At 38.5% G+C, this 131,957-nt stretch overlaps 11 protein-coding genes, 2 long non-coding RNA genes and 2 pseudogenes across 22 annotated transcripts; 5 read left to right on the top strand and 10 right to left on the bottom strand.

The window, feature by feature from the left end:
• Nucleotides 1-13,583: 13,583 nt before the first annotated feature.
• On the top strand, nucleotides 13,584-14,345 carry LOC131314200 (dof zinc finger protein DOF1.5-like). The gene has a single exon (XM_058342706.1). It carries the CDS (start codon nucleotides 13,695-13,697, stop codon nucleotides 14,184-14,186), a length of 492 nt encoding a protein of 163 aa, XP_058198689.1. The 5' UTR covers nucleotides 13,584-13,694; the 3' UTR covers nucleotides 14,187-14,345.
• A 3,051-nt stretch (nucleotides 14,346-17,396) lies between these two features.
• Nucleotides 17,397-20,800, bottom strand: LOC131314199 (heavy metal-associated isoprenylated plant protein 28-like). Its single transcript, XM_058342705.1, has 3 exons — nucleotides 20,639-20,800; nucleotides 18,612-18,687; nucleotides 17,397-18,185 (listed from the first exon to the last, which is right to left on the bottom strand). The coding sequence occupies exons 1-3, from the start codon at nucleotides 20,642-20,644 to the stop codon at nucleotides 17,578-17,580; spliced, it is 690 nt and encodes a 229-aa protein (XP_058198688.1). The 5' UTR covers nucleotides 20,645-20,800; the 3' UTR covers nucleotides 17,397-17,577.
• Nucleotides 20,801-28,147: 7,347 nt separating this feature from the next.
• On the bottom strand, nucleotides 28,148-32,905 carry LOC131313565 (uncharacterized). Its single transcript, XM_058341943.1, has 2 exons — nucleotides 31,352-32,905; nucleotides 28,148-29,233 (listed from the first exon to the last, which is right to left on the bottom strand). The coding sequence occupies exon 2, from the start codon at nucleotides 29,223-29,225 to the stop codon at nucleotides 28,482-28,484; it is 744 nt and encodes a 247-aa protein (XP_058197926.1). The 5' UTR covers nucleotides 29,226-29,233; nucleotides 31,352-32,905; the 3' UTR covers nucleotides 28,148-28,481.
• Nucleotides 32,906-33,742: 837 nt separating this feature from the next.
• Nucleotides 33,743-38,633, bottom strand: LOC131313566 (C2 and GRAM domain-containing protein At1g03370-like; annotated as a pseudogene).
• Nucleotides 38,634-39,133: 500 nt separating this feature from the next.
• LOC131313564 (plant-specific TFIIB-related protein PTF2-like) lies at nucleotides 39,134-41,305 on the bottom strand. 2 transcript variants are annotated; one of them, XM_058341942.1, is made up of 2 exons: nucleotides 41,072-41,305; nucleotides 39,134-40,989 (listed from the first exon to the last, which is right to left on the bottom strand). In XM_058341942.1, the coding sequence occupies exon 2, from the start codon at nucleotides 40,939-40,941 to the stop codon at nucleotides 39,349-39,351; it is 1,593 nt and encodes a 530-aa protein (XP_058197925.1). In that variant the 5' UTR covers nucleotides 40,942-40,989; nucleotides 41,072-41,305; the 3' UTR covers nucleotides 39,134-39,348. The 2 variants fall into 2 exon arrangements, with proteins under 2 accessions (XP_058197925.1, XP_058197924.1); XM_058341941.1 differs by having other exon boundaries at nucleotides 39,134-40,956.
• Nucleotides 41,306-45,021: 3,716 nt separating this feature from the next.
• On the top strand, nucleotides 45,022-48,530 carry LOC131313153 (plant-specific TFIIB-related protein PTF2-like). 3 transcript variants are annotated; one of them, XM_058341291.1, is made up of 3 exons: nucleotides 45,043-45,246; nucleotides 46,137-46,573; nucleotides 46,705-48,530. In XM_058341291.1, the coding sequence occupies exon 3, from the start codon at nucleotides 46,720-46,722 to the stop codon at nucleotides 48,313-48,315; it is 1,596 nt and encodes a 531-aa protein (XP_058197274.1). In that variant the 5' UTR covers nucleotides 45,043-45,246; nucleotides 46,137-46,573; nucleotides 46,705-46,719; the 3' UTR covers nucleotides 48,316-48,530. The 3 variants fall into 3 exon arrangements, with proteins under 3 accessions (XP_058197272.1, XP_058197274.1, XP_058197273.1); XM_058341289.1 differs by having other exon boundaries at nucleotides 45,022-45,246; nucleotides 46,137-48,530; XM_058341290.1 differs by having other exon boundaries at nucleotides 45,045-45,984; nucleotides 46,137-48,530.
• A 1,483-nt stretch (nucleotides 48,531-50,013) lies between these two features.
• Nucleotides 50,014-56,562, top strand: LOC131313154 (replication protein A 70 kDa DNA-binding subunit B-like). 5 transcript variants are annotated; one of them, XM_058341297.1, is made up of 9 exons: nucleotides 50,014-50,174; nucleotides 50,984-51,054; nucleotides 51,236-51,343; nucleotides 51,926-51,973; nucleotides 53,764-53,842; nucleotides 53,924-54,047; nucleotides 54,160-54,317; nucleotides 56,042-56,162; nucleotides 56,248-56,562. In XM_058341297.1, the coding sequence occupies exons 4-9, from the start codon at nucleotides 51,967-51,969 to the stop codon at nucleotides 56,482-56,484; spliced, it is 726 nt and encodes a 241-aa protein (XP_058197280.1). In that variant the 5' UTR covers nucleotides 50,014-50,174; nucleotides 50,984-51,054; nucleotides 51,236-51,343; nucleotides 51,926-51,966; the 3' UTR covers nucleotides 56,485-56,562. The 5 variants fall into 5 exon arrangements, with proteins under 5 accessions (XP_058197280.1, XP_058197278.1, XP_058197279.1 ...); XM_058341295.1 differs by having other exon boundaries at nucleotides 51,236-51,379; XM_058341296.1 differs by lacking the exon at nucleotides 50,984-51,054 and having other exon boundaries at nucleotides 51,240-51,379.
• A 113-nt stretch (nucleotides 56,563-56,675) lies between these two features.
• LOC131314081 (C2 and GRAM domain-containing protein At1g03370-like) lies at nucleotides 56,676-65,389 on the top strand (annotated as a pseudogene).
• Nucleotides 65,390-66,067: 678 nt separating this feature from the next.
• On the bottom strand, nucleotides 66,068-67,242 carry LOC131313155 (uncharacterized). Of its 3 annotated transcripts, XR_009196086.1 has the most exons (3): nucleotides 67,135-67,242; nucleotides 66,638-66,739; nucleotides 66,068-66,524 (listed from the first exon to the last, which is right to left on the bottom strand). XR_009196086.1 is itself a non-coding variant. In XM_058341299.1 (2 exons), exons 1-2 carry the CDS (start codon nucleotides 67,202-67,204, stop codon nucleotides 66,211-66,213), a joined length of 384 nt encoding a protein of 127 aa, XP_058197282.1. In that variant the 5' UTR covers nucleotides 67,205-67,236; the 3' UTR covers nucleotides 66,068-66,210. The 3 variants fall into 3 exon arrangements, 2 of the variants coding, with proteins under 2 accessions (XP_058197282.1, XP_058197281.1); XM_058341299.1 differs by lacking the exon at nucleotides 66,638-66,739 and having other exon boundaries at nucleotides 67,135-67,236; XM_058341298.1 differs by having other exon boundaries at nucleotides 66,068-66,739; nucleotides 67,135-67,234.
• Nucleotides 67,243-72,412: 5,170 nt separating this feature from the next.
• Nucleotides 72,413-73,665, bottom strand: LOC131313152 (uncharacterized). Its single transcript, XR_009196085.1, has 2 exons — nucleotides 73,578-73,665; nucleotides 72,413-72,720 (listed from the first exon to the last, which is right to left on the bottom strand). It is a non-coding gene; the product is annotated as an uncharacterized LOC131313152 (long non-coding RNA).
• Nucleotides 73,666-81,613: 7,948 nt separating this feature from the next.
• Nucleotides 81,614-84,343, bottom strand: LOC131313331 (ervatamin-B-like). The gene is made up of 2 exons (XM_058341586.1): nucleotides 83,833-84,343; nucleotides 81,614-82,706 (listed from the first exon to the last, which is right to left on the bottom strand). The coding sequence occupies exons 1-2, from the start codon at nucleotides 84,278-84,280 to the stop codon at nucleotides 82,123-82,125; spliced, it is 1,032 nt and encodes a 343-aa protein (XP_058197569.1). The 5' UTR covers nucleotides 84,281-84,343; the 3' UTR covers nucleotides 81,614-82,122.
• A 19,941-nt stretch (nucleotides 84,344-104,284) lies between these two features.
• On the bottom strand, nucleotides 104,285-104,773 carry LOC131314080 (uncharacterized). The gene has a single exon (XM_058342574.1). It carries the CDS (start codon nucleotides 104,771-104,773, stop codon nucleotides 104,285-104,287), a length of 489 nt encoding a protein of 162 aa, XP_058198557.1.
• A 36-nt stretch (nucleotides 104,774-104,809) lies between these two features.
• LOC131314079 (uncharacterized) lies at nucleotides 104,810-113,424 on the bottom strand. The gene is made up of 5 exons (XM_058342573.1): nucleotides 113,413-113,424; nucleotides 111,507-111,650; nucleotides 106,400-109,900; nucleotides 105,420-106,297; nucleotides 104,810-105,284 (listed from the first exon to the last, which is right to left on the bottom strand). Exons 1-5 carry the CDS (start codon nucleotides 113,422-113,424, stop codon nucleotides 104,810-104,812), a joined length of 5,010 nt encoding a protein of 1,669 aa, XP_058198556.1.
• Nucleotides 113,425-116,045: 2,621 nt separating this feature from the next.
• LOC131312830 (zingipain-2-like) lies at nucleotides 116,046-118,004 on the bottom strand. Its single transcript, XM_058340825.1, has 2 exons — nucleotides 117,512-118,004; nucleotides 116,046-116,877 (listed from the first exon to the last, which is right to left on the bottom strand). The coding sequence occupies exons 1-2, from the start codon at nucleotides 117,945-117,947 to the stop codon at nucleotides 116,255-116,257; spliced, it is 1,059 nt and encodes a 352-aa protein (XP_058196808.1). The 5' UTR covers nucleotides 117,948-118,004; the 3' UTR covers nucleotides 116,046-116,254.
• An 8,520-nt stretch (nucleotides 118,005-126,524) lies between these two features.
• Nucleotides 126,525-127,265, top strand: LOC131312829 (uncharacterized). Its single transcript, XR_009195991.1, has 2 exons — nucleotides 126,525-126,621; nucleotides 127,072-127,265. It is a non-coding gene; the product is annotated as an uncharacterized LOC131312829 (long non-coding RNA).
• The last annotated feature ends 4,692 nt before the right edge of the window (nucleotides 127,266-131,957 follow it).

Below are 131,957 nucleotides of genomic sequence, written 5' to 3'. Positions count from 1 at the left end.
CCTTTAACCAAAACTTAAATCCTTTAATTAAATTCATAAGCCAATTATGTATCGATATGAGTCTGAGCCGATGCTCCTGCTAGACACTTACTCGATAACGAGCCCTGAAGATAAATGATATGAGCATTTAGCTCCCGCCAGGTATTTACTCATTTAAGAGTCCTGAAAGTATATAATATGAGCATTTAACTCCTGCCGGCATTTACTCATTTAAGAGTCCTGAAAATATATGATATGAGCATTTAGCTCCTGTCAGGCATTTACTCATTCATGAGCCCTGAAAGTTCGCTTTGTATCCATTATCATTTCACTTCTCACTCACAAAACATCAAGTCATTCAATCGAATCCAAAGCCATCTAATCGATCACATAGTATTACAAGACCATTAATCTACCATATCACGTATAATCAAATACACACGTCGTCACCATACCTTTAAGCACACCCCCGTATCTTCACATACCGCATATCAACCCACGACTAGACTCTACGATGCCCGGTCTTCTAGTTTCTATACTTGGAGTCCGTAAACCATATGCTAAAGGAATCTAAGGAGTTCTACGAGTCGAGAGAAAACGTATTGCAATACTACTCATTGGATCCTTAGACATATTCAGGTGTATCGTTCGTATTTCAATGTGTGATAACGTCCATTTTTCATTTCTTAACACAACGAGTTTACTCTAGTCTATTGGATACCACTCTAAGTGATAAACAAGTACTACTCTCCAAAATACTTGAAAGAATGCGTAAACAAACCCATTAGAGTCGATGAGAAGCTTTAGAATGTGATTTGGAAGACATAGGTAAAGTAACTTAAAGACACTGTAGCAACTCAACCACCTATTGGTAGGTGAATGAATCCTACCGGTAGAAAAGAAGAATTCAGCACTTGACTTACCAGTAAGTAAATAAGTCTTACTAGTAGAAACTGCAAACAGAAGAGGTAGGTAAACAAGTCCTACCGGTAGAAACTGCAAACAGAAAAGTCAACATTTTGAACGAAACAATTTTGTACTTGACCTATCGGTAGGTAAACAAGTCATACCGGTAGGTGGATGAATACGTTTGAGCAGCTTTTGAGCTGATGCAGTACGTTTGAGCTGGTTGTAGAAGAATTTCTCACTTGTCCTACCGGAAGGTGAAAAGTTCCTACCGGTAGGAAACTGATTTTCTGGCAAAGCAACAACTTTCTACCGGTAGGAAGGACGGGCCTACCGGTAGGAATTTGGGAAAAATAAACGATTCTTACAACAACAGCAGAATTTCGTTCAATCTCAACAACAACCAATACAAACTCAAAACAAATACGAAAACACTCAAATAACATATAAAGAGAGTAGAATTCCCTACCTCGAAGTCGGAGTACGAAACTCAAGAAGTTATGAGCCCTAACTTTCCGAAAACCTTGGTCCAACCGGTATACAACTCCTCTGAGCTCAAACCAGTGAGATACGGACCACAATACGCGTAGGGATGAAAGATTGAAGGTTGATTTGAGTGGGTTGGGTGAAATTTGAAGAGAGAGCAAGAGAGAGAGAGAGAGAGAGATGTGAGGGAGGTGGAGGAGAAAAAATGATTCTCTGCTCCCTCACCCTCCTATATATACTAGCCAAAAATATATCATACTTGCACTCCCTCAACTAACAATCCTAACACTTTAACCCAAAATCAAATAAATTCAATAAATTTTATATTTTTCTTAATTTCTAATATTTATAAAACTTTTAAATAATATTCGAAAAATACGGGTCCTTACATCGCTCTTTTTCATGCGTCAGTCTTTTATCACGCCACAAGAGTAAGGTCTTTTTTAGTTTCAGTTTTTTATCTCGCCGCAAGAATGAGTTATTTTATTTACAATCACAGTTTTCATAGAACTTAGATAAAATATATTAGACGCCACTTTTTATCTCAGCTTTTGACTTAAACTAAGATTAAAAGTTTAGCTTACAATTTTTTATCACGTTATTTTAGAACCGTGATTTTTGTGATCCTCCTTGGTGTGACATTTATCTATTATTATAGTAGTAAAGCCTCCATGCAAAGAATGAGAGACACACTATTTTCGAATATTTAACAGTTAGCAATAGCAAATCTATTGAACATGTTAACATAATATTGAGAAATATTATGTTATCATGTTTTGTAGGTTCTATTATTCATGTTTTTTAGTTGGGCTGATTTCTTTATAATGCAAGTTATATAAGCAGGTTTCCTTTTTTGGGTTTTGGAAAGTGTACTTATAAACTCATCATAGCTAGGAAACTTAAAAGTAAAAGAAAGAAAGTTAAGTAAGAAAAGAACATGGAGTTTTGGAAAAGTATTGTAAGAAAGAAACGGAAAAAGGAAACAAAATATAGGCAGAGAAACTTAAAATCTCCCTTCTTTGTTTTGGTAAAGGAAAATTAAAATTCCTCACAGGGTAAGATTTAGTTAATGCTACGGACATTAGGGATGACAATCTTGGCCAACCCGTTCGAACCCGCCCCGTTCTCCGTCCCTGAATCCCCGAAATATATATATTTATATATAAAAATAAATAAATGGAGGTGCTATTATGTGCCGCAAATACAGGTGCATGTCAATGTGTGTTGCAGAATTCTGCTGAAGCTTTTCAGTGATAAATATGACCGTTCCTGATACCTTACTTTATTTTATTTTGTTGGCTTTTCTAATTCTGTTTGTGGAGCTATGTTGGTTCCTAACTTCCTGGCCAACCGACAATCGTTACTAGTATTGTTTCCTCAGTACTTTTCCCTGGAAAAAAAATACAAAACAATCCAAGTTCTTTCGGCTTTCACATGCTAGTATATGCTGTTAGGTGCTGAAATTGTGAAATATAGGTGCCCGAATTCCGAATCCCCGTTTTGGATCCCCGTTCCCCGTTTGGGTCGGGGATGGAGGAAAAAAACAAATCTCCATTGGGGATCGGGTCGGGGATGGGGATGGGGATGGGGATGGGGATATGGGGTAGAGGGTAATGGGTAGGGGGTGGAGGTAGTACCCCGTCCCCGACCCGTCCCCATTGCTATCCCTAACGGACATACCTCTCGGTCACTCTCCTACCACTTTTCTCTCACAAGCAGTGGAGCCCGTAGATGTGTAAAACCCATTGCTTGTGAGAGATGAGTGGTTGAGAAGTGACCGGGAGAATTACTGTCTAGCATTTCCCAAAAATTAAGGGTTTGGTCGGTCCATTCGGCTGGTGCTTAAGTCGTGAGACTTAATTAGGAAACGGTAGCTTGGGGCCCCTTTGGCAGCCCATATATTGGGCAATTTTATTTTTTTGAGTTCAACTGATCGAGGAAGGGTTCCAATTTTGCAAACCTCGACTAATTCTCTTCTTGATCCGATCAAAGGCATCGACACCGAAACTAAGAAAATAAAAATAAAAAATTTACTTTTCTACGGCCTGACCTCAAGAATCAAAACCTAATCAATTGTGTGGGGAGAAAATTCACTATTAACCCTTGGGGCTATCCCCTTGGGTGATGAGCACTTTAGAGGCCTGCGTTTGTCTCAACAAGAGTGGGCTAGCTGCAGAAATGCATGACATAGAAATTACTTTGGTTTTACATTTTCATGGTTTTTTTTTTTTTTTTTTTTTTTTTTTTTTTTTTTTTTTTTTTTGAAAGGATCACGATTACATTTTCATGGTGAGGTATATCCGTTGGGGGAAATTCTACGGACAACCCAATGGGCGTACGTTTGTGTTCCTCACGCGCTAACTTTTTGTCCTCTGCCATGGGATGTCAAATCCCAATGTCTGAATGTGTGTGAATGACTCCAACTACAAACCAAAAAGACAAGTTTGACCCTATCCCAATTTGTTTCCTTTGCCACATGTCAAAATCTTTTATACGTTCACATGACTCAAATACTTCCTCCGTTCTATTATAATATAGTATGTTTTCAAACCCCAGAAAAATATAGTATATTTTTATATATTCCCCAGAAAAATATAGTATATTTTTATATATTACTCCACTATTTTTTAAAATCAAATTAATGTCTTGTTTAGATAGCATTTTTTGAAAAAAATATTCAACTCAAAAGACACTTATTACATCTACTTTCAATTATTATTCTTATTTATATTTCTTCTTTTTAATTATTATTCTCATTTCTCTCTCTATCTTTCTCTACTCGTTATCTCTATTTTTAATTATTACCCTAATTTCTCTCTGTATTTATTACCCAAAAAATTTCAAAATACCATCCAAATAAAACAAAACATAAAGTACTCAAGAAATATATTTTTGGTCTTACCTCCGCTCACTTGACGGAGGATAATATAACAGATAATTGATACATTTTCACAAATATTAATACATTTTTTTCGAATATCAAATATTTTTGGTCTTCCTCTCTCTACCTTCTCTCTCTTGAATTAGGAGATTGAATAGGAATTTAACCGTATTTAGTTCCAACCTCTCTTGTATTTCCATTCATTTTTTTTCTGATCAGATTTTTTTCCTTAATTGTCTACACCATTTATGTATCTCAAACCCTCATCCCGTTCTTTCTCATTTGCCTTTTACAGTCATGCTTTCCACCACTGGCCAGGAATTTACTTTACTCCCATTATCATCCTCTCATATGGCAACGAAATCAAAATCACTTCTCATTGTTATATACCATGTGACCCATATCTATGGCAACCCAAGAAAGAATTCCATAATTAATAATATGTTTCATCAAATTAGACGAAGCCCTAAAGTCAAAATCACTTCTCATCACAATGTAACCTGTTCCTCTACAGAAATTTTATGATTCACTAAATTAAAGCTCTGTTTATTTTCCTAGACAGGTTTTTTTTTTTTTCCTATTTGATTCCCTGAAAGTGGGTTTGCTCGTTTTGGGGTTCCTTAAACCCTGGTTACCTGAACCCATTTGAGAGAGAGAGAGAGAGAGAGAGAGAGAGTCTCTTTGCAGACCGATTGGGATTTGAGAGATGGTGGTGATCGAATTAATGGGGATATCGAAAAGGAGAAGGGGTGTCCAAGAACAGTTTCAATGGAAAATTTTAAGAGAGAGAAATAATTTCAATTGGAGATAGAGGGAGAGAGAAAGAGAGTTGTAATAAAGGCTGGAAATTTTGCAGCAATGGTGCACAAAAGTTACAAAAGGGTAAACTAGTCATTTTTGGGAAACAAAGACAGAACGGTGTTGTTCATTGTAAAACGCGCTAACAGAAATCATTACAAGGACACGCGGAACTCTAGCAATTAAAGGGACATTTTTTATTTCTCTTTTCAAAACGCCCAATGGGCGGTAAATAGCAGGACCCTAGAGCTGGTAATTCTGTAACTTTGATCTTCTTTATTCCAATTAAGTTGACCCAGTACTGAACATCATGGTCTCAAGAGGCCACATCTGCAAAGAAAAATAGTTCAATCGAAAGGGGAAAAGAGATGAAAAAAAAAGAGAACAATTCTAGATGATTAGATGCACGCATGCATGCACCAAGAGTGAGTGATGCTCAGAGCCGATCCAGACTTTTTAAAAGCTTAAAGCGAAAATAAAAAAATAAGGCCTCTTTTGTTGGACTATAATCTCTATCTCTATTATAAAACAGAAAGGTGTGGAGACAAGTTGTTGAAATTGCTATGATTCATTTGATCCAAGGGCCGGCTCATGTGTGTTTTCCAACTCTCTTAAGAAAGCACCCACACTCTTACAAATATATTACAAAAATGCTATCAATATGTTTTTTTTTCCTACCAATCAGCTTCTGTTTGTTGATAAAAAAAAAAAAACCAGTAGTCACCACCCCATCTTTCTCTCTCATCAAAGCCTCTCCTCTGATTGTCCGGCCACAAACAGTCATCGCCCTTGCCAGTGAATCACCCGGAACCCAGAATCCGGAATCCACTATCCTCAATAACATACTATCTCGCTCTTTCTTCGATACGTAGTACTTTTTTGGTTTTGGTTATCTTTTTCTCTATTTTCCTTTATCTTTTCTAAAAAATTATAGCTTCCTAAAAATTGAAATAATGTTTTGAGCCACTATTAAGATTCAAATGGTAATTTCAATTCCAATCGGGGTGAGTAGTGCCATCGGCATGGGTAAATACCTTACAATTCAGAATTTTTTAGAGGCCTAAAGCGGCAGCAATACTTGCTTTCGCTCAAGGTCGATCTACCTCAAGATGTCGTACTGCCCTTCTATTTTTTTTTTGTTGGGGGGGGGGGGGGGGGGGGGGGTTACATGATAAGCACCCAATAATGCATATTCTTGATGCTTAAGTCCTCTAGTATATTGTGTTTGTATATATATGTTGTCGTTTTTATGCGATATTGCACGTAAGGTGTGTTTTTAGTGTTTTCAGGTAATTCAAATAAATAAGGCGTGTTTGAACGCCTATGAATGCTCCAGGTGCAACCAAGTACTCAAGGTCACGTGCCACCCTGTTGTGGTGCATGAAAAGATGGTTTGGAGGTTGCTCGGGTTGCCCAAGGGTCAAGGGAATTGAAGGAGAAGTGAGGATTTTATCAAAGCTACTCATCTTCCGACTAGCTGATGGTAAAATCATCATAACTTTTGATATACAAACTACTTTTGATCCAAACCACTTGGGTTAGAAAGTAGACTCGACAAACTTTCCAACGGTCCAAAGAACACCCAAATCCGAGTTCTGGAGTGTCCGGAGCGAGTCCGCGAAGTTTGCCCAAAAATCTGTCAAGCGAGTACCGGTACTGAGAATTCCCAATACCGGTACTGGGTGTCCAGAGATATGTTTTTCCAACCTCACTTATGGAATATTTTTGAGATATTTTGGAAACTTTTTGGTTCTTTGTAACTTAACTTTAGAGCCCTATAAATAGGCTTGTATGCCTTTTATAGAAATGATGGCCATTTTCTAGTCTTTTTTAGGCCTAAACTTTAAGTCTTTTTCTTCCTAGGACTCCATTGATGCTCTCAAGCTTTCTTAGTTAATTTCCTTAAGAACTTAAGTAAGTATTTGTCTTATGTTAATTTCTTGTTTATTAATGTTATAGCTAAACTTTGGGTCTTTGCATAAATCAAGTTTATTTTCGTTTTTTTCAGTTAAATCTTGTGCTCCATTTTCTTACCATGTCTAGTCTTTTAGCTATGTGTGAGTAGTCGTTTAGGCTTGACATTGGGGTGATTAACGCTTCGTGACTTGGGTTAATCATGCCTTTCTCAACTTAAAACTTAAGGTTTGATTTGTAAATGTGTGAGGTTCGCCTTTTATGTAACAAAACTCGTCAATGTTAACCTCCGGTGATCATATGCTTGCCCATATGGTTCTGTGAGTTATGTCTGGCCTCGTGTTTGCCAAAAGAACCAAAGAACTTGCTTGTTTTCCAAACTATGCTTCTAATTCATGACCTTGATATTAAGTTTGAATGCAAGTCTTGGCGTTGTTAATCTCCGGTGATCATGTGCTCGCTCACATGGTTCCGGGAGCAATGTCACGCCTTGTGTATAGCTTGTTATTCAAACTCTATATCAAGTCTAACCATTTTCACCGCTAAACCTTCCGGTTGATAACCTGTGTCGTGTGATTCAACCGTGTTTTTATTGAGAAAAGTTAATTGGCTTAAGTTATGAGCGTTAGTAACTCTATTGCCTTGCCGCCTTTAATTTTTAGTCCAAACTCATTTTCTAGTCTTTTTCATAAGAGTATTTCTCACATTTCAAAGGAAAACTAAAAGTTGGCCGCTTAAAAGCCACAAACCCTTACATCTACAATCCGAATTAGCTATAAAGAATTATCTTTGTGGATACGATCCCGGACTTTTCGGTATTTATGCTGACAATGACCTAGCCCTACGCTCGGGATAAATCAACCTATTTCAACGGTTAGGTTGTGGCGAAGCAGAACATCACTTGTTTTTATAACCCTAAACGAAGTCCAATTATACTAATTTTTGGTAAGCATACTCTTCTTGGCGAGTTTTATAAAATGAACAATTCCTATCAACTTTTTAGGCCTAAAAGAACAAAAAATAAAAACCGGAGGAGATGACTAGAGGAAAATAAAACTAGATGGGAACTGACTCCAGGTGACGCCGTCTCAAGATTACCTTTATAGTGCACTTTTTTTCTTTGGAACCTGTATATAGTGTACTTTAAGTTATGCTAATCTTGTTTGGGGTTAGCATAACAAAATCCCCAACTTGCACTGATTGGAATGAGTTAATTAATAAATTAACCAAGAAAAGGAAGACTTCATGTTATTTTTATCATAATTAGTATTTAATTAAGCAACTTGGTGATATGCCACCAGAGCAAGCAATTAACGGGCTAATTAAATTTTCCAAGCCAACTCTATGTTCTTCTATTTTTTTATTTTTTTTTATCGTAAGTTGTCTACCATACGATGGAGTACTACTCATTGTTATTGCACTCAACTTTTTATTATGGTATTTTATTAGGAGCGTCGAAATGCAAACGCTGATTGTCTTCGCACACCCGCTTGTGCCATCAAGTTCTTTTATTACTTTTTGGGTGTTTGGGACCCAATTATTTTGGATTCTCGATTGGGGTATTCATATTTTTTGAACATAATCAGCATTTGCAAATGTGATAGGACGATATATATGTTTGCATAATAGATTTTGCAGGATGATTTTACGCAGAATTAGTAACCACAATCCGAAAAGTTCGTGGAAAATGACTCTTGGATTCTATATTTTCTGGCTCATTTTTCCAAAATGAATTTTGAGGAAATATATCTTTTAGTTAATTGACTCCCACATACTCCTTAATCCATTCACATGAACGTTACAACGATGTCAGATGTAAAGAGTAATGTAGACCACGCTCACGCTAGTGATTAACTTTGCAGCTGTGGTCGTTGGCGTAGGGGGCGGCTGTTGGTATATTGGGATTAGTTAGGGTTTGTCTTGTGCTATTGGGCCCTTCCAATTCTAGGCTTTTAGGCCTTTGGATCTTAATTATTTGGGCTTGTCCCATTTATTTGGGTTTTTAGGCTTATTAGGAGTTTGGGCTTATTCCAATGGGTTTTCTTTGGTTGGCATCTTGCCAATCAAGGGATTGGGTCTCGGAACAGGGCATATAATTGTTCTTATTCTTATGGATTTGTCGTTCTACATATCCTGTTAGTCTTTGTACTTTGTTCAAAGATTAATAAATTTCTTTTTCACCGTTCAAACAAAAAAAAACTTATGCACCATAACTTTTTGATTTTGTCCTTATTCAATTTTATTTTATTTTGTATTTGTTAGTTTTACGTCAAATTTTTATGTGATATGGCTTCGTCTCAACGAGATGAATCGGAAAAGTATAACATTATGACTTTTAAACAAGTATTTTGGGATATATCCAAGAAAAAAAAAATCCAAAAACTGAGTTTTTGAGTTTTTCTTTGGATATTTTCCAAAATACTTGTGTAAATTAAAGTCATAAATTTTTACTTTTTGGATTCCTCTCGTCGAGATAAACCCATATCACATACTCCCTCTGTCCCTAAATAAGTGTCCGGCGTGCAAACCTAGGCCTTACAAAAGATGAATTTTTTTTTCATTAGAAAATTTAATTTTTTTTCACAATCTAAAAGAACATTGCTATATATTGATTTGGGTAGAAAAATAATTTTTTTAACGTAACAAATGCATTTTTTTAAAGGCCTAGGTTGACGCGCCGGACACTTATTTAGGAATGGAGAGAGTAAAAGTTTGGCATAAAACTAAAAAATGCAAAAAAAAAAAAAAAAATTTTGAACAAGAACAAAGAAAAAAAATTATGTTGCATAAAAATTAATTGAGTCATTAACCCTTATCCGACGAGGGGTAAATTATATATTAAATACATAGGAAGGATGACAAACCACTTTACTTTATTCAAAAAAAGAGCTTTCTAAAAGAACCAATAAAGAAAAAAGGCATCGCTTTCTTTCCAACAAAGAGAAAGGAAAATGATCCTTTGAGTACATAAAGGTGCTGAAAGTCTGGAAAAGATTAGTGTTTGATTCAGTGTTGGATTCCTTTAAAAAAGTACTAATCCCTAGCTAATTCTCTCTATCAAAAGGGAAAGTAATCCCAACCAATGCTACTCAACTTTCCACAGCAGATGCAACTGATCCGATCAGACCAAAAGACACTTCAAACTTCAATTGATGCAAATGAAAAGGTAACGACAAAGTCATCATCAAATTAACAAAGAATACCTGAAAAGAAAAGTGTTGAGGTATAAAGGCGATAGTATTAGTACAGTAATACTTTATGCCACTACAGGAGCATCCAGATATGGGGATCAATAACACCTATTACCGAGAAATTTTTGGGTGGCGAGCGGGTATCACGTGGTGATATTTGTCGGCAATTTCAGCTGTCCAAATTTGTTTTGGATGGCCCAGATTTATTTCCTCTCTCTCCCCTCACCCGATCACTCTTTCTTTTCTTTCTCTCTCTCAAATCAGGACCGTCCAAAATACATTTGGATGGCTAGAATCGCCGACGAGGTACTACGTGTGTGGTACCCGCCTGACACCAAAAAAAACTTCTCCCTTTTACCTGTACTGCTAATTACTAAGGAAAATGCTAAAAATAGCTCAATGAGCTGTTGTTAAGGTTTAGATAATATACTTGAAATGTATGCATGAAAAGTGTATATAATTGTGTGAACGTGTATTGAAAAGTAGAAAAAATGTACTGGAGTGTTTATAAAGCTTTTACCACATGGTACATAAAAATTTTCAATAGTATACATGGAATAATATTTTCAAAACTATACTCCTTCCGTCCTTTTTTAAGTATCTTACTTCGTAACTCTAACTTATTAACAAAATATCATCATTACACATTTTACATTAACTTTTACCTCCACTTTTCCTACTTATCCTCTATGGAGATATTATCATTACACATTTGCTCACTAACTTTTCAAAATGGAATATATTTTTATGGGCAAAATGGAAAATATACAAATTTTTACCTACTAACTTTATAAAATGGACAGTTATTAAGGGACAATAAAAAATGAAATACTGAACTTTAAAAAAGGGACGGAGGGAGTAGTATTTTTGAAGTATCCCTAGTCATAACATCCAACAAAAACAGGCATAGCTTTTTATGATTGGACCCACCATTTATGGTCGGAGACATCTTAAAATTTCTCATCCTGTTATGGCCCTCTATCTATTTTTTTTATTAAATCTTGTTGATCGAAAAAATAAAATAAAATTGTTCTAAACCAGTACAAGAAAGAAAAATAGCAGGAATAGGTCAAGCAAATAGAGAAAAAGCTCCACACCAAAACCTTAAGCAAGTTAATTAGATCGAAAAATAAGGTAGCCTGCAGTCAACTATATATTGATGGCCCTCATGCTTGTTTTCTGTTTGATTAATTATATTTATGAGAGTGAATATAGAGGTTTGTTTGGGGCTTAGCAATGTTAATAGTATTTTGGTCATAGTTTGTTTTATTTTCAATTTTTTAACAAACAACTGTATTGGTAATGATCAAGTTGCTGACTCGTCGGGAGACAGAACTATTGTGGGGCCAATTGGTGGCCTAGCTCTGTCTACTTTTTTATCAACTAATACTACATGAAGTATTAATTTGCATATTAAGGTAGAATCAGTATAATGTCCACATTTGAATGTAGGATAATTTTAAGTAATTTTAGATCACTCCGTGGATTTTTTTGAATTATTTTATAGACAGTTAGTAAGTACATGTGTGTTTTGATTACTCAAAAAGAAAAAAAAACAAAATAATTAAATTCACACAGCTATTGTTTCATTGGGCAAACATGATCTACATGTCTTTTTGTTTTTATATACCACACACAAAAATAAATATCTATTAATATACAGAGTATATATATTATTATATTTTTTGGACTACTATTTAATTTACATTTGGACAGTAGAGATTCGTTTCGAAAAGTCAAATTCTTTTTGTTTATCGTAATAGTACTCCTAGTAGTTTGCAACCACATGAAAGTGAGACTGCTTCAACATTACGATTATATATAGCACATGACTATGATGTGGCAATGTATATCTTATCTGTTTTGATAAGTATTAAGCCCAAGGGTTCGGTGAATTTGTTTCCTGCACAATTGATTAGGGCACAACTTTTGGGTCAGGTCGCAAGAGAGAATTTTTTTTTCAATCCCTTTGTTGCAGTGTGAATGCGTTTTTGATCGAACCGAAAAGGGAATTAGTCGAGGTGTTCATAAGCTGATCCGGATACCTTGACGATTGAACCGAAGGGACCAAAAAAAAAAAAAAGGGGAATTCGTAGACAAGAGAAAAATGTGGATACGTACTGTGGATGCGTGAAAGATTTTTCAAACGAAAAAGGCCTTTTTTTTAGCTTTCTCACTTTTACCTTTATGCCCCGACTTTCAATTCCATTTCCTACGCAAAACCCACCTGGCTTTGGGACCCACAATAATGAGAGACTTTTCTATGACGTGGCGTGGTGATGTGGACAAAAAGTTCAGCACCAAACGTTCTTGGCGGCTATAATACGCACATGAAAGGAAATTATTCCTGTAATTTTCATGTCCTACCAAAAATAAAATAAAAACAATATTAGTAACAAAGAAACTATATTTCATGTCTGCCGTCCGTTGTGATGCCGTTTCCTTCGATACGCCTCGCCAAAAAAAAATGTACAAAAATACTTATTCCGTCTCGATTTGTTTGTCCATTTTTTGACTTATATATGTCCCAAATTGATTGTCAAATTTCAAAATCAATGGCTCAAATTATATAGATTTTCAAATTAATAGAGTTGATTTGATTTTCTTAATAAGTTAAAAATTTAAAATTGAACAAACAAATCGAAACGAAGGAAGTATTTTATCTTACGATCCAAAAATTGCATAAAATGACGAGCAGTTTGGGATGAAGAGACTTTCTTGCTGTATAAATTCATTTAAGTCATACAAAATCATTAATCAACTTTTGGAATATATATATATATATATATATATATATATATATATATATATATATATATGAGTTCCCTTCTTATAAGGACTACCTTATTTTAATAAAATGAGAACCTTCTTTTCTCGATCAAATTTCGATGATCCGAGCCGCTCAATGTGTTCAGAACATGATTTTAAGGGTACCCGTGAGAAATCAGCAAAAAAAAAAAAGACCGAGAAGGGCTTTATCCGAGCAGTTTTTGTTTGTTTTTTATCTAACGGTTCAAATAACAACTGCTCAAATCAAGCCCTTCCCGGTCATTTTTTTTTCCGATTTCTCACAAGTCCCCTTAAAATCACGTTCTGAACACATTGAGCGGCTCGGAACATCAAAATCCGATTGGGAAAGGCGAGAAATGGGAGGTCTGCGTATAAGGTCCTTACATGAAGATTTCTGTATAAATAAATAAATAAATAAATATATATATATAAAAATTAAGTGACAGGCAAGGTTTTAAATAATGAAATTGGGACAGATAATGGTAGCGATCGTGGTGTAAATTGCAACGATTGTTATGTATTGACCTTTGCGGTGCGTAACAGCTTATTCTTAAAACCTTAATAGACGATTCCATGTCGACTAATACATGTTTAATTTTTCTCACATATATATATATATCTATATCCTTAGCCTCTTCCCATCAACCATATACAAACGTTGTTCTCTCTTGAAAACACACCCATCTCTCTCTCTCTCTCTCTCTCTCTCTCTCTCTCTCTCTCACACACACACACACACACACACACACATGGCTGATGTTCAAGAAGGACATGGTATTAAGCTATTCGGAGCAACAATAGCAGTGCAAGTGAGAAAAGCAAAGGAGGAGCCCGAGCCAAGCAAATCAGATGATCTAACCACAGAAAAGAGACCCGACAAAATCATACCATGCCCGAGGTGCAAAAGCATGGAAACCAAGTTTTGTTACTTCAACAACTACAATGTTAACCAACCAAGGCACTTCTGCAAGGGCTGCCAGCGGTACTGGACCGCCGGTGGGGCCCTCCGCAACGTGCCCGTTGGAGCCGGCCGCCGGAAGAACAAGCCACCGTGCCAGGGATTCATCGGCGGGTTCTCGCCGGAGAGTTGCTTCTTTGATGCCTCTGCTGCCCATGTGGTGCAACAGTTTGACTTTGCTGGGATGGTGGAGGGGTGGCAGTTGGCGGCGGCACACAGCAGTTTCCACCATGTTTTCCCGGTAAAGAGGCGTAGGAGCGGAGCAGCAGTTGGTCAAAGTTGATAATTTTTTCTTTTCTTTTTTTGGTTACTTGTCCATAGTCCGATAACTCAGAAATTTGACTATAGCCAATATAAAATATTGGCTAGTGATCTAGTGGTGGTGTAAATACCAGCTGTCTTAATTAATAAATTAAAGAAATGATTTAAGTAATTGTCTCAATTAAGTTATTGAAATAGATCAATGATTAATTTGAACTATTGAGAGCTGTATACTGAAGTCTTGGGTTGCTGCGCGCTACTAGCTAGTAGGCTGTTTGGTTACCTTTTTTCTTGCCTTGTATTCCATTGTACTAGGTTAGTTTCTTGTCAACTTTGTTTTGATTTGTGTTTCGGGATTCTTGAGTGGCATATGATTGTCGGGTGCTTCAGTGCTAATTTGATTGGGATGTGCTTGACCGATTTTCTAGTTCTAAATTAATGGGTTGTCCCAAGCGTAGGGCGGAGACCGACGTAGCACAATATCCGATAAATCCGGAGTCGAATCCACAAGGACGATGATGTGTGTTGACTTAAAAACTTAGGTTGCTATAATTTAAACGGGCTCTTAGGTAGCCACCTCTTGTACTTTGATGTTGAGATTAACTAAAACTATGAAATAATTGTACTTTTCAAATAATTAAAAGAGGTACGATCATAGGATTCATAACTCTCGTAACCAGTCCGGATTTACCTGCTTCATTCAATGTTCTTAAAAGTATTTAATTTTTAATTGAAAAAGATACCCCGCAAGATGCGAGACCCTATGGTCGCCGTTTACCCATGCGCAGCGGAGAATGAGTTTAAGACCCCCATTCCCCCGTTCACCTGGGCTTCGACAATGCCCGGGTTTGTCTGCAGGAAGTATTTTTCTAATCTAAAATTATCTTTTTCATTGTTTGAAAATAAGAGCAGTGCCCGAACTGATCACGGTGTACTCATCAGCCCGCGACCCTACCTAAACAACTACTCACTAATCATTATGCATGAAAAAGAAGAAACCCTAATTTGAATCATACTTCTAATATTGAAGAAAGAAAATAAACGAGAAATATAAATTAATCAAATACCATCGAATAGCTTTTATTAAGAACAGAAATTAAAATAAGTTACCGAAATGTGAGTAATTGAACAAAATTTGAAAACTAAACAAAATTGATGATAGCCCTGTTCTTTTCTTCCGTCCAGAACTTTTCCACGGCCTGCAATCGCCTCGGACTGGGAGACCCTGCCAAGCAGGGGTGCTCGGCAGGGGTGTCGAGCGCATCTCGACCTTCCAAAAGTGTTTTGAACGGCCCGGATGCAAAGATATCGAATGGATTTAAAAAAAAAAGAAAAGGAAAAGGAAAAGATGTTTCGATCTGGGCCATCGATTTTAACATGAACGGCCGGATTGGCCGCTCGGCACCCGCTCGGCAGGGTCCCCGGGTCCTGCGGCCTCCCTTCTTTTTTTACGCAGTACTTCCGCTGTTATAGGACTAGGGTTTTAATCCCTAATAACACAAAAGGCCCTTGAACTTTGTATTATAAGACATTAGCCATTTAATTTCAAAGGACTTTGCATTTTGATCCAAAACTTCTATAAATTCTTCTTTTTATCCAAAGTTTCGGACAACGGGCTCGAGTAACCTATAAATATAAAAACACATAATAAAAATCAGTTAACAAAAATAAATGACTAATAAATGTAAATTGGAGGGCCAAAATATGTATATTTTGGCACTTATCAGGATGCTCGCTTTCCGTTGTGATGCCATCGTAGCCTAGCTCCTTTTAAATGTTGTAATTCGTTTTCAAATGTTGATAAGTTTCCCTTCTTTTTCTTTTTCTTTTTGATAATTTTTTTAGTGAAATAGATCTCTGCCAGTTAATATCTGATTAATTAATCTTAAATTTGCATTCAGCTAGATAAAAAAACAATACTCTTAAATTTGCATCTAGTTTTTAAATGAAGTGACGTAGAGTCCCGTTGAACCTTATCCTTTGCGTAAAACAAGGTCTCACTAGAGCGCGCCTCATAGTCAATTACCGAATTCAATAAAAATTGTGTGACAGTGACAAAAAAAAAGAAGTTAAAAGCAATAGCCACAAACTAAGTGTTTTGATTGAAATAAACAGGTCAAGAAAATTGCACCATTGGATTAAATATATTACTTTACAGAATTAACTTGTCCAATATATTGTTATCAACGTTGAGCCATTAGGGTATCGGTACCAATTGGGTGAGCTAGCTTCAACCAGAGGGCTAGAATTTTTCTGATAGTTAATTGAGGTTAAAGATGTGTGGGGCAATTTAGGTTTTTAATTGGGGTCACAATAAAAAGTCGTGTAAGGGGTTGGGCTGGTTAAGGCAATTGAGACTAGCCCATTTGGATGGTGAGAAAGAGTGAGATAGAAAGGGAAGCCATTTTTTACCAAATCTCACCATTTTTTGTGAGATTTAAAGGGTGAGAAAGGGGAGAAGGCAATCAAAATATTTTATTTTTGTACTTTTCTCTTTATTTCTCATCAAAATAGTCAATCTAAATGAGTGATTTTGGGGCTATAATTGAGGTGCAATCAATGACAGTGGAGTAGTCAAAGTTGGCCACTTTAATTTGTACACTTCTAATTGGGAGGTCAAGGACGTCGAATCTTGTTGAAGGCAAGAATCGATAATCTCACTTCTTAGAAGGGTTCTTTTCTATCTTTGAAATTTTTTTTATACCTATAGTGGGATTATTTCCTGTGTTGGTCGAGCATAATGAGCATGTTTATCTCGTGAACTCTCAAACAATTGATATAGTGCCCCGTAATTTGTACTCTAAATTCTTTTTGCTTAGCAAAAATAAAATAAAAATTGTACTACTTCGTAATTCATGCATGATGTAAATGATCGTAGATATTGGATAGCATTCTATGTGTTTTAGCATATTCTAATGTCATCGACTTGGAGCAGATCGAGCTGTATCGTGCTAATAAATTGACCAAGATAGGTGCAACCGATGACACTCATATATGGTAGTACTTTGGAATAAAGATATCTTCTCCCTCGATCTCTCTCATCACTGTGTCAACATAGTGTCATTGTGTGTTTACTTTGTTAACTTGTTCATTTTTCTATGTTGTAACATCAATTGCTCGATCATCAATGAAATACTTTCTTTATGGACTATTTTGCCCTTGCTCTTGTTGTTAGCTTGGCATGGCTACTCGCTTGGAAGGAGTTTGGAGCTTGCGTGCCTTCAAGGGTGTCTTAGTAGAAAGCCAAAACATGGTGTCTCTTATACAAAGATTAAAAGGATATCCCCTACTAATTTTCGAGGAAATTTACATGAACAAAGCTAGCTATCTCTACAGATGATGTACAGAATTTTATATCCATAGAGAAAGGGACAACTTATACATTATTTCCAAAGTTCAAACACACTTAAATATCACATTATAGAACAAGCATTGGTATTGTCATCACTGAAAATGGCCCTGGCCTTATCATCAAGTATGGTTGAATGAGGTGGTGCACGGTAGTACCCATGGTCGTGCCCGCTGTAGCCATGAACGACATAATTGTATGAAGACATAGCCTTAGAAGACATAGCCGCGGGCTGTGACATGTAGCGATGATCATAAGTAGATGGCTCGTTGTATGAAGACAAAGCCGTGGGCTGTGACATGTAGTGATCATAAGTAGATGGCTCGTTGTATGAAGACAAAGCCGTGGGCTGTGACATGTAGTGATCGTCGTAAGAAGATGCCTCGCTCTGGTATTCGTAACGGTTCTGGTTATAGTAAGTCGATGGATCGCTCTGGTATTCATAACGATTCTGGTTGTAGTAATTAGTCGTTGGATGGCCCTGGTCATGTTTGTAAAGATGTGGGTCGTAGTAATAGTTTGTGTAGGCGTGGTATTCTGGGTTGTACGGGAACGGCCACAACACGGCCATTCTTCCCGTCTTCCTAACCGTTTTAAGAACCTTTCTCTGATCCGCGCAGCCCATCACGGTAACCTTTTGCATTGCCATGTCTATGTAGATGTCATCCACTCCTGAAACATGTTATAAACTTCGTAATTAATGTTGAAAGTTTGTACATTATTTACCTCAAACAATTTTTATTTTTATTTTTGATTAAAAAGAAGGGTGAGAGGGGGCGATCAGCGTAGCAGCTCCCAGCCCCTGGGCGTGACCATGGGGGCTCCCTACCCGCTGTGAAATGTCCGCCGGTTGAACCATAACTACTGCCTGGGTTAGCAGACCGTCACTACAGTACCACCTAGGTACATAGTTGGCAAAGGGCCTTGTTTGCAAGGTCCTGCAACGAGACGAAGTCTTGCCGGACTCAAACCAAGGTCCGTGTACAGAAGGGAGTGCATTAGGCCACTCACCTTTGCCAACTAGGCTACCACCTTCGGTGGTAAGGAAGTGAACTTATTCAATAGAAGCAAAAACATGGATAAAGAGTAGGGGTGTACCATCTAGTTTTTGAAGAGCTTTCTTTATCTTGCTCTCACACCCAGGGCAGTCCATGTGCACGTTCATCTCCACAATCTGAATCATAAGCAAAGAAGAATATGAAATTTAAAGTTTCTTTTCTTAATTTTTTGTCAAAAAAATAAAATAAAATGCTTGGCTATGATCCTTTTGTTTACCATTTGAAGCCAATCTAAACTTTTTGTTTACTTATTAAAAGCCAAATCTATTACAGAAGCCAAAAGGAAAAACACAAAATTTTGGGGAAAAGTAATCGAGTTGAATGCTTATATTTTTTTCATTCTGAATATAACGATCTCGCTATTAGGACGGATTTGATGTAATTCATCTAGTGGAAAGAATACAATGATCTCATGTACTGAAATGCTCGAGCTGCCACTCTAGTCTGTAGATTCAAAGAAAAAGTTTACAAATACAACTTCAAACATAACTGTGTTTGGAACCGTTCGATACATATGTACTCATGTGTATAAAAGTACGGCTCCTGGCACAGTTTTGTTCGGAGTTGTGTTTTAAGATTGTGTAAGTAGACTTGATCCAAAAGTGGATTGGAGTTTACTATTTTGCTCCTATGGTGGGCCGAAAACAAGTCAAGGACTGACCATGGGCCTTGCCTCAGAGAGTCAGCTGAGTCTGCATGGTATGGATATGCTAGCCCAATTAGTAGGGGCTTCAGCCCAAAGCGCCCCTCTTGGCTTTGGACAGAAAAGACCGTAGTAGACCGATTCTTGCAAGGCATACGGATTAGCTGTACGTATGTGGATTTTGTATATGGTTGTATCACTGTTGCTAACGAAAATAGGGATCTTGTGTGGAGAGGGTCGGAGTCAGAAATGATCAACTCGAGGGGAGCCATACTGAGAGGGAAAAAAATTCTTGAAGGATGGTTTTTCAAAATTAAATCTAGTCAATTCGAGTATTATATTCAAACTGGTTTGATAACTTCGCCCTTGCACTTTTTCTTTTAATTTTTTTTTTTTGAAAATATTGTATATATACATCCATTGCGGGCTGGAGGGAATTAGTGGGCCAAAGAAACTTTGACGTCTCTCTATATACTCGAACCCCAGACGTCGGCCTGTTGCATAGTAATTAGCTATAGCAGTTACCTTACGTGATCCACGGCCTTGGAGAGCATTAAGGCAAAAAAAATATTATATGCAAAAGGCTCCTTGTAGGAATAGTTCAACTAATCACGACTTATCTAGCTACTTTACTAGCCCTAATTTCTCTTTGGTCATTGACTCTAACATCAGAGTGTCATTCCGACCAACTTGAGGTGGACAATAATAGTGGTACTGTTCTTCTTTTGTTTAGCCATATTGAGTCTGAAGTTCTAAAGCGCACAAACGATTTCTGAACGGCTTTTGCTGCTTCTTTTTTTGAAAAGCAAAAAAAAAAACATATTTTACTAATCTTTGAACAAATTAAGAGTAAAGGGACATGATTAATCAAGATGGCGTTACAACAAGAAGTGAAATTCCAACAAAATTGACACCTGAGGCTCTTGAGTCTTGACAATATGACACCCTGAACGGCTTCTATACATACTTAGCATCAAACTTGGGACACTACATGCACTTTCATGCATCGACCAAACAGTAAATTAAACAGCAAATAACCAACCAAAAAATAAGTACAAAAAAATCCTTGCAAAAAGACCTTTAATAGTGACCTGACCGCAAAAAATTTAAACTTATGTCCAACTTCTTATGGAAATTGTGCTAAGTTTTTTAAGGACGCTTTTGCCCACCCCATAACTTAGAGAAAAACTGAATTATAAGTAAGTTGGTGACCTCCCAATGGAATGAAAATTCAATATAATTACAGTGTTTGATTCCATTTGTAACATGCGTTCGTCATTTTCGCTGGGCGGGGAAAAGCAAAAATGCCAAACATTTTAATTTTCTAGCTCAACATAAGGTTTGATCATTTGTAGGCTGCATGTACAAAACAAATGAATACCAGAGAGAGAGAGAGAGAGAGAGAGAGAGAGAGAGGGGCTAACCGTCATGTTGAACCTCAAAGGAGAAAATACTAGCAAATTAAGAGAGTGTATATATAATATGGTTTCAAAGGGTGAATATCTGGAGAGTAAGATAACCAGGCAGCAAACAACTTAAGTGTATATATAGGCAATTTCGAGAGATGGATGCAGCCTTTTGCTGTTATTTTTTTTGACTCATGGGGTAGCAACTTACGTAAGACTCAGAGAAAAGTAGGATAAGAAAGAATAAAAATATTGAAAATGGTCCGACCTCACTATTTCTTTGCCCCTTTTTCTTTTTGGCTAAGCTTCTTAGCTCATAACAGTACGTCTGTGGGCCTTTCTATTGGAAATATTATTAAGTACTCCTCGAGCACCACACAACCAATAAGAATTTTCAAATGTACAAGTACTAGCAGCGCATCAAAGATGTAGTCATCAATCCTCCCAATAGGTCACAATTACCGCGAACAAACATATTAATGTTAATGAAGACGAATAAATTTCACATTATTGATGCAGCGGAATTAACAAAGAGATTAGTTACATACTAATTCAAACAAATGATAAACTTGAGTCCATGAGAGAAAAAAATAAAATCTGGATATTATTGATCAAAAACTGCTTACATAACGAGGTTACAGCCCTTTTATAGAGAAAATGCGTAACCCTAGCAAAACTCTAACTTAAAAACGAAGTTTTCCAAAATTTGGGGAAAATAATAAAATTGAAAAAACGAAAGAAAAACAAGACTTCCCCCAAAAGAATCAATTGAAACGGAATTATAGTCTAAGAGTTATTAACGAATGAAAATTTCTTAAAACGACTAAATATCAAATTGAGGGCCTACACGAATGATTCGGGCCCAAAAACACCATAAGTCACGACCTTAGGGTGGTGCGTTTTGACCACAGCGCAAAAATAAGTCAGCCCGTCAAGTTTGGGCCCGATCGGAGCTCGTCCAAATTTTGCCAAATTGGGTAATTTGCAATTAAGCATCGTTTGGACTTCCAAAACTTCGATCGTACCAATTGATCATAAAATTGGGCCTCCACGTGTTCTACATCAATTATACTCCGTACTTTAGTGCCTTTATGAGCAATATTGATATGGCTTCATTATAAAGTGTGTAATGTTCACACCGATTAGTAGTAGTAAAGAAGGGCTCTAGAACATCGCGACATGGTGCTCCAAGGGTGCTGAATAACCTCTCCTTTATATAAAAAGGTACTCTCTTTTTGGAGCTACAAATAAAGGTTCTTTGAAATGAACGGGGGTACTATTCAATGATCACCATTACAGGCAAACATTATCCCTTAAATGGTCCACATGGATAATGCCACCCATGACTGTCATCCTATAGAAATCTGCCACGTGTTAGCATTAATACCAACTAGCGAGGAAGATAAGCTCCTGGACAGAAATTGAAATAATGATGATTTTAAAATGAGAATAATTTCATTGAAAATTAAAGGAAAATCTAAGAGAGGATCGAAAATTTGGGTGTAGCTTGATTATCGCGATGGAACCCCATTGATATTTTAATTTTCTAGCAATTTTGTAGGACATCACACAATAATGACCTTGTAGTATGTTCGAATTTTGTAGGAACCAGTTAAAACTTATTGTGGATTACATATCGGTTAGACGTTAAATCTTACAAATATGTGATATTGTTATATTTCTTATAGAATTACATTCCATTCAGGCTAGTTTTTAATCGTTTATATCTTTGAATCTCCAAAAATATACACTATAGATCTTATTTTATAGTTCTCGATTGGTTATACAATACAACGTTATGAAAATAATTATGAAAAAAAATTATAGATTAAAAAATGACACGAGCATAAAAAAGTGGACAAACAAAATGAAACGGAAGGAGACATGGAGTATATTTGTTCGCTATTAATCCCACCAATGTGAAGCTTCACATGTTTTGTTGATACAATGTAATTGCTTCCTTTTTGAGATATACCCTCCTGTCATCATCTCCCAATATATTGTGAGAAAAGCCACTTTCCCACCTTTTAATTCTTGATTATATGAGGGCTTATATTTAATTAGTCCACTAGTACCATTCTGTCATCATCTCCCAATATGGAGAGAAGCCCCTTTTCCCACCTCTTAATTCTTGATTAGATGAGGGCTTATATTTAATTAATTACAGTCCAGTGCTTAATACTCCAAAAGTCACCAGTCAATTGTTGTTTATTAGTGTGTACTAATCATCCAACATATCAGAGTTATCTCCATTAATTAAAACGACTGATATGATATATATACTTGAAATTGAATGGTGTAGGTTTCTAGGTAACTTACATGAAAATGACCCCCTAATTTTCAAAGGCAAGTTGACGTGCATATTCTTGCATGGCAAGGAAAGCACTAAGCAAAAGGTAGACAGGAATATCAAATTAAATATGGTGGTGAAAAAGGAACATAATCCTTTTGGGATATTTTAATTTGGAGAAGGATCTATGAAAAGGATCAATAATATTCTTCATGAATCAGATGTATTGGAGATAAGGCTGGAAACGAACTGAGCAACTCGGCTCTCGGCTTTTTTAACGCTCGGCTCGGCTCGTTCGACAAAAGTTCGGCTCCTTAAGAGAGGCTCAACTCGATTAATTAAATAGACTCGTTTAGTAAATAACTAAGCTCAACTTGTTAAGGCTTGAGCTCAAGTTTTTGGCTCGGTTTTTTTTTTTTTCCCCTGTTTTAGAAACTTTGTCTAATAAACCTAACTGATGTTATGAACGAAGTGCGCTGAACGACGAACTTGTTATTATCTTCTTAAGACTACGCAGTGCTTACAAACATGTTATATACTTTCGAGGAATTAGGCTAGTAAAATTTAGCTTGGGATTATGTTTCGGTTTGGCATTAATGTGCATAGAAATATGTAATATACATAATTTGTTATTGCGGAAGTGCTGCAATACGCTACACTCCTATTCTTTTTGTATGTACAGTCTGCACCTCCTTGAATCATTTTGAATCCTGGAATGAACTTAGGAACACCGCTCTCTCTCTCAAAAATCGGAACACCTCTCTCTAATCCTGAAACAGCCGCTACACTTTCTCTTCTCCTTCCCCTCCTTACCCCTTGAGTTTATACCCAAATATGGGGCGGCGGAAGGGGAGGGATCAACCCTGTCTTCAGATCTGGTTTCCCTTCCCCTTTCTCCACCAAAATCGCTTGTTGTTCACCGCTGCACTGCTTTTGGGTTTGCAGTCGTGCGCGTGGTCACCGGTGGCTTCATAGGTCGCCGACTTGGGAGCTTGATCGGTAGGAGGCTAGGCAAGAGAAGGACTGCTCAATGACAGAAGGGAGTGTATTTTGTTGCTTTATTTTGCTTTTTGTCCGGATTTAGTCCGGTTTCTATCCGAATTTAGTCTGGTGGTTTGTTGGTCTTGTGCTTGGTATTAGTTTTATTTTCTGCAAACTTGATCTCGCTAAATGAGTTTGAAATAGGACTGCACATACTGTGCTCTGATTGCCCTCTCTAATGATTTGTCCAGTCTGTAGACGCCATTTGCCCCTATGGAATTCATTTATGTTGTGTAGACTTTCGTCTCAACTTCTCACATTTGTCCAAAAAAAAAAGAAAAGAAAAAGAAAAAATCATTTTGAATCCATAACATGTATAGCAATTCATCACTTTGAATAAACTTCATAATTATCATTTGGTTTAAAGTTCATAATATTAATACAAAAACTCATAATATACGTTCAATTGTTATCAATCAGAAATTGATGTTATGAATTTATGCCCTAATGTTATGAATTGTTGCGCACGAAAGTCGTGAACTTAATGCCGACATGATGAATTCAAGGAAATTCAAAGGGAGCATATCGTAAACATTCAAATAAGGAGTCATATTGTAGAATTTTCCCTTAGAGTGTGTGGTATTGACAACTTTTTGACCATCAATTAATTAAATTCCGTGAAAGACGTGTCTTATAGAATTAATTATGTATCCCTTCCCAAGGGTTCTTCACGTGTTTTATGGATATACCAAACTTGTAAACTAAAAATGTGCATTGTTAATTAATGACTATCCAAGAAATTTGTAGATCCTTTTAATGTACCATTCTGTCATTATCTCCCAATATAGAGTGAACCCCCTTTCCCACCTCTTAATTCCTGATTGGATGAGGGCTTATATTTAATTAGTCCTCTAGTACTTCAAGAGTCATCAGTCAGATATTGTTTTGATAACTCCATTTCACCACTCACTTGTGGAAATCTCAATTAAAGTCAGAGATTCCAAACTTGTGACTTTCGGCGAGAACAAACCTCTACATCTCAAGTCTTCATAACCACTAGGCCAATCCATTGGAGCCTGTTTGTCGGCTGTACAAATATTCAAATAAGTAATCCACCTGGATTATATATCCGGACTCACCCTAACCCGGTGGTGGTTAGTAGGATAAGAACCGCGACTATATATATCCCCCGGATTACACATCCCCCTCCTCCCGGACTAATTATTGATAAGGGAGGGGTGTCACTAATTAGTTTGGGTTGGCGCATGATCAGCAAGAGTGAGATTTCTTCTCTTCTTCTTTTTTGTGTCACTCTTTATGTATCAGTGAGATTAACGGGATGTTAGTATATTAATTAGTTAAAAGGGGATCAGAGGCTGTCCATAACCCTGAACCTCAAACCCGCCTCTCGTGGGGCTCGAACTCCAACCTCCACTAGGAGAAAATGAGACAACAAACTGAGCTAGCTTGGTTTCTCGAGTATGAGGTTTCTAAACTGTTTAAAATTGAGATCTACACATGTACTGTTCTAGATCTTGTACGTTATTAATATTAGGGAGTACTTCAAAACTTTCAATAAACCCTTTTGATTTTGTCGAAGATAGAGAAAAAATGTTACTGGTTAATTAATTAGTTGTAAATTGACAGATAAGGAAAAATATATAATACATATATTCTGTTTAAAAAAAACATCAATTATTAAAATTATTTTTCTTAATGTTATCATGTCATCAAATTAATTTTTGTTAGATGTTATCATGTTTCTAAATGGGTAAATTGATCATTTGCACCATTTTTCTATCATCTCCCGCTCATAATTCCCCTTCCATACCCCTCCAACAAACCAAGCATAGTCATACCCCCTTCTGCTATATCCCTCAAACAAACCATCTATCCTTTATCCCCTTACTGTATCCGGCCTACAAACGGGCGTTGGGGTTCACATCCGGGGTGATTTCGCTTGATGATCTCATACACGTGACATAAGACATCCACTATTTCAACTTAAACTAATGAATAATTGAAGATTAATGGTGCAGTTGCTAGGCAACTTACATGAAAATGACCGATAATTTTCAAATGCAAGTTGCCTTGCATATTCTTGCTGTGGAAGAAAAGCACAAAGCAGAAGGAAGACTGGAAAGGTACGTCTGATCAAAACATCGTGGAAAAGGAACAATACTTTTTGTGATATTTTTGGACAAGGATTTATGAATCGAGTCAATATTCTTGATAAATCCGATATATTTGAACCCAACACCTTTTTTCTTTTTCTTTTTTTTCCCCTTGATCGAACTGGAACCCAGCATTTAGTCCTCACACTTCTGGGACGCACTACTTTTGAGAGAGCGATACCAGGGTTGTGTCCGGTTGGTGTACAATTTATCCCATGCGTCCTAAAGAATTGCCTGTTTCTACAATTGGAAACATTAAAAAAAAAGTAAATATTTGTATTTTTTTTTTTTGAACGGCAAATTTTTTTTTATTAAATTTCTGAACAAGGTACAAAAATTAACAGGACAAGAAAAACGGCATGTATGCCGAGCCTGAGACCCAATTCTTTGATTGGCAAAATGCCAACCAAGGAACAACTCAATGGGACTAGCCCAAACACCTATATAGCCAAAAAGTCCAGATAAAATGGGTGAAGTCCAAACAATTAATATACAAACACCTAAAAGGCTAAATACCCAGATAATTGGAACATCCCAATACAATTAAGCCCAAATCAAACCTTAGCAAAATCCTAATCAGGACAGCCCCCATCCGAAACATCATCAACCTGGATCCGAAAAGCTGCCGCCGCTACGAGGACCGCCGTAAGTTGCCGGTACCAAAAACGCTCCAAGAGTCGCTAGCCGCAAAACACCTCGCATCCCAAGCTCTTGTTGCTATCGCTTTGCTGCCTCCGCATCATCACCAACAGCTCCCCCACTGCAACTACATGTAACTTCTGCCCCCACCGCCACAACACCCTAAACCCAAGAACCCTTGCCATTGCCGACCACAGCCTAGCAGCCAAAGCACATTGCTAGAATCTTCCACGATCAAGTTCCAATGCAATTCAGCAGCATCAAGACAAACCAGACACCAAAAAGAATTCGCCTTTTGAGTGGTCTGTAACAAAGAGCTACTCACTCACCAAGACAACCCCAACAGAGCAGCACAATTCCACCAAATTAAGTTAATGAAATCCTTTGACACAGACCATTGTTTGGTTTCCTGAAAAAAACCATATCCACCTTTCTCTCTTTAAGCATCTTCTTTATTCTACCTCTTTTCTCCTTTTTGGATAGACCTCAAACATTCCAAGTCATGCACTTCATTTTGGACAGAAAAGAGGACCTGGATATCTATTGAGAATTTGTGATGAGTTGCCCAGCAGCTGTGTCAGCTCTATCTGAGTTTCGAGCTTCCATATCTGCAAACCTGCTGACTACTGCATCATCATCTCCATCTAACCCATACCAATGATCTTGTTGCATTCCCAAATAGCTTGTGCTTCATTCAGTATAATTCTATTTTTGTTCACAATTAGCAGAGAGAGCTACTGCTGCAACCACTGATCTGAAAACCTCACACTTTTGTTTGTTCTTCCTTCCCTCGTTCAACGAGTTAACCTTGGTGAAGCCAAGAATATCATTGATAGATTTCCTCTTCTTCTTTCCTTTTACTCCATTGATGGCAGCTTTTAATGGGGCGAGAATGGGTTCATCATCAGTGAGGTTAACTACATATTGATCAAGGCGTCCATCCCCATTTTTACCTTCATCTTTTCTCTCACTTAAGATACTAGTTGGTGCTGGATTCTCATTGACAGAGTTAGCTACCCAACTAATAGAGTTAGCTGCCCCACTGTCATGATTTTCCACCAAATTACTGAGGCTTGTCCTTGGAAGCAGTAAAATTCGATTTAGCCCAATAATAGTTAAGAGGGGCCAAATTGATATTATGAAGTGCATTTATTTCTGCTCCCTCTCCCATGCTGCCCCTAACCTTTCCACTCCCCAACTGATGTCTCAATCCCCGAAGAAGAAGATAGTGTGTCTCTTGCAACCATCTCATTATTACACCCATGCATGCCCACATTAACAAGCTGTAATGATCTCACTTCTGTCTCCACAAACTTTTCGGCTTCCTCGTTTGTTTCTCTACCACTTCCTCCCCAATTGCCAATTCATTTCCCATCTCAACATTCTCTTTATGATTCACATTCAAATTTTGAACCTCAGGTTTATCCTAATTTTGAACCTCAGGTTTATCCTCTGCTAATGAACAACCCTTACACCTGCATTCAGATCTTAAAAAGGTGTTGATCACATATTATTCCTCAGATACTCTAACATTGTATCTCCTGTCCTTGTTAACAAGAGTAATCACCTGATTGATTGTTTCCATGGTAGTTGTGGAGATGAGTACTTTACCAACAGAGAATGAAATACATTAAATGAATCTTCACTAATAGAAATGATTTCTCCCCAAATTTGGCCAATTTTTTTAAAGGTGATTGCATTCCAAACATGGAGTGGGATACCATAGCAGTTCAACCAAACTAATCTGGATCCCTGGGTAGAAATGGTATCATTCCACTTATGAATTTCCAAAAAACATTCTTTGAGACATCCCATCTTTCCCCCATTGAAAATAGAATCTGTCTTCAACGTTGGGAAAGGTAAGGACAACTCTATCACTATCCATTGGACATACCTTAATGTCTGAGTATCCAAGATTTCTGAGATGATCTTGCATGTATACCATTGACCTAAAGGGGGATAGCTTTGCAATAGCACTTCTGGACAACCATTCATTCCCCAATTCTGAAACGTTGATACATGGCTGAGCTTCTTTCCCTGTTTTAGCAGCAAATCTGTTGCTTTGGTTCTTCATCACAGTTGCATTATGAGAATTTGGGATGCGATTGGGTTCTTCAGCTCTGGGGTTTTTGTTCTTCACTACTCTATACACTTTCCTTACCCCAGCATTCTGACCTTGTTTGTTCCATCTGGTATTGTTGAATCTTGTCACTCTTACCAGCAATCTATGACCTTGGATTTGAGCAGTATTCCACATCTTTATTGCCTTCAAACCCTCCTCTTTGTTTCCATACCTTACGAATCCAAATCTTTGGTGTAGCCAAAATGACCTCTTCCTTGGAATGTAGACGTCCATAATTTTCCCAGCACCAGAGAAGATCTGCTTTAACCATGATTCATCCATATCTTCTGGTAGATCGCATACGAATATTTTTGTAGCACCTGATTTTTTGCCCAGGTTGCCCTTTGTTGTATCTCCAGATCTTTTGCCCAAACTGCCCCATTCTCCCCTTTTGCCCATTCCACTCCCTGTTAATTAAGAATCTCCTTAAAATCCAGTGGTAATTGAAATAAAAATGATAATTTCGTCTGTTCACCAATTGGATGCCAAACCCATCCCTACCTTGTAGTTTATAATATTTTTCTTTTTGAACAGCAAGGAAATTTTATTAATCAGTCGTAACGAATACAAAGACTAAAAGGAGCAAGAGCAAGAATGACATCACAGCAGGAGGGAAACATCCCAACAAGCAAGGTTGGCACCCAACCACCAGATAATTGTATGCCCACTCGGGCCGCAACATGATTACAAGGGTGGCTAGCAGCCAACCTACGAATCAAAGGGAAACAAAAAGTACAGTAGTAAAGTAACTGAAAATGGAACATAGTAGCAATATCACAAAAAGGATGACATCCAAATTGCAGAACAAGGAACGGTCCTTGTATTGGACTACATCGATATCAGCTTCACAGTCGCATTCTTGGGTCGACTTGAATTTGCATATATAGCAGCACCAAGGGCAACTGACACTATTAGCAATCTCAGACCACCCCAAAGTAGTGTTCAAAACAATGCAATTAGGAAAACCAGTAGTAGCCCAATATCACAACTCAAAGCATAGCATCCAAGACAGTTCTAGTCGATGAATGGCTTCAAGTAGCAAGTTCCACAACAGCATTGTCCAATGCAACAGTAGGATATTTGATAACCCGAACTGTTGCTCTCCAAAAATCAAGAAACCTGTCTTGTTTATTAAGCAACAACAAACTAACACCCCTGATTTCGAAGGCACACAAAAACCAGGACCGACACCTCCCTACGTAGTTTATAATACATCTCTTATTTTAAAAACTTTATCTAATAGAACAAAGTGAAATTTATCAGACAATTGTATAACAAAATAATAGTAATTACAAACAATAATTATTTTTTTAAGAAGTTCAAATAGTGCAAACCAGGGTTTTAAATCACGTTATCAGGAAACATAAAGGTGTCGGTGAAACGGCCGTATGTTGGCCGACATCAGACCGTGCCGGGCCAATACATAGGCAAATAACGGTATTGCAGATCCAAAATCCCGTTACATAACACCGATACTATACGTAGCGACCTTTATTTAAAACCCTGGTGTAAATGAGCAATTTTTTAGGACAAGGAGTATTTTTCTACGTTGGAACCAACCAAGACTAGCAGAAGAACCGTGAAAAGACCGCTCCTCTGAGTCAAGGGAAAAATTATCCAGTGCCCATAGCTGGGCACCACCACATGGTTTCTCAGGTCACTTTTTCACTAACCATTGTGGTAAGGCTCAGGATAAAGTGTATGAACTCCATCATAATATGTGCTGAAAAAGGGATTGAGGCACCACAAGGCAGTGCTACAAAAGCATTGAATAACCTCTCGAATCCAGGGGTGAGCAAGTAACCAAGAAACCCAATCAAACTGAATGACCCGGTCCAATCCAATAGCTTGTTTCTCCTCGCCTTCCTATTTTCATGGGTCTGTTCTTCGGTATTGCCTCATTTTTAATCCCTATTGTCGATCGTGGTTTAACACAACATTCGTAGGGCGACACTGTGTGATTTGCCCTACGAATTAATTTTGAAAAAGCTCTTACCGATATTGGATTGAGCTTATATTTTACGGGTACCCTTAAAAAATCAATAAATCATTTGAAGAAAAATGAGCAGTTCGGATCATCTTTGAGGGACCCAAAATGGGCCCCACAAAAAATTTTGTGCAGCATATATGGTCAAAGGTCTATGCAAACAGACTTTTCGAAGGCATTCTTCTTTAGTGATGTTTGGGGAAATGGACTCGTGAGTCAGGACATTTTGCTTTTTCTGCGTTATTGGGAGCAAAAATGCAAATATGGGTATGATTAAAAAATTATACAAAGAAGTATGTATGTTGTATTGTTGATTACTGGAATAGGATGCAGTCTAAGAGTTTTTCCATTTGCGAAGTACTTCTCAGCATGATTCTTGATTATGGTGTAACATTAAAGTGTCAATGCCAATCACAACAAATCAAGGAACCTAATGGTGCTCAAGTCATCCAATGCAAAGGTCAACATGAAAGTGGCCATAATATGAACGAGAGGGAAGAGAAAAAATCAGAGAGTTGAAAAGGCAAGACGAGTAAACCTTATCCTCTTGAGCCTGCTGGAACTTCATGACATACTCCTGTGGTAATTGGCTGTTCCAAATGGTCTCGTAAATCTGCAACTGCAGGAAAACACAGGTGCAAAACCACATAAGCAGGGTAAAACCATAATTTGGGACTGGCCAAAGCGACGTTTTGGCCGAAAAAGGCAGTGGCAAACAAAGCAACAGTGACTGCAATCCATGTCTTTGGACGAAAAAGGCAGTGACGAACAAGGGAATTGCAGAAAAATCATGTGCTAAAGGTCAACTTGGAAGTGTTTTTACATTCCAATAGAGGCTCTATTGGAAACTATTGGTACAGACTATTTCTGCCAAATATTCACGAGTCTATGCAAAGGCACACATTTGAATTTCAACATCAACCTATGAAAGCAAACCTTCAAGTAATCAAAGAACCAGAAATAAACTTGCAAATAGTAATCAAGATATAATGTCAGCATTACTTCAATCAGACAGGCAACTACTGGAAAATAATGTGGTTGAATAAAATAGTCATGAACCCTGAGAACCAATATTCTAGAAATTAGTGTGGGCATATCCCTGTAGGGAGGAGGGGGTGTTAGATAATGTTGTATGTGGTGAAAGTTCACAGAACACGTTATATTTTCTATATGCAATTACCCATTTTGAACTTGGTATAGTCTCAACTTGGGTGGAGGGAAGCAGAGTCAAGTGGGGTTACTTGACCCCCCTCAACTTTCTAAAAATTGTATCATTGTCACAGGTCTGCGATTAATTTGTAAATTTGACCCCATTGAAATTGTAATATTGTCCTTAAAATTCTACACGTCATGAGATTGCCCCAAATATTCCATCCAAATGGAAGGAAAAAAAATTGTGCAAATTGTTAAGAATTCATGCCGCAATTGAAAGATGATTAATGGATAAATGATATATTGTTATGTGCACAATGAAAAGGGCATCTTTGATAACACATGAATATTATCATTAACAATTTCCAAAATATTATGTTTCGTCAGGGGTTTTTGTAGGTTAAATTTTCATGGTTATTAGAAAATAATTTCCCAACGGCTGAATCAAAATATATGTTATCAACAATTTTAAATTAAATTTTGACGAACTAACTCATATTTCTGGCTCCCGCCCCTAGGACTCTCAAGTGCAGTGAAATCATGATATATATATGTATATGTGTGTGTGTGTGTGTGTGTGTGTGTGTTCAGAAGAATACTGAGGATTCATCAAAAAGGAACACAAAACATGAGAAAATCAAGGCTTCAACAACTGATGTAAGATTCATGGGTAGGACTAAAAGAGAAGTGGTTGCAGATATCAAGGTGCCGTTATGCCAAAAAAAGAAGAAGATGAACCTGACCCTTGGACACATACCCGTAGCAGAAACCAGTACAACAGTTCAGTACCACCTAGTCATTAACAGCCTCGGAAACTTTTGTTTCTTTGTCTTCTCTTTCTTTCTGGTGAGGTTATTCCTAAGTAGAGTAAACAAAGAAGAAAGGAAAAACAATGCATGAATATTGATTTCTACAAAAAGAGACTCTGCTTACCTCCTATTAGTAGACTGGAATCCACAGAGTCTGCTCAGAAAGGAACTGAACCAGGTAAACGTGGTTGAGTAAGCTGGTTATCCAAAGCATTAGGATACTCAACTGGGCCCATCCGAAGTTCGTTCCGAGATGCACTCGACCTCTTATTTTCTTTGAAGGTCAAAAGTGATTTGCCATCATACTCGACAACTTGGTTCCAGGAGTATCAACGTATACTCACAACAACAAAATTTTACTCATACTTTCTAATTATGAGCTTCTCATTTTCCACCACCCATTTTCCACTTCATGTCATTATGTTAGTTTGAAGAAACACGTCCATCAGACATCAGCAAATAAACTGGCTCATGATTCACAATATGACAATAGTTCCCATCAAACATTCGGATTAGGGAATGGGTATTTACTTCAATCAATAATATTAACCCGGCGCCAAAAAAAAAGGAAGAGTCCTGGTGTACGAAACAATGGCATTAATCGGTTACGGAATGACAAAGAAACACGCACGCGCGGGCACAGACACGAGCCACAAACACATCAAATATCTAGGTTATGTTAGACACTTAGACTTTATCCCACATCGCTCATCTAAGCCACCCAAGCTTGATTAATAAAAGCTAAAGGCAACTCCACCTATTGCCAATTGATTCTAGGTTGGAACCCTCCAAGAAATCTAATAGGGATCTACTTCGAGATTTCTATAAAGAACATAGGATGGATTCTTCAATGGGTAGAAGAAGTAAGGAGCTTCACCCAACTATATATCTGCCTGAAGCACAGAGGCAGATGCCATCACACACATGGACGGAGAGAGAGAGAGAGAGAGAGAGAGAGAGAGAGAGAGAGAGAGATGACTAATGAAGTTAAAAGAAAGGCTCACAGGGACAGAGAACGGATGAATAAACCAGAGACATGCTGACATCCCCAAGGCCCACGAAGGAAGGATCCACTCTCTTCTATTTGGAGACTTTTAGGTTCACCTTCTTCTTCAACTACTTCGAGGTTTTTAGGTTCCGATTCTTCCTGAACTATCAGTACCTTCTGCTCCGGACTCAATGCTCTTGCCTTCCAAAGTGCCATGATAGTCCTGTTAGGGATCATTACAGTTGAGTCACAACAAGAAACAATAGTATATTATTTTCAGGGTATCAAACCATAGCAATCATCAAAAGCCACTCATTAGTAATGACTGCTCTTAATGTTTCCAAGATGATCCCAACCTATATGTTGTCATCAAATTAGTATGTATATATAGGAATACAGAGTTCAGGCTGAAATCAGCAACAAAAATATCAGCAAATGTGATGCTTCAAGCGCTGAACCTAGGAACTTATTCATGTACTACAATACCCATGTACAAGGACACAAAGATGGTCTAAACAAATCGTTTCTGTTAGGGATTCAAATAACTCCTTTCTACAATCTACTCGTAGAAAAGGAAACATGATTGCAATTATCAATAGCTTATGTGCCAACCAAATGAGCACGTATGACATGAGAACACAAATATTGTTACGTGACAAAGAAAGTTTACATATACAGTTATTTTATTCCTATTAGCCAAATTTACAAATCCATTTCAGAAGCACTTTTGACTTTTGAAAACGCTGGGAAACCAAATCAGTCCCAAGGTAGGGAATAAGCAGTTATGCCAAAAGATGCGGTCAAGACACAGAGAACCGTAGTGAAAACAGGAGTAACATAAACAGAAAGTGACTGGAAAGATTAAAAAATTTATAGAAACAACTATAGAACTTTAGCGAAGAAGTAAACAGTAAATATGACAGACACTGAACTTTAAAAATAAAAGAGAAACACAAAAGTTCTTAGCCTCAAAACACCGGGTTCTGCTCCCTTCCACACTCCCATCTCTCCTTACTCCTCCATAGCCCACCTTCTGAACAAATTGTATTTTGTCCTATAACATGAACGACAAGTAAAAAATTAAACATGAACTTATCAAGCAATGTGCACTTTTTTGTGAACTCGTCTATCAAAATTTTAAGCTTATTTTTTTGTAGAGGTATCCTATGTAGCGGACTTTACAATATAAACAGCTTGGATCATAGTTTTGGGCTCGAGAAGGGGCCAAAAGTGGGGGTATGGAGAGATATTGAGAGATGGGGTATGGAGGGGAGCTCATCGCAAAACACCTAGGGGTACAAACAGTAAGGATATTGATTTCCAAATGAAAAAAACATGTAAATAGAATTGTTCATCGACATGAGAAGACCCAAATGCACCAAAATGATCAGACTTCTAGTAATGAGAAAGAATCCATTTTGATTGAATTAGAGCTATGAAACTTAGGACAACATAGAGTCTCAGCATGACTAGAATACAATTGCTGATACTAGAGTCAAGAAGAGTCGATAACATAGTTGAAATAGCCATTTTGGGGAAGCAAGACAAATAACAGTAACTCGAAGGCACTTGAGGATGCCCATTCATCCGCAGGCTTCATTACTAGGAATACCCCACCAGGGTTTCTAGGATTAGTTCTCCAGCAGTCTAGAGTTGATTTCTTGGAGTACTCCTCCATTACTAGGGAATGCTTGCGGGTACAGAGTTTGTAAATGACAATTAGCTGGAAGAGTTATTCGTGACAGAGAACAACAGCAAAAGTCCAATTCCTAGTAACAGTGGAGTTGCTTAGTTTGTTCTCCCCTATGAAGCACCGACACCTCTAAAGGTCGATGTTTCGCAGTGTCCGGACACGGGAACACGCAGGGACACGTACGGGACACACCACCTGGTGTGTCCCATAATTTAATATAAATTTTTGAGGGGGACACAGCGGGACACCGATGGGGACATGGCGGGGGTCAAAATATAAATTTTTCAAACTATAATTTTTTTTAATTTTGGGAGTCAAACTGTAATTTTTCAATAGGGTTGTATCAAACTTATGGATGTCTTGTTTTGTTTGAATGGTATTGGAACTATGGATTCTTCGTTTTGTCCACATTTTGACATTTAAATTTGGAAAAAAATTGAAACAAATAAATAAATATACATGTGGCGTGTCCCCCGCCCTGTCCGTGTCTCCATTTTTTTAGAATTCCCGTGTCCGTATCTGTGTCCGTGTCCGTGCATCATCGGTTCTCCCTTTAGCCTGGTCATGGTGTTCTCTGGCCCTCCTCCTATTGTTTAGCTGCGGTGTTTTGCAGTTTATTCTCCACCTGCTAAAAGGTGTCTGCTATATCTTTCAGATTTTTATGAGATAAAAAGTATCTAACTTATTCATGTGTCAGTTTTTATAGTTTATCCTTCAGCTACAAAGATAGACATTTGTTTCATGATTTGGTTAGTTTGACTTTTAGTAGCCTAGCCTCTCAGGGTGTCAGAGAAATATGCATTCATTATGTTACATGTTCTCCCAGTTGTTGCACAATCTGTTTAAGAGCGTAATCTGGCATATGATGGAAGATTTTCTTATGTACCTGTGGGCTATGTTACCTTGGCTACGTACGAGTACGGGTGTGAAAGTGCATCCATGTTGCACCTCGCAAGACCCTCCATCTTAAATAATGAGGATATGTATCCAAAAGTTAGCTATCCAGGTTAAGTCCTGAGAGCGTACATTTATTACAATATACTATTTTAATCTTTTGTGTATGCTCATGTAATTATTTCAAAATGCATTTGACACTAAAAAATATTTGGGAGAAAAGGGTGGTTCTATAACTAAACGAAACAACGGCAAAAGCAATAAAAATCAAAATGTTCAGCAATCTATTAGGACCAAGAAAAACTAAGTTTGGATAGTGTGCACTTGGTAGTACCTGTGTGCAACATTGAAGGATACAAAAGACTGGAAATGGAACTTTAGCCTGCCTTCTTGATCTCGTGTCTTTGCACCATGCCTTGCATCCTCACCTCTGCCAGGCCGTAAAGTCATGACAGCAATTGGACTACCCATTGATGATAAAGTAGGAGCAACCACTTGAATATCTTCTATGTCCTCCCACAAAAAATGGAAGTTGGTCTTGTGTCCAAATAGATCTGCATGGAAACCTATTTCTTGCTGATAAGAATAGGCGGCCCTGTGCATGAACAATCAAACTGTAATGAGATATACATATCATTTATGTAACCCACATCAGACAGATCAAATCTTAAGGCAAACATGAAAAACCAATATTGCAATAAAAAAATATACAACAGAGCTCCAACAGTACCTGCACAGGCATTTTGCGTTTCAGGTGACAAGTAAAATCATTGATGAGAAATTCCTCTGGGGGAAGCCCAAAGAGTTTCTGAAATGCTGAATTTGTTTGAGGAGATTGAAGTCTTATCTACAGAAGTTTCCAATTGAAGTAATAAGTAACCAATGGAACTCTAAAGGCTCCGAAGATGAAATCAACTGGGAAAGTGAATTTCCAGGACAGATCAGGTCCGACTTACCTTCTTTCCCACTTCCTTCTCCATCTTAGTTAAATACTCTTTAACAACATTGGTTCCTCTAGTATTGTCCAAGAAAATTCTTAAATGCAGCTTCGACTGACATGCCTGAGCTAACTTTCCTTGAAGAGGAACCCAAACATCAAATAAAGGCACGTGTGATAGAGACTTAAGGAGGTATAGATTTTGACATAATATGGCCAAAGTTTGCACAGTTGCAGCTTTAATAAATGACAGAACTACGAGCTCCAAATGAAGTAGATTGAGATGTTGACTTTAAGGTAAATCAATTCACCATTCCACTGAGGATCAGATTTCTGGAATTTGATTGAGCTGGTTCCAGTTTTCCCATTACAAGTAAAGACCACATATGGATCACAATGTCCACTTGAATCTCGAATCAACAGCTGCCACATTGCTTCTTTCAATCAAGGCAACAGTTAGCAACCATCCTTCCCCTTGTGCTTTAACTCCATGGTCAGTGGCTAAATTTAGACAGGAAAACAAGGTGAATTCCATCAGAACAAGTAGGAAAACCAGAACATTAAGAAGACAGGTGAAAATGTGAGCAATACCCTTTTGTGTTCTACCTGCATGAAGCGTGAAATCAACTCCGGCACCCGTTCACCTTGAAGAAGCAAGACCCCACACACGAGATTACTTCACCAATTGAATCTGGCAAGTCTAACCCAAGAAACTCGAGACCTTGGATCATGCTAGGCGCTGCTAGCCAGATGCGCACAAGCACAAATATATCCCCCAAAAAATGGTAGATAACATGGTAAAATTAGCAAAATACTGAGCTGCCAGCTTCCAATCCGACTGTGGCTCCCCCTGTAGAGTAGCTAAAACCTGTTCCTTATTGGAAGCAATGTCCTTGGCATCAACCGTCTTCAATTGCTGATATAATGAATTGATGTAGTGCTCAAAACTTTCCTTCAGACCTCCTCGGGCTCCACCTTCTATCATACCTTTCATCATAGTACTCTGCAGAAAATTCATTCTTCAGGATACAACTAATCGTGAAGACTGTTCTCCTGATGGCAGCTCAGGCCAGGGGGTAATGCAGTAAAGCAATTCCGTCTTAAAGGTACTTCCATATGGAACATCTGGAGTGCTGACACTTGCTAGAACTGGAAACTTTTGTGTGTCTATTACTATGTGCGTGTAGGATTCTAATCCTATCCGAGTCTGGTGTGCTTTCTGTCTCATCACTTGTGTAATGATGATCAATTAAAAAAGTCTCGTTATATCTTCAAACATAATTCCTATAAACACAAAGACACAGATAGGAATTAGGGAGCATGGAAGCTGTCTGATGAACATCCTGATGGAATTTGCATAGAGTATAAACAGAACCAGGTGACAGATAATACTAAAAACAGAAATAGTAATAAAATCATTTACTTATAAAAAATAGTAAGAACAGAAATAAAGAGGTGATCTAATGCGGTTGTACTATCATCTATAAAATGCAATTCGAAATAAAGTTATTTTGTTGTCCATGCATTGCCCCATTCCACAATCCCACATTAGAAACCAACCCAGTTAGCCTCGTGAACTCCAAAGAGTCCAAACACATCCGAATTTAAACAAGAACTTAGACAATCGATGGTTCTCAAAGGAAAAGTAATCACTTGAACCAAACAACAAGGAAATGCACTCATTTCACTAGAAAAAGCAAGTACCAATGTAAGAAGGGAAAAGAGGTCAAGCCAACAAGTACAACAATCAGGAAGAAAAAGGACAGACATTAACAATAGAGACCTACAAATACGAGCATTTGTGAAAGCGTCAAACATATAAAAATAAAAGAACAAGACACGATCCAGAACAAATTCAATTTTTATATAAATAGGTAAGTACCACTTCTATAACCAAAAATAGGTTACCATCCAGAAATTTACAGAAACGAGTAACCAAAATTGACTGTCATCTTGCAGGATAGAGTACACAAAAATTATCTACAGAAAACTGTCTCCAATTTGTGAGGTGACCGATGCGGTTTAGTAAATTCTTGCTACTTTTACTCCATGCTGAAGCCTATCACATACTCCCAGAATTAAATACATACAAATCCAGTAAGGTATTGTAATGCCCCTTCTCTATTTCCTCCTCCTGCACCTGATGAAGGAGAAGGGTCTCAATAATTAAGTCTTCCCAATCAACATAAACCTTCACTCTCCTTCGCTTCTTTCCAATATTCACGCTGTCCGATATGCAAAGGTTACCATTGTCACCTGAATCACCATTTTGCAAGCCCATAATCTTAGTAATACGTAGCTTAGCAGCCTTTATCTTCTCTCTCCTCCTCTGATATGCCAAGCATCCAGCAACAAAAGATGGTGGCATTGCAACTAATCCCACGTCTTTTTCCAGTATTTTCTTGAGCAAAAGCTTTCTGCTCAGTTCTGACTTTCCTTTCCACCACTCCCTACAATCTAAAAGATCGAACCCTCTCCCTTTTTTCCTTCTATTTTTACATCCACACTCTTCAAGATAATCGGTATTAGAAATTTTGTTTGAATATTCTGAATACATCATTGACAAGCACTCATGTGATATCTTGAGCGTCTCCAAATCATCTCTAGTCCCTCTTGGGGAAGAACGCTTATCTTGCACCTTGAAATATTGAGAATCATTTTCCATGCCATGATTATCAAGCCCATATTCCGCTTCTTCGCTCAAACAGCTTCCAACCAAATCATCCATATCAAACCCAACATGATCTACAACCTTCCTCTTCTCGCCACACTTGGACATTGACTTCAATTCCATGTATTCCAACACAAACGGTGCATTCTTAACAATGTTCTTAACTGTAATATCTTTTCCCCAAGGCAATACATGCGCAACCTTCACCAGACTCTCTAAAAGCTCCTTATACCGCAGCTTGCACGTAACAACCGCCACATGTAACTCCATTGCCACATCCTCAATCCGAACATCGACTGCATTCAACTGAGCAACGAAAACCAACACAGCCACGACCACCGGAAGCGGTCTCCGCCCCGTGGTCAAGTACCACTTCACCATACACTGGACCAAGAAAATCCCCTGCTTCAACATCCTCCCAACCTTATCTTCATTATCCAACGAAACAAAACATGTCCGGACCGCCCGTTGAAACGAATCCACGATGTCAAACTCCGGCAACTTCAATCGCATAAACTGAACAACCCGACTAACCATCCGACCCAGTTCGTGAACATCGCAACCTACCTTATCCCCGACCTCCACGAGCACCAACGACTTGTTATCTCTTCTCATCACAACGTACGCGCAGGCGCCTATGAGAACCGGAAACCAATCCCCCTGCCCGTACTCCCCCTCGGTAACGGTCTCTACCATAACCCTGACCTCGTCTTTCTTCGAGGGCGAAAAGTCAAATAACGAGGTGATGCGTTCGATGTTTTGTTTGGCGTAATATATTTTGGTCTCTTTGTAGTTAAAGGTGCTGCCGGAGCCGGCGGTGCCGGTGTGGACGAAGGTGCCGGTGGGGCCGCTGATCCCGCCCAAGCTGTGCTGGAAGTTGTCGAAGTCCTGGACAGCGCCGCACGAGGCGCAGAAGGAATTGCCGTCGTCGTCGTCGGCGAGGGATCTCTCGCCGCAACTCGAACAGGGGCGAGAACTCGCCATGTCCAAGCCCTAAAGCTGACGCGTTTGGTTGGTTTGTTTACAGAGAAACTACTAGTATTAGGTCACAGGAAAAAGCTATGGTATAAGTGGTGGGGGGGCGGGGGGAGGAAGGAAGAGGAAAGGAGAGTACCTGTGTATCAGCGTATATACGCAGATGTAATACGCATGTACTCTTTAGAATTTAATGCATCCAGACTTGGGGAGAGAGAGAGAGAGAGAGAGAGAGAGAGAGATCACATGGTCGTCCTAGGGTTTTGTTCCTGCTCAAGCGCGTCTGTGAGAATCTACAGGTTTTTTCCAAATTGGCAGACGGAATCCATCGATGATCCAACGATCTCCGGAAGCGGGCTGGAATTTGCGGACTCCGAGTCCCTGCAGGCTGCAGTGACCAAATTACACTGCAGTTTGAAGACCCCCCAAAACGATGCCGTTTTAGGGGATTTTGGCCATTCTATTTATGATACAAAGCTACGTCGTTCTGAGATCCCCAAACTAAACCCAGAAGCGCCGGAGCATCCCAAAAAATGGCCGGACTATTTGCAACCACAAATTTTCTGAACGTAATCTGTTTTCATATGCAAATGAAATGTGTACCATAGTATAAACAGGCTACGTTCAGAAAATTTGTGGTTGCAAATAGTCAGCCCCCCAAAAAAGACGAACAATTAGGGTCGGAGAAGACGACGATTACCATGGAAACGCAACAGCCGTGCAACTCGACCGCCGCTGTTCCTCCATTGCCATTGGCATCGCTAAAAGACACCACTTCGTCACCTCTGATGCCGTCCACAATCGTTGATGGTGCGCCACCGAGTCCCCGCCGATTTGGTCTTAATTTCAGCAGAATGTGCATCAGGCGATGCTTGGGTTGGAGTGAAAGACATGAACTGCCGTATACTTTTCTCATCTTGAGTTAGAAGATTAGTTTGGCTTTATCCAAAATATTTATAATGAATTCGGTATTGTAAGTGTCGTTAGGCTTCCATCAATACAACTTCTCATGACTTTTGTCAAAAAAAAAAAAAGTAGATTTTTTGGCTCCACTGTTGCTTAAAGACCAATTATTAGGTAGTCTCCGGAGTAGTACGTGATATTGCCATGTGGTATACTTGGCAAATAAGATAACGCGGCCATTACACAATGAGTCATTCTTTGTCTTTCAATCACCCAACAAAATTGAATCATATGTTTCTATTGAATAATTTGTCATTGTGTAAATAGTTAGAAGTAACACGTAAGTGACGCCACATAGTACTCTGGCAAAGCTGAATAATTACTCTTGCATAGAACCACTCATGCAATGAGAATTAAATTCAAATAAATGACAAACAGATTTTGTTGCGCTGATCATGGAGAGTTTGTGGGAATCTAGGACTATAAAATCTCAGTCATGCAATGACCCGTGCATATCACGGATCGGACGCTTGTTTTGAACTATTTAGTTGACGAGCTCTGCTAACAGCAGAGACAAATCGCAGAAAACCACGCAGAGACAAACGCGTTTGGTCTCATTTCGGGTCCCAAAAAAATTTAGAAAAATATTCATAAATTTTTGAATATTATTTTATGGGGCCTTGTAAAAAATCAGCTCCAGTGGATATCGGTAAGTATTATTTTTTGATTCGTAGGGGCGAAACTGCTCAGTTCGCCCGTACGAATCAAAAAGTAATATTTACCGATATCCACTGGAGCTGGTTTTTTACAGGGTCCCATAAAATAATATTCAAAAATTTATGGATATTTTTCTAGATTTTTTTGGGACCCGAAATAGGGCCAAACGCGTTTGTCTCTGTGTGGTTCTCTGCGAATTGTCTCTGCTCATAGTTTTTTTGGTGTGAGAATAAGGTGGTAAACAGTCCTGCTATCCGCATGGACAATTTACAGAGAACCACGCAGAGACAAAAGCTTTTGGTCCCATTTCAGGTCTCGAAAAAATCTAAAAAAATATTCATAAATTTTTGAATATTATTTTATGGGGCCCTGTAAAAAATCAAGTCTAACGGATATCAGTAAGTATTACTTTTGGATTCGTAGGGGCGAAATTGCTCAGTTCGCCCCTACGAATCCAAAAGTAATACTTATCGATATCCGCTGGAGTTGATTTTTTACAGGGCCCCATAAAATAATGTTTAAAAATTTATGGATATTTTTCTAGATTTTTTGGAGACCCGAAATGAGACCAAACGCGTTTTTCTCTGCGTGATTCTCTGCAAATCGTCACTACTCTTAGAATTTTTGGGTGGTAAAATATTGGGGCAAATTTTGGTTATTCAATTTTGAGTGTATCATTGTGGACCTCTATGTTGTTAACCTTAGTAACCCCTTAAATAGATAACCAAAAGGCGATGTGGCAATCCCTTCAATGGATAGCCAAAACTTACAAATCATTTTCAACTTATAAAAATCTAAAAAATGTGACATAGAAAGCGAATTTTTAAAAATAGTTTTTATGATAATAAACTGTTTTTTGGGAACTTTGATTTTTAAAAAAAAAAACCTTTTTTGAAAATAGTTATTGAAAAAAAAGTTTTTTATTAATAAAAAGAACAGTTTTTGAAACAAAAAGTTTTAATAAAAAATAGTTTTTGCAAAAAAATAAAAATTATTTTTATAAGTATTTTTCTTAGAAACACTATATGTTGAAAATGGAAAAGAGATAATTTTTTTGTGAAATGATGATGTACTTGATTGAGGAAATGTGGTTATTGGCAAAATGTTGCTAGTTTTGATTATCTAATGACCAAAATTTGATAAGTTGCTAAGAGGTTGCTAAGTTTGGTTATTCCAATGTGAGCTAGTATTTTTTAAGCAAATGTTGTTAACCTTAACAACCTTTTGATTTTGACAAAATCACCGTGGATGCTCTTAGACCTTGTTTGATAATAGGTTTTGAGCGTACCTAGTATAAGATTATGAATCCTATACAGGCATCTAAAAATCTTGTTTGGTGTTGACGTAAATTGGAAGGATTGCTAATAGCACGGGATTGCGAATCCCACAAATTCACCGGAGTACCCATCACAAGGGGGTTGGGTATTAGCAATCCAATTCTATCATAAACAGTTCATCATTTTGAGATAATCTTTCCGGTTTGATTCCTATCAATATCCGATCGATATAACTTTTTTAATAAATGCTATTCTCAACAAGCGCTACTATGCGTGTGGTTCAGATAAATGGGATATCGGCATATCGCTCCTACGCACAATTTTCTAAAGTTTCTTTAAATATCATTCAATATTCAGGATCCTAAATTTTGAATAAAAAATTGAAAGTTTGAATCAATGACTTATGATTACCCAATTGAGCTGATTTTTTGCAATACCAAACTTCATATCCATTTTGTTTGAGAATATTTCTTTTATATCCCTTCGACTTTGATCGAAAAGTCATATTGGTCCTTTACCTTTCAATTTTGGCATAAAAATACTTCGACTTTTCAATTTTTTTCTATGTCATCCTTTAGGGATATATACATATATACACAAAAAATAGGGTATTTGGATCAAGCACCCTACACATATCAGATGCCGTTGATTTTCGCAATGGCCCCCTCATTTTTTTTTATAGAATTTTTGGACGGCTCGGATCAGCCGTCCGGTGGCAGAAGACGGCCTAACGCAGGACTCAAAGAAAACGGATTTCTTTTAAAGGATGACATTGAAAAAAATTGAAAAGTTGAAGTATTTTTATGCTGAATTAAAAGGTGTAGGATCAAAATAAATTTTTGGTCAAAATCGAAGGGATATAAAAAAAAATCCCATTTTGTTTCGACGTTATTGGCGTTTCAATACAGTGGTGCTACAGTTTCCGACGGGAAAATCCTGACTAAATTTTCGACGGCCAGCCGGGCCCACTTCGGCCACCGGATGGATGATCCAAACCGTCCAAAAATTCTAAAAAAAAAAAATCGAGTGGGCTATCGCGAAAATCAATGGCATCCAACGTATGTAAGTGGCCGATCAAAATACTCCATTTTTTGTGTGTTTGGACGGTTCAATAAGCGTGCAGCTCAGGAAACGAAACCATGCCCCAACCCATGATAGGTGACGTGGACTGAGCCTAGGTAAGTTAACAAAAAAAAAAACCTAAAATCAAAAGACTCGTTCATCTGCAGAGAGAGAGAGAGAGAGAGAGAGAGCGCGCGCGAGAGGGAGGAGGACGCCGACGACCAGACCAACCCCACCACCACGTCCGCCACCGGCGAACACCACCACCACCGGCCACCTTCCCTCCACCGAACGCCACCACCACCAGTGGCGATTTTCGCCTTCGCGACTTCCGACGCGACCACGCACAGCCAAGGTCTCTCTCTCTGTTCGTTGCTTTGTTCATCTTTCTCTGTTATTTTTTGTTTGTTGATTTCTATAATGGTTTCCCGGGATTGTGCCCAGGTCGAGCCTGATTTCAATTGAAAGTTAGGGTTTTAGTTCCTTTGCTTTTCCTTATTTCGTTTCTGCTTGGAATTGAAACATAAGATTTTTGATATGTTCAGTTTTTGCGTGAATCTGTTAACTATATGGTAAATATGTGAAACCAAAAGCTTAATCTGTTAGAGTTTTGCAAGATTCCATTTTTGTGTAGATTGTGTAATTTTCAATGTCAGTCGTGAAAGTTAAAATTCATAGGACTTGTAGGCCAGGTTGAATTGCTTGGAGTCATATAATGAGGAGATATGTGTCTCACTGGACTAATAGTGAGTGGATTGGCAATACTTCATTCCCAAGGTGTTGTTTTCTTCATATTTGCGGGACTGGTTGCAAAACAGTTATGTGATTCCTCCACCAGTTGTTGCATTCAGACGTCAGAAATGCAGTGGCTTGTAGTCCTGCCCCATGCTTAATCCGATCGAACAGGCCCCTATGACATTAAAGTTGGCCTTTCATGTTGCATTAGACAAATTCCATTCAGAGTGCATTTTGACTAATATTGCTGGTGAAGCCAGAAGAACGATTACAGGCGCACATCCACATAAAAGAATGATTACAGAAACAAACTACACTTGTTATTTGTCCATACTTCCAGTTCACTGTATGTTTTCATGTTAGTTATTAGAATTGTATTTTCCTTTTGGAGACATGTTTATATACTATTTAGGGTGCATCTTCTTAGAGACGTTGGAAGCCTTAAATTGAAGACACATTTGGCTTACCTGTATAAATAGAAGGTGGCCTAACTGATGTTTGTTTTAACAGGTGCTGGAATTGGCCGGAAACGCGGCAAGGGACAATAAGAAAGGACTGTTATCCACCCTTGGATCTCCTCATTTATGTGGTGGCAGCCCCATATCAAAAGCCTCACACGATTCACAGAGAAATACTCGTAGTGGATCTGGATCCGGTTGGCCCCAAACGGTGTTGCTATTTTGGGCTGCAATTTGCAGCGAAGACACCTCACTGCAGGGACACCTGGCCTTCACAAATTCCAGCCCGCTTCTGGAGATCGTTCGATCATCGATGGATTCCGTCTGCCAATTTGAAAAAAACCTGTAGATTCTCATAGACGTGCTCGAGCGTGAACAAAACCCTAGGACGACCATGTGATCTCTCTCTCTCTCTCTCCCCAAATCTGGATGCATTAAAGTCCAAAGAGTACCTGCGTATTACGTCTGCGTATATACGCTGATACATAGGTACTCTCCTTTCCTCTTCCCTTCCCTCCCCCCCCACCCACCCCACCCCACCCCACCCACTTATACCATAGCTTTTTCCTGTGACCTAATACTAGTAGTTTCTCTGTAAACAAACCAACCAAACACATCAGCTTTAGGGCGTGGACATGGCGAGTTCTCGCCCCTGTACGAGCTGCGGCATGAGATCTCTCGCCGACGACAACGATGGCAACTCCTTCTGTGCCTCGTGCGGCGCCGTCCAGGACTTTGACAACTTCCAGCACAGCTTGGGCGGGATCAGTGGCCCCACTGGCACCTTTGTCCACACCGGCACCGCCGGCTCTGGCAGCACCTTTAACTACAAAGAGACCAAAATATATTACGCCAAACAAAACATCGAACGCATCACCTCGTTATTCGACTTTTCGCCCTCGAAGAAAGACGAGGTCAGGGTTATGGTAGAGACTGTTACCGAGGGGGAGTACGGGCAGGGGGATTGGTTTCCGGTTCTCATAGGCGCGTGCGCGTACGTTGTGATGAGAAGAGATAACAAGTCGTTGGCCCTGGTGGAGGTCGGGGATAAGGTAGGTTGCGATGTTCACGAGCTGGGTCGGATGGTTAGTCGGGTTGTTCAGTTTATGCGGTTGAAGTTGCCGGAGTTTGACATCGTGGATTCATTTCAACGGGCAGTCCGGACTTGTTTTGTTTCGTTGGATAATGTGGATAAGGTTGGGAGGATGTTGAAGCAGGGGATTTTCTTGGTCCAGTGTATGGTGAAGTGGTACTTGACCACGGGGCGGAGACCGCTTCCGGTGGTCGTGGCTGTGTTGGTTTTCGTTGCTCAGTTGAATGCAGTCGATGTTCGGATTGAGGATGTGGCGATGGAGTTACATGTGGCGGTTGTTACGTGCAAGCTGCGGTATAAGGAGCTTTTAGAGAATCTGGTGAAGGTTGCACAAGTATTGCCTTGGGGAAAAGATATTACAGTTAAGAACATTGTTAAGAATGCACTGTTTGTGTTGGAATACATGGAATTGAAGTCAATGTCTAAGCATGGCAAGAAGAGGAAGGTTGTAGATCATGTTGGGTTTGATATGGATGATTTGGTTGGAAGCTGTTTGAGCGAAGAAGCAGAATATGGGCTTCATAATCATGGGGTGGAAAACGATTCTCAATATTTCAAGGTGCAAGATAAGCGTTCTTCCCTGAGAGGGACTAGAGACGATTTGGAGACGCTCAAGATATCACATGAGTGCTTGTCAATGATGTATTCAGAATATTCAAATGAAATTTCTAATACCGATTATCTTGAAGAGTGTGGATGTAAAAATAGAAGGAAAAAAGGGAGAGGGTTCGATCTTTTAGATTGTAGGGAGTGGTGGAAAGGAAAGTCAGAACTGAGCAGAAAGCTTTTGCTCAGGAAAATACTGGAAAAAGACGTGGGATTAGTTGCAATGCCACCATCTTTTGTTGCTGGATGCTTGGCATATCAGAGGAGGAGAGAGAAGATAAAGGCTGCTAAGCTACGTATTAATAAGATTATGGGCCCGCAAAATGGTGATTCAGGTGACAATGGTAACCTTTGCATATCAGACGGCGTGAATGTTGGAAAGAAGCGAAGAAGGAGAATGAAGGTTTATGTTGATTGGGAAGACTTAATTATTGAGACCCTTCTCCTTCATCAGGTGCACGAGGAGGAAATAGAGAAGGGGCATTACAATACCTTACTGGATTTGTATGTATTTAATTCTGGGAGTATGTGATAGGCTTCAGCATGGAGTAAAAGTAGCAAGAATTTACTAAACCGCATCGGTCACCTCACAAATTGGAGACATTTTTCTGTAGATAATTTTTGTGTGCTCTATCCTGCAAAATGACAGTCAATTTTGGTTACTCGTTTCTGTAAATTTCTGGATGGGAACCTATTTTTGGTTATAGAAGTGGTACTTTCCTATTTATATAAAAATTGAATTTGTTCTGGATCGTGTCTTGTTCTTTTATTTTTATATGCTTGACGCTTTCACAAATGCTTGTATTTGTAGGTCTCTATTGTTAATATCTGTCCTTTTTCTTCCTGATTGTTGTACTTGTTGGCTTGATCTTTTTTCCCTCCTTACATTGGTACTTGCTTTTTCTAAAGGTTTAAAACTAAGGGAGTAGAAGCAATTGGAACGCTTGCCACAATTTGTCCAATTTTCCCAATTGTGCCCCTTGATTGGGGAGCCACTGGTTTTGTCCTCGAGGGTAGTGTCGTCCTTTCCTTCGTCTGGATGAGAGAGAGAGAGAGAGAGAGAGAGAGAGAGAGAGAGAGAGAGAGAGAGAGAGAGAGAGTGTCTTGGACACCGACAAAAGAACGGAAGAACAAGAAGCCGAGGCGACGGATGGTGAGGCGATATTGGGGGGTTCTTCGCCGTAGTCTTCGTGATTTGCTTGTATAGCTATCGCGTCTCTCACCTCTCGCCCAAAACAGATGCTTCTGGACAGTCAAGAGAGAACAACGTTTGTGGGTTTGCTGCGGGAGCAAGCCGATCGATTATTCCGGTAGTGTTGGCGGTTCAGGGTGGTCACACCAGGTTAGATTCTTTCCCTTTAGGGTTAACGTCGTTTTCCCCTGTCCAGTTTGTCTTCTCCTTTTGTCTTGCGCACATGGTGTGAATAGATTTGTAGATCGATCATGTTTCGTAGATCGATCACATTTTGTAGACGGTGTGAACAGATTTGTAGATCGATTATTGTGATTTTGTCGTCCAATATTGGAAAACCCAACTTATGCCATTTCTTTGGAGTCAAGGTCTTCTTGGCTTTCTCGATGGCTCTAATCCGTGTCCTCTGGCAAAACTAAAACAGGAAAATCTTGAAGTCGAAAATCCTGCTTTTAAATCTTGGATTGACCAAGATCAACTCCTAATGAGTATTTTAATTGCCTCATTATCAGAAGAATCTGTGTCACTTGTTGGGCTCAACACTTCCAATGAAATTTGGATTGTTCTTGAGTCCTCACTTGGTTCCGCCTCCAACGTGTGGATTTTGCAGATTCATATGAAACTTCAGAGTCTCAAACAAGGTGATATGCCCACCACAGAATTTTTGCACAAAGCGAAGGCCATGTATGATGCACTCGCTGCTGTCGGTCGTCCTATGTCTGTCACGATTTCAATATCTTTGTGTTTAGGTGCTCGCGGATATTTTGCGGGATACTGCGTGCAATTTTCTGGGCGTAATAGTATTTCTATTCCCCGTCTGGAAAAAATGGAGTTCTAGGTTTTTGGTTAGCCTTTACGGCTCTGATACCACTGATAGAAGAATGTAGAGATGAAAATGAAAACTCAAGCAACAATTTATTGATATGAGGTCGAATTATACATCCTTGAACACAAACTACCCTAATATGGGTTTCTCTCACTACACTGTTTTTTTTTTTGATTGTTTGATTTTTAACAAAAACATACTCATATTATAGGGGTGTGTGTGTGTGTGCGTGCGCGCAGATGTGTGCGATGAGGTTGACGGGGAGGAGTCATCGAGGCTGGAGTTCATGTTCCCGTTCTGTGCGGAGGATTACGATGTCGTTGGAATCTGTTGTCATATCGATGAGGAGCATGCGGTGGAAGTGAAGAATGGGGTAAGATGGTTTTCTATTGCTTGTTTTTTTGTCTAATTTTTGCAGTAAGGTTCAGTCTTTTCATTGATATTTGCAATTGCCTTCGTTTTTCTTCTAATCATCGATGGTAATTTTTTGAAATTTTCCGCACCATTGAAAAGTGTATCTTTTGAACGTGCCTGAAAATTTTAAAAAATTTAGTACCATATGAAACTTTTTTGTCACATTTTCCTATTAACTATTTGGGAATTTTGTTTATTTATTTATTGTTGTTTATTTTGGTACCATATTTTTGTTTTGTTTCTAAGCATGCCTTTTCAGGCCTGGTTGTTATTTCTCTATACGGGTTTGGCTTTGCGAGAGAATATACTTAGACTGAATTGAAGTGGTATTCGCTCATGGTAAAAGTGGATATTTTTGGCATCATTTTTGTTACACTTTGTGTTTAAATGCCTGTCCTTATCCTTCATCACTTCAACTATTTTGATTTAGATTTCGTTTCTTCCATTGTCGTAGAGTAGATTGATGCTTAAATGTGCCAAATACAATCTAATTCCAGTAAAGTTTTGTATGTCGAATTTTTTATTTAACATATACCATGCTTTCTTTTTTGATTTGGGAGGGGCCATCAACCTCCTTAATATCACCGGCAGGCAGCAGCATTATTTGATTGATAGAGGCCTTATTCTGTTTGTTCGTCTAATCACCTAAGAACTTCCAAGACAATGTGAAAATGCAGTGGATTCTTTTTTTTCTCTTATCTGACCTCCCTTTTGATTGATATATGTGCAACAATGATATTTAAGTGCGCCATTTTTATGCTATTATAGGTGGATATACCATCACTTCTTTGCTATGGCTATGGCTCTTATCAGTCTCACTTGGGAGATAGAAAGAGAATGTAATTGTGCCCAGAAGCAGGTCATAAACTTTTTCTTTTGAACAGAGAAATTTTAGAGAGAGAGGGCGGGGGCTTCAATTAGTACTTCAAATATGCATATGATGTTAGGTCATAAACTTTTTAAGTGTATACTGAAAGTAGTTTGGGTTGATTTTTGTAAAACTGTGCATGTACTGTGCAGAAAGGCGTACAACTGTTCCTGCCATGGGCTACCATGTGAGGAGTTGCGATGCAACTATAAACTAGATATCAACGGCAAACACTCTACACACGTATTGCAATGGGCAAGGTGCAACTAAGCAAATGCTCCAACAAATTTCTGCACGTAGCCACGTACTCTAACCTGTCTTTTACTTTCTCTGTTCTTTCTGCTGTCTACTTGTTTGTGTTTCGCGCTTGTGTGAAAATTTATGTCTTGCATGGATTGCAGAACTTTAATGAGTTATTTTGCTTCTGCTGGTGTGAAAATTTAAATATTGCATGGTTTGCAGAACTTTAATGAGTTATTTTGCTTCTGCTGGTTGAAATATTCATGCATGTCAATCCTAAGTGATTCATGTTAGTTTTCCCGACCCACCAAAATGGATATAGGAATTTTTTTTGGTGGGCATCATTAGAGGGTTTCTGATGTTCTACTGTAAGGTCTCCCGAGGCTCATAAATTTTGATACTCTCGTACTATCAACTAAAAGAAACCGAAAAACCTACGGCCACCGACCAATTGGTTACTCTTCTTTTGAACGGACTGATGCGAAAATAGGTAATCTCTATGCTTATCATTCAAAACTTCGTACAACATCAATGCTAAAGTATGAATAATCCAAACTCTATGCAGATATTTTGTTCACTGTTTTGAACGTTGGTCCACGCAGGAAGCCAAATTCATCATACGTAGTTGATCTGCGAGTCATAGATGCAAGGTAAAACTCATACAACCAGCGCATATTTTATGCATTCAGTCTCGAAAATATACTAACAAAAACTCTAAACAAACATGAACAGTGTAATATATATAAGAATATAAAAGACATTTTTCACTGTACTCTTGTACATACAGCATGGTCCCTACTACAATTTCCCTCTGGGATCAGTTTAGTGAATATGAGGCCGAAGAATTCCAAAAAATACAAGGTCCATTTCCTGTTGCAATTGGTATGCGCCTGAAGCTATCAACATACTACAATAAATTCACTCTTCTTTATGCTCCAACCACAGTTTAAACTTCCGTCCAAGTATCTTGTTTCAAGCAATTGCTTAAGCTAACACCCTGGAAGTAAATTGTGGAGCTTTTACATATTATTGCTGTAATTTCAAAGTTGCTTGTGGAATCTGCAAGTGGAACTGTTCAGCGCCAAATAATTTCCGATTGGGCTTAGCTTCTTGTTTTTTTTTTCAAAGATGTGTTGAGCAGTTTGTTTGTGAACGGTATAGAGTTTCATGGTCATATTATTTCAGTTCTCTTGCTTTGAGATAGAATTTTTGGCCACATATCATATTATCCTCTTCTTCGCTAAATAAGAAGCTTACTATTTCACTACAAACCATCTGTGTATCTCCTAGGGTGCTACCTTTTCGGAATAATTACCACTTCAAAGTATCTTCTTTTCTTTCTTTTAAGTTCAGTTTTGGCGAGGCTATCTCAAGATATTAAATATAGTTTGTTCAATTAATCATCCAGTTTCTTTTTTCCTCCTTCTTTAACCTCCTTTTAGCCATTATTTTTCCTCCATGGAATACAATCTTCAACCTATCTTCTTCTTCCCGGACTGAGAAAACCCTGTCTTTATTTCTTCATTCAGACTGAAAGTCAATCTCAAAAAGAACAAGACAATGAATTTTTATGCTTTTCCCTTAGAGAATTCTCAATAAGAGTCAAATAAGAGTCAAAGCCAACTGGATCCTATGCTTCCCGACTAAATTTTGACACCATCTATGCTACATGGGAACTTTTATAAATGTTTTAATACCTACGTTGCATGCTCAGTACTTGAACCAATTATGACTATTTTTCGGACAAGAGTAATGGAACATATTCACAACATATGCCCTACGTTAATCTTATTTGTTATACATCCTTTGGCTTCACGAGTTTGCAACCTCTGTATTTGTGCTTTTATGCTCAATGCCTACCTGCCAATCTACTTCATCTGTAGCATATTGACTGCAGAAATGCCTTATCTGTGAGTAGAGTTTCAAACAAACCAAGCCAACTCAAGCTTCCATATGCTCAGCCTCACCTCATAAAAAAATATACCAGAATGACCTATCAAACTTGGGCTCAAGCTCGACACACGATCCCAACGCCTAAACTCAATAATGTATTTGCATATCAAGGATCAATCTTCTTATTTTTTCTCAATAAATTGTATTGTACTTCATCTGTGCATTATTTACTCTGAACTCTAAACTACAATTGCCTAGACTTACTTTGAAACTTTCAAAAAATTTAAGTTGAGGGTTTCACTATCTAATTCTGCTTTTCTGAGGCTTGTGCCTGCATCAGCTCACCTAATCTGATCATAAGAGCAGGTTTGGCCATTGCCGTATGAGTTTAGTCTTAAGCCTTTGTAGGTTGAGTTTATCCACAAAATATTTTCCCCCTTGTCCACATGAATGCATAAAAGTTACATTATTCAGTAGTATTTACTTCCTGCTAGGCCTTATGCTCAGTTCCAAATTCTGACTGTTGCATTCTAACCACAAAAAATAGTTGGAAGCCTAGCCACACGTGGTCTATCTGCTTTCATATTCAATCCATCCTTTCCAGAAGCAATAGCACTCCGCAAATGGTAAGAACTATATATCCAAACAAAATAAATTCAATCAAATTGTTTCCCTATTTATTTCACTCTTTTTCCTAACCCCTCAAGGTGCATCGCAAATGCTGAAAAAATCAACAATCTTCCAGCAACAAATCTGCAAAGAGCTGCTCAAAAGAAGCCTACTGCTGATGATATCATCTCAATTGTCGATTTACCAACATCGGTAACTGAGGTAATTAGTCTCTAACAATAGCATAATTCACTTTAACTGCAATATATCAGCACATCCATTCTTAAACATAGCTACAATCTCATTCTTTCTCTTCATGCACCATTCAAGCCAGCCTGAATATCCAACCGTACAAGCCACTGTTCAAGTGGTTGACTTCAATCATAATTTTTACTACTTGTCTTGCTCGAATTGCAATAGAGCCACTGATGCATATGGTGATGGCAGCTTCTGGTGTAACTATTGTGACCAAAAAGTGCCACCATTGCCCAGGTAACAAATTTCGCTATCTAGAACAATTCACTTCATGCCATGAATCTAGGGTTCTGTTTATCCTTTTATTCTTATCCTTTTATTAGGATAATCTTTTTCCAAAAAAACAAGAAGTTGCTTTTGTGACTCAGTCCCATCCACCATTTTTCCTTCTGTTCTGTATTGGTATGAATGAGCACTCATGCATTATATCTGTTTGCTTATGTTGCAAAACATTCAAGTCATGGAACTTTTGTATATCATTTCAGCCTCTCTGATCGCTTTGGTCTGACCATTACCTGCTCAAGTTAGAGTTTGGAAACAGATTATATCGGTGGTTCTTATAAGTTGCATATTCATGTAGAGGACAAAGATAATGCAGCCCTCCTTTTGGATATCAATTAGATCCTGTGCCTCTGGCTGAGCTCCCTTCAGGCACACTTCGCATGTTCTTTCCCGATGTAATAATATGATGATGGATATTCAAAGTGATTGATGTATAGTCATAATTTCAGAGATAAAGTAATTGGTTGGACAATTGGCATGCATTATCTATGTCTTGCCTTTTCCTTATTTCTTCGTACCCAACCTTATTAAATGAATAGGTACATGATGCAACAGGAAGTTGTTTAGCAAAGGCATCTGTAGGTGTCAGGTCTAATGCTAAAGGATTTTGCATCTGTAGGTTTGTGGAATGCCATACGGGTTACTGGGTAATTAGCCAAACCAAATCAAATCAGACTGAGCATTACGTCTGATGCAGTGACTTGCACATGATCCATGATTGTAGTTTGGCAGCAAGTAGACCTCTCTGCCCATCCAGTGTTGTCGGCAACTAATAGGCTTTAGCATAAGTTTTTTTTTTTGATCAGCAGCTTTAGTGTAACTTAGCCATTTTGGAAAATCACAATTGGTATGAGTTTTCCACAAACGTCTTGACTTGGTGTGTATCTATTTTAGGTTGGTTGGTGTTTGTAGGAATATCTTAGCTAATCGATTATTGCTGCTGGAAATCTACTGTGTCGTGGTTCTATAAATATGTATTTAACATGCTCTTAGCATAAAGATGACTGCATGCGAAGGTTTTATCACATCACAATGGATTTTGTTGTAATGATGAGTTTTCCTATTGGTGGAACTTTCAACCACCACCGCTTTCTTTGACCATTCATAGCATCATGGATTGCATAGTAGTATCACATTTGAGGTTAATAGCTAGCAACTGAGATGACTTTCGGTGGAAACCTTTGGAAATTAGGTTTCCCACTTCCATCCTTTGCACCTTTTTCTGGTGAGTGATTGAGTCTAGATGTGGATGCATATTGCATACAAAGGGTCAAGCTCTGCTTGCTCACTGTATGCAGCTGGTTCCTGCTAACCCCCCTTTTTTGCTCCTTTTGTCATACCCATGTGAGTTATTATTGGCAAGTTTGAAAGGTTTTTGTTATTGTCGATGATGACCTTTGTGCACCTTACGTAAAAAGAAGATAATCATGGACTGGCCACAATTAGCAGTAGGGGGAGTTGGAGGGCTCTTTATAACCTGTGCACTTTATTTTTGCTCTATTGTTGATACTTGAGTAGAGAAAAACTTATTGATGGATCACTAGACTAGACTGAGGCTTTACCGACACCTAGGCTGCTACAAGAACAACCCTCCTAGGATCTATACATGCTATTCAATTCATGCTCATGTTCAGAGTTTTAGCCCAAACAACCTCTCATTAAATGTAAAGTATTTGCAGGCTCAAATTCAATGTGGAGATAGCAGATCAAACTGGATCCATCCCTGCCACTGTATTTGCAGAAAAGGCAGAACAGCTTTACGACATCACTGCAGTAGAAATGGTCAACAATACAACCGATGTACGTTATATAACACCTTCTCCTCACTACATTAACCTGCCTAGATTAAACACAGCACAACCAACTAACATAAAACATTGCACAGGGTAATCTGTCAGTTGAAATGATTCAGAAGCTATCCACTCCCAAAAAATGGGTTCTCATCCTAAAGGCATCCATGTACACGTATGGAGCAATTACCCAATGTGTGTTCAATGTGCACTCTGTCTTCGACACAATTCCTTATCGGCAAGCATCAAGCCAGAATCTAGGCCCTAACACCCCGAAGAAGCGTGGAGCGAAGGCACCCTCCACAGCAGACTCACCAATCCCTTTTGTGTAATTAGCTTGGCCATGACTTCAAAGTGTTGCAAATATATAAAACCTACTTCCAATAACAGGCATGAGACACCTCGTGCTAGCACGAGCTGCTAACTAGTCTAGTGAAATGAGTGCATTTCCTTGTTGTTTGGTTCAAGTGATTACTTTTCCTTTAAGAACCATTGATTGTCTAAGTTACTTGTTTAAATTCGGATGTGTTTGGACTCTTTGGAGTTCACGAGGCTAACTGGGTTGGTTTCTAATATGGGATTGTGGAATGGGGCAATGCATGGACAACAAAATAACTTTATTTCGAATTGCATTTTATAGATGATAGTACAACCGCATTAGATCACCTCTTTATTTCTGTTCTTACTATTTTTTTTTAAGTAAATGATTTTATTACTATTTCTGTTTTTAGTATTATGTGTCACCTGGTTCTGTTTATACTCTACACAAATTCCATGAGGATGTTCATCAGACAGCTTCCATGCTCTTCCTATCTGTGTCTTTGTGTTTATAGGAATTATGTTTGAAGATATAATGAGACTTTTATAATTGATCATCATTACACAAGTGATGAGACAGAAAGCACACCAGACTCAGATAGGATTAGAATCCTACACGCACATAGTAATAGGCACACAAAGTTTCCAGTTCTAGCAAGTGTCAGCGCTCCAGATGTTCTATATGGAAGTACCTTTAAGACGGAATTGCTTTACTGCATTACCCCCGAGCCTGAGCTGCCATCAGGAGAACAGTCTTCGCGATTAGTTGTATTCTGAAGAACAAATTTTCTGCAGAGTACTATGATGAAAGGTATGATAGAAGGTGGAACCCGAGGAGGTCTGAAAGAAAGTTTTGAGCACTACATCAATTCATTATAACAGCAATTGAAGACGGTTGATGCCAAGGACATTGCTTCCAATAAGGAACAGGTTTTGGCTACTCTACAGGGGGAGCCACAGTCGGATTGGAAGCTGGCAGCTCAGTATTTTGCTAATTTTACCATGTTATCTACCATTTTTTGGGGGATGTCTATGTGCTTGTGCACATCTGGCTAGCAGCGCCTAGCATGATCCAAGGTCTCGAGTTTCTTGGGTTAGACTTGCCAGATTCAATTGGTGAAGTAATCGTGTGTGGGGTCTTGCTTCTTCAAGGCGAACGGGTGCTGGAGTTGATTTCATGCTTCAAGCAGGTAGAACACAAAAGGGTAATGCTCACATTTTCACCTGTCTTCTTAATGTTCTGGTTTTCCTACTTATTCTGATGGAATTCACCTTGTTTTTCTGTCTAAATTTAGCCACTGACCATGGATTTAAAGCACAAGGGGATGGATGGTTGCTAACGTTTGAAGGAAGCAATGTGGCAGCTGTTGATTCGATATTCAAGTGGACATTGTGATCCGCATGTGGTCTTTACTTGTAATGAGAATTTAGGACCAGCTCAATCAAATTCCAGAAATCTGATCCTCAGTGGAATGGTGAATTGATTTACCTTAAAGTCAACATCTCAATCAACTTCGTTTGGAGCTCATAGTTCTGTCATTTATAAAAGCTGCAACTGTGCAAACTTTGGCCATATTATGTCAAAATCTATACCTACTTAAGTCTCTATCACACATGCCTTTATTTGATTGAGTTTGTCATTTCAACGTCATTGGACTGCAGAAATATTTGAATTTGATGCAATGGATGAACCCCCATCTATGGTGGATGTGGAAGTTTTTGATTTTGATGGACCTTTTGACGAGCCTACATCCCTGGGGCATGCTGATTGAGTTTGTCATTTCAACGTCAGATTTAGCCGATGTTTGGGTTCCTCTTCAAGGAAAGTTAGCTCAGGCATGTCAGTCGAAGCTGCATTTAAGAATTTTCTTGGACAATACTAGAGGAAGCAATGTTGTTAAAGAGTATTTAACTAAGGTGGAGAAGGAGGTGGGAAAGAAGGTAAGTCGGACCTGATCTGTCCTGGAAATTCACTTTCCCAGTTGATTTCATCTTTGGAGCCTTTAGAGTTCCATTGGTTACTTATTACTTTAATTGGAAACTTCTGTAGATAAGACTTCAATCTCCTCAAACAAATTCAGCATTTCAGAAACTCTTTGGGCTTCCACCAGAGGAATTTCTCATCAATGATTTTACTAGTCACCTGAAACGCAAAATGCCTGTGCAGGTACTGTTGGAGCTCTGTTGTATATTTTTTTATTGCAATATTGGTTTTTCATGTTTGCCTTAAGATTTGATCTGTCTGATGTGGATTACATAAATGATATCTATCTCATTACAGTTTGATTGTTCATGCACAGGGCCGCCTATTCTTATAAGCAAGAATAATAGGTTTCCATGCAGATCTATTTGGACACAAGACCAACATCTATTTTTTGTGGGAGGACATAGAAGATATTCAAGTGGTTGCTCCTACTTTATCATCAATGGGTAGTCCAATTGTTGTCATGACTTTAAGGCCTGGCAGAGGTGTGGATGCAATGCATGGTGCAAAGACACGAGATCAAGAAGGCAGGCTAAAGTTCCATTTCCAGTCTTTTGTATCCTTCAATGTTGCAAACAGGTACTACCAAGTGCACACTATCCAAACTTTGTTTTTCTTGGTCCTAATAGATTGCTGAACATTTTGATTTTTATTGCTTTTGCCACTGTTTCGTTTAGTTATAGAACCACCCTTTTCTCCCAAATATTTTTTAGTGTCAAATGCATTTTGAAATAATTAAATGAGCATACACAAAAGATTAAAATAGTATATTGTAATAAATCTAAGACCCAGATAGCTAACTTTTGGATACATATCCTCATTATCTAAGATTGAGGGTCTTGCGAGGTGCAACATGGATGCACTTTCACACCCATACTCGTACGTAGCCAAGGTAACATAGCCCACAGGTACATAAGAAAATCTTCCATCATGTGCCAGATTACGCTCTTGAACAGATTGTGCAACAACTGGGAGAACATGTAACATAATGAATGCATATTTCTCTGACACCCTGATAGGCTAGGCTACTAAAAGTCAAACTAACCAAATCATGAAACAAATGTCTATCTCAGTACCTGAAGGATAAACTATAAAAACCGACACATGAATAAGCTTGATACTTTTTTATCTCATAAAATCTGAAAGATATAGCAGACACCTTTTAGTAGGTGGAGAATAAACTGCAAAACACCGCAGCTAAACAATAGGAGGAGGGGCCAGAGAACACCATGACCAGGCTAAAGGGAGAACAAACTAAGCAACTCTAACGTTACTAGGAATTGGACTTTTGCTGTTGTTCTCTGTCACTAATAACTCTTCCAGCTAATTATCATTTAAAAACTCTGTACCAGCAAGCATTCCCTACTAATGGAGGAGTACTCCAAGAAATCAACTCTAGACCGCTGGAGAACTAATCCTTGAAACCCTGGTGGGGTATTCCTAGTAATGAAGCCTGCAGATGAATGGGCATCATCAAGTGCCTTCGAGTTACTGTTATTTGTCTTGCTTCCCTAAAATGGCTATTTCAACTATGTTATCAACTCTTCTTGACTCTAGTATCAGCAATTGTATTGTATTCTAGTCATGCTGAGACTCTATGTTGTCCTAAGTTTCGTAGCTCTAATTCAATCAAAATGGATTTTTTCTCATTACTAGAAGTCTGATCATTTTGGTACATTTGGATCTTTTCATGTCGATGAACAATTCCATTTACGATATGTTTTTTTTTCATTTGGAAATCAATATCCTTACAGTTTTGTTCCCCTAGGTGTTTTGAGCTCCCCTCCATACCCCCACTTTCGGCCCCTTCTCGAGCCCAAAACTATGATCCAAGCCATTTATATTGTAAAGTCCGCTACATAGGATACCTCTACAAAAAAAAATAGGGGTTATTCGGGTTCAGGGGTTATTCGGGTTTAGTGGTTATTGGGGCAAATAATGCCCAACTCATGAACCACTTTTTTGGAATTGCCTAGTCATGGGAAGGAGAAGAATAATTCCCAAGACATGGGTGTTGGAGACAAAAATACCCTTAACTTTAAATTTTATAGAAAACACCTCCTGATGGAGCAACATTATGTGACTGATGGTGCCAAAACAATTCACTCTCTCAAGGTGCAACATTATGTGACTGATGGAGCAATACTTACGTTTTTTAAAAAACCCATCTCCCACCACCACCACTCAAATTCTATTGGGGGCAATATACCCTTTGAAGTTCTAAAAATCTCATTCGCAAACCCAGATTCAAAGGCAACTTCTGTGAAATAAGGAGCAACATATTTTGATACAAGAAGCAACTTTTGTGAAATAAGGAGAAACATATTTTGATACAAGGAACAACTCCTGTGAAATAATATATTTTGATACAAGGAGCAACTAAAAAGAGAAATTCATTTTCCCCATTCTAGAAAGAGAAATCCATTTTCAGCAAAACAACATTGCATCCCTACCAAACACCTTTCATCCGCCGTAGGCCATCCTCCGACCCACCTACGGTCTTCACAGGGTTCAAGAAACCACTTACGGTCTACGGAAATCATCAATTGAGAACGACCCAGATGCGAATAATAAGCACAAGAAAATCGATAACACCACGATCCAATCCCAAATCCTCATTTTGAGGGTGGGCTTTACAAGTCATTATCTTACAAATGCAGAGCAGTTGGAAGAGCAAGTATCTAATTTCCTCAGCGAATAGAAAAGATTGGACTTTATGGTTTGATAACATGGGTTTAGGAGAAGAAGGGGATCTCAAGAAGCCATGGCCGAGAGTGCAGGTTAAGAATCATGGACCCTTCTTGATGGGTTAAACGCAACAGATAAAATCCCAAGAAACGGTCAGGACACAAATGGAAGATGAATGCACTAGTTTTTCACACACACACACACAGAGGTGAGTGGGTGGGTGGGATGCGTACTAATGGAAAAGGGGAAAAGTGAACTGATTTTAGGGTTTGTTTCATTGAGGGGGCATAGTAGTCATTTTAGGTGGCCCTCTCCATGTTTTGGAAATTACTTTTCTCCTTTTCATATCTAGATAAGTTTGAGAAAAAGTGGTCCATGAATTGAGAATTTTTTGCCCCTCTTCTCACTTTTTGGCAATTTCCCCAAAAAAATAAGCTTAAAATTTTGATAAACAAGTTCACAAAAAAGTGCACATTGCTTGATAAGTTCATGTTTAATTTTTTACTTGCCGTTCATGTTATAGGACAAAATACAATTTGTTCACAAGGTGGGCTATGGAATGAGTAAGGAGAGATGGGAGTGTGGAAGGGAGCAGAACCCGGTGTTTTGATGCTAAGAACTTTTGTGTATCTCTTCTGTTTTTGAAGTTCAGTGTCCGTCATATTTACTGTTTACTTCTTTGCTAAAGTTTTATAGTTTCTATATATTTTTTAATCTTTCCAGTCACTTTCTGTTTATGTTACTCCTGTTTTCACTACGGTTCTCTGTGTCTTGACCGCATCTTTTGGCATAACTGCTTATTCCCTACCTTGGGACTGACTTGGCTACCCAGCGTTTTCAAAAGTCAAAGTGCTTCCGAAATGGATTTGTAAATTTGGCTAATAGGAATAAAATAACTGTATATGTAAACTTTCTTTGTCACGTAACAATATTTGTGTTCTCATGTCATACGTGCTCATTTGTTCAGCACATAAGCTATTGATAATTGCAATCATGTTTCCTTCTCTACGAGTAGATTGTAGAAAGGAGTTGTTTGAATCCCTAACAGAAACGATTTTTTTAGACCATCTTTGTGTCCCTGTACATGGGTATTGTAATACATTAATAAGTTCCTAGGTTCAGCGCTTGAAGCATCACATTTGCTGATATTTTCGTTGCTGATTTCAGCCTGAACTCTGTATTCCTATATATACATACTAATTTGATGACAATATATAGGTTGGGATCATCTTGGAAACATTAAGAGCAGTCATTACTAATGAGTGGCTTTTGATGATTCCTATGGTTTGATACCCTGAAAATAATATACTATTGTTTCTTGTTGTGACTCAACTGTCATGATCCTTAACAGGACTATCATGGCACTTTGGAAGGGAAGAGCATTGAGTCCGGAGCAGAAGGTACTGATAGTTCAGGAAGAATCGGAACCTAAAAACCTCGAAGTAGTTGAAGAAGAAGGTGAAGCTAAAAGTCTCCAAATAGAAGAGAGTGGATCCTTCCTTCATGGGCCTTGGGGATGTCAGCATGTCTCTGGTTTATTCATCCGTTCTCTCTGTCCCTGTGAGCCCCTCTTTTAACTTCATTAGTCAACTCTCTCCGTGTGTGTGTGATTGCATCTGCGTTTGTGCTTCAGGCAAGTTGGTTGAAGCTCCTTCCTTCTTCTACCCATTGAAGAATCCATCCTATGTTCTTTATAGAAATCTCGAAGTAGATCCCTATTAGATTTCTTGGAGGGTTCGAACCTAGAACCAATTGGCAATAGGTGGAGTAGCCTCTAGCTTTTATTAACCAAGCTTGGGTGGCTTAGATGAGCGATGGATAAAGTCTAAGCGTCTAACATAACCTAGATATTTGATGTGTTTTTGGCTCGTGTCTGTGCCCGTGCATGCATGTATCTTTGTCATTCCGTAACCAGATAATGCCATTGTTTCGTACACTAGGACTCGTTCTTTTTTTTTTGGCGCCGGGTTAATATTATTGATTGTAGTAAATACCCATCCCTAATCGCAATGTTTGATGGGAACTATTGTCATATTGTGAATCATGAGCCAGTTTATTTGCTGATGTCTGATGGACTTGTTTCTTCAAACTAACATGACTACATGAAGTGGAAAATGGGTGGTGGAAAACGAGAAGCTCATAATTAGAAAGTATGAGTAAAATTTTGTTGCCGCAAGTATACGTTGATACTCCTGGAACCAAGTTGTCGGGTATGATGGCAAATCACTTTTGACCTTTAAAGAAAATAAGAGGTCGAGTGCATCTCGGAACGAACTTTCGATGGGCCCAGTTGAGTTTCGTAATGCTTTGGATAACCACCTTACTCAACCACGTTTACCTGGTTCAGTTCCTTCTGAGCAGACTCTGTGGATTCCAGTCTACTAATGGGAGGTAAGCGTTGTCTCTTTTTGTAGAAATCAATATTCATGCATTGTTTTTCCTTTCTTCTTTGTTTACTCTACTTAGGAATAGCCTCACCAGAAAGAAAGAAAAGACAGAGACAAAAGTTTCCGAGGCTGTTAATGACTAGGTGGTACTTAACTGTTGTACTGGTTTCTGCTACGGATATATGTCCAAGAGTCGGGTTCATCTTCCTTTTTTTTTGGCGTAACGGCACCTTGATATCTGCAACCACTTCTCTTTTAGTCCTACCCATGAATCTTACATCAGTTGTTGAAGCCTCGATTTTCTCATGTTTTGTGTTCCATTTTGATGAATCCTCAGAAGTCTTCTGAATATTATATATATATACACTCCGGATCCCCTCAGGGATCCCGGACTGAAGGCCTGGTGCGGGACTCAATCGTACGCCGTTGGATCTCAGCCAACGGCTGAGATTTTAAAATAGAACTCGCGGGTAAAATGGGGGTTGGGTCGGGTAAAAACTATAGGATCCGGGTTATAACAAAACCCTATCTCACCCGGACTCCTTGCATTTTTACTGCTTTTGTACGAGACCACCAAGAGAGAGAGTGAAGAAGAAGAAGAAAACGAACCAGACGCAGATGACGAACAAGAACAAGATCGATCTGGAGAAGAAGATCGAAGCAAACCCACACCAGGTATATTTCTCTCTCGAATCTCTGGCTTGTATCTCTCTCAATCGGACTGCAAATTAGTTTTTTTTCCCTTGTTTTTAACCAGATCGACGAAGAACGAAGAAGAAGAAGAAGAAGAAGAAGAAGATTGAACCAGAGAAGAAGAACGAAGAACGAAGACGAACCAGGTATCTCTCTTTCCCTCTTCGAACCTGTTTTTTGCATTTTTAGGGCTTCGAACGAGATTATTTTGTGTTTTTCTGCAAGATTTATTTAGGGCTTCGAAATATTCAGGTCTTCATTTGTGAAGCACGAACTGATTGACGATCTCATTTGGCCTAGGGCTTGATTTCGATAATACAAAATCCATTTTTTATATAAAAAAAAAAATTTAGCTAATTTCTAAATGTCTTGCTGTTCAACTTCTCATTTCGACTATTGGTTATCCTTTTTTTGAATGTAGGTGTTGAGATTTCTATACTTGAATCCTCCTCCCTCTATCCATATCCCATGTCATTGAAGGAAGTACTTTGGGTAACAATGGAAGTGGTGATTCCGATTTTTGGATTTTTTGTTTTTGCGGAGAACCAGCACCATTGAGAATCTGGAACACAAAAAAACCCTTCAGATGTGCAAAGTATAAGATGAGCTGCATGCATTGCCCCAATTTATTCTCTTGTTGTCGTTGGAGCTGAAACCATACTTTGATGTTATTTTGTTCTTTTTTGACAGTTAAAGTTGGATTGTGGCGTGTTTGAAGCATTGCCCCAATTTTGTTCTTTTTTGGCTCTTTCCCAGTTGTGATGGTTGGTGGTGTGCTTGAAGCTAATAAGAAGTGGGATATAGGTAAAGAAGTTACTGCCTATATCCCAAGGCTAGTCCAATTAGACCAAAGGTTGGCATTCTTTCCCAATTTCCCCTTTTCAGTGACTAGTTTTTTTTTTTGTCCTCATGTCATGTTAAGTTTTTGCCATGGATTAACCAATCAAGAATTCCCTTTTGATTCTTCAGGTGGAGTCTGCTGTTGGGGCTGCATTGCTTGCTTGGAACTCTTTGATGACCCTGGATTAGTTAGGAGCATACAATTGTAAAGTTCGACATACAACACCTTGTACATTGATTTCTTATGTATGGGATGTATTGTGCTTGTACTCTAGTTTATTTTTTTGTATTGTTGAAAGTTAGTGGAATTTTGTAAAGAAGGTACTATCTGGAATTCTGTTATGTCCTTTGCAATGGGATGTTCATTTTATTTTTGTATTTGTTGTAAAGAAGTTAGTGGAATTTTGTAAAGAAATACTTGACCAATCAGAATTTCATAATGGGATTGTAATTTTGTGATGGGATCTGCAAAATGCCCTTGATAATGCCTATTTTATTTTTCTCCATAAATCTCTCCTCAAATCTTGAAGCCACACACCAGTAAGTCCGCCAATCCACATGACTGCACACTGGTACATAATGTGTAACTATTGGAATGAATTGGATATGTCCAGCACGGTTCTCATCCATGGCTCAATTCCAAGAAAGCTGTAAGTTCTGGTTTCTCTTTGGAAATTGTCAAATTAGATAGAGATTTGGAGACTTATCTGCATTCTCTTACTATTGGTGGTCTTGATCAGGTTGTTGCCCACAAACACACACTTATAGCAAATGTTCAGGCAAACAGAGATAGCAGATTAGGACAAAAACATGGAACATTTTTCATAAACATGAGCTTACAATACCCATGCCACATACCAAGAAACAGAGGAAGCACATTACAGACGCCAGGAACAACGCCAACTACAGACTACCCAACACCATTCACAAAAAAATTGCAATTGCAGATTACCAAACACCATGGAACAAAAGATTGCACAGAAACCATAAAATAGAGGCAGCAGATTACCAAATACCAACCCTTTAAGATTGCACAAAACATGAGTTCACAAAAGTCATTTCCAGGATCTAATTTACAAAACCATATGCCAGGATCCAACTTACAAAAATCATCATGGATACATCCATATTCAACAGGCTCACATTGTTCAAAGTATGCCAGAATATTTAAAATCTAACATATTACATTTGCCATGTCCAATGAAAAACACAGTTTGTGGATTGCCAACATAATGCATCTTTGGATTGCTAAGTGAACTACTAAGCCTAACCATTTGTCCTCTCCAAAACATCCTCTCAGAATTCTGTGGATAGCTATTGGTAACAGAGCAACGGTTGGTGAACCTGCCATTGATTCCTGAGATCCCACATGAGGCGTTGGAGGTTGCAACCACATACCCTAATCTTGTACCTAGGCATCGTTGCATTTGAAGAATCCATGGCTTTGGAAAAACTTGACCTCCTATAGCAGAAATTATAACAAAGAAAACACATGGTGAGCAAGAGAAGAGGTTGATGACAGCACAAAAACAAACTTAATGGTACAAATGTAAGGATCAATGAGTGAATTTTAACTTCTATCAACGGGCTATGACTTATTCTTGACAGAGATCTATGATGAGTTAACTTCCTGAGTTCTGGAACCAGTTCTCTTCCAAAGAAAGCACATTGAGATCCCTGGACATAACATGAATAATCAAAAAAAGAAAAAACCTCCAAAACACAAAAAATTACAAATACTCCAAGACAAAGACTAATCAAATTAAACCCATTTTAATTAAAAAAAAAACGAACTAAAAATAGAATGGATTACGTATTTGTGCATTTTTAAATAAACCCTAACCCTAACTCTTACTCAAATTTCGGAACCCTAACTTTTGGGGGGTTGAAATGTAGAATCCAGAGCAGAAGTTGCACATAACTCACATACAGAGAGAGATCTCTAAAGAGAGAGAGATAGATACCTTGTACCAGTTCGATCTTAATCAAGTACAACGAAAAAAAACCCTAATCGAGAATCGAGTAACAGATGGAGAACGAGCCAGAGAGAGAGGAGAGAGAGAGAGAGATACCTTCCGTCGGTTCGGTCTTCTTCTTCGTCGTCGTTCGATATTCTTCATTCTTCGTGCATTCGTCATTCATTCTTTCCTCTGTCTCTCTCTCTCTCTCTCTGCGGAACGAATGGGAAAGGGGGTTGCTATAACCCGTTTGTGACCTAACCCGTAACCCGCGAGATAATTTTACCCGACCCAATCCCCCATTTTACCCGCGAGTTCTATTTTAAAATCTCAGCCGTTGGCTGAGATCCAACGGCGTACGATTGAGTCCCGCATCAGCCCTTCAGTCCGGGATCCCTGAGGGGATCCAGAGTGTATATATATATATATATATATATATATATATATATATATAGAGAGAGAGAGAGAGAGAGAGAGAGAGAGAGAGAGAGAGAGAGTCTCATTCTTTTAAGGACCACATTAACTTAATAAAATAAGGACCTCCCTTTCCCGATAGAATTTCGAGGATCCAAGCCGCTCAATGTGTTCAGAATGTGATTTTAAGGGTACTCGCGCGAAATCAGTAAAAAAAATATGACCGGAAAGGCTTCATCCGAGCAGTTTTTGTTTGTTTTTTATCGAATGATTCAAATAAAAACTGCTCGGATGAAGCCCTTTTCGGTCATTTTTTTTGTTGATTCCAAGCGAGTACTCTTAATATCACGTTTTGAACACATTGAGCGGCTCGGATCAACGAAATTTGAACGAGAAATGGGAGAAATGGAGAGGTCCTTATTTTGTGTGTGTGTGTGTGTGTGTGTGTATATATCATGATTTCACTGCACTTGAGAGTCCCAGGGGCGGGAGCCAGAAATATGAGTTAGTTCGTCAAAATTTAATTTAAAATTGTTGATAACATATATTTTGATTCAGCCGTTGGGAAATTATTTTCTAATAACCATGAAAATTTTACCTACAAAACCCCTGACGATAATATTTTGGAAATTGTTAATGATAATATTTCACGTGTTATTAAAGATACACTTTTCATTGTGCACGCAACAATATATCATTTATCCATTAATCGTCTTTCAATCGAGGCATGAATTCTTAACAATTTGCACAATTTTTTTTAACTTCCGTTTGGATGGAATATTTGGGGCAATCTCATGATGTGTAGAATATTAGGGGCAATATTACAATTTCAAAGGGGTCAAATTTACAAATTAATCGTAGACCTATGACAATGATACAAATTTTAGAAAGTTGAGTGGGGTCAAGTAACCCACCTCTGCTTCCCTCCACCCAAGTTGAGACTATACCAAGTTCAAAATGGGTAATTGCATAGAGAAAATATAACATGTTCTGTCAACTTTCACCACATACAACATTATCGATCACCCCCTCCTCCCTACAGGGATGCCCACACTAATTTCTAGAATATTGGTTCTCAGGGTTCATGACTATTTTGTTCAACCACATTATTTTCCAGTAGTTGCCTGTCTGATTGAAGTAATGCTGACATTATATCTTGATTACTATTTGCAAGTTTATTTCTGGTTCTTTGATTACTTGAAGGTTTGCTTTCACAATGTAGGTTGAAGTTGAAATTCAAATGTTTGCCTTTGCATAGACTCGTGAATATTTGGCAGAAATAGTCTGTACCAATAGTTTCCAATAGAGCCTCCATTGGAATGTAATAACACTTCCAAGTTGACCTTTAGCACATGATTTTTCTGCAATTCCCTTGTTCGTCACTGCCTTTTTCGTCCAAAGGCACGGATTACAGTCACTGTTGCTTTGTTTGCTACTGCCTTTTGTCGGCCAAAACGTTGCTTTGGCCAGTCCCAAATTATGCTTTTACCCTGCTTATGTGGTTTTGCACCTGTGTTTTCCTGCAGTTGCAGATTTACAAGACCATTTGGAACAGCCAATTACCACAGGAGTATGTCATGAAGTTCCAGCAGGCTCAAGAGGATAAGGTTTACTCGTTTTGCCTTTTCAACTCTCTGATTTTTTCTCTTCCCTCTCGTTCATATTATGGCCACTTTCATGTTGACCTTTGCATTGGATGACTTGAGCACCATTAGGTTCCTTGATTTATTCTGATTGGCATTGACTCTTAAATATTACACCATAATCAAGAATCATGCTGAGAAGTACTTCACAAATGAAAAAACTCTTAGACTGCATGCTATTCCAGTAATCAACAATACAACATACATACTTCTTTGTATAATTTTTTAATCATACCCACATTTGCATTTTTGCTCCCAATATCGCAGAAAAAGCAAAATTTCACGACTCACGAGTCCATTTCCCCAAACATCACTAAAGAAGAATAGCAAATACAGTTGAAGCCGCGTTCATACCAATCACGTGGAATCGCTTGCCTTCAAAAAGTCTGTTTGCATAGACCTTTGAACATATATCCTGCACGAAATTTTTTGTGGGGCCCATTTTGGGTCCCTCAGAGATGATCCGATGGCTCATTTTTCTTCAAATGATTTTCTAAGGGTCCTCATAAAATATAAGCTCAATCCAATATCGGTAAGAGCTTTTTTAGAATTGATTCGCCCTACGAATGTTGTGTTAGACCACGCTCAACAATAGGGATTAAAAATGAGGCAATACCGAAGAACTTAGAAGAGCCGCCAAAATAGGAAGGCGAGGAGAAACAAGCTATTGGGTAGTGAAAAAGTGGCCTGAGAATCCATGTGCACCAGCTATGGGCACTGGATAATTTTTCCCTTGACTCAGAGGAGCGGTCTTTTCACGGTTCTTCTGCTAGTCTTGGTTGGTTCCAACGTAGAAAAGTACTCCTTGTCCTAAAAAATTGCTCATTTGCACAAGGGTTTTAAATAAAGGTTGCTATGTATGGTATCGGTGTTACGTAATGGGATTTTGGTCTGCAATACCGTTATTTGCCTATGTATTGGCCTGGCACGGTCTGATGTTGGCTGACATACAGCTGTTTCACCGACTCCTTTATGTTTCCTGATACCGTGATTTAAAACCCTGGTTTGCACTATTTGAACTTCTTAAAAAATAATTATAGTTTGTAATTACTATTATTTTGTTATACAATTGTCTGATAAATTTCACTTTGTTCTATTAGATAAAGTTTTTAAAATAAGAGATTTATTACTACATAGGGAGGTGTCGGTCCTGGTTTTTGTGTGCCTTAGAAATCAGGGGTGTTAGTTTGTTGTTGCTTAATAAACAAGACAAGTTTTCTTGATTTTTGGAGATCAACAGTTCGGGTTGTCAAATATCCTACTGCTGCATTGGACAATGCTGTTGTGGAACTTGCTACTTGAAGCCATTCATCGACTAGAACTGTCTTGGATGCTATGCTTTGAGTTGTGATATTGGGTACTGGTTTTCCTAATTGCATTGTTTTGAACACTACTTTGGGGTGGTCTGAGATTGCTAATAGTGTCAGTTGCCCTTGGTGCCGCTATATATGCAAGTTCAAGTCGACACAAGAATGCGTATGTGAAGCTGATATCGATGTAGTCCAATACAAGGACCGTTCCTTGTTCTGCAATTTGGATGTCATCCTTTTTGTGATACTGCTACTATGTTCCTTTTCCACTTACTTTACTACTGTACTTTTTGTTTCCCTTTGATTCGTAGGGTGGCTGCTAGTCACCCCTGTAATCATTTTGGGGCTCGAGTGGCATATGATTATCAGGAGGTTGGGTGCTAACCTTGCTTGTGGGGATGTTTCCCTCTTGTTGTGATGTCATTCTCGCTCTTGCTCCTTTTAGTCTTTGTATTCGTTACGACTGATTAATAACAATTTCCTTGCTGCTCAAAAAGAAAAATATTATAAACTACATAATATTGACTTTTTTTTTAATGTTTCCAATTGTAGAAACAGGCAATTCTTTAGGACGCATGGGGTAAATTGTACACCAACTGGACACAACCTTGGTATCACTCTCTCAAAAATAGTGCATCCCAGAAGTGTGAGAACTAAATGCTGGGTTAAAAAAAATAAAAAAGGTGTTGGGTTCCAATATATCGGATTTATCAAGAATATTAACTGCATCATTAATCTTCAATTATTCATTAGTTTAAATTGAAATAGTGGATGTCTTATGTCACGTGTATGAGATCATCTAGTGAAATCACCCCCGGATGTGAACCCCAACGCCAGTTTGTAGGCCGGATTCGTGGGGGATATAGTAGGAGGATAAATGATAGATGATTTGTTTGGGGGATATAGTAGGGGGGTATGCATATGCTTGGTTTGTTGGAGGGATATGGAAGGGGAATTATGAGCGGGAGATGATAGAAAAATGGTGCAAATGACCAATTTATCCATTTAGAAACATGATAACATCTAACAAAAATTAATTTGATGACATGATAACATTAGTTAAGAAAAATAATTTTAATAATTGATGGCTTTTTTAACCGAATATATGTATTATATTTTTTTCCTAATCTGTCAATTTACATGTAACCAGTAACATTTTTTCTCTATCTTCAACAAAATCAAAAGGGTTTATTGAAAGTTTTGAATTAATATTAATAACGTACAAGATCTAGAATAGTCTGTGTAGATCTCAATTTTAAACAGCTTAGAAACCTCATACTCGAAAAACCAAGCTAGCTCAGTTTGTTGTCTTATTTTCTCCTAGTGGAGGTCGGAATTCGAGCCCCACGAGGGACGGGTTTGGGGTTCAGGGCTATGGACAGCCTTTGATCCCCTTATAACTAATATACTAACATCTCGATAACCTCACTGATGCATAAAGAGGGACACACAAAAAAGAAGAAGAAAGAAATCTCATATTTTTCAAAAACTATTTCAATTGATAAAATATCATCATTCAGGTAAAATACCTCCTAAGAAAATATCTTTTTGTCATGCTTGATTGTTCCAGAAGATCCATCTCTCGCGTGTATGTAAAATACTTAGAACTATACAGGGTAGAGAGTATTTTTGGGTAATCTGAACTTACATCACAAAAAGGAAGAAATAGGGTTTTCAAATGCACAAAATATATTAGACTAGAATGTTTGATGACATGCAATACTTCAATTTCTGAAGGTCTCACACTCATGTTTGCCTTAGGCCTCTAATGAGGTTGGGCCACCCCTTGTTAGAAAGGCAGTTCAATAGCTAAGTCAGGAATCAGAAGACCTCTCAAAGACTTGGATGATCGAACTCAACTACTCAAGCAATTGAGAATCATAGAAGGGAAGTAAGAGAAATCATGTTTCACTTCACTGCACCCATAGGTTCAACTCCTAGTTTCATGCTACCAATTAATTCCTGAACGTACGCGTTGGATCAGCCCATACAGCTTTGTTCCAACATTAGTTGCTCTTTAGTAGATGGTGAAATTAATCTCTTGAATTGGTCGGCATATCGAGTCAGATACTTAGTTATAAAAAAATAAGTTTACATTTTTCCAGTCACGATATGCCCCTCCACTATGATGAATTCGAAATGTAAAAGCAACCATAGAAAATCAAGTGCCATATATAATTTTCAAATACCAAAAGAATCTACAGAAATACCTTGATGATGAAATGATTTCATTGTCAAAGACCCACCCCATCATCATCAACAGATTAACTCCTGATGGACTGATAGCTACTCATTGCCATATAATATCACAAAACCAGTGGAACAAAACGCATCTGTGAAACAAAACAAGAACAGGAGATTCAACAAGATTCCCCTACCAGGAGAAATGAAAGAATCTTCTGCTCAGCAAATTTGGACTGAGGTCTTGAGAAGACCCATTAAGAATCCGTGTTAGTTAGGTGCTTTCGCTTCCACTAATGAAATTCACTTCAAATACTTCATCATCTATCACTTTTAACCAAGCGAATTTTTCTACGTAAACCAGCCAGTAGCCAACCAGAACCAATAGTTGAGCTTTCTAAAATATACTGACAGCAGAAAAGTAGTTCAAACTTTGGGGGGTCTAGTTTACTAGTAATTATTCACCGGTAACTAGGGGTGTAAACGAGCCGAATTGATCCGAACCTTGTGATATTCGGGATAGGTTCGTTAACGCCTAGGTCAGGCTCGAGTTCGGCTCGGGCTCAGTTCGAGCCTGAACATTTGAGTTCAAGTTCGGCTCATTAAAAATTTCCAAAGCTCGGGCTCGGCTCGTTAGGCCTCATTAGAATTAAATGAGCCGAACCGAACCGAATTCAAACTTGAACACAGTTCTTTTTTCGAATAGAGTCAAGGCTAGAATACAGTTCGTGAGAATTTTCTCCCAGTACCAAATCACTATTTCCTCGTATAGGACCAAAAATTGGGGAAAAAACAACAAAATCATGACAAAGATGATCAATAAAAATAACCAAACTTAAAGAAAGTAAAACATCACAAGGAACATGACCAAAAATCAGCCACCAAGCTTTGCTCCAAGTCTCTAATAAGGGAAATCTGTAGCAACCCTATAGAAACACAAGAAATTGAGATCCCATACATAGTTTTGCTGGCATACCATCAATAAATCAAAACGAAGCAGCTTGATTACCAGTAGTGGAACCTCAAAACTTAAGGCGGAGCGGCTGAGAGGCGGTGGGTGAAAAACCCTAACATTTTGAAATGATACTGTCGTTTGTATCGACACCCGATAGGACTGGAAGAGTAAAAAAAAGGAATTGATAATGCCAAAGTCTATTTTGTTTCTGTCAAAACTTTTTTATTACATGACTTGATTGTTCTCTACTACACCACTTACTTTACAAAAATATCTCTTGAAAAAATCGCATAAGTGCAAGGTCTGTTTTCTAGTTCTATGTTTCAAGCAAAAATGCAAATTCCATCAATTCACGAGCAACCCAAGAGCTAATTTTAGAAGACAAGCAAACAAAAATTAAACATCAATGTTTCAATATTCCATGTTTTCATCAATTCACGAGCAACCCATCTAACAAACACAAGCTAATTTTAGAAGAATTAAACATAAAAAATGATAATACTCTAGTCTTTGCACAAAAACTCCATTATGCATGCTCTATTCTTCTCACACCTTCCTCACCACAATCTGGAATTTTTAAAAAAAAGATGATGAAATAGAGAATCAAAACAAAAATAATAATAGTTTCAGTTATATTACTTTAATCTCCACACAAAAACTCCGTTACGCATATGTTGGACGGATTTGGAAGTAAAGTATTACTACCAGAAAATAAAAAAGAGAACACAAGATAGAGTTATCAAAGTTATGGAAAAAAAATAATTAATTTACCTCAACTCAATCATCTCTCCGTTGAATAAGCTGTGAAGTTTTTGATGGGTGCAAGAACACAAAAAGGAACATAAAATAATTCTATGGATTTCAATGGGCATTTTCATAAAGCAAGTGATGTAGTAGAGGGTAATTAAGTCATGCAATGAACGAGTTTTGACCGAAACAAAAAGGGTTTTGGCAGGAACAAAAGTGGTTTTGGCATTATCAGCTTCCAAAAATAATACTTTAACTATACATTTACCCCTAAAATATACAATATTAATAGATAGACCCCCAAAATATTACTCATTACACTTTTACCCCAAGTTCGCGAGCTTAACCGCGCCGAATACTATTAGGCTCAGGTTTGGTTCATTTACCGAATGACCCTTAAACATGTTCAATTTATTTAGTAGACGAATCAAACTCGAACCAGCCATTGCCGAGTCGAGCCTCGAACAGTTTGCGAACAGTTCAGTTCATTTATCGCCCTACCAATAATGAATAACTGAGCTTTCTCCATCACACATTTTCTGTGAGGTTTGCACACTTCATTTTGTGCCCCACAGAAATATGTGGTACATATATGGCAGTACCCCAAGACTTTTTCACGGAGCCTAAAGCAAAGATTAAAGATAAGCCTTTTTTTATGACACTATTCATCTCAATCCCATGGCTTCAAATTGGAGATGCAATTTTTTTTTGAAAATTTATGTGACATTTTGGCATCTCCGAATTTGACATCATCAACAAACCTTCATCTCCAATCTTGATGTCAAAGTCTAAGTATTAACATCCAAAACACTTATTTTTTGAATTCTAAAATGTCAAAAATATATTTGGCATGAGGAGACAAATTTGAAGCGAATGGTGTGGAGCCAAATTCACGTTGGATTTGACACTCGATACCTTTGACATGAGAGTTGGATGATGTCAAAAGTTACCATTTCTACGCCAAGAAGAATTTGAAGCCACGGATACCAAAATAGTAAGGACCCCGTAAAATTTAAAAATTTTAGGACCCTAAAGCTGATGCACCTCAAGGTTTGCCTCAGGACCGTGGATACAGAATGCAAAAAGTTTAAGTATTTGCCAGGCATTAGCACTGGATGATGTAAGCTTCCTCGTTTGAGTTGGGCGACTTGAGCTGCTCAGATTTTATCTTATTAATAATCACTAATGTTTTGGACCAATTGGCTTGTAGCCCAGTTGGTAACTCTTGGCTCTCCCTTATGGGACCAAGGTTCAAGCTCTGTTGTGGGCAGTTTGTGGGTTCAGAATTATGGATAGTCTCTGAACCTCCTGTAGACTAACTCACTAACTTCCTCCACTAACCGCATGTGGTAGTCAAACATGATCACCATAGCATTGCGCGCTCTTTGTCAATAGCTATGGAGGGCCTGCTAATAAGGTTGTAAAGAATTGTGATTGTAGTGTTGCAGTGGTAATTAATATGGTCTAAATGCGCTAGTCTTTTTGTCCCAATTTGGATGAAGCCAATGAACTACAATTGGGCGGGCAGTCAAGGGCACATATTTATTCTGGGGGCGTTGTTGCTAAATTAAATGGACTATAAAATCCTTGTTTTTATGCATTTTTAGGCAGTCTATCTGCTCTGATACATCAAATAATATATTAGTTAGCATAAATAACTTGACTATTGCCATGCCTTAGGCCATTCATAATGGTATAATCAAAAATAGATAACCAAAAGTTGACACATCAACTTTTGATTATTCACTTAAGAGATTGCTAAGTTTAACAATGTTGAGGTTTACAATGGTCACTTCTAACCCATAACCAAAATAAGAGGTCCACTACAATTTCACACAATCTCTCTCTCCCGTTTTGTTTCCCGTTATTCACTTCCCTCCATTACGTTTTTTTTTGGCAAAAATATATCGAATATATGGTGTTCTTCCTAGAGTTATCTATCAAAACAACACCGATTTTTTTTTTCTTCCTATTCCTATAGCTTATATCACAAATCCACCACTCTCTTAATCTTTCAAAAAAAAAAAATCAAATGTGTTCTTAAATTTGAAAAAGAATGCAAGGTTCTTTCTCTCTCTCTTTTTTTTTTTTTTTGCAAGGTTCTTTGTTTACTCAACCATAGGGGGAGGAACAAAAAAATAAATAACCACTTTTTAGTCGAAAAAATCAATTTTTTTGCTAAAAAGTGATTATTTATCAAAATACTTGGGTAAAAGTAAAAAAAAAAAAAAAACACTTTTCCCGATTCCTCTCGTTGAGACGAATCAATAACCTATAAAAGTTTGGTGCAAAACTAAAAAATGCGAAAAAAATTCAAATAAAGACAATTTTCAAATTTAAGTTAAGTTTAAGTTAAATTCATAAGAATGCAGCCTAAAATAGAAACGTAAAAGAAGAGTAAAATACCTTAATCCAGCAATGATGAGTTAAATTATAGATGATCGAGAAATATGAGCTTCACTTTTGGAGGAAAAGAAAGAGAAACAGTTTATGATTGAAGTGAAGAAGATATAGAGCCAGTGAAGAAGAGAAGAATAAAATAGTAGTTGAAATACGTGTATATATGAATTTTGGAACTAGTTAACTTATGTAGCGTGGGGTTCACAAATTTTGATTATTAAAAAATGTTGTTGTTTTGGTTATCCAAAGCCCAAAATTTGATTATTTCTAAAGATGTTGCTAAGTTTGATTATACAATTGTGAGCCATTTTTTGCACAAATATTGTTAACTTTAACAACAATTGTCTTTTGGTTATACCGCTGTGGATAGCCTTAGACCCCGTTTGATAATAGGGTTTGAAAGTTGTATAGGACTATATATGAATCCTATGGGTCATCCAAAAATCTTGTTTGGTGTTTGCAAATTAAATTGGAAGGATTGCTAATAGGACTCTGTGGTCTGTAATTAATCTTTCCTCAATATACCTTTTGTTGAGTTCTTAATAAAATTTTATTTTGCCTATAAAAAAAAAGAATTGCTAATAGCACGGGATTGTGAATTCCACAAATTCACCGGAGCCCATCACAAGAGGGGTTGGGTATTAGCAATCCTATCCGGCTATCCCATTGGACTAAGGTGGAAAAAACAATATTTGTCCATACGCATTAACTTCTATGACACAAATGCCAACTGTGTACGTTAAATGGAGACTGCCCAAAAACTGTTAGGGAAAAACAGTGTATAGCAATTACAGTAACTGATTTAGAATTATAAATAGAAATTGTAAAAGGATCAAGGAAAGCAAACCGAGGTCCGTGTTTCACACGGTGCCCTTAAGACAAATTCGTCGCCTCACCGGAGGTTGTGTTGGCATCCGTCTCTTAGGAATACTCATCAAACTCAATTGCAGAAGCACCACCTGAACTGCCCGTCGAACTGAACTGTGTAATTTGTACTCTCACCCACTGGAACAGAAAGAATTTTTAGGAGTGGAAACTATTTTGAAAGATGAAGATGGTATTGCTGAAACAGGAAACTTGAGTGCCTTTTTATAGGAGGATTTTACAGACAAAACTCAACCATATGGGAGACAGAATTGAATTGGAGGAGGGCGAATCCACCTTACGGGGCAAACCCACATGATACCAGCCAATATCAAGCTTATCTTCCAATCCTCTGCTGATGGGAACAAATGATGATTCAACTGTATGATTGAATTCATGGTTTTGGGCTTAACAAGCCCACAACAATAACAGCCCAAGTTCACTAATAAGGTTTAGGCCCAACAAAAGCCTAAGCCCAGCAATAACCAATTAGCTCCAAACTAACCCAAATAAGACCATAGATCACAGATCTCGGACCACAGGCCGCTAGCCCACGAATCTTGAGTCTTGGCCCTAGCCTCGTCTAGGTGTTTGGTGACGGCGAGCGCTCGCACGTCCTCCCTTAAAATAAACTTGGCTTTTGCAACTTCCCATAATGAGACAATTCTCATTCATCCTTAACGGATTTTGTTCATATTTAGGCTTACCAAAATGTTGAACAATTCTTCCTTCTTTTTTTTCCCAACAAAAACAAAACCCAAGCCGTCACTACAAGAAAAATGAAAATTGGTGACGAAAAAGTGGTGACGAAATTTAATTTTGTCACTAAATGAGTATATTTGGCGACGAAAAAATTAATTCGTCACCGTTTTGACAACTTCCGTGACGAAATAATTTTGTCATCAAATATACCTGTTTAGCGACGAAAAAAATATTTTCGTCACCAAAAGTACCCATTTGGAGACGAAATACATTTTTCGTCACTAAAAGCTTAAAAAAAGGTGACGAAATTATTTTTTGTCGCCAAAGATAATCATTTGGTGACAAAAAAAAAATTTCGTCGCTAAATGAGTCCAATTTAGTAACGAAATATTTTTTTTGTCACCAAATGCTTAATTTTGGTGACGAAAAATAATTTCGTCACCATTTTAACGCTTTTAGTGACGAAAAATATATTTCGTCATCAAATGAGTACCTTTCGTGACGAAATTTATGAATTGCGCTTTGTCACTAAATGTATTTCGAACATAACTCTTTACTAAAAACTCCGATTGAGATAATTCAAATTGGGTTTGAACAATAACTCAATTGCCTACAACTTTCATGTTTATCAAAATTACTAATTTTAATGTTTAAAGGTTCAAAATTACATTTGAAATATATTTTTATGTTAAACATATATGTTATATATTAGATATTTCAAATATTTACTGAAAAGTGTGTGTGGTGCAGTTGGTTAGAGGTTGCGCGAAAATCTTAAGAGACTCGGGTTCGAAACCCAGCAAGAGCAAGAAAGAAGGATTTTTTTCCCATATGAAAATGTCTTTTGCAACGAAAATTTTCGTCACCGATGAGACTCATCAGTGACGAATTTTTTCGTTGCCAAAAGGAATAATTTATGACAAAAAATTTCGTCGTCAAAAAACACAATAAGTGAGGAAAAAAATTTCGTCACCAATTATTCACTTTTTGATGACGAAATATTTCGTCATCAAAAGACACTATAGGTGACGAAAAATAGATTTCGTCACCAGGTAGGAATCCTCGACAACCTTTAGTTGACAAATTTTTTTTCGTCACCTATATTATTTGTGACGAAAAACAAGCAATTTGTGACGATATTCATTCGTCACCCAATACAATTTTTCTTGTAGTGCGTTTTTTACACATTGCTCTCTCTCTCTCTCTCTCTCTCTCTCTCTCTCTCTCTCAATTGAGCTTCAGGATCACTATCAGTAATGGATAGTGATGAAAATAGATTTTGTTTTTGAAGGGGATGAAAATAGGTTATGTGAACAGGTTTTATGTTAGCAAAAATGAAACGTTGATGAAAATACATTATTATAGTTAAAAGGCATTAAAATATTTTTTCTGTCTCGATTTTTATATCCAGTTTTGAGATTTTTTTTCTAAAGATCTTGATGGAGTACTGATCCAGCAAAACAACTTGGGAACCAATGAATATGCCTAATTTTTTCCCCCTAACATTCAACCTTCAACTTAAAAGATTACATTCATTCAACAAGTCCAGAAGGACAAACACATCTACACAAACACTCATAACCAAAGGCCAGTTCAAGGGTTTTAGTGCCTAAGGCCTAATAAAAAAAAGTATGTCCTTAAAGATTTAATACTTAACAATTTTTACCGCAACAATCACAATACGAGAAAGTCAAACCAATATAAAGTTCTACTAATCATTACATACGAACACAAAATACAAAGTCTTCAAATAGGCAAATACTACTATTATCTCAAGAATGCATGAGTATCACTTGAATATTACTCGTGTTGCATTTCTAGAAGCATAAGTATCAATTGGGCATTTTTTTCGTTCTATTGGGCTTAAAAAAAGTACTACTAAAACCCAAGTAGTAAAAATATTAGAGTGCCCCTAAAATTTGGAATTTGGGAAAATGACGGCTTAGGACGTGTTTTGATAATTAATACCCGTCAATGACATTTTCAGCATGAACAAATGTTCTTAGCATGTCCTTGACGGGTATTAAAGTTGTGTTCCAGAACTGCCTTAAGTTCTTATTTTTTGTTGAATACGAATGCTTGTTCCACAAAAAAGCTGCTTAAGTACTTATTTTGTCGGTAAAGATATAGGTATCGACAGCCCCCGTAGGGAAATCGTACCGACGGCCGCGTCGGGCTGTCTCCGGCCACCGGACGGCCGATCCGAGCCGCCCAAAAATTCTAAAAAAAAAAACCGAGGGGGCCTAAGCGGGAATCAACGGCATCCGAGGTGTGTAGAGTGCTTGATCCGAGCACCTTTTTTTTGTGTATATATAGGATCAGCCGTCCGGTGGCCAGAGACGGCCCGGCGCGGCCGTCGGTACGATTTTCCTCCTCAGCGCTCATTACTCATAGCACAACTCCTTATTTGTTAAAAAGACAATTTCAAGCTCAAAAATCACGTGCTTATGCAAATAATTTTTTTATCAATATGGATCTTGTTTGATAGATCTCATTGAGATCTTTAATACGGTGCAAAAAAATATGATTTTTTTTTTCATTTACATTATTTTTGAGTTTGAAAATGTGAAATAAATTTTTTATTTGGGTTTTGCAGAATGACTCTTCTTATTTTTTAAGAAGGTTTTCGGAACGGGGTCTAATTATCAAAATACGTCATTAGCTGTCATTTTCGATTGGAATTTTTGAGATGCCCAAAGGCCTCTTGGGCCTAGTGCCTGGGCCGACCCTGCTCACAACACATGTGGGTTCCGCACATACTACATACCCCAATATGGTTAGGACTCAAATGTGTTGTGAGTGTTTATGTATTTATACGTGGTTCTAGACTTTTTGACCTTCATTTAACCTTTTTTTTAAAGGTTACTTCATTAGAGAGAGAGAGAGTTTAAAAGGTTACTTCATTAGAGATAAAGAGAGAGAGAGAGAGAGAGAGAGAGAGCGCGGGGGGGGGGGGGGGGGGGGGGGGGGGGGGTTACTTCATTAGAGAGAGAGAGAGTTTAAAAGGTTACTTCATTAGAGATAAAGAGAGAGAGAGAGAGAGAGAGCGCGGGGGGGGGGGGGGGGGGGGGGGGGGGGGTTCGTGGAGTAGGGAGCAAGAAAGCCAATTAAGGTATGGGTTTGGAGAATTTTTATTGTGTGTGGTTGTTATAATTGTGTGGGCTTTGTGCCCTGCGGTGATCGATAGTCAGATTTTCTATTTTGAAAAATTCTAAGAATTTAACCGTAGTGTGACGTAATTATTCTGAGACCAACCGCGGTATCGATTTATGGAGGAGAAATCTCATTGATCATGAAATATATTTACCCAAATATTAGAACACCCGAATTGAATTTAAAAGCACGTTAACTAATTAAATCAAACTAATTATCTAAAGGAGAATAATAATTTGGAATTTTTATTTATTAAAAATTTCAGAATATTACACATCCGAACCGCCGTGTACCCGTCGTGTGTCGCTGGTTCCAAAAACGATCGGAGAGGCACCATCCAAAGGTCACAATGACAGATCTGACACCGCAACACTCTCGCACACCTCATAACGATGGAGCTGTGCAACTATATATGCACAAGCTAACTTACTCACATATCACACACCACTAATATTACATGCACATTTGCACACTAAATTTAAACACATCTTATTTCTCCCTCCCTCCCATGCAAAATGTTTATCCGGTACGCAAAACAATGACTTAAAAATAATATATTTTTTAAAGAAGAAATCCAAAAAAAACTCATAAATCAAAACAACTCGTTGATATTGGGTATGTTTGAAAGTTTTCCGAATTTTTCTTGCAGAAATTATATCATTTTCAGGTCATCGTTTTGCAAACAGGACAAATATTTAGGATGGATTAGGATGTACGGAGTAGTAGTAATATTTCACATAGTTGGGTAAGAAGCTTCCATAGCAATCCCACAGAGGCCTTCCTCGGCAGCCACATCTCTTTCCATCCTAATATACCCATTCTCACCCCATCCAGAGCCCCACGAATTCTTAACCAACCAATACTTAGTCCCATCATCAGTAGTCCCATATCCAACCACGGTAACAGTATGGTCAAGCCTCGTGCCGCATGTCCTACTGTAGACACCACTCGAGTAGAACTGGAAGTCGCCACCGCTACTGATGGTAACGGCTACCGGTTGATAAGCCACGGCTTGACGCAAAGCCTGCTCGCTGTTCGTTGGCACTTCTTCATATCCGGTTATCGTGGCAGCAGGCTGGTACGAATTCTCGGTTTTGCAAGTTCCGTCTTGTCCCACGTAAGGGTAATTGTCTTCTGTCGTGAGACCTTGGTTTTGCCTGATGAATTCGAAGGCGTTAACCAGATACCCGCCGCTACAACCGTGGTTTTGAACATTGCAGTCAACCAGCTCTTGCTCGGATAGAGAGACTAGATTACCGGTTTTGATTTGGTTAATACCTTCCATAGCCGCCACAGCTGAAAACGCCCAACAAGATCCTAGGCAAAAGATTGTGACAATAATTAATGTAAAAGTTTTTTATGCCATGTGAATTTTGTGGGCCAATAATTATTACGTAGAAAGAATGTATTTCCTCTCAATGACGACCAAGGCCGAGGGAAGAAGACCATAGTGAGGTCAAGTCACTTGACCCGACTCATAAGAACATCCATAATAACCTAATTAAAATTGGATAATTAAAATTTGTCACATTAATTTTTGGTTATCCATTTAAGACATTGCTAAGGTTAGCAAATGTAAAGATTCACAAGGACATAATCAAAATTGGATGGCCAAAACATGCCACGTAACTTTTTTAAATTACAAAAATCAAAAAACTAAAAACCTGTGATTATAATTTAAATAATTTTTTTTTGAAAAAAAAAACTATTTAAAAAAAAAGTTTAGTGAAAAACAATCTTTAAAAAAGAGTTTATATTAAAAACAGTTGTATAAAAAAACAGTCTTGTGTAAATACATGATGTAGAACACGTGGAGGTCCAATTTTATGATCAATTGGACCGGTCGAAGCCTCGGAAGCCCAAACATTGTTTAATTCCAAAGATTGTTATCATTTGTACTGCATTATGACACGATTGATCTGTCAAAAAAAAGTTATATTTTTTGCCCCTTATTCTCGCCAAGCTCAACCAAATTCTTAATTAATCACTCCATGTGTTTGATCCAATTACGGACAAAATCTGGCTCCGCGCCTGAGGATGAGTCAATATTCTGGACCTCCATATACAATATTGATCATTACCAGTTTATCATCCAAACTTCATCTTAATTCCGTACGTCATACCATGTAACTAACTTAAAAAATATTCTAGATTCCTTAGATAGAAAGATTAATATTTATGTGGTCTGGTATTTAAATAATGATATCTTTTAGTTGATGGGGCTTTGGACAAAGTTTTCTAAGCCTTCGGAGTTTATGGAGATATCATAAAAATTTATGCAGATCCTTCAAACAAGAAGGATTTCTCGAGGTGTACAAAAAAAAAAAAATTACAGCTTAGACTAGCGTCTGATTTAATTTGGTCTTGATAACTCAGGTGCGGCTATATATGGAGTTGTTTCACATATACTATTAATGATGTCAATTTGTATCTAGATGCATACCACAATTTCTGCCTTGGTACTTGACGGGAGTAACTGCGCCTTTCTCTCGCCAATCCACAGTAGACGATTCAACAGTTGCATTTGCGTACCGAAAAGCTGTTTGTTCTGAGCCAGAAATCACTTTACTAGGTGATTGTAGCCTCTTGTAACCAGTATGAGAAGCCCGAAACTCCTCGTTGGTCAGGTCAGCAAATTGGTTCACACCCAGCTTGTATCCTTTGTCCGGACCGGAATTGAACACGTTGATATAGTCCATGTTGTCCTTGAATATCTTAAACCGGACGCCCTTCTCTTGTTCATCCTTGTAGATCCGTCCATGGCGAGACATCCATTGCTGGTGTCTTTCTAGCATGGAAGATTCCTCGTTGTTAAGGCGAGAGGAAGCTAATTGAGAAGCTAAAAATATTCCAAAGACCAAGACCAAGACTAAGGACAGGGTAGAAGCCATGGTACGTACTAAGTTTTACCTCAGCTAGGAATATATATTGTGGAAGTTGATGATAGTGTGATTGGGTAATTGCATGCAAGGCTGAGGTTTTATAGGCCAAGATTCCCATAAACTATCCTTGTCACGCGCGCAGAGAGAGAGAGAGAGCTACATACATCTGGCCTTGCAACATGGTCTGAGTGTTCACACCAAAGACCAACCCAAGGGAACACGCGACCTAGAATATAATAATGTTATTGGACAATTTATAATTTTTCATCCTTAAAAAAAAACTGAAGCCAAGTAAATCTCAATCAATCATCCCATGGACCAACTGATAAAAATTTACCACAAACAATAACATGAATTCAATGTATTTTACAAAAAATTTACACAAAGTGCGGAAGTGATGATTAAAAAATAGTACTACTAAAATGCATGCATTATCCTATGGATGTCAAATACAAAAAATTCCTAAGATGCCGCTAGAGTGATTGTCTAACTCCCTGACTATGGGGTTTGGAGGTTTAGGTCTTTGGATTGCCGACCCGTCTGTTTGGCTATTTTCTCCCTTATGAAGAATATGCCTCTTCCTATGCCCTATATTGTAAGCTCTTCGTTATCAATGGAAATCCTAAATTCCCCCCCCCCCCCCCCCCCCAAAAAAAAAAAAAAGAGCATATGTAGAATTTGTTTTTATCGGCAACACGAGCTTAAAAAGGCCATTTCTTATGATAATATATGGCGATTATTTGCTCGTTGAGGATCTTTTAACTGATTCATAAGCGTTCGATGAATTAACATATGCTTTTTCCTGCTCTTTACTTTGTAGAATGCAATATTGAGACAAACTTCATAATTCAATATTATATAACTTAATTATTATTTACGTTAATTGATGACAAAGATTAAAGAGAGCATTTTTATCCCCATTTTTTCCTCTGAAAATAAGAGCATTTAATCCTCTGAAAATAAGACATTCTTTCTATAAATATGAATAAACAATTCGGAATTATATCATTAATTAGCTATATAAAAAATATTTTAGCATTCAACGGTGGGTCGAAAAGATTGGATGAATGTGTAGCAGGCTTAATTAATTTGTCCCTCTACTTATCTGAGAGCCTCTTAGCTCTTTGTTAGTAATTCCTTGTGCCTGCCAAACAAGCAAGGGCTCGCGTCCCACGGTGATGCCGTTTTTTTTTTTCCCATCTTCATACTAATTCATTTCGAAATAACTGTTAATACATTTATATCTCTTTCTGCTTGTACAAAAATTAAGTTATGTTTACTTATGTAGCTGAAGAAGTTGGGAAAAATAAATATATAGTACTCCAAAAATAGGATGCATGTCATTTCGGGAGAATAATGAAAACCGAGAGTAAGAAATACGTTGATGACGAAATGGAACAGGACAAGAAGAACAAGAGACTCAACAAGATCCAAAATTCCAAATGATCGAAACTGACGCCATAAAGGATGGACTCCGGTCCCAGTAGCGCCTCAAACCCCTTCCAAGGGTACAACAAACTGTGCACAGACAATACGCATAGCGTGATTTTGGACCCATCTCCTTCATATATGACTGGAGCCGCTTATTTTGTTAAATAAAAATATTTTGTTTAGGATCATTGATACACAGCACACTCGGGCGGTTCCACATGTAGTTTAGGGGGTTCGTTTAGGACTTGAAAAATGCACCAAATTTTTGCATTTTTTTAACACAAAATTTTATTTTATTTTTTCATATTGTCGGCATTGAATTGTTCGTGAGACGTGAGTAGTCAAAAAAAAGTTTACTTAAATTTGTGAGTATATATGTAAATAAGATAACTCAACAAAACAAAATAAATTAAGCACAATTCACTTTCGATCATAATAAAAAAATTTATTTTATATAGAGCTTTGTATCCATTTTTTTAAATATTTTTGTCACCGTTGAACTAAAATTGGAGCCATTGCACACACCCACTTCCCCCTTTCGTACACGGACACACACTTTTCTCTATCACTTTCACTCTCACCCCACCACATCACAATTATTACTCAATAAATTCAAGTATAACTTATGTCCAACCAAAGAATAATTTTACCACAAGTACAGTGGAGTGCAATTCTTGGCTCTCTTATACTCACATGTACATGAACATGGTTCGATTCTCGTAATCACGTACCCATCATCATTCCCAATTCCCCTAGGATAGAGTAGATTATGTTTAACGAATGAAAAAAAAAAAGAATGATTTTACCAGATTACTTTTGTACACTCTCTCTCTTCCTCAAAACGTTCACTAAATTAATATTGACCCTAATCAACTTAGGACTATCACACACGAAACCACTATACATTTCCCTAGTAAGCAATTGTTTAGGTAAATTAGTATGTAGAATTAATTACCCTCTTGCTCTCACTTTGAAACTTAGGACCATCTCTACATAAAAGTGTAACTCAACAAAACCAACCACTAAGCCAGAATACCCGATCCCTAAACTATAGCTAATTAGTTATTCAAAAGAGACCTGCTATGGGTACACCATTTGGTGTACACCAAGTGTACATCGCCTTCTATGGGATCCACTTAAGGGTCTCATACAAATGATCAGATTCGCTCAATATTTTTAAAATATTTTTTTAAGCAGTGCTGTAAAAATTCAGATCCGTTAGATATCAGTAAAGACTTGATCGATTTTACGCCCAATTTCCTGTCAGCAAATCAAGCGTAGAATTGATCAAGCATTTACCGATATCCAATGGAGTTGATTTTTTACAAGGATGCTTAAAAAAATATTTTAAAAAAATTGAGCGGCTCCGATCATTTAGATGAGATCTCTAAGTGGGTTCTATAGAAGGCAGTGTAAATTTGGTGTACACCAAATGGCGTACCCATAGCAATTTTGTATTCAAAATTATGTGGATAATTATGATAAACAAATTACTTAAAATTAAATCTAGCCTAACACAAATTTATAAATTTAAGCAATACCAGCAATTTAACAAATTCAGTCCCGCACTGAAAAAATTGCAATCATGCCATTGCGGCCTACTATGTGCACAAAATAATTAACCTGGAACACCAATCATTTAACCTCTAAGCAAAAATTTGTTGTTATTACTATAAGGCAAAAAAAAAAAGGCTGGCGTGTAACATGTGTGGTTCTAAGCAGGAGTGAGTAATTATCTAACCTAGTCAGAGTACCACGTGGCGTTGGGAACCGAAACCATCTAGTGCAAAGTGCACTACAGGACATGTAGGGCATATCAGTGGTATCACAGTTGTCCGTGAGTGTTTTTAATAATTCGGATTCAAATGAAAAATTTCTCAAAAAAGTTTCATTTGAATCCGGAACATTGAAAACACTCACGTACGACTGAGATTTGCCTTGCGGGGATCTGCCCCGCAGGATCCCCGGGTCCCGTGACGTTGCCTACGTGGTACTTCTACAACCATTTACGTAGAAGAAAAATTATCTGGTCGAGACATTATGATTTGGTTTTGTTGGGAGGTAAAAAAAAAAAATTATATATATATATATATATATATATATTGTGTGTTGACGATATTTTATTTGTGATGAATATAACATGCCAACGTCACATACTACTGTGAGGACTACCTAATAATTGAAGCAATAAAAAAAAAGAAGCTATGAAAGCAATTGAAACCCGACGGGGCCCCCTTTTTTTTACCTGAATCGTGACTTAAGAAATCTTCCATGGGTCAACTAACTAGTTCTACCCGTGATATATGCACGGGTCGTTGCATGACTCGTGAGGTTTGATAGTCCTGGATTCCCACAAACTCTCCACGATCAGCGCAACAAAATCTGTTTGTCATTTATTTGGATTTAATTTCCATTGCATGAGTGGTTCTATGCAGGAGCAATTATTCAGCTTTGCCAGAGTACCAAGTGGCGTTACCTACTTGTTACTTCTAACTACTTAGACAACGACAAATTATTTGATGCAAACATATGATTCAGTTTTGTTGAGCGGTTGAAAGACAAAGAATGACTCAAATTGTGCAATGGCGATATCTTGTTTGCGACTCCGAGACTACCTTATAATTGGCCTTTAAGCAACAGTGGAAACACAAAATCTACTTCTTCCTTTTTTGACAAAAGTGAGAAGTTATACTGATGTAAGCCTAGCGATACTTCCAATACCGAATTCATTACAAATATTTTGGACAAAGTCAAACTAATCCTCTAACACAAAACGAGAAAAGTACAAGGCAATTCATGTCTTTCACTCCAGCCCAATCAACGTCTGACGCACATTCTGCTGAAATTGAGACGAAACGGACGGGCCTTTTTGTACTTGAATTCTAACTTTAAAAGTCTTCCCATGGGTCAACCACTAGTTGATAGTACAAAAAAAAAAAAGTTAGCGCGCGTCTTACCCCCGCGGTGCATGGAAGCAAGGAAAAAATTTTCTATTATGTTATTTACCCTCGTTATAATTTACTGATTTAACAATTATAAATGTAAAAGATAAAATGAGAGAATGCTTGAGCATGAAAGAAATCTTGAAAGCCTTTTTTAACTTCTTGTAGTATTTAACTATTGGTAGGTTGTAAAGCGTATATAGTATAGTGCAATATTGAGACCGGAAAACCTAATTGTAAGGAAGATTTGTAGGAAATTACGTAAGGAAAAACTCATTTGGATCCATTTCGGATCCCACAAAAATTTTAAAAAATATCCGTAAATTTTTTAATATCATTTTATGGGGCCCTGTAAAAAATCAGCTCCAAAGGACATCGGTATGTATTACTTTTGGATTCGTAGGGATGAACTGAAACTGCTCATCAGTTCATCCTCCTCAACCTCACTACTAACAAAAAATGAGGTCACTAGAAAAACTTTATTAAAAACTAATTTATTTTACAAACAGTTGCCCCCCTATATTACCCAAAAGTCATTTATCGTGAAAAAATTACATAAACTTATTGTATTAATTTATCCGAAGACGTAAGCATAAACCTTAATGTTACCTTGAATTTAAATTTTAAAGCCAAACTACTCCATTTGTCCCTAAATAAATGTCTAGCACACAAATCTAGGCCTTTAAAAAAATACATTTTTCATTAAAAAATTCAAAAAAATTTCACAACTTACAAGAACTCATTGGTATTTATTGATATGTGAAAAAAAAATTGATTCTTTTTATGAAAAAATGCATCTTTTTAAAGGTCTACGTTTGCACACTGGACATTATTTATGGATGGAGAGTACATAAGTAGTAAAGAGCGAGGAAAAAAAAATGCCTTAACTTTACCTTAAATTTAAATTTTAAAGTCAAACTAGATAAGAAAAGTGAAAAAAAAAAAAAAAAAAACGGAAATGAACCCTTTCAAAAAGGGTAGATCTGACCGTATAATTATTTGGTACTGCTTCAATTGATTCATGTAGTTGGAGAACTTCTCATTTACCAATGTAATTAATTACCTGCATAAATTAAGATGGTGTTGTCCAACTTTTTAAGCTCATTTAATACGATCTAACTTAGAGCATCCACAATGTAATAATCAAAACTAAAAGTTTGCTAAAGTTAGCAATGTTTGCTCAAAAAAGTGCTCACATTGTAATAACCAAACTTAGCAACCTCTTAGCAACTCATCAAATTTTGACCTTTGAATAACCAAACTTAACAACTTTTACCAATAACCAAAACTCAATAACCAAACCCAATAACCAAATTCAAAACTAAAAAATTAAAAAACACCTCACATTAGAATCGTCTCATCGAGACGAATAATTTGGTGTGGTTGGGTGCGTGATTGGAACTCGTTTGCAATTGAACATAGATGCATTGCGTATTGTGGGGGGGTGGTTTATAGGAATACAAAAATAACCAATATGGAGATCAAGTTTGTTAGGTTTGATTATGAATTAAATGGATAATCAAATGCTGACGTGGTACATTTTAGTTATCGATTTTGATTATTTCCATTGCGGATGCTCTTATACCCCAGGGGCATCAACTAGCATTTTCCATAAACATACAGTACTCCAAAAATAGGATGCACGTCATTTTAAGAGAATAATGAAAACCGAGAGCCATACATTTTTGTTTGTGTGTGGAAGAGTAAGGAATGTGAGAGAGAAAAAAAATTTTACTGCGCTCAATCGCGCACATCCAAAGATGTTTTGGACGGTCCATATTTTGAAAAAACTATTCGACAGAAGAGTTTAACTCTTCGCGCGAATACATTTTTTTAAATTCGAACCATTGATTGCCGAAACGAAAGACTGAGATTGGCAAGAGTTATTCACGACTCTGTAAATAAGTTTCTCTCGTAAAGAATACATTGATGATGAAATGATTTCATAGTCAAAGGCAAACCCATCATCAGCGGAGCACTCTAGACCGAAAACCAGTGGAGTAAACATGGAGTATCTGCAAAACAAAACAAGAACAATAGATTCAATAGGATTGCTCTACCAAGAGAAATACAAGATTTTTTTTTTTCCCTGCAAATTTGACTGAGGCCTTGAGAAGATCCAAATCAAAACTGACCCCATAATGGACTCCGATCCCGTAGCTCCTCAAAAGGGCTGAAATTTGCAGCCCTTTTAAGAGAGTTGCTACAGGTACAACAAACAAATTGTGCATAGAAATCACACATATATAGTGCGATTTGGCACGCATAACGCATGCAAACACTTACGCACACTCACCTCCCATATGTGAGGGATCTACATGCTTGGTAAGTGTGTGAGAGTGTATGAAATCAATTGTTTGTGTTTCTAGAATTTTTGTCTTCCTTGTGCTCGCCAACCACTAGGCCATTGCTTCGCCGCAACCTAACCTCTCAGAAATAAGTTTGCACCCCAAGCGTAGGGCTAGGTCGTTGAAAGCATAATAACCGGTAAGACCGGAATCATTCCCACAGAGAAATCTTCTTAAGCAAATTTGGATTAGATGTTGCGCAGAGAGTTGTGGCATTCAAGCGGCCAACTTTGGTTTTTAATTCGATTAACAATATTTAAACTTGGAATTAAACTAGATTAAAAATGGTCGAGTCAAAGGGATTAATTTACCCACGACTTAGCCATCAAACGGTTCCTTCATCTAACTCATGAGTGGACCGAAACCGTCCGGATTCCACTAGAAGAATTAAAAGCTGAAGACTACTTATAACTTAATTCAAAACTCTAATTCAAATTGAACTCATTTAACGCAAGTGAGAGACGAAAAAAGATCGTTCGCACGCGTAGAATTATCAAGCTCGTAGCACAAGGCGATAAACTTCATTGATCAAAGAAGCCACCAACCCCATGATCAAAGCTAGAAATCATGGGTTTAATTCATTCAAAACCTTGAGATTAAGCTAAAGTTAAGAGAAACCATTTAATGAACTAATCCATAGGGTGAACCTCACCCCATGACCGAACCGATTAACTACTCACTCATAATAAAAAGACTAGAAAAAGAGTTAAGCATGGAAAATATGATTTACCGATGAAAACGAAAATAAACTTGATTTATAAAAAGATCTAACAAGTAGCTACAACATTAATACATGAGAAAATATCAAAACACTTAAACTTACTTGAGTTCTTGAAGAAAATAACTTGAAAAGCTTGAAAGACTAACAATGGAAATCCTAGAGCAAAAACTAGAAAACTAGGCCTAAAACTAACTAATGGCCTCTCTCTCTCTATTAATGGCTTACAAAGCTATTTATAGGCCTTACAAATCAGCCATAAAATGAAACAAAAGGTCCCCAAAATATCCCAAAAACATACCAAAAGTGGAAACTTTCTATTAAAGGAAGGTTGAAATGTTCAGCACAAAAAACTGGTCGAAGGACATTGGTACCAATACCTAAAAAATGAGGTATTGGTACCAACTCAACTGTCTTCTAATTTGGCATGATGGTACCAATACCTAAAAAATGAGGTATTGGTACCTCTATGTGAAAACTGCAGAACAGGGTCAGCTTGGGCCATCATGCCTTGTCGTGCCTCGACGGCCTTCCAATGCTTCATTACATGATCAACGGGACTTGGCGGAGGTATGCCTTATGGCCTTGTACTCTTGGATACCCTCGATGGCCATCCTCCATGCAAATGCCTCATTTGATACACTTTGGCTCACTCCTCGCCAACTTTGACCACTGAACGACCTACGAGGCTCCATATGATGCCATTAGGATCCGGTGACAATGAAATGTATACCGCCGGGCACTTGAACACTTGGTTGCACCCCAAAACGTCTCTTGGCGTTCAAAACCGCCTTATTAGCACGTTTTTCCTGAAATACACACAAAAATACCTTACATGCATTATGGGATAAAAACGACTACTTAAACATATAAAAGCTACAAATTAGAGGATTAAAGCCCCAAGATTATACAATCTTGGGTGCTAATCACACCCCCCAACTTGAACTTTGCTAGTCCCTAGCAAACTAAAACAAAATGTATTTAACTAAACTATGCAATCCTCTCGAGATTCAAGATACAAAAACTATGCTTAACAACTACAACTAGGCAAGAGTCCAAAACACCCCTTCAAATCTGACCATATGCAATCCACGCACAAAAATGCCATGAACTAGGACGAACAAGCTATGCCATATTAAAGTAGTCAAGCATGCATGCACCACAACGAGTTTCAACTCCAAAACTCACAAGGATACGCTCTTATTCGACTTTTCACACAATGAGATACAAGATACATCCCATGACAAGCGCTAGCAAGTAAATGCAATAGCCAAAGACAAAAAGCTATGCATGCTATCGAAGGAGCGCTAAGAAAGAAATGAAAGCTAATTATTTACAAGTATGCACAACAAGGAATAAATCATACTCAAAAAGCAGTAAATATCAATCATGCATCAAACGGAATTAAGTAGCGTACAAAAGATCAACGGAAGACTTTATTAGCTTATAACGACCTTGGATACAAAGGGAAATGGACTACAAAAATATAGTGGCCATATACTTGCACGGTTCATCTACCCTTGGCCACTACCAACCCTAAACTACCCAAGGCATGGCCACTTATTGGTCAAACACTAAACAAAGGTACGAAAAAGAAATAAAGAAAAACTACTACCACCACCGACTCCACCACACGTAGTCGTCATCCTCATCCGGCTCCTCATGGTATTAAGCCTTGAGCTCCCCCTTTCCATCGGACTATTCCTCATTCGGAATGTAAGCTAGCCCCGAGGTCACACCAATCCTCTCATCATAATAGTCAACCCTCTTTCGAATATGATTTTGCTCTTTCATAGCATTTCTTTGATTTTTCTTTTCTTTGAGGAGTAGGGTCATTTGAGGTGAAATTTGTAATGAGAGAGATTGAGGAGCCAATTTTGAGGGCTTTGGAGAGGGAGATGAAAATTTGGAGTTTTAGCTTTTGTAGTGGGAGAGGAGAGATAGGGAATCACATATCAATTCATTGCCTTTTTGCATCCCGGCCAACCACTTCTATCATATTCACACCACTCCAAACTTCCTTGAATCTTTGAAAACCATTGACACACAACCCTCCAAACATTCGGTTGCCTAGGTTTGAACAATGGAAGAGACTCGGACTGTGGTTCAAAACAAGGACGATGAGACTCTTATGTGGTTTAATCAAGCAAAAATGCCTTGAATCATTTCTTAAGTACGCTAGCAACTCCAATAAGATGAACAAGAGATATATACACTACTCAAGCATGAACAAAAGATATTATTTACGCAAGTGCAGGAAATGAAAGCAAAAAGCATGGGATGCTTCAAAACGAATCTCTACTCTAGCGATGCACAACGCTTGACTTGACTTTTAGGCTAAATTTGTTCATCAACGTTCATGTATATGCATATGACATGAATTCAAACACAAAATCAAATTCTACGGGATACATAACTCTTGCCATATTGACACAATTGAGCATATTTAAAGTATCTAACAAGAGAAATCACTACTAACAAGGGATGATTGCAAGCAAAAGTGAAAAATTTTAAAATTTTAACAAAAATAAAAAGAGATTAGACTTAACAACATATATATAGCATATATATATCCCTCCCCCCAACTTAAACAAAGCTATGTCCTCATAGCATGAAGAACAACAATATTGAGAGAAGAGAACAAAAGATTGTACCTTCGGGGGAATGTCAACCCCCGTATACCTCGATCAAGTTGGAGGCTTTCGTGTCATTACTTCTCTTCATCATTGGAACTGCTTCCAAGGCTCACTCTTTCGGCTCCTCTATCAGAACCACAGCTAGTCACACAAGGTCATCGCCGAGGCTTTCTTGGTCTTACAACCGCGACACGTAATTGCACCCATGCTTAGGGTTCTTGAATGCCTCACTCACCCTAGCTTTTAGACCTAAACCACCAAGGCTGGTTGGTAGCATGCTTACCCTGCAAAAGACTTAAGAACCAACTACCTACTAAGAAGCAAATGACATTAGTACCGCCCAGCTCGTGTTATCCGGCCCTAACAACTGACAAGTAAAATTAAATCCACCAAATCGTCACGTGATTGAACGGGTACTACTTTTTCCCCCATTTTTCAAGCGAGAAACAGGTGGCTATACCAGACCATCAAATTAAAGAGAAAAAGAAAAGAGAAAGAAAGAGTTTATATACGTTCAGCCAAATGCGGGCTCCAAACATTCATTATGCCAATGAGAGCTAATACGATGAGCATAGCACTCCACTCTAAAATCTTGGTCAAAAATCGAATGCGGCCATGCCACAAAAATAGATACTTTGAGTACCGCAATTGCCGAATTTGTTTAAGACATTTAAGTTCAACCAAGTGCGCATTTCAAACTAGATTGATTTTCAACGAGTTGACAAAATCTACAATGTAAGGATGGTAAATCAAATCAAATTCATCAACACCAACAAAATCAATCAATTCGACTTTTAAAAGCTCTTGCACTGGTGGAGACTCGATAGGAGGGGTGGCATCGTCTAGACCTGAGAGTATTAGATGGTTCAAAATTTCTATGGAAGGTATCTCCTCAAAGGAAGGAGACAAACTCTCAGGTCTAGACACATTCTTCCCATCCTGCTCATTCAGCAGAGCATTCAAGAAGTCTACCTCCGCATTCGTTTCCTCAAAACTGAGAAATTTCTTCCCCGGATTATCACACAAAAAGGGATCCATAGAGGGAGAACACTGGACAATAGGTTCAACATACGGCTCATCACTCCATTCAGACTCTACGGAGCTTTCATAAGCTAAACTATCATTTTCAACAAAGACGTGTGGCTCAATTTCCTCTTCGATGACATTTGAGTTGGACTCTTGGCAATGTTGAGCATAAACTCGAGATTGTAAAATTTGAGCCAACCAATCAAAGAAATCTAAGGCTTCAGCGGGTTCTTTGTCAAATAGTTTTCCATCGCACAACTTATCTATGAAAACATGACTCTTTTGTGAAAGGCCGTTATAAAAATAGTTAGCAATTTGAAAATTTTCAAAGCCATGATTCGAGGCCGCATTGAGCAAGTCCTTGTATCTTCCCCAACATGCATAAAATGACTCATTCTCTCTTTCAACAAAGGTTTGAATTTGTTCTTTGCGAACCCCCTTATAAAAAATGGGAAGGAACTTTTGGTAGAATTCATTTAGCAAATCAACCCAAGTTAGCACAGATTGAGGGTTCAAGGAATTGAGCCAAGTTTTGGCACTATCTCTTAAAGAGAGAGAAAAGAATCTCACCCACGCAGACTCTGATTTCACAATATCACCAAGGGTACCAAGTTTGCCCTTGAAAGCTGCAACATGTTTGTAAGGGTGTTCGTGATCCATGCCATGGAAGCGGGGCAACAAATTGGAAAATTCCATTTGTATCCTAAATACATTGACGGCAGGAGCGGTGGGGGCAACTATGCAAGAAGATGGATAAGCATGATTGGGATAAGAGTATTCCCACATAGTCATGGGGACTATTTCCCCATTTGCCGCCGCCATTCTATTAGATAGATAAGACATAAAGTAAACAGGCTAGAAGGGCTATGCCGCCACCGCTCTCGAAACAGTTCAGTGGGGTTAAGCTACCACCACGTTATATGGATAAAATGAAAAGGCAATCGATACTTAATCTAGCTTCGTTACACCTCAAGTTTGATAAGATGATCGGTTAGAGGTCTCCGCTAGGTTAAGTATGAATTGCACAAAGTAAAATAAAATGGAATACTTACAGAGGTTTGTCAAACGTCCAAATAAGCTATATAAGACTTCCCCGGCAACGGCGCCAAAAATGCTTCGCCGCAACCTAACCTCTCAGAAATAGGTTTGCACCCCAAGCGTAGGGCTAGGTCGTTGAAAGCATAATAACCGGTAAGACCGGAATCGTTCCCACAGAGAAATCTTCTTAAGCAAATTTGGATTAGATGTTGCGTAGAGAGTTGTGGCATTCAAGTGGCCAACTTTGGTTTTTAATTCGATTAACAATATTTAAACTTGGAATTAAACGAGATTAAAAATGGTCGAGTCAAAGGGATTAATTTACCCACGACTTAGCCATCAAACGGTTCCTTCATCTAACTCATGAGTGGACCGAAACCGTCCGGATTCCACTAGAAGAATTAAAAGCTGAAAACTACTTATAACTTAATTTAAAGCTCTAATTCAAATTGAACTCATTTAACGCAAGTGAGAGACAAAAAAAGATCGTTCGCACGCGTAGGATTATCAAGCTCGTAGCACAAGGCGATAAACTTCATTGATCAAAGAAGCCACCAACCCCATGATCAAAGCTAGAAATCATGGGTTTAATTCATTCAAAACCTTGAGATTAAGCTAAAGTTAAGTGAAACCATTTAATGGACTAATCCATAGGGTGAACCTCACCCCATGACCGAACCGATTAACTACTCACTCATAATAAAAAGACTAGAAAAAGAGTTAAGCATGGAAAACATGATTTACCGATGAAAACGAAAATAAACTTGATTTATAAGAAAATCTAGCAAGTAGCTACAACATTAATACATGAGAAAACATCAAAACACTTAAACTTACTTGAGTTCTTGAAGAAAATAACTTGAAAAGCTTGAAAGACTAACAATGGAAATCTTAGAGCAAAAACTAGAAAACTAGGCCTAAAACTAACTAATGGCCTCTCTCTCTCTATTAATGGCTTACAAAGCTATTTATAGGCCTTACAAATCAGCCATAAAATGGACCAAAAAGTCCCCAAAATATCCCAAAAACATACCAAAAGTGGAAACTTTCTATTAAAGGAAGGTTGAAATGTTCAGCACAAAAAGCTGGTCGAAGGACATTGGTACCAATACCTAAAAAATGAGGTATTGGTACCAACTCAACTGTCTTCTAATTTGGCATGATGGTACCAATACCTAAAAAATGAGGTATTGGTACCTCTATGTGAAAACTGCAGAACAGGGTCAGCTTGGGCTATCATGCCTTGTCGTGTCCCGATGGCCTTCCAATGCTTCATTACATGATCAACGGGACTTGGCAGAGGTATGCCTTATGGCCTTGTACTCTTGGATACCCTCGATGGCCATCCTCCATACAAATGCCTCATTTGATACACTTTGGCTCACTTCTCGCCAACTTTGACCGCCGAACGACCTACGAGGCTCCATATGATGCCATTAGGATCCGGTGACAATGAAATGTATACCGCCGGGCACTTGAACACTTGGTTGCACCCCGGAACGTCTCTTGGCGTTCAAAACCGCCTTATTAGCACGTTTTTCCTGAAATACACACAAAAATACCTTACGTGCATTATGGGATAAAAACGACTACTTAAACATATAAAAGCTACAAATTAGAGGATTAAAGCCCCAAGATTATACAATCTTGGGTGCTAATCAGCCATTGAGGCTAGCTAGCTTCTAATGCCTCTAACTTTGAGAGGCCTCACTTTCATACATGTGTATGTATGTAAGGTGCAAGTTTTGACTTTTCGAAAATTATTTCAAGTGATAAAAAATTCTCATTCAAGTAAAATCTATACCTCCTAAGAAAATATATTTTTGTCATGCTTGATCGTTCCTTAAGATTCATCTCTCCTATGTATGTAAAATAGTTAGAACTATATAGGGTAGAGAATATTTTTTGAGTAATATTAACTTTACAGCACATAAAGGAAGAAATAGGGTTTTCAAAGCCAAAACAAAATATAGTAGGTTAGAATGTTTGACACCAATACTTCAATTTCTAAAGGCCTCATACTCATGTTCGCCCTAGGCCTCTAATGAGATTGGGCTGACTGCTTCTCGTCGCAACCTAACCTCTTAGAAATAGGTTTGCACCCCAAGCGTAGGGCTAGGTCGTTGATAGCATATAAACCGGAAGACCGGATCGTTCCCACAGAGAAATCTTCTTTAGCGAATTTGGAATAGAAGTTGCTTAAAGATTGCGGCGTTCAAGCGGCCAACTTTAGAGTTTTGATTCGATTGATGAAATTAAACTTGGAAATAAACTAGGTTAAGATGGTCGAGTCAAAGGGATTGATTTACCCACGACTTAGCCATCAAACGGTTCCTTCATCTAACTCATGAGTGAACCGAAACCGTCCGGATTCCACTAGAAGAATTAAAAGCTGAAGACTACTTATAACTTAATTCAAAGCTCTAATTCAAATTGAACTCATTTAACGCAAGTGAGAGACGAAAAAAGATCGTTCGCACGCATAGGATTATCAAGCACGTAGCACAAGGCGATAGACTTCATTGATCAAAGAAGCCACCAATCCCCATGATCAAAGCTAGAAATCATGGGTTTAATTCATTCAAAACCTTGAGATTAAGCTAAAGTTAAGAGAAACCATTTGATGGACTAATCCATAGGGTGAACCTCACCCCATGACCGAACCGATTATCTACTCACTCATAATAAAAAGACTAGAAAGCATGCTAAGAAAGGTAAACATGATTAACCGATAGAATTGAAAACAAACTTGATTTATATAGAGATCTCACTAGTGGCTTCAACATTAACAAACGAGAATTAATCATCCAACCACTACTTACTTGAGTTGTTGAGGAATTGAATGCAAGAACTTGGGAGAAATAACTATGGAGCTCTTAAGAAAATAAAAGACTTAAAGTGTAAAAGAGTACATAATGGCCAATAATGGCTTACAAAGCTATTTAAAGGCCACACAAATCAGCCATACAATGGACCAAAAGGTCCCTAAAATATCCCAAAAACATACTAGAAGTAGAAACTTTCTATTAATAGAAGGTTGAAATGTTCAGCACAAAAAGCTGCTGGCCGAAGGGCATTGGTACCAATACCTAAAAAATGAGGTATTGGTACCAATCCAACTGTCTTCTAATTCGGCATGATGGTACCAATACCTAAAAAATGAGGTATTGGTACCTCTGTGTGAAAACAGCAGAACAGGGTCAGCTTGGGCCATCATGCCTTGTCGTGCCCCGACGGCCTTCCAATGCTTCATTACATGATCAACGAGACTTGGCGGAGGTATGCAATGTGGCCTTGGTCCCACGGATGTCCTCGGAACCATCATTGATGCGCTTGCCTCATTTGTTACACTTTGGCTCACTCCTCGCCAACCTTGACCTCCGGCCAATCTCCGAGGTTTCTTGTGGCACCGTTAGGCTCCGGTGACAATGACCATATGCCGTCGGGCACTTGAACTCTTGGTGACATACCGGAACGTCCCTTGGCGTACAAAATCGCCTTATTAGCACGTTTTTCCTGAAATACACACAAAAATACCTTACGTGCATTATGGGATAAAAACGACTACTTGAACATATAAAAGCTACAAATTAGAGGATTAAAGCCCCAAGATTATACAATCTTAGGTGCTAATCACACCCCCCAACTTGAACTTTGCTAGTCCCTAGCAAACATAATATAAAACTTAACAAACTTAAAACTTAACAATCCTTCCGATAACACAACTAAGGAACATGCTCATACCGTATCCAAACTAGCAAGAGTTCAAAAATCACAGTTCATCTATACCACAACTCGCAGCTAGATACAAAACGAATAACTAAGTACAAAGCATGTCCCAAGCAAGTAACAAAAGGCTTGTATTTACATCCAAAGAGAGGATACGCCAATATTGCAAACACACGCACCCACTAGCAGCCATATCCCACAAAAAGTGCTCGAAAAGTAGGCGATAGTGAACAAAAATGCTATGCCTCATATGTGGAGAGCACTTTGATACCGAAGTAATAAATAAGCAACTAACTATATTAACGAAAGGAAACATGCCACAAACTAACTATGCTAAACATCAAATATTGAATCAACAAGGAAACAAGGCGTACTAAGGATCAACGGAGGACTTCATTAGCATATAATGACCTTGGTTAACAAAGAACGGTTAGCAAAACGGGTGGCGGCCATATCTAGCTTGGTTATCTACCTTTGACCGCCACCGATACCAAAAATTTCCAAGTCAAAGGCCACACGCCGGCCTAACAAAAACTTGCATATCTTTCTAGATAAAGTTCAACTAAAACAAAGAGAATAAAAAGATAAGATAAGAGGTGGGATGTCAACCACCATACACCCCGACCAAGTAGAGGGATTTTCTAACTCTAGAACCACCGACACTAGTCCTCATCCTCACCACTGTCAACACCATCTCCCTCCTCATCATCTTCTTCGCTATCCTCATCGGTCTCATCCTTCTCTTCTTCCTCATCAACACTACTATCAACCACCGCCTCATCCGGTGGTGCCTCGTAATTCACCTTATCATTTGATTGTTGAGTATGCCAATTTAGCTCGTGTCTAAGCTTCCCAACCTCTCTAGCCAGCTGCCTTCTCTCCTTCTTATCCTTCTTCCTCTTCTCCTCACTCTTCCACAAGCATTTTAAAATGGCCACATTCTGACAGAAAAGTTTATTCAACATGTTGTCTTTCTTCTCCTTCGAGCCAGGCTTAGTAGTCAAAAAGGCTTTTGAACTTTCTTTGGGAGTGCTAGAGCGAGACTTGCTCTTCTTTAAAAAGGTACTAGTGATAGGCCCAGGGTCGAGACGTTCCATCTTCTTGTAAGCTTTGCCTTTCACACCCTGCTGCTTGCCCAGAGTAGTTATCATGCAAGGAAATGGCATCCGGGCTGAAGAAATTGTATCATTCTTAAAATCGACCAACTGATTGAAAATGAACCTCGCCCAATCCACCACTAGCTTTGAATTCATAAAAGCATACATTAACTCCCCACTCTTCCGACTCGGCTTGTGCTCCAACCCCCTCGGATAAAGATTGTGGTGAAAAGCTGTATTCAGCACCCGAATATCATCCCTGAATCCCCCCACAACATGTGGAATCTTTGCATTCTTTGGGTTCATGTACAACACATTGTTAATCAAACCATCATCAATTTTTTCGTTGCGGGGGTAATTCACCGTCCCTGGAGGAGGCCATTCATACCCCAAGTACTTGGCAATAACCGTAGGGTCAATCATAATATCCTTGCCTCCTACCTTAGAGGTAATCCTAGCGGTGTCACTAGTTTCAAAACCCGCCGGAGGGGTTTTCATGTTTTGGTAAAACTCAGTAACGCAGACGACATTATACCCCTCCAATCTACGAGTCCAGAAATTCATACCTTTGCTCCGAATGCGCTGAATCACCAAGTGATCGGACCCAATGGATTTCGCCTTAACCTGCCTCTCATTTTTGAACGTACGATTCAACATACCCTCCTTCCATTCAATCCGCTTATCCGCCTGAACTTGTTTGCCCGTTCTACGAAGACGTTTTCTGGACTTCCGAGCCGATTTCCCAGCCGCTGGCTCGTCGGAGCCCGAACTGACCTGCTCCTCCACAATTTCCGGAGCAGGGGCACTAGAACCAGCCCCAATCTTTCCCTTACCCTTCTCTCGCACCATGATCAGAGTATGGAGGATGGAGAGAAAATTCGGATTTTTGACAAGGGTTTGGTAAAATTTCGGAATTTGTGGGGTGGGGGTGATTTTCGGGCTTGTAGCAAGGGATTGATGGTGGGATTATGTAGGAGAGGTATAGAATATGGAGATTAATGGAAAGAAAAGAGGGGAATTCGAAATCTATGGAAAAAAAGAGGAAATTTCGAATTTTGAAGAGAAAAATTGGGTTTACCTTGATTTTGATGGGTTAGGGCTTGAACCTTTGAAAACCCTTGTGATTTGTTGAAGAACCATGGTAATTGATGGAGAAGATGCAAGATTTGGAAGTGTTTATGGAAGATTTGGTGGTGTTTGGAAGTATTTTGAGGTTAGGGTTAGGAGTTCTTGGTGGTTATGGAGGTATAGAGAGAGGGAGCCGTGGGTTTAGAAAAGAAAAAGAAGGATCGGGCCTTTTGATCTCCTGGAACTGTCAAGTAACCTTTGGTACCAATACCACAAAATTAAGGTACCAATACCTAACCAACTGTCTTCCACTGGATAGAAATGGTACCAATACCAGGTTTTTGAGGTACCAATACCTTTTGCTGGTTTTCTGCGGAAACTACTTCCTTGGCCATTTCATGTTCCGACTCCTTGTAACTCACCCGAAACACCTCCAAACCATATGCAACATAGTAACACACCTTCCGAACGAACCTCCGAACATCCGGATCCCTAGGTTAATGAGAAAAATGTAGGATACGGACTAGGATACAAAATAGGACGAGGGGACACTTTTGTGGTTTAATCAATCAAAGAATGCCTTGAATCACTTCCAAAGTACGCCATAGATTCCATAACCGATTCAACATAGATATCAAACACAACTAGGCATGAACATGAGATTATAAACCTAACTAAGAGTTTAAGACAAAAAATGATGGGATATGGGTAAAACTTACTTAAAAACACACTCAACACCTAGATCACTCATCTTTTAATCATGCAAATTAGTTGAGATGTAGATAAACACTCAAGATCACATAAAACTCTTGCCATTTAAGAACTCAATGAGCATGCGCCTAGTTATGTTATACCAAAAATTATGTACCACGGAAGGATTGCACTAAAAAAACGAAAAATTTTAACCGAAATAATAAAAGCATATATATAGAATAAATATATCTCTCCCCCCAACTTAAAATGAGCTATGTCCTCATAGCATGCAGAACAACAGTATTGAGAGAGAAAGAACAAAAAAAAATCATACCTCTGGGGGAATGTCAACCCCCGTATACCTCGACCAAATTGGAGGCTTTTGCGTCATCGTCTCCTTTTGTCATACGAACAGCTTCCAAGGTCGACTCCTTCGGCTCTTCCAACGGAACCACAGCTAGTCACACAGGGTCATGGTCAAAGCTTTATTGGACTAACAACCGCGACACGTAATCGCACCCATGCTTAGGGCTCCTGAATGCCGCATTCACTTCGACTTTAGACCCAATCCACCAAGGCTGGTGTGGTAGCACGTTCACCCTGCAAAAGACTTAAGCTCGAACTACCTACTAAGAGACAATTGACATTAGAACCGCCCGGCTCGTGTTATCCGGGCGCCAACAAACATAGATACAAAAGAAAAATTAAGAAACACCACCCGATTTTCACGCAATCTCACGAGTCATACTTTTCTTCCCGTGTCTCACCGGCGAGGTAAGACACGGGTGGCTATACTAGACCGTCACATTTGTTACATCAACGCCCGAAGTAAAATTTACCGCCTGACCTCGCCAAGCAATTAAGCCCAGCGTTCCCTATGATCAAAACAAAGTGAGACAAGACAGAGCCTAGCGCCAAAGCACGGGAATATCAAGTCTCACCCAAAGACCTAAACTGCCCCCGATAGGGACATATCTGGTGAGCATGGATCATTAACGGCAAACTACTGCAAAGAAGGACTAATTAAAGTCCGATACAATGATGCATTGATGAAATCTCTTAATGAGAAAAACCCAAAACTAAACAAACATGCAAATATGTACAAGAAACGAAACATTGCCCTTACTAACCGGAGCTGGGCACACGATCCTTTTTTTAGTAGCGGCGTGCGGAGCTACAAATACCCAAGTCAATGGAGGGTACCCCCTACCTGGGGGCCGGGTCCGACAAACAGTTAAGTTCAGCGGTTACGCTTGCGCTCCCCGTGCAAAGTTAGTTCAAAACAAGCTAAGAAACAAGAGCATCAGAATAAATGGGATCGCCCAATTCCTCATCAGGCTCGCCAACGTCAAAATGACCAAGAAACGGCTTAAGCCGTTGGCCGTTAACCTTGAAAACATTCCCACTGGATTCATTCTCAATCTCTATGGCCCCGTGAGGGGCGACAGATTTAACAACATAAGGACCAGCCCAACGGGACCTTAACTTGCCCGGAAACAGATGCAATTTAGAATTGTACAAAAGCACTTTTTGGCCTATTTCAAAGTCCTTTCTAAGAATTGTTTTATCATGCATAGCTTTGACTTTGGTTTTATAAGAACTAGAGCGATCATAAGCATCGGACCTTATTTCCTCGAGTTCATTGAGTTGAAGCTTCCGCTTAGCACCGGCAAGCGGCATGGAGGCATTCATTTTCTTGATCGCCCAATAAGCTTTGTGCTCCAATTCCACCGGAAGATGGCAAGGCTTTCCATAAACGAGCCGATACGGCGACATTCCCAACACGGTTTTGTAAGCAGTACGATAAGCCCACTAGGCGTTGATCAGCCGAAGTGACCAATCTTTGCGGTTTGGATTAACCGTTTTCTCAAGGATGCCCTTGATCTCCCGATTAGCTAGCTCAGCTTGTCCATTAGTTTGGGGATGACAAGCCGTCGATACCTTGTGCACAATGGCATATTTCCTCATCAAAGCCGCAAACGACCTATTACAGAAATGCGTGCCTTGGTCACTGATTATAGCTCTTGGCATCCCAAACCGTGCCAAAATGTACTCTCGGAGAAATTCGACTACAACCCGAGCATCATTGGTACGAGTAGGGATTGCCTCCACCCACTTGCTGACATAGTCGACGGCAAGCAAAATGTAGAGGTAGCCAAATGATGTAGGAAAAGGCCCCATAAAATCGATGCCCCAACAGTCAAAGACTTCAATGATTAGGATGGGATTTTGGGGCATCTCGTTGCGTCGGGTGATCTTGCCCAAAGCTTGACACCGGTCACAAGACCTAGTATACTCGAACGTGTCTTTGAACAAAGAAGGCCAATAGAAACCGCATTGCAAAATTTTAGCCGCGGTTTTCTTGAAAGAGAAATGGCCACCACAAGCTTCCTTGTGGCAAAAGTTCATAATACTCTGATGCTCAGAATCCGGAACACATCGCCGAATAATCTGATCTGGACAGTACTTAAACAAGTAAGGATCATCAAAAGAAAACCTTTTCACCCTTGAAAGAAACTGCTTCCGCTCTTGAGAAATCCAATGTGCTGGAAGTAACCCCGTTACCAAATAGTTGACAATATCTGCGAACCACGGGGTACTTGAGACACCAAAAAGTTGCTCATCCGGGAAAGTATCGATGATTGGAAGTTTAGATGTACGATCCTCAAACTCCAATCGTGACAAGTGGTCGGCCACCACATTTTCCACTCCCTTTTTGTCCTTGATGGTAAGATCAAACTCTTGGAGCAAGAGAATCCATCGAATAAGCCGAGCCTTAGCGTCCTGCTTGGTGAGCAGGTACTTGAGGGCAGCATGATCCGTGTAGACGACAATAGGCGAACCAATCAAGTAGGAGCGGAATTTATCCAAGGCAAAAACTACCGCGAGCAGCTCCTTTTCAGTGGTGGAGTAATTCATTTGAGCATCGTTCAATGTTTTGCTCGCGTAGGAAATAACGCAAGGCTGCTTCTCCCTCCTTTGGCCTAAAACAGCCCCGACGGCGTAGTCACTCGCGTCGCACATAAGTTCGAACGGGAGGTTCCAATCGGGACTTTGCACAATAGGCGGAGTAGTAAGGCATGACTTAAGCTTCCGAAAAGCTTCCTCACAATCATTCGTCCACTCAAAAGGGACGTCTTTCGAAAGCAGATGGCATAATGGCCGAGAAATAGCACTAAAATCCTTGATAAATCTCCGGTAGAAACCGGCATGCCCGAGGAAGGAACGGACATCCTTGATGCACTTGGGAGTAGGGAGGTTGGCGATGAGATCAATTTTTGACTTATCAACCTCAATGCCCTTCGATGACACGATATGGCCCAACACGATGCCTTGCGTTACCATGAAATGGCATTTTTCCCAATTTAGAACAAGGTTCTTCTCCTCGCATCGTTCCAACACCTTATCAAGATTGGCTAGACACGACTCAAAAGAGTCCCCGAATACCGAGAAATCGTCCATAAAGACCTCAACAATCTTCTCCACCATGTCACTAAAAATACCCATCATACACCTCGAAAAAGTGCCGGGAGCATTGCACAAGCCGAATGGCATGCGCCTATAAGCAAAGGTCCCGAACGGGCAAGTAAACGTAGTCTTTTCTTGGTCAGCCATGGCGACCTCGATCTGGTTATACCCTGAGTAGCCGTCTAGAAAGCAATAGAAGGCATGGCCAGCTACCCTTTCCAAAATCTGATCAATGAACGGGAGAGGGAAATGATCCTTACGGGTTACCGCATTTAGCTTGCGGTAATCAATGCAAACACGCCACCCGGTGACGGTCCGAGTTGGAACAAGCTCATCTTGGTCATTCTTTACAACTGTTACCCCCGACTTTTTAGGCACCACCTGGATAGGACTCACCCATTGAGAATCAGCAATTGGGTAGATTATCCCCGTATCCAACAATTTCAACACCTCCGCACGCACTACATCCTTCATAATAGGATTCAACCGTCGTTGTGGTTGGCGCGATGGCTTCACATTATCGTCAAGATAAATGTGATGAGTACAAAGGGAAGGAGAAATCCCTTGTATATCGGCTATAGTCCACCCAATAGCCTTGCTACGCCGCCGTAATAATGCAAGCAACTCCAACTCTTGAAGATTCTCAAGAGTTGAGGATATCACCACCGGAAAAGTTTTGTTGTCGCCAAGGTAGGCATACTTCAAATGGTCAGGTAGGGGCTTCAAATCAAGCTTAGGCGGCTCGACACTAGATGGCAAAGTTTTTCCCTCAATTAGTGGCAACTTCTCAAAGGTAGGAATCCACGGTTCCGCCCCACAAACTTCCTCCTCGTCTAGCAAGGAACAAAGATTCGCAACTTCCGGCGATTCCAAAAAATCGGCTTCCTCGGCGGTAAGACATGCCTCCAAATCATCCTTGGATAAGAGTTCATCCACATGATCTTGAACTAATGAATCGATACAGTTGACACCTTGAACATCATCATCATCTCCCATTTGACTCCCAACGTTGAACATATTGACCGCCATCTTCATATTGCCGAAGGACATGTTCAATAGCCCATTCCGACAATTGATTACAGCATCCGAGGTTGCTAGAAACGGCCGCCCAAGAATAACAGGAGTAGACAATGGCGATGAAGACGTCGGGCAAGTATCCAATACAACAAAATCCACCGGATATACAAATTGATCAACTTGGACCAATACATCTTCCACCATACCACGAGGAATTCGAACACTCCTATCCGCCAATTGAAGAGTAACCCGTGTAGGCTTCATCTCCCCCAAACCCAACTCTTGATACACCGAATAAGGTAGCAAATTGACACTCGCACCCAAATCCAAAAGAGCTTGCTCTACTCTCTTACCCCCAATAGTAATTGCAATTGTAGGACATCCGGGGTCTTTGTATTTAGGTGCAAGATCTGTTTGGAAAATTTGGCTAACTTGCTCGGTGAGAAGCACCTTTTTGTGCACGTTGAGCTTGCGCTTCTGAGTGCATAGATCTTTCAAGAACTTGGCATAAGAAGGAATTTGCTTGATAGCATCCATTAACGGGATGTTAACATTTACCTTTTTGAACACGTCAAGAATATCGGCATCCTTGGATGGGTGAGCCGGCTTTTTCAGTCGAGAAGGATAGGGCGCAGGAAAGGGAGAGACTTGTGGGCTTGGAGTGGTGTCGGCCTCCTTTGAAACTTGAACGGGAGATTCCCCGTCTTCCTCCGGAGATGACTTGGGAGATTCCCCAAGCGTTGTAGAACTTGTTGATGTCGAAGCTGGTTCTAAGATAGGTGTAGCCGGCGGATTGACAACGAGATTGTCAACCGCCTTGCCACTCCTTAGAGTGATAATTGCTTGAGCTTGCTCGGGCGGTGGTATGGAAGAATTACCAATGAGAAGTTGACCTTGTGGATTGGCTTGTGGCTGGGTCGGAAACTTTCCCTTTTCTTGTTGGAGAAGCCCTATAGATGTGGTTATCTTTCCCATTTGGTTCTTCAACTCCCCCATCATTTGGGTGTTACTCTCATTGTAATTCGATTGAGCTTGCATGAAGGATTGGAGAGTGTCCTCCAAAGATCGCCTTGGCGGGGGTTGATATTGGTTAGATCCTTGAAACGGGCCAGACGGTGCGAAACCTGGCGGTCCTTGTGGAAAACGAGGCTGCCCTTGGCCTTGAGCAGACCGCCATGGTTGCATTTGAGAACCGGGAGGTGCTTGAGATGGTCCGCCTTCAATCTGATTGTTCCAACGGAATCCCGGATGTTGTCGTTGACTTTGGTTGAAGTTTTGAGGAAAAGATTCAAATCGTTGGTTTACCGCACTAACTTCTTCGATCGGAAGGTTGAGGTTACCGTAATGATGTCTGAAAGTGGGAATAGACAAGCAATTGTCGGTGGAATGGCCCGATGTTTCACATATAGCACACATCTCCTCTACCGCTTGCACTGCCTTAACTTCCTTTACCCCTTTCAACTCCAACTTCTCCAACTTTTGTGCTAGTTGCTCCATCCGTGTTTCGATAGCATTGTGCTCATTTATGGAGAACTTTCCGGAGCCACCGGGACCTTGGCTAGCCATAGCTCTATCACCAGCATCTTCATAATTCCAAGTCAAAGACTTCTTGGCCAACTCATCTAAGTAATCCCAACCGTCATCGGGTGACTTATTCATGAATCCTCCAGAGCACATGGTGTCGAGCAGTTGCTTGCTTTGTTGCGTGCAGCCCATATGGAAGTAGTGAATCAGTTGATACAAGGCAAAATTATGGTGAGGAACCGCAGAAAGCAAATCCTTGTAACGCTCCCAATACTGATGGAAAGCTTCTCCCTCACGTTGCTTGAAACCCTGGATTTGATCCATCAAGAGCTTTGTTCGGCTTGCTGGGAAGAATTTCTTATGAAAAACATCTTGCACTTCCCCCCATGTGTTCAAAGATTGAGGCTTCAAAGAGTGAAACCATGTCTTAGCCTTATCCTTCAAAGTGAAAGGAAAAAGCCTCAATCTTGCTTGGTTGAGAAGCACCTCCCCGCTAACAAACGATTGGAGAACTTCCTCAAATTCTCGGATATGTTGGTACGGATCCTCGCGCTCCATACCGTGGAAGAATGGAATGCAACGATGATAGTCTGATTTGAACACGAATGTGTTTGCAACAGTGGTGGGCCGTGGAAAAACTATCGGTGACAATTGAGTGACCCGTTCCGGATTCAAATAGTCCTGAAGAGTCCTAACCGGAGCAGCTTCCTCATCTGCCATTGATGTTCTTGGTGGAGAGTACGGTTGAGAATATCTGCTTGGTGGAGAGTAAGCTCGAAGATTGCTTCGAACACGAGGTGGAGAGCTAGATCGATGCAGCCGGTTTGAGCGAGGACTACGATATACCACAAGCATGAACCTTCGCTTTGACCGATTAAGAGCTATGGAACCGCTCTGCAATAAGAAAAACAGACTGGAGGGGCTATGCCGCCGCCTCTCTCTCAAGACAAATCTGAGGGGCTATGCCGCCTCCTCAATATATATATGTATGCAAGAAAAGAAAACAAAAGGCAATAGATACCAACACTAGCTTCGTTACACCTCAATTTGATAGTGTGATTGGTTAGAGGTATCCACTAGAATTAGTATGCAATGCACAAAGGAAAATTAAATGGAATACTTACAATGGTTTGTCGAACCTCCCAATAAGCTATATAAGAAAGATGTCCCCGGCAACGGCGCCAAAAATGCTTCTCGTCGCAACCTAACCTCTTAGAAATAGGTTTGCACCCCAAGCGTAGGGCTAGGTCGTTGATAGCATATAAACCGGAAGACCGGATCGTTCCCACAGAGAAATCTTCTTTAGCGAATTTGGAATAGAAGTTGCTTAAAGATTGCGGCGTTCAAGCGGCCAACTTTAGAGTTTTGATTCGATTGATGAAATTAAACTTGGAAATAAACTAGGTTAAGATGGTCGAGTCAAAGGGATTGATTTACCCACGACTTAGCCATCAAACGGTTCCTTCATCTAACTCATGAGTGAACCGAAACCGTCCGGATTCCACTAGAAGAATTAAAAGCTGAAGACTACTTATAACTTAATTCAAAGCTCTAATTCAAATTGAACTCATTTAACGCAAGTGAGAGACGAAAAAAGATCGTTCGCACGCATAGGATTATCAAGCACGTAGCACAAGGCGATAGACTTCATTGATCAAAGAAGCCACCAATCCCCATGATCAAAGCTAGAAATCATGGGTTTAATTCATTCAAAACCTTGAGATTAAGCTAAAGTTAAGAGAAACCATTTGATGGACTAATCCATAGGGTGAACCTCACCTCATGACCGAACCGATTATCTACTCACTCATAATAAAAAGACTAGAAAGCATGCTAAGAAAGGTAAACATGATTAACCGATAGAATTGAAAACAAACTTGATTTATATAGAGATCTCACTAGTGGCTACAACATTAACAAACGAGAATTAATCATCCAACCACTACTTACTTGAGTTGTTGAGGAATTGAATGCAAGAACTTGGGAGAAATAACTATGGAGCTCTTAAGAAAATAAAAGACTTAAAGTGTAAAAGAGTACATAATGGCCAATAATGGCTTACAAAGCTATTTAAAGGCCACACAAATCAGCCATACAATGGACTAAAAGGTCCCTAAAATATCCCAAAAACATACTAGAAGTAGAAACTTTCTATTAATAGAAGGTTGAAATGTTCAGCACAAAAAGCTGCTGGCCGAAGGGCATTGGTACCAATACCTAAAAAATGAGGTATTGGTACCAATCCAACTGTCTTCTAATTCGGCATGATGGTACCAATACCTAAAAAATGAGGTATTGGTACCTCTGTGTGAAAACAGCAGAACAGGGTCAGCTTGGGCCATCATGCCTTGTCGTGCCCCGACGGCCTTCCAATGCTTCATTACATGATCAACGAGACTTGGCGGAGGTATGCAATGTGGCCTTGGTCCCACGGATGTCCTCGGAACCATCATTGATGCGCTTGCCTCATTTGTTACACTTTGGCTCACTCCTCGCCAACCTTGACCTCCGGCCAATCTCCGAGGTTTCTTGTGGCACCGTTAGGCTCCGGTGACAATGACCATATGCCGTCGGGCACTTGAACTCTTGGTGACATACCGGAACGTCCCTTGGCGTACAAAATCGCCTTATTAGCACGTTTTTCCTGAAATACACACAAAAATACCTTACGTGCATTATGGGATAAAAACGACTACTTGAACATATAAAAGCTACAAATTAGAGGATTAAAGCCCCAAGATTATACAATCTTAGGTGCTAATCACTGACCCTTGTGAGAAAGGCAGTTCAATAGCTAAGTCAGGAGTCAGAACTCAACTACTCAAGCAATAGAGAATCATAGAAGGGAAGTAAGAGAAATTAATCATGTTTCACTTCATTAAACCCATAGGTTCATCTCCTAGCTAGTTTCATGCTATCAATTCTTGTATGTGTTGGATCAGTCCATACAGCTTTTGTTCCTACATTAGTTACTCCTTAGTAGATGGTGAAATTAATCTCTTGAATTAGTCGGCATATTGGGTCAGATACTTAGTTATAAGAAAATCTCTTACATTTTTCCAGTCATGATATGCCCCTCCACTATGATGAATCCGAAATGTAAAAGCAACGTATAAAAATCAAGAGCCAAACATTTTCAACCAAATACCAAAAGGATCTAAAGAAATACCTTGGTGGTGAAATGATTTCATTGTCAAAGGCAACCCCGGGCCCCCGGCCATCATGATCAACAGACTAACTCGATCCTGATGGAGTGATACTAATTGCCACATATATCTCAAAACTAGTGGAACAAAACGCATCTATGAAACAAAACAAGAACATGAGATTCAACAAGATTCCCCTACCAGAAGAAATGAAACAATCTTCTGCTCAGCAAATTTGGACTGAGGTCTTGAGAAGACCCATTAAGAATCTGTGCAAGCAACTGAAGCAAGCTAGCTTAGTTTAGGTGCTTTCGCTTCCACTAATGAAATTCAGTTGCAATACTTCATAATCCATCACTTTTAACCAAGTGAATTTTTGTACGTAAACCAGCCAGTAGCCAATCAGAACCAATAGCTGAGCTTTCTAAAATATACTGACAGCAGAAAATTAGTCCAAACTTTGGGGGGTCTAGTTTACGAGTAATTATTCACCGGTAATGAATAACTGAAACTTTCTTCACCACACATTTTCGGCGAGGTTTACAGACTTAATTTTGCGGCCCGGAGAAATGTGGTAAAGAAAGGTGCACGGCGGTACCCAAAGACTTTTTCAAGGAGCCTAAGCAAAGATTAAAGATAAGCATTTTTTTTTGACACTATTCATCTCAAACCCATGGCTTGGAGATGCAATTTTTTTTGAAAGCTTATGTGACATTTTGGCATCTCTGAATTTGACATCATCAACAAATCTTCATCTCTAATCTTGATGTCAAAGTCTAAGTATTAACATCCAAAACACTTACTCTCTCCGTCCCATTTTTATTGTCCATTTTCGTTTTTCGTGCCGTTCTTTCAACGCTTATATCTCCCAATCTACAACGTTGAAAACTTTGTATTATAGATTTAATCAATAACTATCAAACAAGATCCATATTATATATTTTTGGAGATTCATATTGGAAGATATAAGCGCTGAAAGAACGACACGAAAAATGAAAATGGACAATAAAAATGGAACAGAGGGAGTGTTTTTTGAATTCTACAATGTCAAAAATATATTTGGCATGAGGAGATAAATTTGAAGCGAATGGTTTGGAGCCAAATTCACGTTGAATTTGACACTCCATTTGATAAGAGAATTGGATGAAAGGAGGATGTCAAAAGTTATTGTTTCTAGGCCATGGATATCAAAATAGCAAGACCGGAACCCTAAAATTTAACAATATTTGGACCCTAAAGCTAATGCAACTTGAGGCTTACCTCAGGTGTCATGAGTACAAAATGCAAAAAGTTCGAGTATTTGCTAAGCTTTAGCACTGGAAGATGTAAACTTCCTCTTTTGAGTTGAGCGACTTGAGCTGCTGGCAGATTTTATCTCATATATCACTAATGTTTTGGTGACAATATCTGATAAGTACCACATTTTGGGTACTATGTGAAGTGTAACCAGTGGATTGGTAGAATGTGTCGGTTTGTCATGTGATGGATCGAGCACATTCCATCAATATTGTAATGATGATACCTAACATGTTATCCAAAATGTGGTAGTTAGACATGGTCACCATAAACTTTTGTTGTTGCAAACATGAAGTTACTCTAAGTAAAGCTACAACAAGATGCTGCTAAACTGTATTAAATCTGCAAGTTCTCAAGACTATCCACTGAGGTCTTCTGCTGCTACTTTGATTAACTTTTGGGATGCAAGAACTAGTCTTTCAAACAGTTTCAAGACTATCTGTTGTGGTGTTGACATTGAAGCTGGTGCTGACATTGGCTTTAGTTCGGTGCTGATATTGGTCTTAGGGGCTTTTTGATAAAACTAAAACTGAAAGTGAAGAATTAAGTACTGAAAACTTAATGCTGAATTTTTTAAGTTAAAAAGTTGTTTCATAAATATATTAAGCACTGAATTAAAATTTAAAATAATGAATTAATTTTAGTTCCAATTATCTCTCAATTTACTAATAGTCATAATGTACTTATGGTAGTGGTGGAGTGGTGATTGTGGTGGTGGTGGTGGTGGGTTGGTGGTGATGGAGCGAGCGAGGGTGGTGGTGGTGGTGGAGGAGTGGTGAGGGTGGTGATGGAGTGAATGTGGTGGTGGTGGTGTTGGAGTGGTGGTGTAATTGTGGGGTGGCAATGGTGGTGTGGTGGTGGCGGCGGCTATGGCATAGTAGTGGTGGCGGCGGTGTGGTGGTGGGCTGGAGTTGTGGTGTTGTAATGGTGGAGTAGGTGGTGGTGGTGAGTTGTGGTGGTGGAATGGTGGTGGTGGCGGCAGCGGCAACATGGTAGCGGTGGTGGTGGCGGTGCAGTGGTGGTGGTGGAGGATTGATGGTGGTGGTGGTGTAGTGGTAGTGGAGGTGGTGGAATGGTTATAAGAGTGGTGGTGGGAGTGGTTGTGATATGGTTGTTGAATGTAAGTACACAAAAATTCAACAACAATTAAATAGCTCAAAGCTACTTAATTTTTCTTAACTTTTCAACCTACATTTTAAGTAACACTTAATTTGTTAAAAAATGTAAAATGTGGTTGTCAAAACTACTGAATCACTTATTACTTAATTCAGTTAATTGATTCAATTTTAAGTGCTGAATTTAAATTATTAAGCAACCCCTTAATTTCAAATGGACAAAGCTATGGACAAAGCTAGCTGGTATGCTTTGGAATAAGGGTGAATGCAGCACTTTGAGTGCTACTGCATTTCTGGATCACATGCTACTATTGTTTGGTGCAGCTCTTTTTGTTTCGAACTCTGTATTAATACTACAGCTTGTGTTTGAGCTTTTTTTTTTCCTTTAGCTTGATTTCTATCTTGCCAACTTTTAATTGTTTTTGGGTCTCGAGTGACAGATGATTGTCAAGGGTTGGGGTACCAATATGTTGTGCCGAAAACGAAAATAAGAATATAACAAATCAACAAGCGATGAACAAGAACACAAAGATATACGTGATTCCGTTCAAACATAAAGCAAAAACGTACTCCACGGGAAAAAAAGCAAGATGATTTTCTATAAACAGGGAGAGAAACAAAGAACCGGCTATACCAACCCAACAGGGAGACACAAACCCTTAGTGAAATCCTAAGAGATGAAAAAAATCCTAATATCTAAGCCCTTGAACAAAAGAACCATCACCGTAGCAACCCCCAATTACCCGGCCTATTTATAATAGAGGACCAAAAATCGGACAAAACCTTAATTCGTGCACAAAAATAGTCCCATTGGTCCGGACCACCGTGACCCTCGTCTAGACCTGGGTAACAGGTCGTGTCAGGTCGTGTTCGTGTCATATCAGTGGGGTTCGTGTCACAAACCACCCAACCCGACCCCGACCCCGACCCATTTAGAATTCGTATTTCTCTAGTCGTGTTATTTTCGTGTTTCGTGTCAAAAATGTTCAACCCTAACCCGACCCATTTGAAAACACCGTTTAAAAGAGCTCATTGAGATCTATCAAATAAAATCCAAATTGCATATAATCAGTATTACTAATTAAAAGTTATAACAAGTTTTTTAGCTGGTTAGGATATGACGAGGGACAATAGAATTGAGACGGATGGAGTATATATTTATGTAAAAGCTGGAGCTCTATATGCAAACGTTACTGTAGGGTCAAGTTTCGAATCCACATCCTCTCGCACAATTAAAGGCCAAAAGTTCCTACCACTGGTACAACTAGGAGGACATACCAAATTGTGCGTGATTTTGTATCTATAATAATATGGAGAAATTACGGGCCAGTCCAACTGGTTGGATGTTAGTTGGTCGCTGTGGATTTGAGCAAAAGATCAAAATAAACATAGATGACATATAGCAACTAATCTTAATTTTATATATATATATATATATATTTGCCAGAGCTTTGAAAGCAAAATACTCCACAATATAATGCCTATAATTGTAAGAACATATATATTATATATCATTATCACACTTCCACCATCAAATAGTAATATATTTTCTTGTCGAGCGATACATATAGTGACAGAGCTGTGCAACTATGCACAAGCTAATTTATTCGCATATCATACACCACTAATATTACATGCACATTTGCGCACTGACTTTAAACATGCCTTATTTCTCACTATATCCCAAAATGTTAATCTGGCACACAAAACAATACTAGTCCTCCCATAGACATAATTGGGTAAGAAGCTTTCATAGCAATCCCACAGAGACCTTCCTCGGCAGCCACATCTCTTTCCATCCTCATATACCCATTCTCACCCCATCCAGTGCCCCACGAATTCTTAACCAACCAATACTTAGTCCCATCACTAGTAGTCCCATATCCAACCACGGTCACAGCATGGTTAAGCGTCGTGCCGCATGTCCCACTGTAGACACCGCTCGAGTAGAACTGGAAGTCGCCACTGCTATCGATGGCAACGGATACCGGTTGATAAGCCACGGCTTGAAGCAAAGCTTGCTCGTTGTTCGTTGGCACATCTTCATATCCGGTTATCATTGCAGCAGGCTGGTATAAATTCCTTTTGCAAGTTCCGTCTTGTCCCACGTAAGGGTAATTGGCTTCTGCCGTGAGACCTTGGTTTTGCTTGATGAATTCGAAGGCAGCATCTATAGTACCGCCGCTACAACCATAGTTGTTTCCTTGATTGTCGCAGTCAATCAGCTCTTGCTCGGATAGGGATACTAGATTACCGGTTTTGAGTTGGTTAATACCTTCCACAGCTGCCACTGCTGAAAACGCCCAAACAGATCCTATGTAGAAGATTGTGACAATAATTAATGTAAAACAATTTTATGCCGAGGGAATTTTATGGGCCAGTAATTATTTGTACTACAGGCGGAGGGAAGAAGACCATAGTGGGTCAAGTCACTTGACCCAACTCATGACATAAGATAGTTAACATTTGTACTACATTTTGACATGATTGACCCCCACATGCATCTGTTAAATTTTTTTATATATTTTGCCCCTTATTTTTGCCAAGCTCGATCAAATTCTTAATTAATCACTCCATGTATTTGATCCAATTACATATATGGATCAATAATTAACAAAAATTTGACACAAAACTAACAAATATAATTTTTTTTAGTAAAGACAAAACTCTCAAAAAATAAACCTTAAAAGCTTGGCGGAACAAGGCCTTATCATGCTGGCCCTTTGAAGAATAATAAAGTTTTCTAAGCCTTTGGAGTTTATGGGCCAGACCCTTCAACAAGATTAAAACAAACGTAAAAGTTTGAGGTACTCTTCAAAAAAGTTACTCCGTAAAGCTTAGACTAGTGTCTGATCATCTTTATAACTCAGGTTCAGCTATGAAGTTGTTTCACACACACACACAAGATATAATGCATTAATGATGTCCATTTATATATTGATGCATACCACAAGTGCCTTGGTTCTTGACGTTAGTAACTGCGCCTTTCTCTCGCCAATCCATAGTAGACGATTCAACAGTTGCATTTGCGTACAGAAAAGCTGTTTGTTTTGAGCCAGAAATCACTTTACTTGGTGATTGCCTCTTGTAACCAGTTTGAGAAGCCTGGAACTCCTCGTTGGTTAGATTAGCAAATTGGTTCACACTCAGTTTGTATCCTTTCTCCACACCAGAATTAAACGCATCGATACGGTTCATGTTGTCCTTGAATATCTCAAACCGGACGCCCGTCTCTTGTTCATCCCTGTAAATCCGTACGTGGTGAGACATCCAGTCATGGTGCCTTTCTAGCATGGAATATTCCTCGTTGATAAGGCTAGAGGAAGCTAATTGAGAAGCTAAAAATATTCCAAAGACCAAGACCAAGGACTGGGTAGAAGCCATGGTACGTATAAGGTGTACCTCAGCTAGGAATATTGGGGAAGTTGTTGATAGTGTTATTGGGTCATTGCATGCATGGCTTCGGTTTTATAGGCCAAGATTCCCATAAACTCTCCTTATCCCACACACGCGCGCGCGCAGAGAGAGAGAGAGAGAGAGAGAGAGAGAGAGAGAGAGAGAGAGAGAGAGAGAGAGAGATCTAATTGCCTACCTGCCTTGCAAAATGTTTTGATTTAGACCTCCACGAGTGCAATAAAATCCGTTAAGTCATTAATTTGAATTCCCATTGCATGAGTCACACCCAAAAAATAGACCTATCATGTACCCCAAGACCAACCCAAGAAACATGCAACCTAGAATATAATAAAAAGTTATTGAACAGTAAATAATATGTTGTTATTAAACAACGTGCTGAAAGTGATGATTAAAAAGTATTACTAAAATGCAACATCCTATAGAGGTCAAATACAACAATCTCCAAGATACCGCCCGAGTCCTTGCCTAACTCCCCGACTTGCCTGAAAAATAAGTTGAAATAAATTCGTCAGCTAAAAGTTAAGTGAATAGCAAATCATGTAATTTAAGTAAAGTTCTAAAATAGGAATTAAAATAAGGGAAAATTTCAAAAAAAAAAACCACGAACTTTCAAGAACTTTACAATAAACTCCTGGACTTTAACTAATAATAAAAAGACAGAACTTATTATTCCATTAAGTTCAGGTGTCTTTTTGTCATTAGTTAAAGTTCAGATGTTTTTTTTGTAAAGTTCCTAAAAGTTCAGAGATTTTTTTGAATTTTTTTCTTAAAATAAATTACCATGTTATCATATTCGGCATACGTTGTGTGATACAAAATAATAATTATTAATGTTGATCAAAACATGATATTCAATAACAATTGGGAACCACAACCAAACAGTACTATGGCCAACAAATTGAATGCATTTTACTTAAAATTGAATCTGGTCTCCACCAATTTAATAAAATCAGCCCATACTCCAGAAATTGCAATCATACCCTCAAGGCAGACAATGTGCACAAAATAATTAACTAGGAACCCCAATCATTTAACCTCTAAGAAAAAAGTTTGTTGTTATGATTATCAAAAATTCTACAATCACACCCAAAATCAAACACTCAAATACACATCATCTCACAAAATACAAGGGTCCCACAAATACACTGTGTGTGCAGTGAGTATGGGACCCTAGGCAAAAAAAAAAAAAAAAGTTGGCGTGTAATATGAGTGGTTCTAAGTAGGAGTAATTATCCAACTTCTTCGGAGTACTATATGGCGTTGTCTACGTGGTATCCTTATAACCATTTACATAGAAGACAAATTATCTGGTCGAGACAATATGATTCAGTTTTGTTGGGTGGTTGTTAGACATAGAGTGACTTATATTGTGTCATAACGAATTTTTATTTGTGATGAATACAACATGCGTAATGTCACATGGTAGTCCGAGACTATCTAATAAGTTGCCTTTAAGAAATAGAGGAGACACAAAATCTACATAGAAGCAGTAAAAAAGCTATGAAAGCAATCAACACCAGACGGGCGGGCGCCCTTTTTGTCCTTGAATCGTGACTTTTAAAAATCTTCCCATGGGTCCACTAGATAGTAGTACAAAACAAGCGTCCTATGCACGGGTCGTTGCATGACTGAGGTTTTATAGGTAGTCCATGGATTGAGAATTATTTGCCCCTTGTAACCCGGAACTCCAATTTCCCCAAAAAATCTTCCCATGGGTCCACTAGATAGTACAAAACAAGGGTCCTATGCACGGGTTGTTGCATGACTGAGGTTTATAGGCCTACATTCCCACAAACTATCCTTATGAGATAGAGAGCGGGGGGGTGTGGGGGGGTGGGGGGTTAATTCTACATCTACTTGCCTTGTAAAATGTTTTGATTTAGATTTCCTCAAGTGCAACAAAATTTGTTTGTCATTTATTTGAATTTCTATTGCATGAGTGGTTCTAAGTAGGAGTAATGAGAGAGAGAACACATTACATCTACTTGCCTTGCAAAATGTTTTGATTAGATTTCCAAAAGTGCAACAAAATCTGTTTGTCATTTATTTGAATTTCCAATATTGCATGAGTGGTTCTAAGTAGGAGTAATTATTCAGCTTTGCCGGAGTTCCATGTAACGTCACCTATGTAGTACTTTTAACCATTTACGTGGCAACAAATTATCTGATAGAGACATTACGATTCAGTTTGTTGTGAGTAATTCCTTGTGCCTGCAAAACAAGCAAGTGCTCGCATCTCATGGTGATGCCGTTTTCTTTCTCTCTCTTTTTTCCCTTCCGATCATTGGAATCTCTTTAATTCGTTTTCAAATAACAGTTAATAAATGTCTTTTTTGCTTATACAAAAATTAAGTTATAAAGCTGAAGAAGTTGGGAAAAATAAATACAGAGTACTCCAAAATAGGATGCACGTCATTTCAGGAGAATAATGAATACCGAGAGCCATGTCTTTTTTTTTTGTTTTTTCGGTGGAAGAGTAAGAAATACGTTGATGATGAAATGATTTCATTGTCAAAGGCAACCCCGTCATCGGGAGAGTACTTTTGACGGAGTGATAGTTACTAATTGCTACATTTCTATGCACAATCTCTCCTGTCTATTTTAGCAATCAATAGTTGAGATATGTTATCAAAATTTGATTTTACTAGTTAAAATTGATTTTTAATCTGGACCATCCAAAACACTTTTGGACACCCGCGATTGGGTTTTGTAAAGTGTGTGTGGTGCAGTTGGTTAAAGCTTCTATGCAAAACTCAAGAGACTTGGGTTCAAAACCCAACAGGAGAAAAAAGTGGGATTTTTTGCCTTAGAAAAACACCACTTTTAACCTCGATTTTTCCAAATATTAAGATTATTTCTCTGTAAACAACCACGGTTTTATAATAAAATTGAGATGTTAAGTTGTTAACGGTCACGCTTTTGTTATTTTTAATCACAATTTTTACTTTTTTAGTCACTATTTTAATGAGTTTTAATCACGATTTTTATCCCGTGGTTAAATATATGGATTTTTAGTTACACCTTAAAAGACTATGGTTTTGAATGCGTGATTAAAAATAAAAGATCACACAAAATGATCGAGATCTTCATCTATTTTCGTAGTAGTGAAAAACTTATGCATGGAATCCTTCGTAAATAGGTTTTTCTGATCTATGAAACAAAATAAGAACAAGCTAGATAGTCAACACGATTCCCCTACGAAGAGTCTAGAGAAATGGAAGAATCTTTTTTCTCCAAATTTGGACTGAGGCCTTGAGAAGATCCAAATCAAAACTGACCCCATTAAGAATGGACCCCGGTGGCTGTAGCCCCTCAAAAGGGCTGGAAGCTGCGGCCCCATTAATACTTCGTCAATCTAAGGTTCTTAGCTTAATTTAAAGATTGTAAGTAATTAATCTAATTTTTTAATTTTTCATTTAAAAAATTTAAGATTTTGAATACTAAATGAATTGTTTTTTAAAAAAAGTTTGATGATTGTGCCTAATATCGCCTTGATTTGAACCGAGATATTGTAGAGCTAGTTGAGAAGATCATTTATTTAAAAAAATAAAGATGTTGATCACACATCGATAGGTATCAAAACAATTCATAATAAATAATTTTTGCATTTTAATACATATCGATGTCTGATCAACATTTTCCTTTTTTTGAATAAATGATCTTCTCAACAAGCGCTACAATGTATGTAATTCAGATCAATGCGATATTGAGCACATGGTTATGTAAATTTTTTTTTTTCCAAAACTCAATCAGTATTTAGGATCCTAAATTCTAAATGAAAAACTAGAAGATCATATCAATTACTTCCAATCATCTGATCGATTGAACTGATTTTTTACAAAGTCACTCAAATAATTATTTTTAAATTATTGAATGGTTTGAATTATATGTGTGAGACTCCAAAATGGGTAACCATCCGTATCATTAGAGAGTATCAAACGAGAAAGAGAGCTAGCAAAAAAGGAAGAAGAACTGCCCGATTTGGCCCATAAGAGGAAATTATTTGCGGCTGCAAATTCCAGCCTTTTTTAGGGCTAGCTTAGCTTAGTGCTTTCTCTTCCACTAATGAAAAACTTACAATATTTCATAATCCATCACTCATCCAAGCGCAATTTTCGGCCCGAGATCCTTTGTGCCAAAAAATGGTGTGCTCCTATGTCAAGTGCATTTTCAGTCGTTGATCACAGTAAAATTTTAAAACATAACAAAACTCATAATCTAACGGCCAAAATGCATTTTCGGGTGGCCTTTGGCTATGTAGCACTGATATGGACACGAGATACTACAATTCTAAAAAATGAAGATACGGACACGGCGAGGAACACGCCACGTGTATAAATAAATAAATATATATATTTATACATATATATATTTTCTTTTCTTTTCTTCCATATCCGTTGACGAAGACATGTCCTATATGAATATATGAGATTAACATGGTTCAAATAAATGCGGATCAAAAAAAAAAAAAACATGGTTCAAATAAATGTATAATTATAGTTTATCCCAAATATTTTTAATAATTTCATATTAACCCCTCAAAATTGAAATATATATTACATTTTGACTCCAGTTGTGTCCCTAGCGTGTCCCCTATCAAAAAATAATAAAAATTATTGGACACGCCATCCCCTATCAAAAAATAATAAAAATTATTGGACATGCCATGTGGCGTGTCCAATACATATTTGGGCATTTAGTAAATGCCTTTATTGATATCGGATGGAGCTGGTTTTTACGAGAATCCTAAACAAAATATTTTGAACAAAATGAAAGGCTCCGACCATCGTTATGGAATCCGAGATGGGTCCAAAATCGGTTTGTGCAAGTTTTTTATACACAACTTGTTGTACACATATACTTTCCGCCCCTTTAAAGCTTCGTTGTTCTGGGGCCTTGTAATGAACCAGCTTAATCAAATGATTGTAAGTAATATATTGATCTAATTTTCTAGTTTTTCATTCCAAATATAGGATCCTGAATATTATATGAAGTTTTTTAAAAACTTACATGAATGTGTCTAATATCGTCTTGGTCTTAATTACAGATATTGTAGAGTTAGTTGCTAAGAGCATTTATTGAAAAATAATATGTTGATCGGACATCGATATTAAAATGCAAAAATTATATCAAAATTATAAATTGTTCTGGTACATAACGATGTCCAATGAAGAGAATCTTTTTTATTGAATGCTCTTCTCAACAAGCGCTACAATATATGCGATTGAGATCAAGGGCAATATTAAGCACATAATTGTACAAAAAAAAAAAACAAAAACAAAACTCAGGCCTCGTTCCATTAAGGTTCTTATTTTGTAATTACTTATTTTTCGCATTATGAGACAGATCATTCTCTAATAATGCATCACATTTAATTCAAAAAATAAGTACTTGTTTTCCTCAGCGGAATGGGTGATCAGTATTTAGGAACCTAAATTCTAAATGAAAAACTAGAAGATTAGATCAATTACTTCTAATCATCTAATCAATTGAACTGCTCAACCATCCGTATCATACAATCGACCGACAAAGATAGCTAGGCAAAAAGAAGAGGAATTGCTCAATTTGGCCACAAAACGACGAAATTATTTGGGGCTGCAAATTCCTGGCCTTTTGAGGGGCTAGCTTTAGCTTAGTGCTTTCCCTTGCACTAACGAAAAACTTCCAATATTTCTTAATCCATCACTCTTTTTTTTTTCAACGGAAGAAGCAAATTCATTAATCAAGTCATACGGCATCTACAGATGAACTCCGAATACAGAACAGAACATACGACAAGTACAAATTTTCACCCAAATACAGAGAAACAGAGACACAATACAATAAAAGACTAAAAGACGAAACTAGTGTCTAGCGCCTATGCAAGAGCCAAACGCTCAATTCTTCACACTGTTAACATGGCCGGCTAAGGTGGAGCTAGTACCCAGACACCACCGTCTTAGAATGGCGGAACTCCGAATCAAAGATAACATTAAACCTGTGGAAATCAGTCACCCAATTTGGGAAAACCAGATCGAAACAAAACCACCCGGGAAGACCCACCGGGACAAAAATTGGACCCAACATCTGGACAGAAACCGACCTTAATATCCCGACAAAAACTGGACAAGAGTCCGGACAAAACAAAAACGAAACACAAAACCAAAATCCTAACCTGCCGAAACACTTAAAACAGCCACCGCACCACCATTGCCATAACCACCGCACCAACCACAAGAATCATGACAGCCCCTATTGCCGTCATGCTTTGTCCTAACACATCATATTCACTCACAGCATCGCCACCAACAACCCAGCAAAATCGCACCATCCACCCGAAACGGCAAAAGCGCTGTTAAGCAAGAGACCGGCTACCTCCAACAAAGTAGAACGGTGGTCCACAAGGGGATCCAGAAAGTCGGCAGGACGGGATACACCCAGTAGAGTATCCAGCGGGATCTTACCGGGCGCGGGGGAGAAGAAACGAGGAAGGATGAGGGAGAGGGAGAGGGAGAGGGAGAGGGGGGGGGGGGGGGGGTGGGGGGGGACAACAGCCCACGAAGGAGGGGGGGGCCGACAAGGGAAGGGAAGAAGAGAGAGAGAGGCGCCCGGGGGAGGAGGCGGCGCCTCCCCCGCCTCCCCCCCAAGCAAACAACGATGGCTAGGTTTTTTCAGCCTGAGATTCTATGTGCCGAAAAATAGTATGCCTCTGTGTCGAGTGCGTTTTCGGTCATTGGATCACCCAAAAATTAAAAAAAAAAACATAAAATTTTTGCACAATCTAACGGCACAAATGTACTCGGCATAGCGGCACACCATTTTTTGGTTGCACAGAGGATCTTGGGCCAAAATTTTTTACGTAAGCCAATAGCCAATCAAAATCCATAGCTGAGCTTTCTAAAATATAAATGACCAAAAAAAAAAAAAAGTAGTCCAAACTTTGGGGCGTCTAGTTTACGAGTAACAGAAATGATAGGATCCAATTCATGGACTATGCCGGGCCTCTACGAGTAATAATTCACGGGTGTTGGGGCATGTGACAGTGGTTGGCAGCCAGGGAAATTTTTTCCTAAGTTGATCCAGTGATGTAACGCCCCCAATTTTCGGGTACGTTAATAAGACATTTATTACAAAAACAAAGTGAGTCTGGCTCATTATTACATCATAAAGTCTTTACAAGGGTACTTTTATCCAATAAGGGAGGGAACTAGAGTTCTTAATTACTGATCCGCCTGCTCTTCCATCCTAGCAAGCTCCTCGGCTCCGAAAGCCTCCAATGTGTACAGCTCTCCCTATTCATCTATGAGGTCTGACACATTATTGCCGGCGTCGCCACCAATATAATATGTCAAGATCACCAAAATACAACACCGTGAGCTACAAAAGCTTAATAAAGTAACCCTTAACTTACAAACATTTAAACCATAAAGTCAACAATTTCCACGTAGTTCAAACATTATTGACAAACAATGATACATCCATTCATTATCCAAACTAACGTTGGTGTTCATGATTTTCTGAGTTTCTCCTACGCCACTCCTCGTAGACCGTGTGTGAGACATAGTTCTTTAAAAAAAAAATGAGAAAAAAAATAAAATAAAAGGAAAAGTGAGTCTATTTTTTTTATGTGGACCCTTAATGTGATTTCCTAGAACTATTGGGTTTAAGTTGTAAAAAAATAAATAAATCTGTGTGCTGGTGTGCACGTGGAGCATAAATGGTGTGCTTGTGTGCATGTGTGGTATATATCCATCAAACAAAAAAAAAAAAAAAAAAGATCAGAAACAGAGAAGAAGAAGTAGCGGACGGAAGGGAGGGAAAAGAGAAGAAGGGAAAAAAAAAAAAAAGAAAGAAAGAAAGAAAAAGGAATTAGGTTTGTGGTAAGTACTCTTAATTGTCTTCTTGTCATGGGGATTTTGTGATTTGTTACGTTTTTTTTTCCCTCTCTCTGATTAACTCTAGGGTTTGAGTAGGACTAGAATAAAGGGAAACATTTATCCTTTTAAGAACTCAAACACAGGTGGTTAGGTGCAGGATTTGTGTGCTAAATACTGGAAATTATCTTCATAGCTGTTGTAAATGAATTTGTAAGTGTTGAATTTTATTGTAATCTGTTAGGATGTGAGCCGGAATGTCTAAAATAATTGCCCAAGTGTTGAACTGGGTTTGGAATTGCCGAAAATAAGGGAGATGCCGAATTTGACTGTACCAGATGTTGTGATTTTTGGAATTCCTGTGGCAATTTGTGGAATTTGGACTATGTAGTTATTCAGGAAAGGAAACTGGGCTTCATACTTGGAGCAGAGAACATGGGTTCTCTTGTGATTGCCAAAAGGAAATTTTATCTTATGTGGCAAGTGTACAAGAGTATATATTGCTATACTTTAGTTAGAGTTTGGCTAATTTGATGGCTTTTTGGATATGCGATTGACTTGTTTTCTTTTTCTGTTTTTTAATGTGCTGAATGTTATCTTAAGGTTAGTTGGAAGTAACATGATACTAGAGGAATGGTTGCAATCCTTTCATTTTTATGAGTATATCAATCATAATACTCACATGTGCTGATTTATGTGTAACGCTTCAGGTTCGGAGGCGGTGACGAGTACCGTGGCTCCACGTAGGGAGTGAGCTCGTGTTGGTACCTTTTTGACTGGACCTCGAGGTGGGTGTTCTTATTTTTAATAATGGAAGATGATACATAGTGTAAAGTTATGTTTTGTGTTGATAAGATATTGTTCGGCTTGAAGTTATTTGATATACAGCCTTAGTGGCGTTAAGAATATGGCCTTAGTGGCGTTGTGAGTATTATAGCCTTAGAAGCGTGAATGATATTGCCTTAGTGGCGTGACAAGTATTGCCTTAGTGGCGTGAATATTTTGCCTTAGTGGCATGATTATGAATATTGCCTTAATGGCGTTACTAGTACTATGTTGGTGTTGTTATAGCCATGGCCTCGAGCCTATAAATTTACCGGTGTATTAATGAAGTGGTTATACACAGGCTAAATATTGTGGTTCGGAATATTTTTTTTTATATAGCGCTTGTCAATATTGCTTCTTTTATTATGGATAAGAGCATTCACTGAGCACGTTGATAGCTCACACCCCCACAGTGTTTTCTTTTCAGGTGCGTGACGACACGCCGGTCCACTACAGAGTCTAGACAAGAGTTGTGTATATAGTGGTCTAGCTTTTTGACTCTTTTGATTATGTGCCTATTTTTGGAGCTTGTATATGTTGTAAATATATGTGGGCACGTCTTGTATGACAGTTATTTCCGTATATATGCAAGTTAAGTTTTTTTTTTATGAGCTGGACACCTAGCTGGTGCTTTTATTTACTGTTTGAGCAGGGCCAAGGCGTGGGTCCATCCCATTCGGAAAATAAATTTAGTGTGGTGTTTTCCGGGATGGGGTGTGACACCGTGTCACCATTTCATAACCATATCAATATTTACAAAATCGTTTTTAACACACCCAACCTCAGTTCCGCTGTTCTGGTCTCCCGAATATCCTCACAATGGTTCCACTGTCCCGAGTTCCCATTGGCACACTGTTGAAACCCGTGTTTTTTTTTTATCATTTGAAATGTTTATTAATTGGCTAATTAGGAGAATACGGTTTATTTGGTGGTTATTTGAATTAGGGATTGAAATGAGAAAATTAAAACTTGAGGGAGTGAGTGTGTGATTTAAAGATATGGGAGTATATATAGGGGGTGTATGTATTGTAGGAGATTAACTTTCTCATCTCTCTCTCTACCGTCCCTCTCTCTCTCATCCGAAACTTCTCCCTCTCCTCTCCTCTCACTCAAAACTCCTCCAAGACCTCAAGAACCTCAAGGATCAACCACCCTTCGGCCCTCCAATCGTGTTCTCAAGCTCAAAATTTCGTGGGTCAAGCTTGGAGGGAAGTTCTTGGTCAATTTCGGAGCTTTGGAAGTCTAGAAATTGCTTGGACTTCGATCAATCGCTTGGGTCTCGTTCAAATCACTTGAGGTAGGGATTTCTTACTCTCTCTATGTGTTTATGGGCTGATTATGTGCATTGATCGTGCTTGGTTCGTTGTTTGTTGTTGGAGTTTCGTTGTTGAAAAGTTGAAAATCTGCAGAAAAACTCCGTGGTATTGATACCCTCAAAAGGGGTATCGATACCCCACTCGCCTCTGAACCAGACTCTGGCCAGGTATTGATACCTCGATCAGGGGTATCAATACCTCTCTTCTGTTCCGGACAGATTTGGTTCATTTGTTTCTTCTCGTGCCCGTTTGAACTCCGAACACTTCAAACACCTTTTGAATAGCTTCAAATCACTTCCAAACTTGATTGTTCGTACCTTGAAAGGTTCATTGACCAATCGATCATTTTGGGCCCTCGTCGTAGCTTAGAAAGGTGTAGAATTAAATCGATCATTTTGGGCCCTCGTACATTATCTTAAGCATTTGGTTGATTAAAGTATATGTTGTGGTACGTCTTAATGATCGATATAGACTTGTTAAGCGTTGTTAAATGACGTGATGATTGGTGAATAGAGAAATGTACTATGAAGGCGTTATTGAGTACCGTAGGCCATAAAGTATATCATCGGGTACATCGTTCATCGATGGGGGTTTTTCTAGCGGTCCAGATGAGAATAGAGTAACTCGTATTCTCGTGCTTCGTTTTATTGACCTTCCTAGGTTCCTTTGGCACCTAATCTATAAGATTCTTGTTTAGAACCTAGCGGATGGTGTGTCGTAGAGTCATTTTTGGGTTCGGTACGTGACATAAGGCGTCGTGATAGATTTTGAGGGATAACGTGAACCTAAGGTATTTAATGATGTACAAAAGGACATGTTTGTGAGTTTATAATACATTGAATGATGATGAATGAAAGCATGTGACCTTGGGAAGTGTTGTCTTATTGTATTCGGATTGTTAATGCTTATGTGTTTATGTGAGTTGTGAATTTTGAATTGAGGGTCCTGCAACGCAAGGTGTGGTAATGCGGAGACCCTAGAGGGCCCGTTACGCAAGGTGTGGTAAGGCGGAAACCCGGGTAGAAAGAGAATTCACTGTCACGCATGGGGTGGTAACACAGTTGAATTTCTCACAAAATGAAGAATGTTGAAGTTGATGTCAGAAGTATACGTTGTTACTTGAACTGTTTGCTGCTTGAGATGATGACCGTTAAAGAAAAAGATAAACAACTAACTCTACTAAGGACTTGAAAAGAAAGGAACTTGTCTTTTTTTGAAAAAGGATTTTTATTAAAATCCTCCGGCTATTCTTGAGCGAATCAACGGTTTTCGATATTCGTGCGCAGAATCAACGGACTCCGGTTATTCAAACTCGAATCAACGGAGCTTGACCCGTAGAGGTCGAGAGTATTTCTCAAAATTATTTTGAAAATCAAAAAGGAATGTTTTCTTTTATGAAAAGAGGATTGATGGTAATGGTAAAGGATGGGAAAGTCAAGTGTAGCATTCATTTGAGAAGACTTGAATTGGTTTGAGAAATTGTCGTTGTCATTTTGATTGATGTGTGTTTAACGCTACCTTTAGATTGATGCATAAATGTCTAGGCATATCTATAAAACGTATTGAATTCCGTAGTCGTTGTTCGTCGGTTTATTGTGCCTTTTGTACTTTCGATCGTTCATTGAAAATCATTCACTCTTATTGCATGTTTCATCGCATTTACATATAGCTTGAGTACAAAAATTTCTACTGGGCTAGTGTAGCTCAACCTATCATTTTCAGGTATATTTCAAAGACATTGACGTGAAGTGCATGATGTGCATGCTTGATCTCATCTCTTTTGAAAGCCGCTGAGAAGTGATTTCATTGTCTTTTGTATGATCTCTTGGAAAGATGAAATTGTAAATTTATTTGAAATCTTTTAATTTCAGATATTATGTAACCTCTAAATTTTACTTTTTTAACTAGCTATGGAATTCGGGCCGTGGTGCCAATATTGTAAATGTTTAAACTTGGGAAACTTGGTTTGTAAATAATCTTTTGAAAATTCTCTTTTGGGTATAATATATATATTGTGCGAGGATCATTTATTGAAATGGATTATTTATTTATGTTAAAAATTGAGGGCGTGACTCACACTTTTGCATTGGCTCCTCTCCGCGGATAACCAAGCGACACACCCAACCTCGGTTCCGTCGTTCCGGTCTCCCGAGTATCCTCACAATGGTTCCGCTATCCCGGGTTCCCATTGGCACACAAAACACACACCACACAATGGGCTACCATGTCCAGCCACATTGCGGTTTCCAAAACATTTCACCCTTTTCAAAACACGTCTTTTCATTAACCACACTCTAGGTGTCATGTTTCTACTTTTTTGATTTTCGTGTCTCGTTTTCATGCATTGACTTCGCGGTAGGACTTTTCACATACGACATCATTCATTGAAGTCTTTAAACTAACAAGATCATCCAACTCAATATTATACCACAAGTAATGCAAGCAATTCATGTATGCATGCTCATAACCATTCTAAAGATCAAAATATGAATACTTCTAACAAGAGATAAGTTTCTATCTTTCAAAAATCCATCATTTCCTCTTTATGAAAAATTCAAAACAACACATGTTTATTGAAGTAAAGGTTTACTATTCAACACGTTCATACCACCACTAGCAAAACGAGTTTGTTAATCATCATGCATTCTAAACATTATAAGCAATAGATAACCTTATCTACTTAAATATATTTCATGTTATACTTTGAATTAAGGAGTAAAGACGTTCTACTTTCTAACATACGGTTCTATACGTAGAGTTAGGGGACAAGGGGTTCTACCTTACTTCTTGGCGGTAGGGCGGCTATGGAAAGTACGTCGGTCATCGGGCGGAGTAACTTCCTACGGAATGCTTACAGTAGCTTCGAAAGAGAAAGGTTCTCTCGAAACTAAGTCTTGACTACACTACTTATGCCCTTTTGGATCGAGGGGGTGGTCAAGTGGTGGTTTAGTGGCGGCCTAGGTTGGGTTTCTTGAAGAACTTTTAGAACAACTCAAGAACTAAGGAAGAACAATCAAGAACAAAGGAAGAACACAAACTTTTCTAGAGAAAGAAATTGCTAGGTGAAGGTGTGAGTTGAATGGTATGAGGGAGGTCCTATTTATTGCCAAAATTGGACTCCCTCTCTCTCCCTCAAGGCCGGCCCCCCCCTCTCTCTCTATATATCTTGGATTTTGTCATGCTTTGATTGAAAGATCAATGGTTGCTTGCACTTTTCTACCTAGTTCTAGGCTTGCATGGCTAGGTTTAGTACTTTGGATTGGATTATGGAAAGATTGGTGGATGAAAGGAGGATGATACAAGGTTTTATATTGGTAGATGTACAAATAAGGACAATGAGAGATAGATTTTGCTTGAAGAAATAAATAACCATGGATTGTATTCAAGTCATGTACAATGTAAGAAGATCAAGACAAGGTACACACCAAATCTCCCTCTCTTCCTCTTTTTCTCTCTCCCTCTCTCTCTCTCTCTCAGCAATTTCTCTCCCCCTCTCTCTCTAGTACTAGTACCTTGGAGGTATATATATATATATATATATATATATATATATATATATATATATATATATATATGATCAAGTATATATATAAATAAGTACATAAGGTACCATATAATCTAATAGTTTTCCTATTAAACTTATTCAAATAACACATGTGTACTTTGTAATATTTTAAGTATACAAATAAATATATAAGTCCAAGTACATATATATGCATAAATATATATATAAAAGTGTGTACCATGCAATTTAGGTAGATTTTTAAATCCAATAAAAGAAATTATAAGATCAAAATTCCCTATTAAAAGAACCTATTAGGCACATGCTCCATTAAAATATTAGATTATGTACTTAGGATATCTTAGGGTACTATATTATAAGGTACACACACACACACACACACACACACACACACACACATATATGTATATATAAGGATATCATCACATGGGAAATCTAGAAAAATGATTTATTTAATAAA

Source organism: Rhododendron vialii, chromosome 13a (assembly GCF_030253575.1).
Source record: "Rhododendron vialii isolate Sample 1 chromosome 13a, ASM3025357v1".
Classification (NCBI taxonomy): Eukaryota; Viridiplantae; Streptophyta; class Magnoliopsida; order Ericales; family Ericaceae; genus Rhododendron; species Rhododendron vialii.
This window is presented reverse-complemented; position numbering and strand designations above follow the sequence as displayed.

Coding starts and splice junctions, on each gene's coding strand:
- LOC131314079 (XM_058342573.1), bottom strand. Junction 106,298..106,399: donor GTCTAGCCAATCTTGATAAG/GTGTTGGAACGA, acceptor GTGTCATCGAAG/GGCATTGAGGTTGATAAGTC. Junction 105,285..105,419: donor CGATGTGTTCCGGATTCTGA/GCATCAGAGTAT, acceptor CGAGTATACTAG/GTCTTGTGACCGGTGTCAAG.
- LOC131313564 (XM_058341942.1), bottom strand. CDS start 40,941: ATGGCGAGTTCTCGCCCCTGTTCGAGTTGCGGCGAGAGATCCCTCGCC.
- LOC131314199 (XM_058342705.1), bottom strand. Junction 18,186..18,611: donor AGCTCTTCAAAAACTAGATG/GTACACCCCTAC, acceptor AACATGTTTCAG/GAGTGGATGACATCTACATA.
- LOC131313565 (XM_058341943.1), bottom strand. CDS start 29,225: ATGGGCAAAAGGGGAGAATGGGGCAGTTTGGGCAAAAGATCTGGAGAT.
- LOC131314200 (XM_058342706.1), top strand. CDS start 13,695: ATGGCTGATGTTCAAGAAGGACATGGTATTAAGCTATTCGGAGCAACA.
- LOC131313155 (XM_058341298.1), bottom strand. CDS start 67,200: ATGACGAATGCACGAAGAATGAAGAATATCGAACGACGACGAAGAAGA. Junction 66,740..67,134: donor GAAGACCGAACCGACGGAAG/GTATCTCTCTCT, acceptor TGTTATGTCCAG/GGATCTCAATGTGCTTTCTT.
- LOC131312830 (XM_058340825.1), bottom strand. CDS start 117,947: ATGGCTTCTACCCAGTCCTTGGTCTTGGTCTTTGGAATATTTTTAGCT. Junction 116,878..117,511: donor CAAGAACCAAGGCACTTGTG/GTATGCATCAAT, acceptor TCTTCTACATAG/GATCTGTTTGGGCGTTTTCA.
- LOC131314080 (XM_058342574.1), bottom strand. CDS start 104,773: ATGTCGCCGTATCGGCTCGTTTATGGAAAGCCTTGCCATCTTCCGGTG.
- LOC131313153 (XM_058341289.1), top strand. CDS start 46,720: ATGGCGAGTTCTCGCCCCTGTACGAGCTGCGGCATGAGATCTCTCGCC.
- LOC131313154 (XM_058341296.1), top strand. Junction 53,843..53,923: donor GCAATAGCACTCCGCAAATG/GTAAGAACTATA, acceptor TAACCCCTCAAG/GTGCATCGCAAATGCTGAAA. Junction 54,318..56,041: donor AAAGTGCCACCATTGCCCAG/GTAACAAATTTC, acceptor AAGTATTTGCAG/GCTCAAATTCAATGTGGAGA.
- LOC131313331 (XM_058341586.1), bottom strand. CDS start 84,280: ATGGCTTCTACCCTGTCCTTAGTCTTGGTCTTGGTCTTTGGAATATTT. Junction 82,707..83,832: donor GTACCAAGGCAGAAATTGTG/GTATGCATCTAG, acceptor TCTTTTGCCTAG/GATCTTGTTGGGCGTTTTCA.